We start from the raw sequence: 123544 nt of genomic DNA, 5'->3' as shown, positions 1-123544 counted from the left end.
CTCAGGCAGATCAGCAGGCAGGGGCTCTTCGGACCATGGTGGGGGGGCTTGGGGCTCCTCTGGCCCAAGTGACTGAGACCAGGAGGAGGCGGGGCCTTGGGCAGAAGCGGGGGCATGGGGCTAGCCTCCCTGAATGGGACGGTTCATACACTGCCCATACTAAGGGGAAACCTAATAACAATCTTAAAGTAAGTTAAGGGCTGTTTTAAAGAGGATGGTGATGGATTGTTCTCCGTGTCCACTGAAAGTAAGACAAGAAGCAATGTGGGCTTACTCTGCAGCAAGGGATATTTAGGTTGGATATTAGGAAAAACTTTCTAACTCTCAGGATAGTTATGCTCTGGAACAGGCTTCCAAGGGAGGTGGCGGAACCCCTGTCATTGGAGGTTTTTAAGAACAGGCTGGACAGACACCTGTCAGTGATGCTCTAGGGATGCTTCATCACCACAGCATCCAACCACCACGCAGTCATTAATGGATTAATTAATGGAGCCTCAGTGTCAATACAGCTTATTTTGGTGAATTCACTGAAATCAGCTATAGTGACATAGGCACTTTTATATTGACATACCTGTGTCTACCCTACAGGTTGCACTGATTTAAAAACTATATGTAGACAAGCCTGAATGTTACATAATCTTGTTCTGGGTGCTTTGCACAGGAGGCAGCGTTGCCTAGGAAATAAACCCACTGGATTGGTTCTCTGGACACCTGAGTTTTATTCTCAGCTCTGCCACTGGCCTATTGGGTGACCTTGGGCAAGTCATTTTGCCACCTGATGCCTCAGTTTCCCCATCTGTAAAATGGGGGTAATGATTTTTACTTGCCTTTGTGTAAAATGCTTTGAGATCTGCAGATGAAATGCACTAGATAGGACCCAGGTATTATTATTCTCCAAAGACCTATAATTTTTAATGGAAATCACCCTACACTATTGCGAGGGAAATTTGCATGGGTTTTTGTAAGAGCTTTAAAATTCACTTATTTTGCCTCTAGAGATTGATATAAGAGAGAGGAGTTCACAAATGAGGGACCAAATGAGCCTCCTGTAAGAGGGCCTATGTGGTACGTAGGTGAATGTCACCCCTGCATGATAAAACAGTACCTGGAAATAAAGATAAAACAATGCTAGAAGCAAATTTTGCCTGAAGTTCTATTTAGTGTGGCGGCATTGTGTAGCAGCTAGAACTTTGCAGTGGGACTCCAGGGATCTGAATTCTCTACTTGACTCTGCCACTGACCTGCTGTGTAACCTTGAACAAGTCACCTCGCTTCTGTTTTGCTTCTCATCCTTTGCCTACTTATATTGTAAGCTCTTGGGACAGGGGCTGTCTTTGTGTCTGATCTCCGTTGGGGTTTCTAGGTACTGACATAATAAATAGAATTCTATTTGATGTCTCGGACATAACTTTTTTGCATTCTAGGAATCCTACAACCTGAGTAGGTAAAACAAACCCCTCACACCTAATGATTAAACTATAGGTGTTTAGTCTAAAATAAAAGGAAATCCTCGTTGAATAATAGCCAAAGAAATTAAACTGACTAATGAGAGGTACTCTGGGAACTCAAAACCAGGAGTCTTGCCAAGTTAGAGAATTGATACAACTTAGTTGGCTGTATAGGACAGATAATATGAGGCTTGTGGGATGTTGCTCTGACAGTTCTAGTCCTTGTGACTTTGTTCCCTCTGTGTCTCTGGACAGACCTATTCGCTCTACCGTCACACGTAGGAGATTATTTTAATTGGGGAGCTTGTCACGGAGAAATATGCTTCTGAAAAACCAGCCACTTCCTCCTGTTTCCTTTGTGGAAGTGCCATTCACAGTAGAAAGAGGGTCGGATGAGCTAGGCAGCCCAGCTTGGCTTGAGAGCTTGAGGCTTTTGATGAAACAAAATGTATCAAAGAGACTTTAGGGCTTGTGAAAAGTCCCAGAGTTTCCATCCATCTGCTCACAGAATAGATATAACACAGACAGCAGCAGCTTTCCCAGACTGTCCTGCTGATGTGTCTCCACATAGAATATCAGGGTTGGAAGGGACCTCAAGAGGTTATCTTGTCCAACACCCTGCTCAAAGCAGGAGCAATCTCCAATTTTTGCCCTGGATCCCTAAATGGCCCCCTCAAGGATTGAACTCACAACCCTAGGTTTAGCAGGCCAATGCGCAAACCACTGAACTATCTCTCCCCCCACTTTGTTAATTACATGTAGTTGGCACTGGGATGTTTTGCCGGGGGGGGGAGGGGGAGGTTGTTTGTTTGGGTTGGTGGTGGTGGTGTTTTTTTGTCCATCTACAGCATCTAATAAGCCAGATCTGCAACTGATGTAAATCAGCATAGCTCCATTGATTTCAGGAGAGTTATTTCGCCTTCACCACCTGGGGATCAGGCTCTGTCTGTTTTGAACAGGAGATAATTGTAGCTGAATCTTTTGACATTTCAGCAATTTGCCATAAGGCACACAGAATGAGAGCAGGTTTATAGGTTATCACGTGATATCCTCCCGCTGTTGTAGGGATATTTAGGACACCACTACTCCAGGGAGGTTCCATCAATATAATATTCTGGATTACTAATGTTTGCTTTGTTTTATTGGCAGAGGTAGTATGTGGGTCAAATTCTGCACGGGTGTACACTCAACTTATCCCTGTTGCCTACGTTAGTGTCCCAGTCTCACAGTGGGATACAAGATGGTGGACCCCTATGTCTGTCTGCTTTGACTTTAATGGGGCTTCACATGGACCACCAGAATTGGTCCATGTGTTTCACTGCAGGATCAGGGCCTTTGTTTGTACAGGATGTAAATCAGTGCAGGATTTGGCCTCATGTATGGATATTGACATGTCCTCTACCCAACCCCAGGTGGTTCCACTTCTGGGAGAGGTGTTATTCAATCCCAAAGGTTGGATCGATTTTACACCTAACATAAACTTCATTTCAGCCAATGATGGGCCACTACAATTTGCAATTGGCTTGCCCTAAAGCAAGCTTGCCCTTTTTTGGCCAAACCATCCCCTCTTTTTCAGGTGCTCTACATTCAGTCTGACAAGGTGCTGAGCCCGCTGAGCCCAATCCAGCCAAGCACTTAAATATGGGACTCCCCACGTGTTTAAAGTTAAGCATGTATTTAGGTGTGGTGCTGGGCTGGAGTAATGACCCTTGCAGGGCTGAGCTTTCTGTGTCCACTGCAGGTGTGATGCTCAGACATGGATATCCCTGTTTGGAGCCTGACAGTACCACAGCCTGACAGTGAACAATACCGTACTGAAACAGACACTCCTCTAATGCTGCTACAAAACTTATGGGACTAAGTATCTCTGCCGTATTTCTTTTATTGTCTTTCTCACAGGGACCAGTACAGGGGACCTCCAACTTTGCACAAAAACACTGTGTCCAAGGTGAGGTTGTGGTATTATTAAAAATGCCATTATTTATGGGCTTTCCCCTGATTATTCTCTCAGTCAGAAAGTTCCTGCTATCTAACTGGGATGGAGGAAGATCTTGTGGCTATGACACTTCAAGGACCCAATCCTGGAAGGTGCTGAGTTCCTGAAATGTTCTGACTGTCCTCAAATCCCATTGAAGTCAAGGAGAGTTGTAGGGCATTCAGCAACTCTGAAAAACAAGCCACATATTTAGATACCTAAATCAAGATTTCCAGAGGAAGGATAATGCGCAGTGGTTATGGTGTTACGCTGCAACTCACAAGGTGTGGGTTCCGTTCTCTGCTCTGCTACTGACTCCCTTTGTGGCCTTGGATAAGTCATTAAGACCTACATCCTCATAGGTCTGTAGGTGCCTAACTCCTGTTGGCATAACTGATTTCAGCAAGGCACGTAAAGACCTTCAAGGATCTGGACCTCAGTTCCCCATCTGTAAAATGGGAATAAGAGTATGTCCCTAGCTGCCAGTGGTGTTATGAGGGTGAATATGTTAAAGATTGTGAGATGTTCAGATACAATAGCACTGGGGCTCTATAAATCCCCAAAATAGATAAGTACCTGCATTTGGACACACAAATTTTGGCCTTAAATCTCTCTGTGCCTCAGTTTCCTATCTGTCCAAACGCATTAGTAAACAGTTACCAGCCTCACAGGGTATTGTAAAGTTTGGTTAATTGATTAATTTAAAGGACATACAGATTTTTAAATGGAATGAACTATGACCAGAATTTTCAGGGGGGCCCAGCATTCACAGTTGGGGCCAGAAACCTAAATAAGTAGCCAGATTTTCAGATGAGCTCAACAGACTGGATGCAGGTTGGGTGCTGGGCATTTTTGAAAATCTGGTCATTAGTGTCACTCTGGGAGCAGCTGGATGTGAACTGATTTTGAAAGTGTGATCTTTAAACAGGTGTCTAAGTGGGAGCTGAACGCTGTTAAAAATCTGATCCCCGGTTGTGGGTGCTGAGCGCTTGGAAATCTGTCCCCAAACCCTTTCAAAAACTGGCTCGTTAGAAGGGCCAGCTTCCAGTCTCTGTTCCATTGTTGTTAATCAGTGGAGTTACTCCAGTGTAAATCTGGCCCTCTAGACACAAATGATTATGAATTATTTCTTTAAAGAATCAAAACTCCATCTTCATCACACAAATCAGTGCATAGTCCCTTGCTGAGCAAACGAGCTGGCCTCATTTCCCAGCTCCCAGCGTAGATCAGCACTCATCAGGGCCACAATTCCAACACAGTTCAGAGATCCAAAGATGACACAGAGCGTCTGAGCCGTTACCAGGGGCTTCATTACAAGACTTTGCGAGAATGACTGTGAAAGCTAATGATAGCAACATTAATGTGAGGATTTGTATGAAATATCACCAGGCTCTATACCATGGAGACAAGAGTTTAGTAGGATTCAAAACAGGACTTGAACACTTTTATGGATAATGAGAACATCCAGTATCCTAAAGCACGATTTTTTGGAAGGGCTGTAAACCTTCTGGCTTCGTGAGGGAACCTCTAATTAATTGGGGCCAGGAGGAAACTTCCACTGCCACCAGATTGTTCCATAACTGCCTACAATGGGATTTCTCACAGCTGCCTCTGAAACAGCTGGTACTAGCCTCTGACAGGACACTGGACCACTGGGCTGACCTGGTATGGCAATTCCCACAGTCCTGTGGTTTTGCATCCAGTCCCATAGGCTATGAAGCAATATCTCCGAAATTACTGTGTGTTGCCATTGTACAGCTCAGCTCAGCTCTAGAGTAAATAGATGGTGAGATTTCTTCCAGCATAGAAAATATAGAGCAGATAAGTGTCACGAAGGCATATCTGTAAGCATTTCCTGGTGAAACAAGCAATCTGAACAGATTGAGGTCTCATAGGATTAAGAGGGAGAGGGGCGTCGTCCAGTGGTTGGAACAGTGCATAGGCACCAACTCCGTGGGTGCTCAGGGGCTGGGGCACCCATGGGGGGAAAAATAGTAGATGTTTAGCATCTACCAGCAGCCCCCCCCCCCCGATAAGCTCCTCCCCCTCCCTCCCACTGGAGGACCCCGCCAATCAGCTCCTCCGCCTCCCTCCCAGCACCTTCCACCCGCCGCGGATCAGCTGTTCAGCGGCATTTAGAAGGCTGGGGGGAGGGGGAGGAGTGAGGGCGGAATGGGGAGGGCAGGGGCAGGGTGGGGTCTTGGGGGAAGAGATGGGATGGGGGTGGAGCCTGTGGCGGAGCAGGGGTCGAGAACCCCCCAGCAACTCTGGAACAGTGATTATTCCACCCGCCAGCTATTCCTGACTTGTTGCGTGACTCTGGCCAAATGACAGAGGGGCCCTTTTCCATGAAGGGGACCTCAGCCTGGCCTCTAAACTGTGCTTTTGCAAGCCCAACTCATGCATTCAAAATAAATTGGAAGTGCAGCTCAGATGCCGGGCTGAGTCCCCTTTGAACCACTTGGAGGCACAGTTTCAGATCTCATTTAGACACCCCCTAAATAAAAGCCAGATTTTCGGAAGAACTCAGCACCCAGTAGGCTGAGCTCTTTTGAAAATCCGACTACTTATTTAGGTGCCTAACAAAGAGCTCCCCCCTGGAAAATCTGGCTCCAAGTATGGATGCTGAGAGCTTTAGAAAATTCAGTCCGTAATAAAGACAGTCCTTGCTCCAAAGGACTCGAAGCAATCCACCAGTTTGTAGGCACAGAACAAGTGGATTAAATCCTCATGTGCTTGAGGGTGGTTTAAGAAAATGGTTTGTGGATGAGGCCAAACTACATTCCACATGCTGGCCAGATGGTTCAAAATTAGTACAATTAATAGATAGGTTTTAAGGCTACGAGGGACCATTATGATTATCTAGTCTGACCTCTGGCATAGCACAGGCCAGAGAATTCCACCCACTGATTCCTCCGTCCTGCCCAATAACTTGCAGTTGAGTAAGAGCAGATATTTTAGAAAGAGACATCCACTCTTGATCTGAAAAGACTCCAAGTAATGAATCCATCCCCTTCCTAGTTATCCCTATGGTTAATTACCCTCACTGTTCAAACTTTGCTCCTTGTTTCCAGATTGAATTTCTTTGCCTTCAACTTCCAGTCACTGAATTTTGTTATGGCTTTGCCTGATGGATTAAAGAGCCCTTTATTCTCAGACACCGGAGGAGGCTGCCCAGAGCGAAGATGGGGCCATCATTTAATATAAGGAGCAACTAGGAGGAGCATTTCCCCTGCTAAATGTTTAGCACTCAAGCCCTGTCCATAGAGTTGCCTGAATGTGGCTAAAACAGCTCAACATTCACTCTTTTATGATGCAGGTTTGAATTAGGGATGCAGTTTTACTCAGCAAAAAAAAGGCATTTATCTCGGCAAACCAGCTGTGGAAGAAACTGTGGCATATCATCTCGCCACACAGGCTCCAAAAGGGATGAGCAAACGCTGAAATGAATCACCCATATCTGAGTTATCGTCACAGAGCTGAAGGCCGGTAGGGACCCACCAGATCATCTGGTTTGACCTCCTGAATGTCACAGGCCACTGCCACTCCCCAGCACACACACACTAAACCCATCTACTCAAACTAGACCAAAGTGGCGCAGACCACAGGAGACTAAACTAGTATGTGCCATAGGGCAGAATATAGGAGGGACCAAGGCCCGAGGCCCCTGCAATGGCAGGGAATTGATTAAGTTAGATTATACCCAGATAACTCTGCCAAGTAACCCACACCCATGAAACAGAGGAAGGTGAAAAAACCCACAATCCCTGCTAATGTGACCTCGGGGAAAATTCCTTCCCGACCCCACATATGGCGATCAGTTGTTAGACCCTGAGCATGTGAGTGAGAACCAGACAGCCAAGAACTTCCTCATCCATAAAAATACTGACCTGCTGAGAGGGACAGATGGTGGCAAGACAGAAGAATTTTAGTATCCCAAGACTGTTGATTCCTGTGTGTTTTCATTTCTTTGGCTCTCTTAAATCTTTTTGAGGCTGTCTCAAGTGCTGTCAAAACATCCCTGACCAACCGCCGTAATCATTCTGCACTGCCCCTCTCAGGAAGTGTGCCACAAAAGACACAGTCCAAGCAGAGAAGGATGGCAAAACTGGTTTAAGTTTTCCAAGATAGTCTGCTCTTCGGGGACAGTGTGGTCTGCTCGAACCTCCAACGCCTGTGGGCTGCCCCACAGTACAGAATAGGGGGAGCACAGAGCTGTTTGGCCAGGCACCCTCCCACTCCCAACACACCCACTCCTGTCCTGACCCTTGCAGGCCACATCTCCAGTAACCCTCTACACTGGGGGCTACAAGATGGGGGCAGTGTAAGGCCACATATGCCATCCCTGCAATGGAGGAATTCTCACAGGGGCTGATCTAGCCCTTTCACACTGGGAGCAGCACAGAGGAGCCAAAATCTTCCCCAAAATCGCCTGTTCATCTGTGGAGCACTGACAGGATAAACTTCCCTTCCAGAGCATCCCACCGGTGTTCCTGAGCCCTAATCTGGAGAGACACCCAGGGGAGATCAGTCTGCATGGTCTTTTCCACCTTGAGCTCTCTGCTGAAAAGGCCAACAGGAGACCCAGTTAGTGACCGTTGGTCTGTGCATTGGGACTTGGAGTGAGACCACCACAGCTTCCTGCACAGGCTTGGGGCTGAGGGCACTTAGGCCCTATTCTTGACTCTGCAACAGACTCACTTTGTCAGCTAGGCCTTTCTTCATTTGGCCTCTCTGTGCCTCAGCTTCCTCCATTGTAAAATGGGTCTCATGGTTCTTAACTACTGCAGGGGGGCAGAGGGGCATTAGGGTTAATCTATTCATATTTTAATAACTACTTAGAATTTAAAAGACAAATGCAAAAGGCCATCAAATGGCAATGACTTCTGAGCACCACTGGAAGGAAGCGTGGTCCAGTCAACTGGGCCACATGTGTGGATCTCTGGACAGCCAGGTTCTATACTCACCTCTACTGTGTGCCCTTGGGCCAGTCACATCACTGCTCTGCGCCTCAGTTTCCCCCATCTTGAAAAGGGGAATAACAACAACCTTCCTTTATAATGAACTTTTGGATCTATGGATGGAAATTGCTATGTAAAAGCTGAGCTATGATTATTGTTGGTGTCCTGGGCTGGATTTGCAATGGCAATCTAGAAGTGAAAGGCTGCATAGATTAGTTCCCATTAGCCACCCAGATACACACGACATGTGGAAAAGTCCCAGCTTGGAACTGAAACTAAATCTGCATGATGGTAAGATGGGTTCTTTCCAGATGTAAATAAATCCAACTATCCATTGAGCAAGGGAAGAAAAGCCACAGCCGCTTGCCTACAGTCTTTCCTTGGTGTGTCTCAGGCTGTTATTCGTGTTTCTCTTCTAAAGTGGCCTCTGCAGCTCATGACTGCTATATGGGGATGAGCTCATAGCCTAACCAGCCTCAGTTACTATGCTTAGGGATTGCTCCACGAACGCACGCCCCATGCATAGAGAGGCAAAGTGACTCTACTGAGCATTGGGTGTAGGTGCCACAGAGCAGGAGCTCGGCAGGACGCAGATTAATGTGGAGCCAGGCTGGACTGTTTCCATTTGACAAACTGGAACGAAATGTTTTGATTCTGGAATGTCCAAACGTTTTAACTTTTCAAGCTCAAAGTACTTTGCCACAAAAATGTTGGGTGCTTTGAGTGTCATCCCAATTTGGCATGAAAACACATTTCAAAAATATCACAATTTCCAGTCTACAACCAGGTCTGCTTTGCACAGCTGGTGTGGAAGGATAGAGCCACGGCACTAATTATCGGCTCTGATGGACACACTGTGTACCTGGTGCACAGAGTTTCTATAGCATCCCTCATGGTAGAGGAGGTACACTTCTCAGCTGTAATGGACATAAAGGGAATCTCCTTCCTTAGAAGTTTTTAAGATCAGGCTTGACAAAGCTCTGGCTGGGATGATTTAGCTGGGAATTGGTCCTGCTTTGAGCAGGGGGTTGGACTAGATGACCTCCTGAGGTCCCTTCCAACCCTGATATTCTATGATTCTATGATTCTTTAGGGAGGCTGCTGGACACAGAGAGATCCTGTGGTTCTATCTGGTTCTTTGGCTCCCAGACTAGGGCTTGTCTCCACTTACCATGGATCAATGCTGCAGCGATCGATGCACCGGGGGTCGATAAATCGACTGCCGATGGCTATCCCATCATCTCTGGTACTCCACCGGCATGAGAAGCATAAGGTAAGTTGACAGGAGAGCTCCCATCCATCCAGCATGGTGTAGACACCGCAATAAGTCAACCTAAGGTACGTCGACTCCAGCTACATTATTCACGTAATTGGAGTTGAGTAACTTAGGTCGACTTAACCCCGGAGTGCAGACCATAGTGTAAATCCAACCTAGAGTCTTCCTGAGCCCTGTGCTGGCCTAAGCAGTCACATATTGGTCTGCTTACTACTTTACATTCTCGTCCACAAGGACCTGAGAATCTAAAATCATATATGTTATACTCAGGATCTAGAACAACAGTTCAGATAGACAGACAGCATCCCTTAGGAAAGCAGCAGTAAAAGGTGAGTACAGAAATCACATCAGAAAGATGGGGCGCAGTGGTGACAGCTGCTCCTGTCTCCTTGACATCCAAAGCAAGATTGCCAAGACAACAATAAATTTCAATCCTCTCAGTGGCGGCCATGAAATCCAATACTCAGATGTGATGTGGCTACTCTATGGCTGTGACTCATACACAGGATGAGTTGAAGACTTCCAGGTACTGAACATATTTCATCCCATCTGGTTCTGCTGAGTTCTTCTAGGAAGATCGTCCCCATCAGTCATTCTGACAGTGATACTTCACTCCTAGATAGCATCTTCCACCCAAAAATCTCAAAGCACTTTGGGTAAGGATCATTATCCCCATTTTAACAGATGGGAAAGCTGAGGCACAAGAAAAGCAGTTTGTGCACAGGTCAGTGGCAGAGGCAGGATTAGCTCCCAGTCTCCTGAGTCACAGAACAGTGCCCTATCCACTGAGCCACATTGCCTCAACTAACAGATTTATATGGGCATAAACTGGTGGGTGATTTAAAGCACCTGGCATATTGGAGGCAGGAGGCTGTTCCAGGCAGGACCAAACTAAGGCAATCTGGGGCCCCGAGCACAGCCTGCATGTGGCCCCACTTCTATACTATAACCCTGCCTCCAGGCCATGGCAGGATTCTCTCCCTACTAATGTCTCCATTGCCCTTTCTTGGGTGTCTCAAAAACCACACCCAGACTTTTGTGCAAGTAAAATAACACCCCTTCTTGGAGTCTGGGTTATTAAAACAGCACAGTTCAAGTGTCAGCTTAAACCAGAACAAATACGTCCCTGATTAGTTTCTTCAGCCCTTTGCTAGGCTCAAAAATTTATTCTGAGACTCAGGTCTTGCTGCCTGGCATTTCCCTCTTGAGGCTGTTCTTCTTGAGGGTTCTGATCCTGCACCCTGATGGAGTAGCTCCAGGCAGGCCTTTTCAGGTGGCGTGGACAGCCTCTTCCCCAGACCCCTTTTCTCACCCTGGGTTCCCTCTAGAACCTAACCCTGAAGGTCTCCCCCACTTGTGTAAGGTCTTCAGGCCTAGGCTACCACCTAGCTGGCATTTGGCCAGCCTGGTCATTATTTTTTTTTAATTGGATTTGCCAGTTGCCAGAAAAATAATTTAATCTGCCTGGGTTTTTTTAATGTGGGTCTAAAGATTTGCATGATTATCACAATGCACCGGGATATCTAACGTTAAAAGTTTCTGTGTCCAGCTAAAGAGGCTGCAGTGTTCCCACTTCTGCAGTTTAAGCAGAACTTAAGTCAAAACTGTTGAAAATACAGCAGCCGTCTGCCCACCAACACGCACGCACACCGCGTGTTTTTGAGAGAGGGTTTGAGTCCAGCAAGAGTGAGAAGACATGCGATGTTATCAATCTTATCTATGTGTTATCTCTCTAGATACCATCATTGGCTGTTGAAGGGGAGGTTGCAGAGGTCGGGGTGGGGGTTGCAGTGGGCTTGCCTGGGGGGGGTGCCAGTTTTTTTTACATTTCAAAGATGGCAACCCCATTCAGGCCCCAGCTGTCCCTCAGCTCCCCAGAGCCCTCTGATCAGGGGAGCTCTGCCAGGCCCACTCCAGGCTTCTCTAGAGCGATCTGCCTTAGGTCTCTCCTGGCCCCGCTCTTCCTCTCTCCAATGGAGCAGGCTCCCTCCCACAGGAGCCTTGCCCCTGACCATGATGTCTGGTCACCACCCCGAACCCAAACCCTTCACCTAGAACCAAGTGACAAGGCACTGGTGGGGTTGACCCCAAATCCACCCTGTGGTATGCCCTGGACACAGGCCACGAGTGCCTAGGCCAGTGGTCCCCAACCTTTCTGTGGGAACAGCACATTCCTATTGCCAACAGACTGTGGCGGGCGCCAAGCACCCCGCCGCCAAGAAGCGGCAGCGGAAAGAAGCCTCGCCGCTGAGAAACGGCAACGCTTCTCGGCAGCATTTCAGCGGGCGGGTCTCAGGTGGCCGCGCTCGGCAGCGGCATTTCGGCGGCACGGTGTCCTGCGGACGCACACAACTGCCCTAGCAGGTGCCACATTGGGAACCCCTGGCCTAGGCCTTAATCCAGGCCTGGTTCTAGGGGCGGAGAAAAGCACCGAGAGGCGGGGGAGAGATTGCGGGAGGGGGTGCCGAGGTGGCACTCTGGAAGGGGAGAGACTACCAGGAACTTCCCACTTCCATACAGGAGCCCGACAAAATGGCCATCCTTGTGCGCCTCTGGCCGCTCTCCATTAGAGCCGCTGCTGATGCTAGCTGATGCTAACATCACATGTCTTCTCACTCTTGCTGGACTCAAACCCTCTCTCAAAAACACGCGGTGTGCATGCGTGTTGGTGGGCAGACGGCTGCTGTATTTTCAACAGTTTTGACTTAAGTTCTGCTTAAACTGCAGAAGTGGGAACACTGCAGCCTCTTTAGCTAGTCATAGGAATTTTTAACGTTATTTTAAATGAGAATCAGATATGTCCAAGGCTGCACAGCAAGATAGGAGCAGTATCCTGTGATAATTTCCCAAGACAGCTAGCCTGACCCAGAGCCCATCGAGTGCATGGGACGAGTCCCATTGACTTCAGGGGGGTTTGGAACAGACCCCTCAAGCTTCAAGTGTGAGTCTGAAGGATTAGAGCTCAGATGAGCATAAATGAGGTGCTGTCTAGACGTAAGATGTGTGTGTATCTATCTATCTATCTTTCTATCTATCTATCTATCTATCTATCCATCCATACACATAGATCAGTTTCTTCTTTCCTTCCAGATTACCTCTTGACTGTGTGTGTGTGAGAGACAGACAGACAGACAGACAGAAAGAGGGAGAGAGAGAGAAGTCTGAAGGTGATTTGTATGCCCAACATGCTCCAGACTGCAGCAAGCATATTAAACGCAGCACATTTCTGAGATTATTTCTCCAGAAACGGCCAGCTCCAAATGGGAAAGAAACCGTTGCCGAGCTGTGTGCATTAAAATCAGGCGAAGATCTCCCCGCCACAGCAACAGCGGACTGATAAAAGCGCTCATTCCTTCCCAAGTGAAATGGAGGTTTGAAAAGGGCTCGTTTCTAAACGAGATGGCTCTTTAACCTCCTTGCTAATGTTCAGGTGGCTAGAGCAACTGTGTCCATCTGCAGCCGCTGATAATAGGTCATGCAAAGGAGCTGATAAGAGATTTCATTTTTCATCAATAACCCCGTGGCTACCCTAGCTGTCAGACAGCTTATTTTCCATTGTGCTAGACACCAGCTGCATCCTTCTGCCTCCTAATAACCTACTTTTAAAAAACAGATCCACTCAGGGGCTGACATTTACATCAAGATGGTTTGCCAGGAGGTACGGGACTAAATATTCGGCATCTTGTCCTTTTCATTCAACAACCAGGGGAAAGAAGAGAGAGACAGAGAGAGAGAGCATTCTTTTAACACTGTTTAAAATGTTATTGTAAAAGGACAATCATTTGCTCCTCTTCTTAGATGCTCAGATAATAAGAGTATTTAGAATTCAGGTGCTGAAGATCTTTGAGACAGATGGCTATTAACCAGGTTGATTACTAACTCCATTAATGACTAGAGATGAGACTCAGTTGACCTGCTAGCACTGAACAACCCTGAAACTCTGAGAAAATCCAGGTTTGAGAGTAGCAGCCGTGTTAGTCTGTATTCGCAAAAAGAAAAGGAGTACTTGTGGCACCTTAGAGACTAACCAATTTATTTGAGCATAAGCTTTCGTGAGCATCCGATGAAGTGAGCTGTAGCTCACGAAAGCTTATGCTCAAATAAATTGGTTAGTCTCTAAGGTGCCACAAGTACTCCTTTTCTTTTTGAGAAAATCCAGAAACTCTGATGCCAATCCAGATGCTATGACTAGCCCTGCTAGCTATAATGTGTCAACATAAAATCCCAGATCTGCACGCCCCTGAAACTCTGAGGAAACTTTATGCTTTGCCGCCTGTGGCTATGATAGATCAAATAAACCGCTCTAGATCTGGGCATCTCTAAGCTTTGAGAGAGTTTACATTTAAAATATTTTTGTATTCAGTGAATGAAGCCTCTCTTTCTGCTCACAAAATATCCTCAGGTTTATTTATTGCCTCCTTCCTGCCCCTCTGGGAGATGCCTTGTGGCCCAAGGAGTATATACAGGGGGCAATCTGTATGCTTCTTGGAGCATAGGGGCGGCTATGTAATAGAAATGCAGGAGATCCAATCTACCTGGATTTCAGTAACACATTTGATACAGTTCCACATGGGAAATTATCAGTTAAATCGGAGAAGGCGGGGATTAATGTGAGAATCCAAAGGTGGGTAACGAACTGGTTAAAGGGGAGACTACACTGCGTCATGTTGAAAGGTGAACTGGCAGGCTGGAGGGAGGTTACTAGTGGAATTCCTCAAGGATAAGTCTTTGACATTTTCATTAATGACTCTGGCACAAAAAGTGGGAGTGCGTTAATAAAATTTGCAGATAACACAAAGGTGGGAGGTATTGCCAACAGGGAGGAGGACCAGAATATTGTTTGAGAAGTTTTGGACAATCTTGAAAACTGGAGTAATGGAAATGGAATGAAATTTAATAGTGCAAAGTGCAAGGGCATGCACTTGAGAACTAACAACAAGAATTTTTACTATAAACTAGGGATGTATCCGTAGGAAGTGACAGAAGAGGAGAAAGACCTGGGTGTACTGGTCCATCACAGAAAGATTATGAACCACCAATGTGATGCAGCTGTGCAAAAGGCTAATGCAGTCTTAGGATGCATCAGGCGAGGTATTTCCAGTAGAGACAGGAAAGTGTTAGTACCATTATACAAGGCACTGGTGAGACCTCCTCTGGAATACTGTGTGCAGTTCTGGTCTCCCATGTTTAAGAAAGATGAATTCAAACTGGAACAGGTGCAGAGAAGGGCTACTAGGATGATCAGAGGAATGGAGGACCTACCTTATGAGAAGCCTCAGAGGGGTAGCCACGTTAGTCTGGATCTGTAAAAGCGGCAAAGAGTCCTGTGGCACCTTATAGACTAACAGATGTATTGGAGCACGAGCTTTCATGGGTGAATACCCACTTCGTCGGATGCGCATCTGGCAAAGTGGGTATTCACCCACGAAAGCTCATGCTCCAATACATCTGTTAGTCTATCAGGTGCCACAGGACTCTTTGCCTACCTTATGAGAGGAGATTTAAGGAGCTTGGCTTGTTTAGCCTAACAAAATGAAGGCTGAGGGGAGATATGATTGTTCTTTATAAATACATCAGAGGGATAAACACCAGGGAGGGAGAGAAGTTATTTAAGTTAAAGGCCTATATTGGCACAAGAACAAATGGATATAAACTAGCCATCAACAAGTTTAGTCTTGAAATTAGATGAAGGTTTCTAACCATCAGAGGAGTGAAGTTCTGGAACAGCCTTCCAAGAAGAGCAGCGGGGGCAAAAAACCTAACTTGTTTTAAGACTGAGTTTGATATGTTTATGGAAGGGATGGTCTGATGAGATTCCTTACAGTGGCAAATGGCTGATCCACAACTGCTATTAGCAAATATTTCCAATGGCCGGAGACGGGACACTAGATGGGGAGGGCTCTGAGTTACCCCAGAGAATTCTTTCCCAGGTGTCTGGCTGGTGGAGCTCACCCATATGCTCAGGGTCTAACTGATCACCATAGTTGGGGTTGGGAAGGAATTTTCCCCTTGGTCAGAATGGCAGAGACGCTGGAGTGTTTTGCCTTCCCTTGCAGCATGGGGCACGGGTCACTTGCTGGTTTGAACTAGAGTCAGTGGTGGATTCTCTGTAACTTGAAGTCTTTAAATCAAGATTTGAGGACTTCAGTAACTCAGCCAGAGGTTATGGGCCTATTACAGGGGCAGGTGGGTGAGGTTCTGTGGCCTGCAGTGCGCAGGAGGACAGACTAGATTATCACATTTGTTTTTTCTGGCCATAAAGGCTGAGTCTATGAGCTGTGCCCCTCTGCACCACCAGGTGAGTGGGGGTCCTTGTACCCTTGCACACACAAAGAAGATCCAAGAGAAATCTGCCACACTACTGACACTGCAAAGCTAAGGCTGTGATGAGAGGAATGAAATCTCACACTCCTGAGTGTAAAATGCCTACCCATGACTGGGAAGGAATTTTCCCCACTCACCCAAACGGGATGGATTACATGGGAAAAGGGAGGTTTCCTTCCTCTAAGGATATGTCAATGCTGCCATCAGAAGATTGCAGCACATGTAGACATACCAAGCTCGCGAGATCAGGAGGCTGCACAAGCTAGCCACACCTGCCCAGGACCCTAGGTACAGACTTGAGCAGCTGGAGCCCATGCTGCTGGGGCTTGGGTGACCAGATAGCCGTCACAGACAGAAAGATGCCTTCCTCTCAGTAAGTCTTGGATGATGGCTGCTATCTTGGCCAACATGGGAAGGGTTTGAACCAACAACCTCCAGAGCTCAGAGAACAAGTTGCTTGAGCTGAAGAACCACGCCTGGGCTGTAAATATGTCTGCATAGCAAACAGTAGCCCATGCTAGCAAGTCTCAGAGCCCAGGTTGTCAGATTCAGCATCAAGGGGCTCGAGCCATTGCACTGATAATAGCTGTCTAGATATTCAGACTTGGGCTGGAGTTCAGGCTTTGAAGCCTGGGGAGAGGGGTGGGCTTCAGAGCCCAAAGGTCTACACAGCTATTTTTAGCACCATAGCATGAACCCTGTAAGCCCTTGTCTGCTGACCCATGCTCCGAGACTTGCTGCTGTAACAGACTCTTGGGATCAGGCCCAGAGTGGGCCCTATGACACACACTCACCAATGGGTTACACTCCCTAGATCCCTAGCCCCATTTCAGACCAAAGAGATTCCAAAGAAGTATCTAAACCTTTGAGAGGGAGTGGGTTAATGGTTAGAGTGGTGGGCATGGGTTCTGGGTTCTGCTCTGGGAGGACCTTGGGGGTCTATGAAGAGAGAGCCAAGGGGAAAGTGATTCAGGACTCCTGGTTTCTATTCCAGGTTCTGCCACTGACTCATGTGACTTCAGGCAAATTTTCAAAAGTGGCCTCTAATTTTGGGTTAGGTATTGCTGAGCCTGATTCGCAATAACACAAAGGCTCCTTTACAACACTCTAGCTGTGTAAATGAACCTTCAAGGGAATGCTGAGTGGGGCAAAGGGGCCTGCGTGTAAATGAGAATCAGATATTTTACAGAGAGGGAAACTGAGGCACAGAAAAGTTAAGTCCCAAGCTTTACAAAGCAGCCTCCGATTTTGAGTGCCTTGGTTTGGGAGGCATTACTATTCTTCTACTGAACCTCCAAATATTTCAAGATTCAACAAGTACATGAAAGACATATTAGCAAAAACCAGTTGCACCCACAACCCCTGTGGGCTTTAATGCTCAGCCTCCCTCCAGGGCAAGATATTTCTAAAATGTATGCTTCAATCCAGCTTCTGGGAGAAATTCCATGGCCTGGAAGGAGGGGGGCGGTGAGGGGAAGTGGGCTGGATGGTCATGGTGAACCTTATGACCTTGTGTAACAGGTATATTGTCCCTTTAAGGCCAAAGGCGGAAGTCTGGCAGGCCAGGCCACCCTGTTCCAGGAATTCTGGAGCAGACAAGATCACAGGAAATGGCAGAGGCAGTCTCTTGGAGAGAGGGAGTGGTCCCAGGGTGATAATTAGTGTCAGGGAAAACATCAGTTACTGTTTCTTTAAGGGCCTTGGGTCAGAAGCCTCGTACTATGAGGTGGGGGCAAGACTCCCCTCTCTCCCAGCCAATCAGGATAAGTTCTGGGAAAGAGGGCAGTATATAACCCGCCTCTATAACATGAGAGAGAGTTGAATGGTAACGTGGGGTGCATGGTTCTTTTTCAGCCTAGTGGTAGGAGCACCAGGGTGGTGTGACCTTCCCTCCAAGTGACAGCGAGTATCTGGAAGAGTGCACCCCGGCAGAGATGTGTGGGAGGACAGGACTTTTGTGATGAAGGTTTGTTTTTGTGCTCTGTCTGTTTTTGAAAGGCTTTGCCAACCTGGGTAGAGTTCGATGAGTGAAATTTAAAGGGGCTGGCTGGGAGAAGCTGCCTGAAGCAGCCTGCTACATCTGTGACAGGTTTCAGAGTAACAGCCGTGTTAGTCTGTATTCGCAAAAAGAAAAGGAGTACTTGTAGCACCTTAGAGACTAACCAATTTATTTGAGCATGAGCTTTCATGAGCTACAGCTCACTTCATCGGATGCATACCGTGGAAACTGCAGAAGACATTATATACACACAGAGACCATGAAACAATACCTCCTCCCACCCCACTGTCCTGATGTGAGGAGGTATTGTTTCATGGTCTCTGTGTGTACACAATGTCCTCCGCAGTTTCCACGGTATGCACCCGACGAAGTGAGCTGTAGCCCACGAAAGCCCATGCTCAAATAAATTGGCCAGTCTCCAAGGTGCCACAAGTACTCCTTTTCTTTTTGAAGTTTATTACACCCATTTCAAACAAGTCAATAAATACATTTAAACATCAAATAGAAAACATTTGGGTTTATGTATTTTACTGTAGAGGACATTCAACTTCTTTAATAATTGTAACAGCTTATCAGAACCCCCATTTCTTTCCCTTACCCCCATATTCTCCCTCTTTAAACTAAAGAGTTGTCACTTTGGATGGGCTAGCACCAGCAGGAGAGTGAATTTGTGTGGGGGGGTGGAGGGTGAGAGAACCTGGATTTGTGCTGGAAATGGCCCACCTGATGATCACTTTAGATAAGCTATTACCAGCAGGACAGTGGGGTGGGAGGAGGTATTGTTTCATGATCTCTGTGTGTATATAGGGTCTGCTGCAGTTTCCACGGTACACATCTGATGGGGTGGGCTGTGGCTCGCGAGGGCTCATGCTCAGGTGGGTTGGTTGGTCTCTAGGGTGCTACAAGTACTCCTTTTCTTTTAGTGATAGCCCTGCATTTCAGTGTGGTTAGGAGCAGGGTCAGATGCAGGGATGATGCAGTCACTTAGCACCTCCCATCTGAGGAACTTAAAGCATTCTGCAAATGTGAGCTAAATGAGCCCAATTCAGCCATGAGACAGGGGCATGTTGTTCTCTCTAGTTTAAAGAGGGAGAATATGGGGGTAAGGGAAAGAAATGGGGGTTCTGATAAGCTGTTACAATTATTAAAGAAGTTGAATGTCCTCTACAGTAAAATACATAAACCCAAATGTTTTCTATTTGATGTTTAAATGTATTTATTGACTTGTTTGAAATGGGTGTAATAAACTTCAAAAAGAAAAGGAGTACTTGTGGCACCTTGGAGACTGGCCAATTTATTTGAGCATGGGCTTTCGTGGGCTACAGCTCACTTCATCGGGTGCATACCGTGGAAACTGCGGAGGACATTGTGTACACACAGAGACCATGAAACAATACCTCCTCACATCAGGACAGTGGGGTGGGAGGAGGTATTGTTTCATGGTCTCTGTGTGTATATAATGTCTTCTGCAGTTTCCACGGTATGCATCCGATGAAGTGAGCTGTAGCTCATGAAAGCTCATGCTCAAATAAATTGGTTAGTCTCTAAGGTGCTACAAGTCCTCCTTTTCTTTTTGCTACATCTGTGAATCCCTGAATCTTCTTGTTCACCCCCCATCTCCTTCTTTCCTGGGCCATGAGGAGAATAGGATTGCCTTTGACCTGCTTGTAGCTCTGTGTTAAAACAATGACTAACTAAACTTCCTGCTTCAACTGGTTGCCTGCTGTGGTGGAAGGAAGGAAATTTTCCCTGATGCACAATTGGCTAGATGTATTTTGGGTCATTTGCCTTTCTTTGAAATATGAGATTCTCCACACCTGGAGATGGGACACTGGATAGGGTGTAACAGTGACCTGAGGTGGTGCTTGGTTGGTGTCTCGCTCACACGTACAGAGTCTTACTGAGAGTCAGATTTGGACACTGGGAAGGAATTTTCCCTCGGGTCAGTTTGGTGGAGACCTTGGAGGTTTTACCTTCCCCTGTCGCATGGAGGATAGCTTGCCTTGGGGATTATCTCTGTGTGTCTCACCTAATCAGTTCTTTGTGGCTACAGGGTCCTTGGGCATGGAGTGTGCCTGGTCTCTGGCTGGGGCACACGGTTTAGTCTCCTAAGGACTGAAATGCTTGAGTCGGACTGAAGTCACTTGGCTTGTTAGAGTCATGTGGATAAAATGTAATGGCCTGTGATATACAGGAGGTCAGACTAGATGATCTAATGATCCATTTTGGCTTTAAACTCAATGAAACTCTATAAAAGGATCAGGGCTTATATAAGACCACAATCAACTCCGCCATACCTGCTGTTTAAAGACAACCTGTGAATGAAACCCTTCACCCTAGGGAGCTTGTCTCACCACGGATCAATGGCTTGGCTTGGTTACAAGCCTATAACCCTTAGGAGGACTAGAGCGTCAGTTGCTCATTCAGAACAAAACTCAAATCCCTCCATGCCAGTCAGATGCTCCCGTTATTCAGAGGTTTGTTCCCCTGCTTGCAGTACTTGAATTCAAGGGAGAATGGCTGGGCTCATCGTCCTCCTAAACCTTAGCGGGGGCTGGATCTTGTGCCTGGTATGTGATATTTTAGAAGGGCATGTTGTTTTTCTGCCTCTGAAAAGCACCAGCTGGCAGTTGTTACCATAACACTTTCCTGGGGCACAGTGGCCAGACTGCCTTATAAAGGCACTGTCCCATTCTGTTTGCTTTAGGAGCTTCTATCGCTAGAAATCCAAGGACTTCCCAGGTAGGTTACATCTGCATCAGGAGATCCCTAGTGGACTTTTCTGCTCTTCTCTCCTTGAATAAGGTGCCATTATTGGTTGGCAGACTGACATGTAGGGCTCCCAGGAGCTGGGGAGGGAGGTCTAAGGTGTTCTCAGCCCCCTGCAAATCTACTTTTCCCTCTGCCTACTTCAATCGCATACAAACCAACTATTGATTATTTGAATTGCAATAGCACCTAGGAGCCCAGTCATAGACAAGGACCCAACTGTGGTAGGTGCTGTACAAACACAAAATGAAGACAGACCCTACCCCAAGGATCCCACTGTCTAGAAGACAAAAGACTGGGTGACTATAGACTGACAGGAAGCACAAGGGAACAGTGACCATACTGAACAACATGAGGCCGTGGCATCCGCCTACAAGCTGCCATTGTCCACTCTTCTTCAGCACTGTCCAGCTCTTTTTGTAGACATCATGGCAAAGGAGGGTTTTAAATTAGCCTTTTGCACTCCAGTTACCTAACGTCCATGCACAACAGGGGTGCTGTTATGTGCATACCTATTATGAGTCTCTGCCTTTAGGAAATGTAGCCTTCTGAGTCAGTTATTGTCACAATCCTGCATAGATCTGTTAGCTCCTAACTGGTTTCTGTGAGCTGCATGACATTTCATATAAGAGCATGACTGTGGGTGAAGAAAGGAGCAAAAAGCCTTCCTTGACCTTGCAACATAACCCCACACACCCAAAAGCCAGCTGCTTTTGAAGCCCCTAGACCTGATTCCACTCTCCTGGTCCTCACTGATGTAAGTGAAGGACTCCAGTGAATCCAACGGACTTGCATCAGTGTAAAACCAGCATGACACAAGAATCGTATGAGCACAGAAGCCTCGACAAAGAGGAGCCATTACACTGACCCACTCCCTCTGCACCATTCTGCTAGAGAGAGGTGGGCTCCAATCTGACCAACAGCACAGCAGCTCCATAGGCATCCCTTTACTCATTGATGTGGTGGAAGTGGAGCAGTTTTAGGGTATGTCTACACTGCAGTCAGGGGTGTGGCTGCCGTTTGTGTAGACAAACTGAATCTAGCTAGCTATGTCTACATGAGCTGCAGCCATACCCTGTGACTGCAGTGTAGACATTTTTAGTCACTACCAGACTTGTTAAAAGCCAGAGCTCTTATTCCAGATACAAGGTGGGGGAGGTCATCTTTTATTGGACCAATTTCCATTGGGGAGAGACCAGCCTAATTCTAACCAGTCCTTAGCGCCTAAGAAGGATGCAGTCTATTTAATCTTTGTATAAAATTATCCAACCACCACCAGCAACAGTGGAGAATAAGCAGTAAGGGCTCTGTAAAAGTTTGCAAGGGCTGCTCCAAATGTGTCTGTCTGAGTTACTGCTGGCAACTCAAGTGACTGCCTCCTTATCTTTATTGACTAGGTTAATATCGGGCAGTTTGTCTGAAATAGAGCCTCCATTCAAGCCCGTTTATCCTCTTCCATATTAGCAAAATGTTTTGTGACCTGTTTATCGAGGGCTGACCGGTTGGCCCTGGCAAAGGCAGTGGCATCCATCACAGCTGCCCAGGCCATCAGCCATTTGCCAACAGGCTGTCTCTTCCTGCCGCCGCCCCCTCCTGGCCCCCCTTGCGAGATGGATTCAGTGCCACAGGAACGCTTGGGGGTTTTATTACTGGAAATGCTACCTTGTATCACTTCCAAGTACCCTATTAAACCTGTGCAGCCAAATTGTCAGAGGAGGCCGCTGGGTTTGGGGGGGGTCAATTTCTGGGGCCCCAGCAGTGGTCTGATTTTTATCTTTTTGAGAGGCTGAGCACCTATCACTCCACCACTCATTTCAGTTGGAGCTGCAGGTGCTCAGCATCTGTGGACATCAAGGGCCCGGGGTCTTAATGTGTCATCCCGTGGACTTCAGCAGAGTAACACTTACCTAAGCCAGCCGAGAATCTGGCACCGGGTCCCACGCTAAGCAATCAAACTGAAGCACTCAAATCAGTGGCCCCTTTTAGCTGCAGTGAATCGGTGGGAGAGATGGGAAGAGGGCCCAAGAGACTGCGCTCCCCCATGTCCTGCCCACTTAAATCATTAAAGTTCCTATGGAACTCTTCACAATAATACAGATACTGGCTAGGACAGCAGGGCCAATCTCCCTACCTAAAATCCCCCTTGTAGTTTCAAATGGAGAAGATAGTCTTCGCTGTCCCTTCCTAAAAAAGAATTGTATAGTGGTGGTAAAAGGCAACATAGTAACTGCCCACATAGCATTTCAATGGAGAGGCAGACCATAGGAACCACTTTATAGGTCCGTAAAGGCCCTGGCTCCTTCCGGGTTAAAGGTACTACATGAATGCAAGATATCCCTATAATTTTTAATGAGACTTGTGAAATATAAAGTGTTTGAGGAGTCTCACCTTCCCGTTTATTTCTATCAACAGCTGAGTAACTCTGACTGTCAGGTGTTGATTAGTCCCGAGTACAAAGTAACAACCTCTCAATCCACCAGCTGATGCTCTGGGCTAAATCTAGCCCTTGTCTAAGTGAATACTGGTCTTACAGTAAGACCTGGAGTCCCTAACTGAGATCAGGGCTCCATTATGTATGTACAGCTCTTGGCACATATTAAGAGACAGTCTCTGCTCCAAAAAGATTCTAATCTAAATCGGCCAGATAATGTATCCACCCAGTTTTGAGATAGGGATCTCAGGCAGAGATTTGCCCAAGGCCACACAGCCTGTGTCAGTAAAGGATCAAACCCTGTTTTCTTGATTCCAATATCAGTCTCTTTACCACGAAACCATCCTGACATGAATCATGCCAACCCCTGAAATGCTCTGAATTACAGCAGCGAGAGGAGCTAGCTGAAATCAGTGGCAGCCTTGTATCTCCTCTGCACAAACAAGGCCAAATTCTTCCCCAGCTGTCTGACTTTCTCTAGATGGTGAGGTTGAGAAGCTCAGAACACACAAGATGGCCTTGAGGCATCTATCCAGCTCTCCTGTCATTACTTTCGCTTTGTTCATTCCCGTCAGCGTTCACATGAAAGGCCCCGTGTTAGCCCATCCTTTGGGGTGGCCCTTTCTAGGGGGAAGGACAGCTCTGAAGGGATCAAATGTTCGCCCCAGTATTGTACTCTGACGCATGGGTTTACTTGTGTACGTGTGTCCGTCTCTGTGCTGGTGAAAGGTACCGGGCTGGCAACCATGGAAACGAACATTCTTCCTCTTATCCCCACAAGGCCAGCACTAGCCATACAGACCTCTCCACTTCATGCCAGCCCTGACTCGAACAGGTCCGCTCAGCTAGTACAAGGGTTCAGAGCTAGCTTCATCCTGCACTGGTGACACTGCCAGCTTAGGGTCAGAAAGGAGGGAGGCAGCTTGTGCCTCCCTTGTTCTGCGGCTACAGGGGCCACTGTGCCCCCTGGCACAGGTTAAGGCTGCCCCAGTTCGTGCCCTTACAGGACTTTGCTAGGATGCAGAATCACAGGGGTATGGGTCCAGCCTCCCCCCGTGCCAAGCCTGACCCACTTCCTTCCTCTTCAAACCCACCCCGAGCACTGAGCTGGCTCGGAGCCTACATATAGGAGCCCTCTGCACTGGGGCTATTCCCCAGGGGACCCTTACCCTGTTCTCCGCCCCCTTTTGTCCCAGCCCGCTGTCTCTTAATCTAGACTTTCATACCACGTTCAGCACTATGGGATCTGAGTTTGAGACAACCGGTTTGGTGTTTGCTCTCTGACTTATCTGTCCACTTGGAATTCACCTGTGAACACCAGCTCACTTAACATGCCTTCTGCTGGCTCTTTGGTGCTGTCACAAGTTTTAGCCACTCTCACCCTGGCATGGATGTGGATATACTAGCCACCTTGACCCACGTTCATTACCAGCCATGTGAGCCCAGGAAGGAGATCTACTTTTGTATTATTGAAGATGTCCAAGTAAAAACAGAGTCTTAAAGGCCTGATTCACCATTGGCCTGGAGCTTGTGTGGTGAGTTACACCATGGCAGAGTAAGTATAAAATGTACCACTCTACAATGGCAACACCTTATTCTCTGCACTGGTACAACGGTGTAGGCAAAGTAGTTAATCAGGCCCTGTGTCACTTACCCCAGTGCAATATGCGAGCATTTCAGACATGCTTTGCAACCTTTCTGAGCTGGCATTGCCTTACCCCGGCTTTGCTCCAGTTACAAGGTGAAGAAAAATAAGACCTCAGTTACCCTCCCGTTCAGATTGCTCACTGCTTGCATTTTGAGTGCTTTTGGTTGGGGACCAGAGAGGGGGCATGGGGAGGAGAGTGAAGGTTTTGCCAAATACCATGGAAAATCACTAGGATATTACAGAAATGAGAAATAAATGCTACTGACCAAAATGTCTCTTTGGAGAGAGATGATGGTGTAATTGCCAGAATTGTTCAGTTTGGCCAAATGTAATTCTCAAAACAAAAAGCAGATGGCTTTTCTGAGCTTGGCTTTTAAGTATTCATTTGGGGAACGTGGATTGCACAGAAGAGAAGCATAGGCTTAGTCCGTTGGTTGCCTACATTAGGGACTAAGGGTACAGCTCCACAGCAAGCAGGATTCTGTGGCAGTGAGTCTTGGAGCCTGGGCTGAAAGATTCTGGCTCCTGAGGCTCACCCTACAGCACTCAGACCAGCTATATAGACACTTGGGCTCTGAAGCCCAAGGAGGGGGTGGGTTTCAGAGCCCAGACTCCAGCCCAAGCTGCGACATCAACACCGCCGTGAGCCTGCGTGTGCGGACCCAGGCTGTGAGATTTGCCACCGCAGGTTTTAAAATGCAGTGTAGACCTACCTGCGGGGCCCTGAGCTCTTTGGAAAATCTGGCCCTGATTCTGGGTGCGGAGCCCTTGAAAATCTGGCCCTTAATTTGTTTTGAACATTGCCGTGACAGAGAGAAAAGAGAGATGAAAAATCAGATCTCGGAAGGGAAAGCTTTAAACATGCTGGGGGGGAGGGGTTCTCCCATGCGGGAGCAAATGTATTGCCAACAGGCATCAAGCCTGAATCCCATCGGCAGGTGAGAATGTGCTAGGAAGAAGTGTGATCCATCCAGAGTTGCATCTATTTTTAAGGTGCTGCTGTTGCCCATCTGTTAGCAATGGGCACTTTTTTTTATTTAAAAGCGTGTAACTGTAATGCTGGTTACAGTCTCCAGGAACAGCTGTCAACCTGGAACTGAAGTCCTCTGTTTAATCATGGAACAGCACCAGTGCACCTTCATCTTCCGCCCTATTCAGTGCTGGTTAGGTCTCAGCTGGAGTACTGGATCCAATGTTGATCATCTGTGTATAAAAAAGATGTAAAGAAACTGGAAAGGTTCCAGAGGCGAGCATCAAAGATGATCAGAGGGATGGAACACAAGTCCTACGAGCAAAGGCTGAAGGAACTAGCTATGTTTAGTTTGGAAAAGAGGAGATTAAGGAGGGACATGGTAACGGTCTTCAGATATTTGAAAGGCTGCAATGAAAATGATGGAGAAAGTTGTTCTCTCTGGCTACACAGGGCAGGACAAGAGGTGATTGGGATCAAACTACAGCACAGCCGATTTCAATTAAACCTCAGGAAAAACTTCCTATCAGTCAGAACAGCAGGACGATGGAACAGATGCCTAGGGAGGCTGTGGAAGCTCCTTCACTGGAGGGTTTTCAAAAGGAGGCTGGAGCCCTCTGTCTGGGATGGGTTAGACACAACAAGTCCTGTATCTTGGCAAGGGGTTACACTAGATGACGGTTGAGGTCCCTTCTAATCCTATGGGTCTATGATTCATCTCTGATCTTGTATATGCATGAGAGTGGGCAGTGAGGTCTTCATGGCCCATACAGTCCTTTGGATGCTTACCAAGTGGAAAACTTGTGATGCTATTCTGTGTGAGATATGGACAACCGCCTGCTAGGATTAGGAACATTTCACATATCCTAGGCCAGTGGACAGTCACCAGATAGCAAACATTTTCAGTCACTTCCATACTGGGCTGGATTTTTAACTGGCAACTTGGAGATGAAAGGAGCTGGATCACTCAAACACCATTGGAGGTCAGCACCCTACTGGGCAGTACAGATTCCTTTAAAAGCTAGACAAGAGATCATTATACCCATTTTACAGCTATGGCACGGAGGTGCAGAGTGTAGGTAACTTGCCAGAGGTCACACAATAAATCTGTAGCAGAGCTTGGAATTGAATCTGACTCATCTGAGTCCCATGCATGGCCTTTCACCACAGGACCATCCTTCCACCACATAGTTTAGCTCACTGAGCCATCGGGTCCTCCAGTACGTGGCTGCTGTAAAAGTTGCAGAGGTATCTAAGAGGCGAACTCAAAGCCCTACATGAGAAGAGCTAACTGAAGGGTCTGAATACCTTACTGATGGGGAAATGAGATGTCGTCCCAGAATATAAAAGCAGAGATGTGTGAAGAGTCTCATAACTGGTAAGCTGCTGTTGTGGTTAGTGACTGGGGTGGGATAAAAAGCCACTGCTTTTAAGAAGACAGGAATCAAAGCTAGCCACTTCCTTCACTGCAGTGCTGTAGGCTAGGTGGTCGTTTACCCTCCCCACAGGGGAGAGGAAGTGTGTGGAATTCATCCTAGCCACAGACCATCTATTTCAGCCATGAGTCGGCGCCAGAGGGCTTGTGACAGGCAATAAGTTACCTGACCTGTCAGACCATGTGAGCTTCTCTGCAGCCTGTCCTGTATCTCCCTGAAGAAAATACTTTCTTCCTCCAGCTGGAGAAGCTTGATTTGTGCCAATGCCTTGCTGTCCCACTTTAATTTTTATTAGCCCCAAGGCCTGATCCTCAGAGATGATCAACACCCTCGACCTCTGCTGGGTGACCAAGTTTGGCGCGCTGCAGAATCAGACCCCTGCTTGTCTCTGAAGAGGGTGGTGGGGAATGAGCCGTTTAAAACAAATCAGATGTCAAGAATTATAACATTCATAAACCAGTTGGAGAACACTTCAATCTCTCTGGTCACGCAATCACAGACATGAAGGTCGCTATCTTAAAACAAAAAAACTTCAAATCCAGACTCCAGCGAGAAACTGCTGAATTGGAATTCATTTGCAAATTGGATACTATTAATTTAGGCTTAAATAGAGACTGGGAGTGGCTAAGTTATTATGCAAGGTAGCCTGTTTCCTTTTGTTTTTTCCTACCCCCCCCCCCCCCCGCAGATGTTCTGGTTTAACTTGGATTTAAACTTGGAGAGTGGTCAGTTTAGATGAGCTATTACCAGCAGGAGAGTGAGTTTGTGTGTGTATGGGGGTGGGGGGGATGTGAGAAAACCTGGATCTATGCAGGAAATAGCCCGACTTGATTATGTAAAGAGTTGTCACTTTGGATGGGCTAGCACCAGCAGGAGAGTGAATTTGTGTGGGGGGGTGGAGGGTGAGAACCTGGATTTGTGCTGGAAATGGCCCACCTGTTGATCACTTTAGATAAGCTATTACCAGCAGGACAGTGGGGTGGGAGGAGGTATTGTTTCATATCGTCTGTGTGTATATAAAGTCTGCTGCAGTTTCCACGGTATACATCTGATGAAGTGAGCTGTAGCTCACGAAAGCTCATGCTCAAATAAATTGGTTAGTCTCTAAGGTGCCACAAGTACTCCTTTTCTTTTTGCGAATACAGACTAACACGGCTGTTCCTCTTAAAACTAACTGCTTCAGAGACCTCTGCAGAGATTTGTCTCTAAACCCTAAGCAGCCTTCCCCTTGTAATACTTCTGGTAACCATGCACCCATCAGTACACACACTCATTGGGCCTGATTCTCTTCTCAGTGAGTGTTTGTGTCTCTGGATGTATACTACTGGGTGGATTGTTACCAAAACGTTACAAGATGCAAATAAGCGTGATTTACACTGGGGTGAGTGAGAGGGGAATCAGGCCTGCTTGTGAATCACGTCTGATTTACACTGGACCTGACTTGTCCCCTGTTCACACCAGTGTAAATCTGGAGCAACTCCATTGGACCCAACTCCCCTCTTACCCATTCAATGGAATAAGTTACACCTGATTTATACCATTGAGAGAAGAGAATTAGGCTAGCTTTTTATCATTCATTCTCCAATTTAAGAGGTCATCTACTGCCGCAGGAAGTGATCTGAATGTCAGCTATATCCTCCAAATCAAGGCCATGTTACCTCATGCAAACATTTGCCTCCATTATCCAAATTCCTTTAATGCTGAAAGAATAATTGAGGTGTAGTAGAAAGGGGGGGGGGGACCTCTGTCAAACTGTCCCTCCTCCTCTGAAGCAAAATGTCTCTGCTGTCAAAGCAGCAAAATTGAGATTACAGCCGCCTTAAGGAAAAGAATCACTTAGCATTGCATTAGTGTGAAGTACCATGTTAATTCATAGCATGGCAGCAGGAATTGTAAATCATGATCTTATTGGGAGTGGTGGGCCAGATCCTCAGCTGATATAGGTTACTGCAGGTTCAATGGAAGCTATGTGCATTTACACCAGTGAAGAATCTGGCCCAGTGTTCTTAAATCAAACCTCCAATGTGTTGGAATGAAGCAGGGGGAAATATATTTGTGGTGCAATGAAAATCTTCCTGCTCTAAGGAACCTAAAGTCACATGGGTAATTACAAATCATAGAAGATTAGGGTTGGAAGAGACCTCATGAGGTCATCTAGTCCAACCCCCTGCTCAAAGCAAGACCAACGCCAACTAAATCATCCCAGCCAGGGCTTTGTCAAGCCGGGCCTTAACCTCCAAGGATGGAGATTCCACCACCTCCCTAGGTAACCCATTCACCACCCTCCTTGTGAAATAATGTTTCCTAATATCCAACCTAGACCTCTCTCACTGCAACTTGAGATCATTGCTTCTTGTTCTGTACAAAGCCTTGAAATAGCTTCTGAATGGTTTAGGGAGCTTGATCCAGTGAGGTGCTGAACACTTTGAAGGGGAATGGAGGATGCTCCACACCTCACAGGGGTGCTCAGGACCCAAGTTCTAAACAGATAACCTATACAGCTGTAATGGGCTGGCTGTTAAAGTGTGGTGCAGTGACTTCCCACTGAAATCATTGGAGCCCTAGGAAGGTTCTGTTCTGTACTGCAGTGTGTGCTGATGGTTATGGAAACTCTGAAATAGCTGGTTTCTGTGGCTGTAGGTTTGATGGCAAAATCTGAATTCGAAGCAATCTGTCTAGGGGTATGGCTGATGTATTGAATTTGCAACCAGAGGCCCCAACCAAGAGGGTGGTTAAGTGCTGTGAAAAAACCTAGTGAGAGCGATTCTCTGGCAGGAAGAGTTTACAGGACAAAAAGTGGGGCAGAAACAGGCACAGAAGGTAAAGTGACTTGCTAAGGATTGCAGTCTTACTTCTCAAAAAGAAAAGGAGGACTTGTGGCACCTTAGACTAACAAATTTATTTGAGCATAAGCTTTCATGAGCTACAGCTCACTTCATTCAGCAGTTCAAATCTGGCCTGAGTCCATATGGCATCACTAAAGAATCCTCATAGATATATTTGTTAATGGTGAAGGGCCAAATTCTGCTCTGTTACAGGGGCACAATTTCCACGGAAACTGCCGCCAGTTGCACCCTATGTAACTGAAAGCAGAATTGGGTCCTGTCTGGCAAAATGCAGTTCTCCCCACCAGCTGCTGCTGTAATGAGCTTCCCCTCCCTGGCCACGCAGTCTTGTGCTGGAGTGATAGCAATCGAGGCACTGGAGGGAAGTGTCTCCAGAGCAGAGAGCATAATAGTGAGATCTGCCAAGGATCTGGAGAATGTACAATGCATGGGCATGGTCACCATTGCCAAATCTGGATTGACATCAGGTAAGAATCTGGATTATTCCAAGATCTTGACCCAGATCTGGAATGCCCAAGGTAGGTGGGTGTTTGGCTCTAAAATTTTTGGCAGAGGGGTCACTTGCAAAACGTGGATGTGGAAATGGGTTGGGTTTTCTAGCATCCCCACAGTTCAAGAGTGGTTGGATCAAGTGTTTGGGTTCAGGGCAATGTGTCATTGATGCTGTTGATGGGGTTCTAGGCACCGTGTTACCTGAAGTGTACAGAGATTGTTCAGTGCTTCAGAGGGGTAACCTTAGAAAGCCAGGTAATAAGACTTTGCAATACCAGGGACAACCTAAAAAAAGTTCACCGATAAGGCTCTTAAACTGTTAACTAGCCTTAAAGGGTCAAAGAGGGTGAAAGTGGAGGCCGCAGCTGTGCGAAGGGGACTGAAGATGGGAGGTTTGGGGGAACATGGGCTGCATGCAGTAAGAGCTGGGTCAGTAGGGGGTCAGTATTCAGAGTCTGCAATGCACAGTGTATAAATTCAGTCCAGGAGAAAGGGATACCCATAAAGTGTGTATGTGAGGGGGGCGGGGGAGGGGTGGTGGATTTTAAACGGCCTGGGAAAGGAATTAGTATTCAATTAGAATGTAAAAAGAGAGCAAATCAGCCAGTGTTTAATTTGTAATGAAAGACGTGCCGGGGCTGAAGCAATTGTCTTGTTTTCATAACTGATGTGGCAAGCCTAGAGGTGAAGCCCTGAAACCAGTTCCCACCTCCAGGGCACTGGAATCAGTGTGGGTCTCAGCAGAAAGGAGGGTATGCCCTCCCCCCGCACAGCCCAGTTCCACAGGGCTCCATGCCTGGCAGCATATAGGGGCAGATGGGAACTGGGTATGGGTGGGCTGAGATCAGAACACTTGCTGTTGCAGGGATCGTCTCACCTTCCCCACCATGACAGGGGCACACAGGGCTGCTTCAACCATGGCAAGGAAAATGCCTTGCCTTTCCCTTGTGCATCCTTTGCCGCAGCAACTCCATTTTCCCCTCACTGGGCTGCCTATTTGATGGAATGTGTATTGTACAGTGTCTTCCATCAGTAGATCTCAAAGCCCTTTACAAAGGGGTTAAATCTCACTACCCCTATTTTACAGATGGGAAAACTGAGGCCCAGAGGGGCAGGAACTTGCCCAAGGTCACCCAGCAGTAGAGCTGGGATCAGAACCCAAGTCTCCTGAGTCCCAGGCTAGTGCTCTATCCCCTAGAAGACCAAACTTCCAAGTGGTAAGAAAGACTAGGGAGTGAATCTTTCCTTCACTTGCTCCTTTGCAAGCATGAGGAGTTTAACAGAGCAATATGGAGACTGGGTTACTGGGGAACTCCCTATGTCCAGGTCCTGAGACTTGGTACAGAGGGACATAACTCGGACCTTTATTGATAGCATGTTTGCTGCATGAGCACCCACACAGCCCAGCCCGAAGTCCCAAAACCCCATCCCAGGACACACTGGGCTCTGTCACTCTGGCCCTATAAGATAGGGACACTGCTCTGAATCTCAAGAGTTATCCTGGGATTGAGTGGGCTGGCAGCCTTGAAGCAGAGGAAATCATAGAATCATAGAATATCAGGGTTGGAAGGGACCTCAGGAGGTCATCTAGTCCAACCCCCTGCTCAAAGCAGGACCAATCCCCAATTAAATCATCCCAGCCAGGGCTTTGTCAAGCCTGACCTTAAAAACTTCTAAGGAAGGAGATTCCACCACCTTCCTAGGTAACACATTCCAGTGTTTCACCACCCTCCTAGTGAAAGTTTTTCCTAATATCCAACCTAAACCTCCCCCACTGCAACTTGAGACCATTACTCCTTGTTCTGTCATCTGCAACTACTGAGAACAGTCTAGATCCATCCTCTTTGGAACCCCCTTTCAGGTAGTTGAAAGCAGCTATCAAATCCCCCCTCATTCTTCTCTTCTGCAGACTAAACAATCCCAGTTCCCTCAGCCTCTCCTCATAACTCATGTGTTCCAGTCCCCTCATCATTTTTGTTGCCCTCCGCTGGACTCTTTCCAATTTTTCCACATCCTTCTTGTAGTGTGGGGCCCAAAACTGGACACAGTACTCCAGATGAGGCCTCACCAATGTCGAATAGAGGGGAACAATCACGTCCCTCGATCTGCTGGCAATGCCCCTACTTATACATCCCAAAATGCCATTGGCCTTCTTGGCAACAAGGGCACACTGTTGACTCATATCCAGCTTCTCGTCCACTGTAACCCCTAGGTCCCATCATGCCATAGGGCAATATCCCACACTTGGTAACTTAACTTACTGCCCATCAGGCATTATTGTTTAGCAATATAGGTTCTCAGTCTTGTCTATCTATCTTTCCTCTGATAACTGGGGGTTATTTTCATCACTAGCTTGTATTTAACACCCTCTCTTGTATTTAACATCCTCTCTCAGAGCTGTCACTATGTTGAGATAATGACCTTGTTTCTGGGCTGTGGTCAAGCTGAACTTGGAATAGCTGTGGGAAAGGGGACACAGGCGGCTGCACTCTTATTCTTCTTGGACTCAATCCCCTATATAAACTAGAGCAGCCTCTGGGGCTGCTCTGATTTACACCCTGGTTGCAGCTGTCCCTAAGGGACCGCCCACAAGAGACACAGTGCAGCATGCCCTGGCCACAACTCTGCATTGGCAGCAAAGGGCCATTCTCTGCCCTACACCGTTTTGTGTACAGCATGCTGGGTAATAACGTGAGGACTACATGTTACTAAAATTAAAGAGACTTTTTAAGAGAACTGTTTCCACAGGGGCTGCAACTGCAAGTAGCATTCAAGCCGTGCGCAAACAGTCTTACTGTTGTTACTGCCAATCTCTTCTCTCCTGCAACCTGTGCTCCTGCCTCCAGCTTGCTACATACACCTCTATGGATTCCCCTTTCCCCTAGGAGAATTCTTCCAAGGGAAGATCCAGCAGGCTTCAAGCCCCTTTACACTGCTTACTGGCATCAAAGCACCAGAATGCAGCTACACTTGGGGCCAATCACTGCCAGGGGCAGAAGAAAGCTGATTTATGAACCTGAAGGGAAGCAATGCTTTTCCTTGACCTCAAACAGTCCTGAAAAGGGACTGGCATATCACACTGCTAGCCAAGGCCAGATTTAAACCAATGCCCCAGAAATACACCTCTCCATAGCCCTTTACCATCCTACCGGAACTGTTTAGATAATCAAGCCATCAATTCAGCTTGCATTTCTACCCTCCAGCCAGACGTGTGGCTGACCTTACCGGAGGAACTCCAGGGAAAAGTGTTTGCACGACTTGCTTTCGAAAGTGCATTGTAAAGAACTCCATCAACCATTTGTGAATTAGGCTATTGGTCTCTAGGCAGTTGAGAGTTATGAATGCTGAAACAAAGACGTGTGGCGTTTATACCTGGAGCAGTAGCACAGGCTGCTGCAGAAACTGTGCTAAAATCCTGCCGGTAGCGACCTGAACCCAGCTGCCGCTTGCGCAGTTCTGTTCTCAGCAGGGCCATGGATCTGTGTTTTGTTTTGTTTTTCCCCAATCTAAAGTCAAAATAATCAGGGACTGAAGATGATGATCTTGGAACCCAGGCATAAAAGAATCCAGCTGAAGGCTTTCTTTGTTGCTCTTGTCTTTGGTAAAACAATCCCAAAGGACCACAAAGATAACACGTTTCATGGGCAGATGTTCATTTGGTGCCCAGCTGAATTTGAGCCCAGAAAGACTGAAGTCAAGGAGGTAGAAAACCTTGCACGTTGACCTGTCTCCAACTAAATACATGTAGGGGATTAACTGAGTTAATCCGTTGGAAATTCAGTCTTATGCACCATGTTTGCAAAACCTAAAACTGGACAAAAATAAACTCCTGAGATGCAGCTGTTTGCCTGCAGTCATCAAGGCAACTGAAAATGCAAGGCCCTGAGGCTGTTAAATGCTACCAGAAATCATTACAGCTAGAGTTCCCCCCCACCCCGAGTGCTCAGCAACCCCAGCTGAACCCCCACTTTCAGAAGAGTTCAGTCCTAGGACCTAACTTTTGATTGGACATGAAGCCCATAGGAGAAGCTCAATGGAAAGATTTTTGGATTGGGCCTTTTAGCAGGCACTGATAACCCACGGTACCCTTTGATTTCACTTGATATCTACAGAAAGCTTGTAGCTTGTCAAGGTTCATAAACACTCTGAAATATATGTAGGATAATAACTCTTTATGGATAAATCTCCTGTAAGACAAGTTTAGTGTAGCGAGTTTGTCCGGTCTGAGGTGAGATGTCTGGAAAGAAAAGAGGACCCTTTGCCAAGGGGGTCTTTATCATTGTGTGTGATTCTACTTCCATCTGAAAATCTCAAGCATTTTACAGATGTAACCAGTCTTTTTCCCCCCCAGTTTACTGAAGGGGAAACTGCAGCTAAATGACTTGCTCAAGAAGTCAGCAGCTGAGCCAGCAACAGGACCCAGGACTCAGAGTCCCTTGTCCTGTGCTCTAAACCAAAGTCCAAGGACTGACACCGGTCCTTGAGAGTTAGCTCCCTGATACAGTTTAGGAAGGTAGCAAGCTGGTCTCTGGTCTCAAAAGGGTTGAGAAACACTGCTCTGAACAATGAGCCCCAAAGGCAACTGAGTGTGTGATCAGGGAGTACTTTTTCAAAGGATCCTGGTAATGAGTGACTTTAATGGAGGTATCTGTGAGGACCTTCTGCAGCTTTTGTCAAAATCAAGATGGTAAGTGAAAATTCTGTATCTCTCTCATCTGCACTCAGATATACTGGAGAACTTCCAACTGAAGTCAATGGGGAATTGATTAAATCAAGAAGTTGTCTCTTGGCTTGGCAAAGTGGATGTGAACATATCAAGCAAATCGGGGATGGTACTCCCAGAGCCCTGGCTGCTGGTCCTCTCCCCATCCTCTAATCCTTGCTCCTTTTGCTGTCATTAGGCTACAGGGACTTCCGACAAAGGGGTCCACACAAGTAAGTGTAGTATGCTGACCTGAGAGTCCAGGACAGCCACAGCTAACCCTGGAGGGGGTGACTTTGAGGGTGGCTCTAGAAGGGCTGAGAGCCAGAGCCTATGGACTGTTCTCCTTAGGAAGCTTTGGACAAGAGACAGTGGATAATTGTGGTGGTTATTTAAATAGAAATTTTCCACATGAAACATCAATTTTTCAAGTTCTGTTTTTTTATTAAAAGCCTCAGAAATGTCAAATTTTGGCAAACAAAAGATTAGAGATACCAGGTGGTTGAGGTAATTTTTTATTTTTTTTTTAAATTGGACCAACTTCTGTCGGTGAGAGACAAGCTTTTAAGCCCCTCTCTCTCTTTCACCAACAGAAGTTGGTCCAATAAAACACACTACCTCCTGGTCTCTCTCGTATCCTGGGCCTGACACAGCCACAACAACACTGCATAAAACAAGTTTAGGTTTTTTGTCAATCTCTTGAGGGGATGCAGGGGGGAATATGCGGGGGAGGGCATTTCATGGCCAGCTGCAGTCTTGACAGTTCAGATGTAACAAAGACGTGGATAGAACAAGGGTGAACTCCTTTGAAGAGATCCACATTAGTGAGTCTGGATGGTGTATATCCTATTGTGACCATTGTTCATGCTAATCGATGTTTCTTTGTGCTTCCCCTTGTCAGTTACAATACATGGGCAACAGGTGATTCAAGCTTCTCATGGAAGGGACTGTCTCTGTTAGTACAGTGCCTTGCTCAATGGACATGATACCTGAGATCATATTCTTCATCCTCCCTGGGGAATTCCATACTTCCTGTGCCAACAGGGCAAGAGAGGCTGGTCTCATGGTTAAGGCTCAGGAGGATTTCAATTTCCAGCTCCATGCAGACTCCCAGGTGACCTTGGGTACATGACATGGGGCTACAGGGGTTCTCAAACTGGGGGTCAGGACCCCTCAGGGCATCACGAGGGTTTTTATATGGAGGGTCGTGAGCTGTCAGCCTGCACCCCAAACCCCACTTTGCAGCCAGCATTTATAATGGTGCTAAATATATTTAAGTCTTTTTAATATATGAGGGGTCGCACTCAGAGGCTTGCTATCTGAAAGGGGTCACCAGTACAAAAGTTTGAGAACCACTGGGCTAGACATTCCTTGTATTGTACACCACATCCACTGCTGAGGCTAGATTCTCAAGAGACCTCAGAACCAATAGGTGTGGAAGCCCGGGGTTTCCCAGCTCTGCAGCTGGTGGAAGCAGCATTTCCTGTCAAATCTGTTCTTTCACCACCTAGTGAATCCCTAATTGAATTATGGGAAGGATGTTGCACAGCAGACAGCTGTGTGTAGCAGATGTTCGAAAGCGTGCCAGGTGAAGAGGGTGCCTCTACTCATGTTGCATCAGGATCTGTGAAATTAAGCATGTAACTATGCAGTTTCTTGTCCCACTGAAACACACACACACACACACACACACACACACACACTGTATAGAGTGCTACAGTGTGAACCTGCATGAGGATTTTGAAGCTTGCCTGCTTAAGACCAGCATTAGTCCAAAAACTGAAACCATTTCAAAAAGCACATGCTATTTAGTGGCTTGCAAAAGGAAGGGGTGCATGGGACGTGTGTATAGAATATCCCCACAAATTGCACCAATTTAATTAAATTGATTGAGAAACCAATGTAGTTAAATTAGGGCAATCCACCACGTGGGCACTGAATTAAGCTAAATCAGTGTCAGGTACTTTAAAATTGATTTGAGGGGGTCACACAATGGGATTGCCCTGATTTAACTACATTGATTTAGAAACAGATTTAATGTTTTACAACTTCCATGTATAGAGCAGGCCTCACTACTCACAATGTGGTGGTCTGCTGTTAATAGCCTCCAAGTAAATATAGCAGGCGGATTGAAAATCTGCTGGTTTGGGAACAGGCCAAATTCACCTAGGGCGAAGTCGAAGGGATGAATTGGGCCACTTCATCCCTATCACTTGGAAGTTCTGTTGGCTAGCAATAGTTCCCAATAGCGGTTTACTAGGAAAACTTGCTTTGCTTTGCACAAGTGTGGTGAGGCAGGGCTGAAGTTCAATGTGCCTCAACCCTGACCGCACCTAGGGGATGAGGAGGAAGTTGACTCTGGTCTATCCAAGTGAACTAATGGATACCCCTGCCAGTGTCAAGATCCTGGAAAAGAACGTTCTCAAGGTCTGTACCTCAGAGGCCTCTTTGGCATGAATTAGCTGGGTCTTAATCCTGCTGCCAGTAGAAAGGGTGTCCACACTACACAACCACAACCAGTGCTGACACTATTGCATACTCTTGTTGATCCTCACGGCAAAGAGGCCATGGAGAACGAGCTGGCATATTTACCCCAGAGGCAATATCCCCAAATCCAGGGGTGAAGCTCATGAGCGGGGCACTGTAGTGGAAGCTGGCCGCTGCTGTACCTGTCCTGTGGGTAAATAGGAAACATACTTGTGTTCGGCTTAGGGGAGGAAGGAATACATGTGGCTTTATGCCACCTTTTTGCCTCTGGGGTTGATGTGGCCTCCTGCATATATTCGAGCATTGCTGGGGGTGCTCTAATTTTAAAGCAGGTTCCTGAGAGCTTCTTAGGGGCTAGTCTAGAGCAGCCTAGAATCCATGCAGTGGGTTGTACTCTGGCCCTACACCCTCCCCTGGCATATTCCCTGTGGTGGGGCTTGTGAGGGGACCAGCCTGGGGCCAACACAATGCCTGCAAAGGTGAAATTCTCCCCTCTGCTCCCTGAGAACTGTTTATGCCTCCACCACAGTACTGGATGGGGGCAGAATCCCTCCCCATGATTGCTTTTTTTGGGGTAGTAAAAGACCATGGAAACAGAAGTGCAGATGCTAGTCTAATCCCCCATGGGGTGAATCTTGCATTCCTTGCACATCCAAGGTTCCCATTTAAATGGGAGTGGGGATTGTCCATTGTTCCTTGCAGGTGTATAATTATCTCTGCTTCCTAAAAACTAGGTGCTGGAGCAACAATGCAAAAAACAACTAGCCCTACAAGCCAACTAATCTAGTTCCAAGAAACTAAAGAATGGCAGTGAATTATTTTAGATCTCATTATGCACAACAGCCTCTGGTTTCTTTTTTGACTCAAATGAAGAGAGACAGAGGCGAGAGTTAGTTACCCACTTGGCAGCAGCCCAGTTGGACTTGATTAGATCACCACAACTGAGTCTAACGCACTGGAAGATCTAGGGAATTAAGCCACATGTGCATGCTCTGTCAGATGTCTTCTCTACCCCTCCTCACCATAGTGTCTGAGCACCTCCGTGACATGAACAGCACTCGGCCTGAATGAGCCCAAGCGTAGTTTAATGTGATGGGGTGGTGCTGAGCGTGCCAAAATGGCGGAGGGAATGAAGAGACTGACATACATCGCCTCAGTGGTCTGGGTGCAACACACACATCACTGCCGAACAATGTCTCGGACCATGTGTAGCAGGATTGTGTCACTGGAAAATTAGAAGAGGGGCTCAGAATTGATCCCACGGGATATTTAGGTGGTGGTTCTGGCCCAGGGGACAGAGTCTGATCTAATTTACATCACTGTTTATCTGGTGTAACTCTTCTGAGCTTAGAAACTGACCTCCCTCTTATTTAATGTCCATACATTGATTGGCATCTTAGGGTCTAGTGACCACTTTGGGAGACAGCAGGCCTAATCCTGCTCACATTGGTATAAATCAGAAGTAACTCCTTTCAAATCAAAGGGCCAGATCCTGATCTCCCTTACCCTAGTGTACATTTGGAGCATGTCCATTGTATTCATTAGTGTAGTAAGATGAAGCCCTGAAACATAAACCCTTGGTATCAGAGGCCCGGTATGAGGCCTAAGGCCTGAGCTAAAGTAATGGTCAAGACTTTGCTAACATAAAGCAAAGTTAAGAAGTGGACCAGAGGCAGGCTCTGCTCACAGAAGCTGGCAAGGAAAGGGCTGATGCTGCAAGAAGATACAGACCTAAAAGGTACTGGACACTAGATATCAGAACACTCCGATACTTGCACGTTCCACACACAACAAAGAACAAGCTGACCCATCCTAAAGACAGGGGCAAAAGGGTACTATTATGGATAGAGTTGTTTTGTTCAAACCAACATGTACAAGGTGAGAGGCGGCACCTTGCTCCGTAGAGGGGTTGCACCTCAATACGTCAGGAGCGATGTGTAACTTGTTTGTACCTGTGTATAAGAATGTGTCCTTGGGGCGGTGTCTTTGTCTGGCCTGGGGGCAGTGGAGAGTCCCGCCACTGACTGAGCCGGTCCATTGCCAGAGGGCACATATTCATAGTATGTCCTGTAGAGTGTGCGGGGAACTATTACTGTGCTTCGTTTGACAATAAACCTGGCCGGGTGCCTTCGTACCTTCTCGGAGTCTGTGGTCATTGGGGGTTCTCTTGGGGTCTGCTGTGCCAGCAATCTGCAGAGCCGGGGCAGCACACAGAGGGAACGCACACATGCAGCTGGCTGTTATCAACATTGAACAGAGCAGAGCACCACACCAGTGACATCTGACAACAATTAGAATCACTCTGGATTTACACAAGGCAAACTGAGATCAGGTTTTGATCTGGGGCGTTATATCCATGGATGATCAAATAGAATCAGGCCAACATCTGCCTCCTCTAGCAGGGGCCATGCACAGAAACAAGCTGGAATGGACTAAAAGGGGGAGATGAAACTAAATTGGAAAAACATTTGATTACATTTTCATATTCCTAATAATTCTTGGAGATCTGCTTCCTTCTAGATTAATATGTATCCCTAGAACCCCCTCTAACGAACACTAGCTACATCCCAGGAGCTAAACTTAAAACTTTCTGTCAGCATCATGCAAGGAAATGAGCGAAACGGCACTCTGAGCTATTCCAGGCCTTTTACTGGTAAACCCTGCTTCTCTCTGACACAGGGAAGAAAGGTAAGCAGCAGGATACGGACCCTGGACTTCAGGAAAGCAGACTTTGACTCCCTCAGGGAACGGATGGGTAGGATCCCCTGGGGGACTAACATGAAGGGGAAAGGAGTCCAGGAGAGCTGGCTGTATTTCAAGGAATCCCTGTTGAGGTTACAGGGACAAACCATCCCGATGTGTCGAAAGAATAGTAAATGTGGCAGGCGACCAGCTTGGCTTAACGGTGAAATCCTAGCGGATCTTAAACATAAAAAAGAAGCTTACAAGAAGTGGAAGTTGGACATATGACCAGGGAAGAGTATAAAAATATTGCTCGGGCATGTAGGAATGAAATCAGGAGGGCCAAATCGCATCTGGAGCTGCAGCTAGCGAGAGATATCAAGAGTAACAAGAAGGGTTTCTTCAGGTATGTTGGCAACAAGAAGAAAGCCAAGGAAAGTGTGGGCCCCTTAATGAATGAGGGAGGCAACCTAGTGACAGAGGATGTGGAAAAAGCTAATGTACTCAATGCTTTTTTTGCCTCTGTCTTCACTAACAAGGTCAGCTCCCAGACTGCTGCGCTGGGCATCACAACATGGGGAATAGATGGCCAGCCCTCTGTGGAGAAAGAGGTGGTTAGGGACTATTTAGAAAAGCTGGACGTGCACAAGTCCATGGGGCCGGACGAGTTGCATCCGAGAGTGCTAAAGGAATTGGCAGCTGTGATTGCAGAGCCATTGGCCATTATCTTTGAAAACTCGTGGCGAACGGGGGAAGTCCCGGATGACTGGAAAAAGGCTAATGTGGTGCCAATCTTTAAAAAAGGGAAGAAGGAGGATCCTGGGAACTACAGGCCAGTCAGCCTCACCTCAGTCCCCGGAAAAATCATGGAGCAGGTCCTCAATCCTGAAGCACTTACATGAGAGGAAAGTGATCAAGAACAGTCAGCATGGATTCACCAAGGGAAGGTCATGCCTGACTAATCTAATCGCCTTCTATGATGAGATTACTGGTTCTGTGGATGAAGGGAAAGCAGTGGATGTATTGTTTTCTTGACTTTAGCAAAGCTTTTGACACGGTCTCCCACAGTATTCTTGTCAGCAAGTTAAAGAAGTATGGGCTGGATGAATGCACTATAAGGTGGGTAGAAAGTTGGCTAGATTGTAGGGCTCAACGGCTAGTGATCAATGGCTCCATGTCTAGTTGGCAGCCGGTGTCAAGTGGAGTGCCCCAGGGGTCGGTCCTGGGGCCGGTTTTGTTCAATATCTTCATAAATGACCTGGAGGATGGTGTGGATTGCACTCTCAGCAAATTTGCGGATGATACTAAACTGGGAGGAGTGGTAGATACGCTGGAGGGCAGGGATAGGATACAGAGGGACCTAGACAAATTGGAGGATTGGGCCAAAAGAAATCTGATGAGGTTCAATAAGGATAAGTGCAGGGTCCTGCACTTAGGACGGAAGAACCCAATGCACAGCTACAAACTAGGGACCGAATGGCTAGGCAGCAGTTCTGCGGAAAAGGACCTAGGGGTGACAGTGAACGAGAAGCTGGATATGAGTCAGCAGTGTGCCCTTGTTGCCAAGAAGGCCAATGGCATTTTGGGATGTATAAGTAGGCGCATAGCGAGCAGATCGAGGGATGTGATCATCCCCCTCTATTCGACATTGGTGAGGCCTCATCTGGAGTACTGTGTCCAGTTTTGGGCCCCGCACTACAAGAAGGATGTGGATAAATTGGAAAGAGTCCAGCGAAGGGCAACAAAAATGATGAGGGGACTGGAACACATGACTTATGAGGAGAGGCTGAGGGAGCTGGGATTGTTTAGCCTGCAGAAGAGAAGAATGAGGGGGGATTTGATAGCTGCTTTCAACTACCTGAGAGGTGGTTCCAGAGAGGATGGCTCTAGACTGTTCTCAGTGGTAGCAGATGACAGAACGAGGAGTAATGGTCTCAAGTTGCAGTGGGGGAGGTTTAGGTTGGATATTAGGAAAAACTTTTTCACTAGGAGTGTGGTGAAACACTGGAGTGCGTTACCTAGGGAGGTGGTGGAATCTCCTTCCTTAGAAGTTTTTAAGGTCAGGCTTGACAAAGGCCTGGCTGGGATGATTTAATTGGGGATTGGTCCTGCTTTGATGACCTCCTGAGGTCCCTTCCAACCCTGATATTCTGTGATTCTTCCTGAGGATGTTGCTCTGTTAGCTAGAGCGCCCTTCCAGCATGGCACAGTCTGGAGGAACTAGAATAAAGGTCAAAGGCAGAATATCGAGGAGAGAGAAGGATACAACAAATAGAGGGGGGGAAATACACATGGCTGCACACGTTCATGCTGAAGCTATGGCACTAGGTGCTGCATACGATGTGCCGGCTGTGTGTCTTTTGAAATAGACACAAACACTAGCAATCCCTGTACCTAGACTACATTGAGATTTGTAAGGCGTCTAAGGGAGTTAGACACCTGAATCTTAGTTCCAGTAGGAGTTGGGCACCTCCTCCTTTAGTCTCTTTTGAACACTCCAACCCTAATCCTGTCTACTTATGGCACCTCCAGTGTGCCCACCATGTACTGTCCAGATGCCAGGTACAAAAGCAGGCTTATGGATGCAAATTGCCCCAGGAAAACTCTTCTTTACCATCCCATGCTTCTGTTATGGTTTTGCCCAATGAACACAATGTGCTCTGAGGCACGCATCCCCTGCAGCAGGTGGGAGACCTTCCACTATAGGGCTGTGTGAGCTGCAATGCCTTGGCACAGCAGAGCTGACCAGAAGGTGTTGTGAGAGCATCAATGGTTATATCCTTTAAGGACACTCTCAACTTCCCCTTGGCCTCCATGGAAGCTTGATGTCTGGAAATGTCAACCTAAAATGTATTTGGACCCTTTGGTGGCTGGGCACATCCATATATGTCTGTGGCGGGGGGTTTGTGTGATGTAGGGGCACCCATCACTAGGAACTAGACTGATGATGGCTTTTGGGGGCAGATCCTCAGCTGATGTAAATCAGCATAGGTACACGGGAGCTATGCACGAGCTGAGCATCTGCCCCTTGATCACAAGGAATCTGAATGGCCTGGTGGAGGTGAAAGACTCTTGCTTCATTACCAGATTCCTGAAACGTTCAGTCCCCTTTTCTCCTGCCTCAGAAGTTCCCATCATTTGTCAGTGACAATGTAAACCCATTCAGAACAAAATGTCTGGTACATCAGCAGTGTCCCCATCGTTCATATATATAAAAAACTCCCTTCCTCCATCGTCTCAGCCGTTTATAGGAGGTGTCTGTCATCTTACATAGCCGCTCGCTCAACCCCCAAAAAGAATTCTAAAGCCGAGGTTTTCAGCGTCTTAGCAGCTGACGCACGTGTGCCTAACTACAGCCAAAAGGCATCAAGAGAACAAATGTCAGCCAACAACAGGCCTTTCTGCGATTAACCTTGAATCTCTCTAACCAAAGACAAGGGGAAACAGGGATCCTATTGAATTAATCAGTGCTGATGGTTACGTAGGAAGACAGTGTGGGCAAATAAATATCAACTAGTTTTAGAGTCAGACTTTTTATTTTTTTACTCCATGGTTCATTTCTTATTTTTAAGGTTATAGTCAAACAATTCCGAAAGGAAACCCAATACAAGCACCACCCACTTAGATTCATTGTTAAGTGTTTTGATTTAAGGCCATCAGTACTATTAGGTCTCTATGAACAAGTCTCAAAAGCAAAAATAAACGGGTGGGAGGGGGTAGCAGAATTATTCTTTGCAAACAGGACCACAAAAGTGAAATCAGACCCATTTTTCTTACATAGACGCTTATGGGGCTGTGAGAGGCAGTGTGGTAGAGTGGGCAAGGCATTTGGCCTGGGAGTCAGGAAACCTGCCTTCTCTTCCCACTTTAACCCTGACTGGCTTGTAACATTGAGCAAGTCACACTGCTGCTCCCTGCCTCAGTTTCCCCACCCACGCTCTTTGATATAGGCGCTGTCTCTCACTATGCATGTAGAAAGCGCATAGAGAAATGTGGCCCTGATCTCAGTGGGAGCCATTAGGTGCTACTACCATACCCCTTATAATACAAGATTTTAAGCTCAGAAGACATCCCTGTGGTCAACCTGATTGATCCGATGTAAAGCATAGACCTTCACCCAGTGATTCCTGCATTGAGCCCAATATCTTGTAGTTGAACAAAAGCATATCCTTTCGAAGGAGATCTAATCACAGCTGGGAACTCGTGGAGTCAGTGGTTGAGTGAAGGGGCTGTGGAGCCCTTTATTCCTAGGGTAGCAGCTCAAAGCCACCTAGGGCAAGTTGCTGCTATCTCATGCATCCACCACACAAACACGAGTCTCCTACCTTACTGGATGTCTGAATAGAACCATAGAATATCAGGGTTGGAAGGGACCTCAGGAGGTCATCTAGTCCAACCCCCTGCTCAAAGCAGGACCAATCCCCAATTTTTGCTCCAGTTCCTAAATGGCACCCTCAAGGATTGAACTCACAACCCTGGGTTTAGCAGGCCAATGCACAAACCACTGAGCTATCCCTCCCCCCATAAAGAATTATCATCTCAGACCTAGCTAAGGATGAGCTACACTGGGAGGGCACGTTGGCTGCTGGATAGTACAGAGAAGCAGTTGCACATTTATGGACAATAGGGCCTGATCTAAATCCCATTAAAGTCAATGCAAAGGTTCCCATTGACTTAAATGGGACCTGGATGGGGCTCATACTGTAGAGAGGACTTCGCTCCCAGTTTTCTAAATCTGGTACCTTTCACCATCACTAAAACCCCCACCACACTGGTGCATTTAGCTATAGGGTGCTGTGCATTGCCCCTTTAAATCTCTAAAAGGACTCTTGTTAGCAGATGAGACTGGCAGCTATGTGGTGTTCAGTGCAGACGGTTAAACAGACACATGCTGTACAGAGAAACATATGTACATCAAGATCAAAGGAGTGAGGAGGCAAGAAAAGATACTTCTCTTAAAGGGGAAAAAAGAGGCCTGTCTTGGGTGATAATTATTCAGTTTAGTCTCCTCTTGCTACTTGCTTATTTTAGTCCGAATGAAATTCACCCCTGGGCCGAGACCCAGCAGTTAAATCCCACTTGAGCACTCACAATAAGGTTTAAGGGGGACTAGAGCAGCCTGTAGTGCTTAAGCATCCTATGGACCAGGACATCATTGTGCTAGGAGCTGTACAAATGCAGAACAAAAAGATGGTTCCTGTCCCAAAGGGCTTCCCATAGGCCCTGTGTGGGCTCTGTGCACAGGAGGTCCCTGTCCCAAGAGAATGGTTAGCACCTCTGTAGCTGCTTTATAAAGAGATGTCTTGCACAGCAGTGATATTTCTAGTCCTGCATTAACATATGACTCACACGTTTATTTTCACTGGTATGTTTGTGGCTATTTTAAATACTGTCTAAAGAATCCCAGTAACTATGTAATAACTAGAATGAAAGATGCCAGTATTTTTATTTTGTTTTACATCTAAGCTAAAAGGTTCATTTTTAATTCCTTTACAAAATCTACCAATGCTCCTGTCCTCCCCCACCGTCCCCCCCCCCCAAAAAAAAAACAACCCTGCAAATTATTTTAAACATTTTGGCCCCAATCCTATAAACTGATCCACTTGGGCAAACCCCTACCTCAGCTGAACCAGATCTGGGGGAGGGATAGCTCAGTGGTTTGAGCAAGAGCCTGCTAAACCTAGGGTTGTGAGTTCAATCCTTGAGGGGGCTGTTTAGGGATCTGGGCCAAAAATTGGGGATTGGTCCTGCTTTGAGCCAGGGGTTGGACTAGATGACCTCCTGAGGGCCCTTCCAACCCTGATATTCTATGATTCTATGTCTGATGTAAATTGTTGGATCAATTTACACTAGCCATGGATCTAGCCCATTACCTTCAGTAAGGTTCAGCATGGGTGTTGGGGCCTGCCATGAAGATCACGATGCAGGATAGGGCCCATGTCAGCCCCAAACAATTCTAACATACCTGCATCTACTATTAAAGCTACATGAACAATCAGCACAAACCTGAGCCAGGATTTTATGCACATAGATTGGGAAGGAAATAAAGAACCAAAAAGAAATAAATTATTTGTAGATTTCAAAACCTGCTTTTATCTTTTCAATGGCTCAATAATCATAAAAAGACCAGTATCCCCCAAGGGTGTGTAAGGGTTGGGTGAAAGTGAGTCTAACAGGTTTTCAGTGGCTTTGCTGGAGGGGCTGACAGTGAAATATGTACACTGTCTAAGGAACTACCAATGTGCAGTCCAGCAGAGTCATTTCTATTCTCCTTCTCTCCAAGTGGGAGCCAGGGCCTGTTTCTTTACTCAAACAAAAATCCCATTGACTGCAAGTGGATTTCTACTGGCCATTTGAAACAATATTTTCATGCAACCTGAGTGAAATTGACCCTGTGCAGAGAGCAAGCACAAGGCCAATGTATAAGCAATTCACAGCTGATATTTGAGTCTGCGGCAGCTTCCTGTTCCTAGGCGCATCCTTTAGTTCAAGTGGTAGGTACTCATGGGTCTAGTGTTGAGGGTTCCAGGTTTGGAACCAACTAATGGTCCGAGCAGCATTGGCTGCATATGTAGCACTTTACCCTTAAAACAAGGCTTAAATTGGACATGTGCTTTATACTAATCCTCTGCGTTGGAGTAAATTTCCCTCTCTGAGAGGGTTTTGGTACGTGTATGTACACCGCTGTCCTCTGCTGAATAGAGTAGGTCAAACCACTCATGTATGTTAATTTTTGTATCAATTTCACCTACTTTTCCTGTGGGCAACAAGCAGGTAGAGTGGACTCAGTGCATCCTGCCGCCCACTGAAATCAATGGAAAGACTCCCGCTGCCTTTGATGGGCTTTGGATCAGGTTGGGAGGGTGCTCAGCACTTTGCAGGATCAGACCCATACAAGGCAGTTTTTCCTACCTTCGAGAGTGTTAGGCTAGTGTGTTTACCTTGGGGCAATTCCAGTGCTGGTTATGGAAGGGTTAAAAATATATTTGTTCTCAAGCCCTATTTATTCTTTTAAAAACAAAACACAGAAGCTTGAATTGTTTCAAGGAGACAGATTACTGAGGACCCCTGCTATTTCAGCTTGATCCAGGGATGACTGGCACAATCTCTCATCTGCCCTGTTGCAGCTGTGTGCTTTGTGCTGTAGTCCATGGACCTGACTGACACTCCCTGAGAAGGGCTTATTCCCTTACTTGGTTTAAGAAGTTCAAGATTAATACACAGAGCTTCGGGATTCCTCTTTGCCTAGCTCCTCGTCACGCCAGCTTGCGAGAATTCTTTAGCTCATGGTCTGCCCTTTGCTGCCATAGGGGGTTAAGATGTAAGCTTGTTTCAGTCTGCCATCTGCTCCTGCAGAATGTAGAAGGGTGTGGTGTGTAGTGGTCAGAGCAGGGTGGGGGTGACTGAGATTAGGACTCCTGGGTTCTATCCCCAGCTCTGGGGAAAAATATTGTCTAGTGGTTGGTGGAGAGGGGTGAGAGTCAGCTCTAAGAATGGGGTCCAGGGGAAGGGGAAGGGGGAGAGAGCTAGGATCCCTGCATTCTGTTCCCAGTTTCGGGAGGGAGTGTTGACTAGTGGTTAAAGTGGCAAATGAGGAATGGAGGCAGGGAGACTGAGTGTCAGGATTCCTAGGTTCTATCTGTAGCTTTAACGTTGCACTCATTGCATGGTCTCGGGCAAGTCACCGCATCACTGTGCCTCAGTTTCCCTATGTGTAAAATGAGGATAGTACCTCCTCATTGAAGGGTTGTGCGGTTTATTAAATGCTTTTGAAGTGCTTTGAGATCCCCATAAGAAAGGAGCTACATAAATGCAAAGTGTTGGTGCTGTAATGACATTTCATTATCGGACAAATTAAGGGAATTATGTATTCCATTTATGGCTGAGTTTGTAAAAATGCACTTATAATATCCAGAATAGGAAATTCCCAGATTCCTTTTCCAGAGGTTTCCCAAAAGTGAATAAAATGTTAAAATCCACCCAGAAGACATTACTTTTTGAACTCCTGAATTTAACCCATTGATGTGGCGTAAATACAGAGGCTGTGGCAAAGTTTCAACCATGTCTGGTTTAAACTAAAGTGAGTGCAAGATGACTGACAACAGTTGTATGTGCATTAGTCAGTAAGAGTCTTCAAACATGTAATTACCATCCTAAACCACTACATTTCCCCATCCCTTTCCTTCATCGGTTTGCTGCAAGGGTGGGCCTTGATCCAGAGCGGAGGATGGAGAAATGTACAGCAAGAGCTCTTCCCTGCCCTTCACCTGTTAGGCATAAAGTAAAAGCATGCTAGCCCAAGACATTCCTTTCTAGGGCTAGGAGAAAGTCCCCAAACACAGGATCCTTCGTCTTCCCTAACGATTAAGATGTAGAAGTTTTGTTACACTCATATTTCATACAAAACGTTGTTCGGATCGTTTCTCACTTCATAGCTGCTTGCTTTCTGCACACCTCTATCTAGAATAAGTCACCTGCTGAAGATAGAAATGGGTCCAGTTATTCAGTCCTGCCCTGGTCTGGGAAAGAGGGGACAAGGAGGGATGTTACCATGTATAGTAGTGGATAGATTAAACACGTGACTGTTCCGGTATAAGTGTGTGTTTCTGATCATATACCAGCATGGATCAATTTTTTTTTTTTGTCCTTGTTGTTATTCTACACAGTGCGTGTGTGCCAGTTCTCTTGGTAACTCCTGAAATACGTTTCTGTGTGATAGAGAACCAAAATGTCCTTGAGAATTTTCCATCTGAAAGCCCGCGTCAGGGTCAGAAAGCTGCACACTGTGTTTCCATGGCTGTTTTCTGCCCTCTTGTGAAGATCTACCGCAATCCACATCTCTGGGTACATCAGCATTCATACCAGCAGTAAAAACCCTTTCTAGCGTGCTCTTCGCATTTTAAGCTAGAAGCTCTTCTGTAGCAGAGCCTTTCATAGACTCGGTCAGTCAGTTTGGAAGGAGTTGGATGAAAAATGTCTCCTAAAACATTCCAACGTGTTTATGCAAGCCACAAATTTCAAACTTGGGTCCTGACCCATCAATCAGATCCACTAGCATGTGCCCCTGTGGATTTGCAGTGAAACAAGCGTCGTGCCCGATGCAGACAAGAATCCATGCTAACAGATCCACAGGCTCAGTACCAGGTCACCTACAGCTAGTCACCTAAATCCATTTTTGGCAACTAAAGACAAGTGGATCACTCCAGCTGCCCTGTCCTGTGCACTCCCCTGAAGCTCTGATATTGGCCACTGTCAGACAGGATGCTAGGTTAGATGGACCATTGTCTGACCCAGTGTGGCCGTTCTTACGAAATAAGTGACTTGATTTTCAGATGTTGAGCACCTTCAGCTCTCATCAACTCCAGAAACCCAATCTGAAAACGTTACGTATCATCTATTTTAATAATTCTTATCTCACGTTAAGGGCCTGATCCAAAGCCCACCTAAATCAATGGCAGTCTGAGAGCAATTTTTCATCCAAAGGTTCCCAAGGCTCTTTCTTAATTATGATGCAGATTTTCAAAAGCACAAAAAGGCAATGAGGTACCCAACTCCTGTGGAAAGGTGCCTGCCAACCTGTCACCTGGAAAATCTCCCCCTATGTTTTATACATCAAAGTCACAAATAAATAAAGTGCTATTCCAATTAACAGGTGCCCACCCTACGCCCGGGCGATAATGAGATGGATATTATCCAACTGTAACAAATGACAGAGCACTCACACCATCAGAGGCACCTTGGGCTCACACCCTGCAGTCTGATCTATGTAGGTTTCATAGATTCTTAGGTTTTAAAGTCTAGAAGGGACCATTATGATAATCTAGTAAAACCTGCAAAACATAGGCCAGAGAACCCCACCCCATAACTTGTGCATTGAACCCAGAACTTCCGTTTTGAACTAGAATAGCTCTTGTTTGTGCGGGAGCATATCTGGCGAATCCAGGCAGAGCTCCAATGGAACGTCCACATCCCAGACTGGGAGATGGGGTCCCGAGGAACTAAATACAGTGGGACAGGTTCAGGCCTCTATTATCTTCTGCTGAAACACTGGTGGAGGAGCCCAGCACTGAAGTGCACAAAGAGGTGGTTGCAGGAGTGGAAAGCAGTTGGAGACTGTCTTCTACCAGCAGATACTTATTCCATGGGTCAATGAAAATCTGCTGAGCCATCCACTGGTCCTATCCCATGGTGTTTCGACTGATTGCATTTTAATTGTACAGCACCCCAAGTGTCTGCAGGCCCAGAGGGCGGAGGGAAGTTGCGGGAATAGGTTTGGGCCACTCCATCATAACATTTCATACCATTTTTCGAATAACCTGGGCTGTGAAACATCTGCAGTATCTTATTTAGTGAGGGCCTGATTCTGTAGCATTGACATCAGTACAGCTTTATTCTTTTCATTTATTACTTACAGTAGCATCTAAAGGCCCCAGCCAAGATCGAAGCCCAGTTGTGCTGTACATTCACATACAGAAAGATGGTCTCTGCCCTGAAGAGCTTGTAATCTAAATAGATAAGACAGACAAAGAGTAGGACACATGAGAAATTATTGTGCCCATTTTAAACTGAGACCCAGAGATGAAGTTACCCACCCAAGGTCTGACAAGAAATCTGTGGCAGAGTTTGGAAGTGAACCCAGATTTCCTGAGGCCCCGTCCAGTGCTTTAACTACTTAATCATCCTTCGCCTCCTAGGGAAGGAGCTTTGCCACTGACTTTAATGGGACCTGGATCTGGCCTCAAACGCACACCAGGCTGCGCCCTCTTCACTATTACCGGAACTGTTTTATTCCTAGGAAATCTATTTTTAGAAGCACTAGGCTTCCTGACTTTCTCACAGATGCTTCTTGACATTTGTCTGCAATAAACACAAATCGCTCTTGTACCGCTGGGCTACCAGCCTGAGCCTGCAGCTCCCCAGAGAGCTAGCAGCAAGAAAAACACCCTTAAAAACTAGTAATGAGCACATCACTTAAGCTAGCGTTACTGTCTGGGCTCTTGCATGCAAAATTGCTAGGCTCTTTGGTACAGAAGAGTTAGTGCAGTGCTTGGGCTCTTTTCCCCTTCTTTCATTTTTCACTGTGTTTGGTGCCACTGTTTTTAATGCGGCTGCTGATGTGACAGAGGGATTCCAGGATCTGAGCCTGATCTGCTTTTAGGAATAGTCCAGACTGAGCCAACAGTGGCCCACAATCCATGCAGTTGGATTAATAAATGTAGATAAGGAAGGCTGTGGCTTGTAGCAAAAAGGTGGCAACTGTCTACTACTCTGTACAGTGCCTAGCCCAATGGGGCCCTGATCTTGGCTGGTCCCTAGGCATTATCATAATAAAAATGATTACTAATAATAACTGAGGTTTACTCCTTCAATGTTTGTATGACAGAAGCACCTGAAGGCTCCAACAGCGATCAGCATCCCATTGTGCTAGACTCTGTTTGTACATGGTAAGAGACAGCCCTGGCTCCAAAGATCTTACAGTCTAAATATACAAGACAGAAGGGTTGGAAGGGAAATGACTCGCCCAAGAAAAAACACACAGGCAGGCAGAAGATTGGGTCTCCTGACTCCCAATCCATTGCGCTACCCACTAGGCAACACTGTCTCTCACACATACTCGTGACTACACTAACGTGTCAGTACTGGAGCAGCTGTGCCAGTTGCCGAATTGGGGCTGTTCCTGACTGGAGACCAGGCCTTGGGCTGCTAGCTCCTCCAGGCAGAGTAAGGGCCATGCATTGGTAAACTGTCCTGTGCACAGGGCCGTCCCTAGGGGCGTGCCCGGTCTTGGACAAATCAGCCTTCCCACTAGTCTCCTCGCCGTCTGCCCGGCGTGCCCGCCCAGCTGCTGCTCACCTCCTCACACACACCCCTTGTCCCACCGCTCTCCTTCTTGCTGTCCGCCCCCCGCCTGCTTACCTCCTCGCCCACCTGCCCGCCCACCGCTCGCCTTCCTACTAGTATCCTTGCCGTCTGTCTGGCGCTCCCCCTGCTCCCCGCTCTCCTCCTTGCCATCTACCTGCCCACCTGCCTCCTCACCCCCCACCCGCCTGCCACTCGCTTCCCCATTCGCCTCCTCACCCCTTTTGCCCACCCGCCTCCTGCCTCACCTCCCCGCCCGCCTCCTCACCTGAATATCAGGACAAATGATGTCCCGATCGTACATCGGTCAGGACGCGGGACAAAGGGCTAAATATCGGGACAGTCCCAATTTTAGCGAAGAGCAGGGCCCCCCAGAGCACCCCCATTCACCCTACCCAAGGGACGACTCTGCCTGTACATTTACAGTGCTATGGTATATCAACAGTTTTAATTGTTGTTATTTATTAGCATCTCAGGGGGAGAATAGTTGGATGCATCTCTGCTCTTGATACTGTTTCAAAATTAATAGCCATCTGTCTAGGCACTTCTCTGGCCCCCATCACCGCAGTATCTGAGCATCTCCCCTAATTAATGTATTTACCCTCACAATGCTTCTATATTAAAAAGGATTAGTATCCCCATTTTACATAATGGGAAAATGAGGCACAGAGGGATGGCATGTTGCAAAGCCTTGTGCAGAAGTTTACCCATTAATCCACACAAGTCCCATGTGTCGCATTTTACCAATGGGGAAACTGAGGCACAGAACGGGGCTGTGTTGTGCCCCAGGTCATCCAGCGAAACACTGGCAGAGTCAGAGATGAGACCTTCCAGACCCAGGCGCAATCCCGGTTGCATCTCTAAGAATAATGCTTCTGTGCTGAAAACATACTGCAGTCACACAATGCATAGTAATCACGTTATCTTCCTGCTTTGTGTTCATTTTGTGATGGGTCTTGAAGCCTTTACTATGGTATCTAGTCTGCCTGAGGCATATTTAATGTTTTTATAGATAGTTACTGGCCGCATCAATTATTAAGCAAATCCCACAGGCGCTACATTAAAGCAACTTTTGCATTGCAATGTTGATGCAATATTAAGTGTTTGGTAAGTCAGCCTCGTCTACAGTATGCTCCAAAGCACACAGGGTGATATATCTTTCACCAACAGAGATCACAGACATTAAGGATGCAAAAGGCCTATAAGGTCCATCCCTCACAGCCTGAGAAGCGAAGTTCTGGAGCAGCCTTCCAAGGGGAGCAAAAAACCTAACTGGCTTCAAGGCTGAGCTGTATTGTGCAGGTAACAGAGCTTGATAAGTTTATGGAGGGGATGATATGATAGGACTGCCTACAATGGCATGTGGCCCAACCGTGACTGCCAGCAGCAAAAATCCCCAACTGCTGGAGATGGGACACTAGATGGGAAGGGCTCTGAGTTACTACAGAGGATTCTTTCCCAGGTGTCTGCCTGGTGGGTCTTGCTCACATGCTCAGGGTCTAACTGATCACCATAGTTGGGGTTGGGAAGGAATTTTTCCCCAGATCAGATTGACTGAGACCCTGGTGGGTTTTCGCCTGCCTCTGCAGCATGAGGCCCAGGTCACATGCAAGTTTAAGCTAGTGTAAACAGTGAATTATCTGTAATTTGAAGTCTTTAAACCATGATTTGAGGACTTCAGTAACTCAGCTGGGTTAGGGGTCTATTATAGGAGTGGGTGAGGTTCTGTGGCCTGCAATGTGCAGGAGATCAGACTAGATGATCACAATGGTCCCTTCTGACATTAAAGTCTATGAGTCTGAGTTCCTTAAAATGGATTCAGTGCTTTATCCTCTCTCGGTTTAAGTGACCCTCACAAAGAGACTTTGCACTGTTTACATAGTATGTAATTCAGAGTTCTCTCTCTTCCCCCACCTCACACAAATTGAGGGCGAAGACCATCATATCATCAATAGATACGATAGCACCGGAATATTTTTCATAGGACTCTCTCTTTCCTTCTTCATACAGCTTTCCATCTCCCCTCTTTAGCTGCTGCTGCACTTCCATGGAGCTGCTACTGATACCTCGAGCCTCTTCCAAAGAGATTACAATTACTGTAATTCAGCACTTCAGAACCCAAGCTACTCGCCAGATGGCACCATTCAGCTACCCACCAGCACTGCACAGTTATCAGATAACCAGCTCTGCTATTTGTTGCCTGATGGAATCTGTGTTTATTTCGCAAATAATACAGGAGGGATGTCCAAGTGTCCTCTCCCTTGGAAGATCTTAACACATTTGACGGTGTGGCATTTAAAGGTTGAATGGCAGATCTTGCACTCTGTGATTATGATAGAATTAGACATGCGGTAAATGCACAGTGTTCTTGGTGCTATATCATCTGAGGGTGTGATGGTACTGCCTTTCCTATGCTGCATCAGGCTGGGTTAATACTGGAAGGGAGGCTTTTGATGAACACATGCAGGAAATGGTGGAGTGATTCAATTAAGGCAGTCTTCCCTCTGAGTCAGTACCAAACTGCCCAAGCATTGTGCCAGGAAGTGCTGTGGTGCTCGAGGGGTCATGGCCGGTCCCGATTACCTGTGATCATTAATGATCTTTTCACACAAATATTCCTCCTGGAGTCCTGTTCAAATTCTGTCGTGGATGATTACATTCTGAAATCCCACAGCAGCTACAGCTTCCTCTGTCAATTGTTGAGCGTGTCACTGTAGCATTGTTAAGCTATTGTTGTGTTTCATAGAATCATAGAATCATAGAATACCAGGGTTGGAAGGGACCTCAGGAGGTCATCTAGTCCAACCCCCTGTTCAAGAGCAGGACCAATCCCCAATTAAATCCCACCCCACCAGCAGCTGTACTTGAGTGAGGAAGTACACTCACTTTGTGAGCCATGCTAGAGGCTCACAAAGCGTTTTAGCTTACTTTGGAAGGTAAGAAGCTGTCTGCTTGAGCTTGGGGTAATTGCTCCTAGGAAGAAAACATCTCTGCCTCTCTCCAAGCCTGATCCTGCGGGGTGCTTGTGGGGGCTTAGTGTGAGGGTTGTCTTGTTTTAGGGTGCTCATCTTTTGTACGACTGGATCCTCTCTCAGGATAAAACAGGAATGTTACATAGTCTGGTCTCCGTAAGGTGGCCAGATAGCAAGTGTGAAAAATCGGGATGGGGTGGGGGGTAATTGGCCTCTATATAAGAAAATGCATCAAATATCGGCACTGTCCCTATAAAATTGGGACATCTGGTCACCCTAGGTCTCCATCACTTTTTAGGACTAGGTTTTCAAAGTGTTGTTTATTCGTGCCACTGGATAACTCGCTGTCGTAGGGTCTGCATAGAGGTGTAATGCCCTGTGGGCATATTATGGGGGAGATTAAATTAGCCCTCAGTGAGCCCGAGCCAATCAATGGTCCAGGTCTACATGTCAGCCTGTAGGCAGAATGCAGTGATGCTGGGCCAGGGCTGTTATATGGTCTATATCTTGGTATAATGGCCTACGGGCAGAATATGGCGGAGCTTAGACTGGTCCTTGCCAGGTATGGGCTGCTCCATGGTCCATACCCAGGTATGCCAGGCAGAATATTAGAGCCTCCCGTGGTCTAGGCCCAGCCCTGTGCCCCGGGGCAGCTTCCCCCCCGTTTGCCAGCCCTGAGGGGTGCCTTGTGCTCCCCGCCTCGCTGGCCCCGCCCATGGGCTGGAGAAGAAGGGGCGGGGCTCCTGCCCTCTTTCCCCCTTTCCAACATGGCGGGCCCGGCGCCCATTGCCCGGTCTCTGTACGCACGCGCAGACCTAGAGCCGTTGGGGGCGGGACTAACGGACCGTTCATTCTGTATCTTGTTTTCTGGTGTGTTTAAATGGCAGCTTGTGGGGCGGGGCAGCGGCGTGTGACGCGCGGGTGACGAAATCGCCGCGGGAGCGAAAGGAGAGGGGAGGTGACCTTTGACCCCGCGCCCTTTGCCCCGCCCCGCCCGTGCGCAGGGGCCCTGCGGCCCCGTAGGCCAGTCGTCAGCTCCTTCTCGGAGCGCGGGGCAGAGCGTGCACATCGTTTCGGGTCTGTTCCGGACTTAAAGTGAGTGCGGGCCGCGCCCCCCCCCCCGGAACCCTGCCCCCGCCTAGTGACTGGGGTCCGCCCCCCCGAGAGCCCGGTCCCCCCAGTGTCTGACCCCCCCCCCACTGAGAGCCCGGCCCCCCCAGGGACTGCCCCCCCCCCGCTGAGAGCCCGGCCCCCCCAGTGACATCCCCCCCTCCGCTGAGAGCCCGGCCCCCCCAGTGACTGCCCCCTCCCCCCACTGAGAGCCCGGCCCCCCCAGGGACTGCCCCCTCCCCCCGCTGAGAGCCCGGCCCCCCCAGGGACTGCCCCCTCCCCCCGCTGAGAGCCCGGTCCCCCCAGTGACATCCCCCCCTCCGCTGAGAGCCCGGCCCCCCCAGTGACTGCCCCCCCCACTGAGAGCCCGGCCCAGGGACTGCCCCCCCCCCACTGAGAGCCCGGCCCCCCCCCGCTGAGAGCCCGGCCCCCCCAGGGACTGCCCCCTCCCCCCGCTGAGAGCCCGGCCCCCCGGCCAGGGACTGCCCCCCCCCACTGAGAGCCCGGCCCCCCCAGTGACTGCCCCCCCTCCGCTGAGAGCCCGGCCCCCCCAGTGACTGCCCCCTCCCCCCGCTGAGAGCCCGGCCCCCCCGGCCAGTGACTGCCCCCCCCCCCACCGTATAGCATGCAAACTTTCCTGTAACGTTAACTTTGCAGTTAGTTCAGGAAGATGGGTTTGAATTAGTGCACCGCTGCAGGCATTTAATGCAGAAAAAGTTTACAACTCCATGAGAAAACAGGTTGATTTCCAAACTACACGAGGGCTTTAAATGCAGCTCTAGCCAATCGATTCGTAATGTTCCTGACTCTTTAGGGAGCAGCTGTAAAATGTCTGTTTCAAAATTAGAAATATGGCTCCTAGTCAAAACTGCAGTGGGAGGCAGACATGAAAACAAAATGTGGTAGGCAGTCTATTGAGAGAAAATGATTAAGCACCGACAGTTGTGTTTGGTGCTGTATAAGAATGCTGTTTCTCAGTGACCAGTCCCTGAGATCTCCCTGACACGGTTTAGGAAGGCAGCAAGCCACTCCCTGGTATCAAAAAGCTTGAGAAACATTGGTCTAGAAGACTGAATGTACTGATTTGTTTACTCATGGAAAAAGTGGAAAGGACTAATTTTCAGAAACACCTATTAGATGCTGGGTAATGATTTACCCTTCTTTTATTTAAGGTGTCAGCGATCTTCTGTTTTCCAAGGGGAGCAATTGAAGTATTGCTTACCAGCCACTAAAATGGCTTGTTTGGCATCAACTTTAGGCCTTGGTTCAAGGCAGGTTTGCCCAATTCTGTATGACACCGACCTCCTCCCTGGCCCATCTCTTTCTCTCACGCACATACCCCCTTCCCCCAAAGTAATATATGCTAAAAAGTTGACCTACCCTAACATTAACACTTTGATGGGATGTAGGAGAAGTCCCATATTCTTCAGAATTCTGTAGATCCCAGGCCTTATTTTGATCATGAGAAGTAATTTAAACCCTACCATTTTTTGTGATTTTTGACCTTTTCTAAAAATGGTTTGCTCTCCATCACCATCAGTTTAGCTGTCACTATCCCCATATCTGGACTGGTGACGTAGTTGAAGCTCTTTTCTTCTGGAGCTGAGAAAGAAATTGCTTCTGTGCTAAGGCCTTGTTTTCATTTAACCTGGCAGAGCCATGTCGGTTAGGGGCATGATTTTTTTTTTTAAACCAACATAGCTATGTCAACAAGGCCCTTTAGTGTAGATGCAGTTTTGCCAGTATAGCAACATCTGCACTACGGACTGATTCCGGCACAGCCGTGTTGGTTGGGTGTGTGCTTCTTGACGGATAGAGTTTTGCTGGCAGAAGTCTGTAATGCAAGTGTAACTATACTTACAAAACTGCTCTTTTACCATAGCAGTTCACAGTGCAGCTTTGCCATGATAGTCGTGTCCAACTTAGGAGCACTTGGCCAGTATAGTATACGGGTAGTCCATACCGGTAAAGCATTCCTAGTATATATGTAGCCTTGCTCTGTTTATACTGATATAGCGTATGCTGTTTCCCTGAACCAGCAAATGGCCTGGTGTGCACTAGATGTTTAGGTCAGATTAACTAGGTCAGTTGGGGTCTGAAAAATCCACTGAGCGGCATAGTTAAGCCCACCTAAATCTCTCTGTACATAGTGTCGGCCTAGTTGCCACCTCTCAGGGAGGCGGATTACCTACGCAGATGGAAGAATCCCTCCCATTCATGTAGGTAGTGTCTATGCTGAATTCTACAGTGGCGCATTATCAGCTGTGTCACTGTAGCGTTTTAAGTTAGACAAGCCCTAAGTTATACTTTATATTAGTATAAAAGTGCGGACACAACTGCAACCACACTAGAAGGTTTTGCTGGTGTAACTATGTTGGGAAAACCTTCCTCGTATAAAGACAGCATAAAACCTTGCCTGCTAGTTTGAGACCCAAGGAGGTATCTGTATCTGATGCCCTTTGCTCCAGCAGTTTCCTCCCTCTGGATTTGTAGTTCAGTAATAGTCATTAAATGCTTAGATGAGATTGTTTATATTCTCTTTTATGTACCATAGGTTCTTATATCCTGACATGGGAGCTCTTTAAGGCAACACTTCTGTATCCAAGACATTAACTTGAATTCTTTCCTGTGGGCGTCTGTTTCAGAATGCGTTACGTGGCCGCTTACCTGCTTGCTGTCCTGGGTGGCAACAACAACCCTACAGCCAAGAACATCAAGAAGATCCTCGACAGCGTTGGTATCGATACAGATGATGCGCGTGTCAACAAGGTTGGTTTCTTTGCATTAGTGTCTCTTGCCTTTTGAAGTAGTTACAGGAACACTCCTCTGAGAGAATATTTGAAGCAGTTATCTTACACTCCAGTACCATACAGAATATAATGCCCTGGTAGTTTAATAGTGTAAACGGGCTTGTTAAACTTCTTTTCTGGTCTGTATAGCTTTGGAAAAGCCTAAGGATTCTTACAACTTGCCAGTTGGAAGTTCACTGGTGTTTAGTGCAAACATAGGACTGGAAGAGACCTGCTGAGCCATTGAGTCCAGACCCCCACAGCTCCCGCTTGCAGTGATGGAGGTAGTGGGTTCAAATCTCAGAGGAATCTTGGCCAGGGAAGTAAAAATTGTGACACTTGAGTGCAATGTGCTTTTGTGGAGGGGAGCAAAGTTCAGGCCTTCCTTACCTTCCCAGACTGCTGGAGACAGAGTCTCCTGTGAAGATGGTATCCATGACTTCTGGATGATTGTAGGCATTTGGACTTAGTCAAGGCAAAGATACTCGTATCCAGATATCAGCAGGAAAGAGAAAAACACACTGCAATATGAAATTTTTGAGACTTGGAGACTGGGAGGAAATCCAGAAGAATCTCTGACAACTTTTCTTTTTTCTTCCCAATGTACTTTTGTCACTATATATAGTCTCTATCAGTAACAGAGTACATAAACCCATCTGCAAATGTTCTCTCCTATGAGTTTCACCTTTTGCCTGCTCTGAAAGCTTTAATATTGATTGTCTACTGATTCATAGTATGAACTGTAGTATTAATTACTGCTGGGAAAACACTGTACTGAAATACTATTCCTGATTTTCTTCAGTAATTGACTGTCCTATTGATGCCTACCTCTGAATGGGAGGAAGAATGGGGAGGGTGTATGGGTAAAGAGAGAAACACACACACTTTATATATAAACATCTGTTTATGGATAAAGATCTGTATGTGATGTAACCTTTCTTAGCTGTACTATGTGGGTATGGCAACTGGAAAACAACAGCCAGCGTCAGAGCAAGGTGGCAGTAGGTTTGTCATGTGGCTCTTAACCACATTGAAGTAACATTAACACCTTATGTGAAAAACGTGGACGACTTAAAGCAAGTAAATAGCAGTCTGCAATCGTCAGGGACAATCTCGTCTGTTCCACTTGTAACCGTGTTTGCTGTTCTTGCATTGATCTGTCGTCGCATTTACATGTTCACCTGTAGTATTTGCTGAATCCTGATACGTCGACATCAGCATGAGACTCCATCCCTGTCTATGGGTGATATGGGCTGTTCAGTTAATTTATTATTTATGGTGCCTAGAGGCTCCAGCTGAAATTGAGTCCTCATTGTAATAGGTGCTATACCAGGTGGGTACTGTTCTGAGAAACGTGGAGTAGGTGGACAAAAAATAGGAGGGAAACAGAAGGAGGGAACAACCTTGTTCAAGGTTACAGAATAGTTCAGTGGCAGAGCCAGGATAGAACTCAGGGTCTCCTAACTCAGAGTCCAGTGTCCTGATTTAGTTGGGGATTGGTCCTGCTTTGAGCAGGGGGTTGGACTAGATGACCTCCTGAGGTCCCTTCCAACCCTGATATTCTATGATACCTCCCCAAACTGTTGCGTTCCCAAATAGCTTTAAGCAATTGCATGCTATGAGAAATTTTAAATAAAGGAATAATTTAACTTTAAGACTTCGGATCAGCTTTTTTAGTGTTAAAATGTTAAATTTTTCCTGGTCAAGTTCAGTGACGCCTGATACTGCACCATAAGATGAAAGTGCATTGAGCAAATGAGCATGCAGTGACTCGTTACTGAACTTAGTTATTACTTCTACAGCTTTCAAACATGTAGTTTATAGTTTCTATTAAAAGAAAGTGTTATACTAGAAGTCTATTGTTTGGTTTTTTTTTAAACCACTTCCTTACCTGCATGTGTCTAAAATTTCAAATCTGGTTTGTTCTTTGCTATTTATGCTATGTAATTTTAGCACTGGTCAAAGTCGGTGTCACTTACCTCCTTCCCTTTCTAATGCACTAACTTCATTCAATACTGCAATGTTTGGGTTGCAGATACTGCAAGGTAATGTTTTTTATCCTGACAAGTGTTCGGTTCAGATCTTATTTAAATTTTATGCTAATATTGCTGTTAGTTGATCTTGTAAACATTCTCCAGAAACCTACTTTTTGTCTCTAAGCTATTCTTTGTCCCTTTAATTCCTTAATGCTCTGTTTAATTATTCTGTTACGCATACCTTTGTGGTAATGCGTATGTTGGGGAATTGCCAGTGTCAAGAGACGACTAAACATGTCGAACACCCAAAATTCCAGGATTGATCTTTAACCTCTTTCTTTTTCTCTCTCTCATAATAAAGGTCATCAGTGAACTGAGTGGCAAAGATGTTGATGATGTTGTCAACTCAGGTAAAAACTTACCAGATTTTAAGAGCTTAGTTGTTGCAAGACAGAACTAGACAGATCAATCCATTTGCATTTCTGTGGATTCATCTAAAAGGGAAATGCTGGGTTTCATATTTGCTTGACAGAAGCAAACGCCAGCTAAAATATTGATTTGCAGAGAAGTGTCTCCAGGCAGTTGTCTGTTACAAGCTTATTAAAATACAGTAGGTGTTTGTCTCGGCAGCTCAGTCGGTGTTAAAGTGCATTTTATTGTAAACGAGCGTATAGATTCTTGCTCTAAATCAGAAGATGAGCCTTGTATGCAAAGGCTTAAAACCAACTCTGACTTCCCTTTATTTGAAGTGGAAATTGGATATTTCTTTATTTTATCCCTTCAAATGGAAAAACACTCCCCTTGTGACTATGGGAAGATACAAGAATGTAACTAGAGTGTCTTTGATTAGTATTATGAACTAATCAACCTAATTTTGAATCACTGTTCACTTCCGTTAAATTACAGATTCACAATGGAGTATCAAATTTTTAGGTATACCCCAACAGAATACAGTAGCAATCTTTCAGTTCATTTTTTCCAGCTATTATGAAAACACTTACTTATATGCTTGTAAGCATTACCATTAAAATAAAGTTGCCACCAAGATTCTGTACTAAATTAAGCAGGGGTTGAGATTCAGAAAATTCCTGAGTTTCAATGAAGCTTCTGGGGCAAGTCACTTAATCTTTCTGAATGTGTTTTCCCCATCTCAGAGAGTGGGGAAGTGATAGGAGGCTTAATTAATCAGTGTTTGTAAAGTTTGAAGCAAGTTTTAATTGCTGAATGTTAAGTTCATTACATTCCTTTCAGATTTGGTTCTGTGCTGCATTATAAAGACCATTGATTTTTACTCTCGTGATGACTTTCAGAAAGATTAAAATTCAGGTCTTCACTGCCTGCAGATATTTTATTCCTGTGCAGTTTAACTTTTATAATTCAGAGCCACGTTCTAGATTCAGAAAATGTGGCTTTGAGCATTGGAATAAATTTAGTGCAAAGCTGAAGACCCAGTTTCATTTTGGTGTACTAGTTTTCAGCCCAATGCTCATTTTGCACACCAAATAATTTCCCGGCACAAATCAGACACTTCCAAGATTAGTGTTCACTTTTAAGTAACTTTCATCCAATGTGAGCAAAAGTGATTTGAAATAACAGAACTTGTGGGGAGGGATAGCTCAGTGGTTTGAGCATTGGCCTGCTAAACCCAGGTTGTGAGTTCAATCCTTGAGGGGGCCATTTAGGGATCTGGGGCAAAAATTGGGGATTGGTCCTGCTTTGAGCAGGGGGTTGGACTAGATGACCTCCTGAGGTCCCTTCCAACCCTGATATTCTATGATTCAAAATGGCCATTTTGTACCATGCTAATTCATTTACTACGTAACACATTTAGTGCAGCTGCTTGTGAATTTTCTGTTTGGGCAGCGTTTATCTGTGTATACATTTCAGAGTGGTTGCCTTCACATGTCTACGAAACACATGAGACAAAGGTTAAAAATCATTTCATTTGTCTCAAGTGCTATGCCACGCAGTGCTGTCTTGCTTCAGGCGTGCACTTGCGCCCTGTATGTGAAATGTTGTCCTTGTGTCGGACATCATAAGACGAAAGAGGTTACCTAGGTACAACACGTTCTGCCTAACTTTGAGGGCTCTTAGAATGAGGCGTGTGTGTGTTGTTTACAAGTCTCTCATGTCGTAGGCCTCTCCAAGTTAGCCTGTGTTCCAGCAGGAGGTGCCCTTGCTACAGCCCCTGCTGCATCTCTGGCTGCCGGTGAAGGCGCACCTGCAGGTACGTCTTGTTTTTGCGGGAGGGGCGTTCCTGGGTTCTGTGTGAGACTGAGAATGCTTCTCTCTTAAGAGGGTCTCTTATTTTCCACAAACAGTAAATCCATGAAGAATCTGACCTGAAGCATGAGCCTTCATAGCTTTCCTAACTGTAGGAGCTGCTGTGCTTGGTTTAAACGTAGAACTACTTTTTTTTTTTAAATGTACACAGTGCAAACTTTTAAACCAAGATTAGCTTGGGAAACATCTTACAGGAGTGACTGTTCATTTTAACGTAACACTTTGGTGACTGAGGATTGTATTTTCTAAAGCTACATGGGTGAAAGGCTCAGATGTCCCATTAAATGTCAGTTCGATTTTTGCACCTATGTCATTTGGCGCTTTTGAAAGTCTCCCCCAGTTGGCACAGAATAAGCCTTAAAAACCAGGGCCTGCCTGCCCAAAATTTCTTTTCCTGGGGCATAACTTTTATTGCCTTAAAGCGTAACTTTTATTGCCCGCAAGTGGCGGGGAGGTAAAGGATTGCTTAAATTCATACATACTACGTTTGTCTCCGTGTACATGTACACAGTATTCATTAGTCAAACACTAAATTAACATGCACAAGGATGATCCAGACTTCTGTCTCTTAGCAGGAGCTACTGGACTTTCAAATATAATTTGCACTTTCTTTGACTTGCAGAAGAGAAAAAAGAGGAAGAGAAGAAAGAAGAATCTGAGGAGTCTGACGAAGACATGGGATTTGGACTCTTTGATTAATCACTTTGTTCTGGAAAAACAATAAAAATAGCAAAACCCAAAACTCTTTTACACACAGACTTGATTTACCTACTAAAGATAGACATCTTAGAAGATACTCCCCCAGAAATTCAATTGGATGCCTAATTCCCTTAGGCTCCTCCTCTTCTTTACGGAAGGATTAATGGTTAGTGAGGGATGGGGAGCCCAGTGATTTGTCAACTTCAGTGAAATCTGCTAATGAGGTTTTCAGAAACATGTTTGCTGCATTGCAATATTTAATTACCAAGAGCATATAGTAGTATGGGAAAGAAATGTTTTCAGATCCTCACATATGCATGCTCTCTTGAGTTAAATAGGCCTATTGGATAGCAGAAAACCAAATAAGAAGATCTGAGTTCTTGCTTCTTTCACTGCTATGGGACCTTGGTTGTGAAACGTAACTGCTCTCTCTCTGCCTCACTTTCCCCATCTGTAAAATGGGAATAGTACTTCACAGGTGTGGTAGGGTTAATATTTATAAAGCACTTTAATATCCTTGGATGAAAGGCACTATAGAAATGCAAACTGTCGCATTCAGAACCTGAACAGGCTCCAACTCTCTGCACCAGGCAAGGGTGTTGGAATGCTAGAAGTAACAGATGGGACTTTACTAACTGCAGCTTCCACAACTGGGTGCCAGTATGCTTTGCTTTACGCAGTACAGTTCAAACATGCATGCAATTCAGTATTAGGGCACTACTAAGCACCATATATACTTAATAAATATCCACATATTGCTTCCTGGCTTTATAAAACAGACTGGTTTGATCACGGAAACCTAGCCAATCTATTCTGCTGTATAACCATCCAGTTTACCATGTTCTACAGCTTCCCTATCCTGCAGAATCACAAAACTCCTTTTATTGCACTTAAAAAATGCAGTCAACTTTGTAAAACAATTTGATTCATGGAAGAACTAAAAATCTAACTCTTCTGTTCTGCTTTTCATCCACTTCTCAAAGCAGATAAATCACCATTTTACAGCTGGGGAAACTGAGGTATATGGAAATGAAATGACTTGCCCATGGTCATACAGCAGGTCAATGGCAGATCTGGAAATGGAACTCAGGTCTCTAATTAGTCCACTGTTCTATCCACTAGGCCATGCTGCCTCCCCAGTAACCACAGCAGTGGTAGAACAGGGGAAAGTACAACTGATTGCTCAGCAGAAGGTAGGATTCTGTTCCTTAAAATGTATCACGTTTTCCATCACTTGAAATTCACTGTTTCTGGTGTCAATACATTATTCATTGCCCTGATGTCTGTATAGGTAACTGTGAAACCCGTCCTAATGTAGAGGATCAATGAAGGTCAGAGCTGTGTACCTACCCTTCCTTGACTCTGTTTAGAAAGCTAATCTCCGTCTCCCTTCGCTTTTGCTCTTGTTAACCTATGCCCTTGTACTTTAAAATAGGATTAAGGCATGAGCCTTGCGTTGATTCGTAATGCAGTGATTAGTCTAAAGTGCCTTCCAGGATTTTAGGCTGTAATGTGTATTAGAGAGTTGAACATCATGTAAACATTTATAATTCCCTCTTAGGGACAACTCAGATGAGAGAGATTTTCCTGATAGTTGGGAGTTTTTCAAAATATTCCTTTCAGGCTGCCTTATGCATTCATCCTATATTTAATAACCAAGACAACTCCCAACCTTTCATTTCATCCCCCATGCCTCTCCACTGTGGCTGTGCATGGAACATCCTCCCTTTTTCCATGTGCCAAGCAACCTTGTTTTCCTCCATGTCCTAAAATTTCTCTTTTGGCTAGTCTTTTTACCTCTCACCACAAATGGCTTGCTCTTGTACCTCATCTGACCTTGCCCTTGGGTGGAGCACACTGAACGTTGTAAGTAAGACACGAGAAGTGATTCTTTCCCTCCGTGCTGATTAGGCCTCAGCTGGAGTATTGTGGCGCTCAGAACTGGACATGTTTCAGGAAGGACGTGGACAAATTGGAGAAAGTTCAGAGGAAAGCAACAAAAATGATTAAAGGTCTAGAAAACAACATCTATGAGGGAAGATGGGAAAAAATGGGTTTGTTGAGTCTGGAGAAGAGAAGACTGAGGGGGAGACATGGTAACAGTTTTCAAGTACGTAAGAGGTTGTTACAAAGAGGAGGGTGGAAAATTGTTCTCCTTAACCTCTGAGGATAAGACAAGAAGCAACGGGCTTAAATTGCAGCAGTGGAGGTTAGGTTGGACTTTAGGAAAAACTTCTTACCTGTCAGGGTCGTTAAGCACTGGAACAAATTGCCCAGGGAGGATGTGGATTTTGTCATTGGAGGTTTTTAAGAACAGGTTAGACAAATACCTGTCAGGAATGATCTAGTTATTATTTAGGCCTGCCTTGAGTGTAGGGGAGTGGGTTAGATCGGTGGTGCTCCACCTGTGATCTGTGGACCGTGTATAAGATTTCCAGAGGGATCGCACCTCCACTTGAAATTTTTTAGCGGTTCGTAAATGGGGGAAAGGTTGAAAACCGCTGGACTAGATGACCTATTGAGGTCCCCTCCAGTCCTATACCTGGTGATTCTGTGGCATCTTTATTCACGTTTTAAAATGGAAGCTTTTGTTGAACAGGAGAGAGTAGTTAATGCCAAGTGCCACATGGGTGGGTGCATGGGCTTATGGCATAAACACGTTAGCTGGGAGATTTTAAAAAAAAATGATAAAACCAATGAAATAATTAATGTTGGTATGTGCTGCTGTTAACTTTAGCATTGTCATGAGTTGAACAGGTTAATTTGAAACAGCAAATATTTTTTTCCAGTTTGCAGACTCAGGAAGACAATTCTGCGTGGGTTTGCATTCAATTAATACTTTTAAGGTGGTATTCTCAACCATGACGATTGGCAATGACTTTTCTTTTTCAAACAGAAATTCTGTGCCATGGCTCTGACCAGTGACTTTAAATACCAGGATCCAAGCAGCTATTGAAGCTGGCAGTAACAAGACATGCTATTATTAAATAACCCAATTCCGATCACCTTTGTGACATCCCTTTCCTTGTGTATGCTTTGTCTGTTAGTAACCTCTTTAGGCAGACCTGATTTATCTATGATGTCATTTGCTGTACTGTAACGCTGGAGTAACTCCTTTGAACTCAATGCAATGTAGTGTAACTGAGAGCAGAAGGTGGTCCCTACTCTTTTCCAGACCTGTGGGGAATGTTCTGTACGTTATTGGGACTACACCACTAATGAAGGACATCAATAAGCCAAGTTGCGTAGTAAGTTTTGGCACTGTGTCCTACTCACAAATCTTTATAGTCTGGGAGCAAATAACTAAATGCAAGAATTAACACTTAATCCCTCTAATCCACAAAGCGATCCCTCTCGGCATATAAAGGCCATGCAAAAAAAAAAAAAAAGATGATAGCATTTGTCATTTTGTTCTGCTTTTTCGTTGCCCTCTAAATAGCAACTCCTGTCTGCAAGACATGTGGATTATAAAGAGAAATATGGGGTGGGGGGGAATTCACCTCAGTGGCAGATTTTCTTGGTCATGCAGACACAATAATATAAATTACATGGTATTAAATGCTGCAGTTCAAAAGGATGCATCTGCTTGGGACAGCTCTCCCAAGTGGCTCTGTAGGAAGATAGGTTCCTAGAGGATTATAGTAGCTAAAAATGGACAAAGTCCTATTAAATCATCAAATTAATTACCCTAAGCAAAGGCAGGAAATCAAGTCAAAGGAATCTTTAAAATAACCATTTCTTCCAAGTGTAGTCAAGATATCTGAGGTTGGGTCTGAAGCTGCAACATCTGTGCCTTTCTCACTTCCCAAAAGTTTCACACTTGATCTCATGGCTTTATTTTTGATTGATCACTTTTCTGGTGTAACTTGACCACCTAGACCTGGTCCTAGTACAAGATGAAACATTTTGGACTTCAGTGGCCATAAACCACACACCCTGGTGAGTTTTCAAACCTGGGTGCCTGAAGTGCCCCATCTAAATAGGGCGACCTGATTTTCAGAGGTGCTGAGCGTTGTCAGGTAATGCTCTCCTTCTCTGTGCCTTTGCTTCCCTATCTGTAGAATGGGATTAACAACCTTTAGAGTGAAATCCTGGTACTATTGAAGTGAATGGCAGAACTCCCATTGAGTTCAACAGGGCTAGGATTTCATCTTCAGTGTACCTACCTCCTAGGTACGTCATAGAGTTAAATCCATTAACATTTGTGATAAGTGCCGGGGGAATTAGATACTTTTTGTTTAAAAAAAGGGAGGGAGGGAGGGATTTCTGTGTGGAGTAAGTCTGACTACTAAGGACCCAGTTGGGAGTCTTTCCATTGACTGACTGATGCTTTTTGAATTAGGACTCTAGAGACTTGTCATAGCAAAAAAAAAAAAAAAAGCAACCCACTTTCACCTGCTGCCTTTAGCTGTGATGATGGGACCCTGAAGCGTATGGCATGTGAGTATCGCAACATTTTGGTATAACCTTAAGGAGCACGTTGGAAACAATGCAATTCAGAGTGCTAAAAGTAATGCTCCTTCTCACTCTCGTCTGTCACTTCGTAGGCAGCCTGCCTGGTAAACGAAACATCATAACAGTAGCTCAAACCAGTGAACAGCCACTCCGGTGCCTTCTGAGCAGCGTTCAGATGCCTGCACAGCCCTGTTGAAAAGGTTAAAAGAGCCGGGGCTGCCACTGAGGGGTTGGCATAAGATAAAGGTGCAGCTGCTGTGAACTGTACAACTGGAAAAGCCCCTTCCCCCATCGAACACTTGACCCGGCCTTATCAATGAAAAGGCCCAAAAGTGACACTGGGATCTTTCGAGCTGCCTCGCTACGTTCCCTGACAGGGAAAAGGAGAAGCTCACAACTTCTGCCCAGCTTTATCGCCGGTGTCACTCCATTAGTATCAGCCGGGGTGAATATGGCCCAACGTCCGTCATCCCTTGGATTTTTCAGGCTGGAGGTGGGTTTGTCGAAAAGTGGCATAAAATGGCTCTTCTGTCGTCCTATTTTGCCGTCAGAATTTGCTCCCTTGTGGTAGATCCTGGCCGTTCTGGCTCCATCCAAGGTGTAGAAGCACTGCGTTTGGGGCTGCCAGTTATGAAATATTTGTTCCCTGACTTGGTTAATGCTCAGTTTCTTACCATAATGTGGCCAGGACCCAACTGTGTTTTAATCATGTACCTGAACAAAAGTTACCGCTTTGGACATAACAGGGCTATAACAGGGTCATGGTTAAAGCACACTTCAGCCCAGATTCTCAAAGGAATTTAGGCACCTTAATTATAATGGCAGTTAGGTGCCCCTAAATACCTTTCAAGATCTGGGCCTTAGGTCCTATCTAAAATGGAGCAGGATTTTTACCACAACAGCCAGATTGTCCAGGACAGATGAGCCCTTTCATTTAGGATTTAGGTGCCTGATCCATGCCTAGAATTATTTTAAAACTAAATTGGGCAAAGCAGTAGCAAATCACCCAGTGGGAAACAATTCTGTGCTGCCTTCTCAGGGCGATGGGGTAAGAGGGGGAGGCTAGAGCAAGGGCATGGGTCTGCAGTGATGCAGGTTCACTGGTCGTAAAGCTTCATGTTGCTGGGACTCAGAGAACATATCCCTGCCCCTCTTCCCCCCCCCACTACGGGGTCTGGAAGAGCAGTTCTGTTCGGCCCCTCCACAAAAAACCCTTGGCCTTAGTGGAGGGAAGGGGGGCAATAATTAGCCTTGTAGAGCGGAATCCAAAGCCCATGGAAGTCCGTCTATATGAGGTACTTTTGTGGGCCCTGTTACCATGGTATCTAAGTGCCTCAATCTTTAATGACAGGTTTCAGAGTAACAGCCGTGTTAGTCTGTATTCGCAAAAAGAAAAGGAGGACTTGTGGCACCTTAAGTGAGCTGTAGCTCACAAAAGCTTATGCTCAAATAAATTGGTTAGTCTCTAAGGTGCCACAAGTACTCCTTTTCTTTTTTCAATCTTTAATGTATTTCTTCTCGCAGCACCCTCATGCCGCAGGGCAGTGCTATTATCCCCATTTTACAGATGGGGAATGGAGGCCCAGAGTTACTAAGGGTATGCTTTTTAACAGTATATTGGAGCCTAAAGACATGAGTCAGCGTCCAGGTGCCTAACTCCAATGTGAGTTAGGGCTAGATTATTAAAGGTATTTAGAAGCCCTTCAGGAGCCTAAGTGACTCACCCCAGGTCACATGGAGTTTGTCGCAGAGCAGGGAACCTGGGTCTCTTAAATCCAACTAGTGCCCTACCCACTGGACCATCCTGCCTCTTAAAGTCAACAGGGAGTCTTTCCTTTGACTTCAGTGGGCTTTGGATCAGGTCCTTAAGCATGTGTTTATTGCAGAGGAGAAGAGACTTGTTTCCTGCCGAAATGTCCTAGATGTCTCTCTTGGGAGAGTAAGTGCTGACTGACACGTACCTGGGAGAGCGAGAGGGAAGCTGCCTCTGTAGCAAAGGCAACAGGTGCTGAGGGAGGTTTGTTCCCAAGGGTATCGGGAGGCCGATGTTGCCTTAGAAAGGAACTGTGAGTGCTGTGCTCATGGAGACCTTCTGCTGAATCCCGGCATTGTCCTGCCTCCCAAGGGGTTGTGAAGACAGGAATGTTAATAGATTGTGAGGCGCTCCGATGGGATGGTAACGGGGAGCATACAAATACCATTAGGTAGATCTAGGCCAGAATTATGCCTCTGCCAGTGGCCGGCTTCAAAGGAAGGTGCAAGAAACCCGACAGTAGGCAGATTTGGGATAATCTGCCCCCTAATCTATAATAGCTAGAGATTGGTCTAAACCATGTAGCATGAGGTCCTTTCCCACACTTTTTTCTTCATATTAACTATGATAACTCTGGCTCGTCTTTTTAACTTTTAAATGTTCAGTCCTTCTTTGAACGTTGCTAAATTCCCAGCCTCTGTGACATAATGTGGCAAGGAGTTCCCCAGTCTAAATACATCTTGTGTGAAAAAAAATTATTTCCTTTGAATGGTTTTTAATGTGTGGCCCTTTGTCACGATTTCCAGCCGGTGAGAAGAGGACCCTAAATGGAATAGCTGCTACTGCACTGTGGCAAAGGTAAAGGCTCTGGCTTTCCTTTGGTTTTCACGAGCCCTGTTTCAGCTGCTCTGAGATCTCTGTGGGAAATGCAGGGGAGGCTTGCAAACGTTGCGAGGAGAATGTCGCAGAGATTGTTGGATAGCCTCAAAGCCTGGTAACTACGCCGTGCCTGGGATCTATGACCAGAACTGGGATCTCTAGACTCAAGCTGCTCTGTCAGTTCAGCTGCATAATGGAAATTCTAACTACTGGGGGAGAGGGCGGCTGTGCGATTTGGGGACAGGTGTGTTTGGGCTGAGCCTGATATCCAGACACCTATCGATTTTAGGGGTTCCTTTAGCTGAATTTGCTCTACAGACCATTAGTCATTTTTTTAAGGCTTGTGTTTGTTTTGTTTCACACCCATCAGCTTTCGGGAGAAGTGTCAGTTGCCCAGAAGGGGCCTGGATTGCTAGGCTTAGCTGCTGGGATCACCTCCTGTCATAAATATAAAGGGAAGGGTAAACCCCTTTGAAATCCCTCCTGGCCAGGGGAAAGCTCCTCTCACCTGTAAAGGGTTAAGAAGCTAAAGGTAACCTCGCTGGCACCTGACCAAAATGACCAATGAGGAGACAAGATACTTTCAAAAGCTGGGAGGAGGGAGAGGAACAAAGGGTCTGGGTCTGTCTGTGTGCTGCTCTTTGCCAGAGACAGAACAGGAATGGAGTCTTAGAACTTTTAGTAAGTAATCTAGCTAGGTATGTGTTAGATTATGATTCCTTTAAATGGCTGAGAAAAGCATTGTGCTGAATAGAATAACTATTTCTGTCTGTGCATCTTTTTTGTAACTTAAGGTTTTGCCTAGAGGGGTTCTCTATGTTTTGGAATCTAATTACCCTGTAAGATATCTACCATCCTGATTTTACAGGGGGGATTTCTTTATTTCTATTTACTTCTATTTTTTATTAAAAGTCTTCTTGTAAAAACTGAATGCTTTTTCATTGTTCTCAGATCCAAGGGTTTGGGTCTGTGGTCACCTATGCAAATTGGTGAGGCTTTTTATCCAACATTTCCCAGGAAAGGGGGGGGTGCGAGTGTTGGGAGGATTGTTCATTGTTCTTAAGATCCAAGGGTCTGGGTCTGTAGTCACCTAGGCAAATTGGTGAGGCTTTTTACCAAACCTTGTCCAGGAAGTGGGGTGCAAGGTTTTGGGAAGTATTTTGGGGGGAAAGACGCGTCCAAACAGCTCTTCCCCAGTAACCAGTATTAGTTTGGTGGTGGTAGCGGCCAATCCAAGGACAACGGGTGGAATATTTTGTACCTTGGGGAAGTTTTGACCTAAGCTGGTAAAGATAAGCTTAGGGGGTTTTTCATGCAGGTCCCCACATCTGTACCCTAGAGTTCAGAGTGGGGGAGGAACCTTGACACCTCCTATGTCAGACAAGCTGCCTGAGAACCTAGCTTTTCTCTCAGTTAGAGGTAAGAGCAACTTGAACGGGAGTTCCAGCTGGGGTTTATAGCCTTTTCACACCTCCGGTGGTCATTAAAGGAGGAGGCAGTGTATTGTAGTAGTTACAGCAAGGGATAGTGGGTTAGTAACATCAGAAGTCCAGGGCTCTGTTCCTGATTCTGCCACCAAATGACCCTGGGACAGTCCTTTAACTGCTCTGTGCCTCCTACGTCATACTATGATGATATGACTGTCCATAGGTTCTCTATGGGCCCTGTCATTATAGCATCTGAATTATACTTGTCCACCTTTGTACTTTGATGTTCTGGGTGGTTAGCTGCCATGGAAGTGTGTAGAGTTATTAGTGTCCTATTACCTTAAACATCCCACAATGGGTGTTGTGAGAGCAGGGGTGTTAACCCCAGTGTCCTGGCTAAATTCTTAAATTAGGTAATTATATTCTGCCTACAGGGTATTAAACACTCCTCCTTATATCTTGAACTGGATGCAACATTCTTCCTCTCTTATGGTGTCGCGTAGCATTGTTGTGCTCAGTTTAAAAACTGCTGCATTTCACTTCAGAGGTGGCTGCATATCAGTGGCGCACATTGTGTTTGAAGCAATATTTTTTAAAGGGCGGCTCTACTCTGACTGTGTAAGAATGGCACGTTCTCATCAGCTCTGTCCCCTCTGTACATTTCAGATTCTTAGTTGCTCACTTTAGTACCCAGCGTTTGGCCCGTACAATTTTTGTTACTGATGATTTTTGCACAAGCCAGAAAAGAAACAGCTTGACTTTCAAATCTCAGGGTGCATGTGCATCTTTTTCCCGGGAGAGAAAAAACGGCCATCATTTGACTGGTACACGGAGCAAATCCACACCAAAAATCACTAAGACTCAGTAAATATGGAACACTATCCAGAGCAGAGACAAACTTGAAATCTGAAGGCTAGAGAGAGGAACAACTGCATTTAAGATAAGAGCTGAAGGAACCCCAAGTCACAGTCAGAGATTATAAACTCTTTGGGGCACGGACCATCATTTTTTTATTTTTTTTTTTAAAGTTGAGCATGTGCTTTGCTGAACTGGAGCCTAGTACAGGACTTGACAAACGAATGGTTTTGCAGCTCCCATTGATTTGGTTTCCCACAGGGTCTTTCCCATTAACTGAGCAGTGGTTCATCAGCAAAGGACTTAACTGTAAGGCCAAGGGAAAGGCTCCAGTCCTTCGTTCTTGCTAGGCAAAACTCCCCAGCGACTTCAGTGGGAGTTTTGCTTAAGTAAAGACCACAGGATTTGACTCAGATTGTCAGACACATTTGTTTCACACTCACTCATCTCTTAAGATTTGTGACTTTTCGGTCTTCCCTTGATGGGGCTGGGTTAGAAGGTGCAGAAGGGCTATTTGTTTAAGCTTTGCGCCTCTTACACCTTTGCCTTCTGTATAATACCCCTTTATAAGGGCTCTCTGGTGTGCAGAGACCAGTAGCTGCAGAGCGTGCAGATTGTTTAGAAGACACACACGGTGCTCGCTCTTGGAGACTTTACTTTTGTTCTTTCTTGCTTAGTTGTTCCCTTAAATCTGAAATAAAAGCTCTTTCTGGCTGCAATTACCTGTTTGCGCGTTGTGTATGGGAAACGGGACAGATGTAATCAGCTCTGATATATCAGAGGAAAGAGGAATCTTTATTATTATTTTGTATTACAGCACCATAGCTATGCATAGAACAAACAAAAAAACACAGCTTCTACCCCAGGCTCTTACAATCAGAGAAGAGTAGGGCACATGATCTCATTCCAAAGGCCCCTACAGGGGTCCTTTGCTGGACTCTGAACCCCATCCCAGGGGTTGCACAGATAGTTAGATAAAATGCAGCATGACACAGTGAGAAGGGAGGGAGGCAAGGTGGGGTAGGAACGGGAAGGAGATGTGCACAGGCTGTTAGGTTATCTGGTGTCACAAGTCACGCTGTGTTAATCCCATTTCTTTATCTATATATTATTTATATATGTAAAGCCTGATTTCCAGAGCACCCATGATCTCAGCTGAAGTCAATGGCAGCTGTGGGTTCTGCGCAAGGAAACCGCATCTTCACGTGGCCCATCACTGTTGAAGGCTTTCAACAAGAAGAGCTGTTGCAGTTGTCCAGGTTTAGATTTTCCAGAACGGCCCTCGTCAGCAGTTACCTAGAGAAAGTAAAGAGAGAGGACCCCTTCCTAGCTGTGATAATATTTTGGACCACCATATGGTCAAGAAAATGGCAAACGCCACTTTGATTCCCCCATGTTGGCCCTACCACCACCCATGTTTCATTTCTCACCCGTCCTTCCCAATTCCACTACAAATTTATAAAGGAAGTTTGGGAACCAGATTTCATTCTTCACCTACGCACTTGGGGTGGCTGGGTGGTGTTAGTGGCCTGAGAGATACAGGAGGGCAGGCCCTTCTGGCCTTGAACTCTGTGACTTCATATGCACTTCAGAGTGGGGCGAGGGGCCAACTGGACAGCACAACAGACTGTCCCAGTCCTCATTCCAGGCCTGGTCCAGATCCCATTCAGGCAATGGAAAGACTCCCATTGACTTTGGTGGGCTTTGATCAGCCCCTTGCAGAGCATGGTTCTGCAGCTGCTGTCAGAATGGCCTCCTTGGAAGTTGGATTATTGGTTCTCTTCCTGTACCGAGCAAACATTTCTCCCCGGGCATAGATCCCTGTTGCTCTAGTGACTTCAATGGAGTGGTACCGATTTACAGCAGCTGGAAATCCAACCCCTTGTCCGGGAATTCCATGCCCAGCTTTGGGGCTGTGTAAATGATGATGACAGGTTCACCTCCCTGCTTCCGATCCACTATCTTCCAAACTCCAGTAGGACTTGCTTGCCTCTCCATTCGGCCCTTTGCTCCTTCCTTCACCACTAGCTCATTTAGCTCCTTCCAACCATGCCCTCAGCCCAATTGGGTTTTTAAATCGTAGAACGCCTTACCTCTCTGCTGCTTATGGATCCGGCAATGCAATCAGTGATTTTAACATATTACCGCCAATAACCCTTGTCGCTCAACCCCTATCTCCCACAAGGTCCCGCAAACGCCCTGTGCTTTACAAGCTAATGAGAGAAGAGGCAACATACTCTGGTGGTGCTCAGAAGAAAGCTCTAGTTGGCAACACTCTTCTCGTCGGGTGGAGCTAACTGCTCACCTGGCAGAGACTCAACCCCCCTCAGCAGTATTCTGGCTAAAATCCAATAGCTGGGCTTTCCGAAAGTGACTAGTGAAGTTCCTCAGTATTTGTGTGCTCAGCTTGAGCTGCCTAATTCTCAGAAGGTAGGGGCTCAGGAGGCACCAAAAAACTTGTGCATCTGTTATTCCAGAGGCCGGGCCCAGATCCACAAAGGTATTTAGGCACTGAACTACCATTGATTCAATGGGAATCAGGGCCCCCAGCTGTCTCTGAGGATCTGGGCTCAAGTGCCTAATTTAGTGACGACAAGCCCTTTGAAATTCCACAGTCGATCTCAGCTAGGGGAATCCAATCAACGAAGGCCATCTCTCCAGCACAAGCGTACAGCGGCCCATTGTACCGACACAGCTGTGCCGCGGTAAGAGCGCGCGCGTAGCCGCGTTATGTTGACGGGAGAGCGCTCTCCTGTCGACATACAAAACCAGCTCAGCGAGCGGCGGGAGCTATGTCAGCGGGAGGGCGTCTCCTGCCAGCATAGCACTGTGCACACAAGCGCTTATGCCAGCAAAACATGTTGCTCCTGGGGTGTGGGGTTTTTTCCCCCCCACCCGTGAGTGACAAAAGTTTTGCCGACATAAGTACTAGTGTAGACATAGCCTAAATTTCATTGTTTTTCTTTCTGATTTGGGGGGTTTTTTTGGGCGGGGTTACAAAGTGGCAATAAAAAGTTAGAAGAAGTTTATAGGAAGACTTAGAACTATTTAACATCTCTATTGTAGGGTGGTGTTGTTCAAGAACCCCTTGTCCGAATCAATTCAAATTTCGCAAAACAAAAGTTCTACTTTGGCACTAGATCTAACCAGTCAATAAGGCAGCTGATATGACTGTTCTTGTAGCATATATTTGGGGAGGGCAAAATAGGTTGTAAAAGAGGAACCCAGTTTCAATTTTAACCCTGGCTTAGCAACTCCCACTGATTGATTTTGCTTGTTAGAACTTATTCGTCTACACACATACAGAGATATATGCAAGCTACATGACTTACCCAAGGTCAAACAGCGAATCAGTGGTTGAACTGGGAACAGAACTCAGGTGTCCTAGCTACTTGTCAACTAAGGGACACTGGAGTCAGATCCTCAGCTGGGGTAAATCAGAATAAGTCTAACTGGAGTCTTTGGCATGATCAGATTTACGCCAGCTGAGAATCAGTTTTTCCGTCAACGTAGCTGAACTCAAGGAACAATCCTGGGGAAGACAAGGCAGTGCATAGTTTTAACAGACATGACCTGGTCGAGTTATGGACTCTGTGGCACGCCTTGTCTTGACTCAGCTACTAGCTTGAATGAAGAGCACACCCTTCTTTTCGGATGAAGACAGGGCCTTCGTGGCTAATGCTGTTGTGAAATCCTCATACAAGTCGTTCTCACCTGTCTGTGAGAGAACGTGACATGTTCATGTGAAGTTTGCATGGCACAGGATGCCGTGATGTGATCTCAGCAACTGGGGATCCAGGCATCTCCTGGCTCTTTGGAGCAGGCAGAGCTACCACTAAAAGCCAACAGAGGTGAAACAAACAAATACAATCCTTAAATAACAAGTGGTCAATAAAGGCAAATTCAATTAAGAGGAAACTCAAATATCTGCTCTTCCTTAGCATGCAAAAAGAAAAGGCGTTCTTGTGGCACCTTAGAGACTAACAAGTTTATCTGAGCATAAGCTTTCGTGAGCTACAGCCCACTTCATCAGATGCATACCATGGAAAATACAGTGGGGAGATTTTATATACACAGAGAACATGAAACAAGGGTGTTACCATACACACTATAACAAGAATGATCAGATAAGGTGAGCTATTTCCAGCAAGAGAGAAAAAAAACCTTACGTAGTGATAATCAAGGTGGGCCATTTCCAGCAATTGACAAGAACGTGTGAGGAACGGGGGGGGGGGGGGATAAACATGGGGAAATAGTTTTACTTTGTGTAAAAACACATCCACTCCCAGTCTTCATTCAAGCCTAATGTAATGGTGTCCAGTTTGCAAATGAATTCCAATTCAGCAGTCTCTCATTGGAGTCTGTTTTTGAAGTTTTTTTGTTGAAATATTACGACTTTTAGGTCTGTAATCGAGTGGCCAGAGAGACTGAAGGGTTCTCCGACTGATTTTTGAATATTATAATTCCTGACATCTGATTTGTGTCCATTTATTCTTTTACGTAGAAACTATCCGGTTTGGCCAATCAGGGGACACCATCATAGGGCCTAATCACATCAGCCACACTATCAGAGGCTCGTTCGCCTGCACATCTACCAATGTGATATATGCCATCATGTGCCAGCAATGCCCCTCTGCCATGTGCATTGGCCAAACAATTAACTTAGGCTTGAATAAAGACTGGGAGTGGATGTGCCCCAAGTCCTCCTGTTCTTTTTGTGGATACAGACTAACATGGCTGCTACTCTGAAACCTCTTATTAGTATGGGTCAGTGCCAAGGGCAGAGGGATAGAGCTGCAGACCAGCCACTGACCATGTTCCTCTCGCAAAGACCCCTCTGGGGTTGCTGCTGGGCGTGGCTCCCAGTGCACACCTATAATGCTACATAAGTAATGAGTAATCATCGTATAACCATCTCTGCCCAGAGGGAGTGAGAAAGAAGCCGGACCCTCCGAGATATTGGCTTGAGTCGGCCCATGGGGCAGAAGGGAAGGAGCCGTGTGTCTGATGATGTTTCACACACAACCGGCTCAGCAAGATGCACCAGCAACGGTCACTTTAGTGAATATGGCCTTCGCTCTCTCCCATAGGTGCTGACTTTTATTTTTCCGGGGGGGTTGCCCCACAAACCTCTCTGCCCCGAGGCTCCGCCCCCTCCCTCAAGGCTCCGCCCTCGCTCTGCCTCTTCCCACACCCCCGCCCCCCCACCTCCTCCCTGAGGCCCTCGCTGCTTGCTGCCCTCCCCCAAGCCGCTCCCTGAGCCACCAAACAGCTATGGCTGGTGGATGCTAAGCACCCACTAATATTTTTTCTGTGGGTGCTCTGGCCCTGAGCACCCACAGAGTTGACAGCTATGCTCCCTCCCCTTCGTGATGTTCTCACCGCGTTCCTGATGGGTTTGCAAAGGAGGTACTCCATGTCCTTTCACTTTCTGCAGCATGCCACAATGATCTCAGTGTAATGTTACTCGGCTAGTGAAAACCAACAGGAGAGAAGAAATACAGATCCTCTACCTTTGTCACAGTGCACAGGTGTCTGCTGCGGTATTTTCTTGTCCGTTCCATTTACTGTCCAGTTCTCCCCTATTGATAATTACAAGAGTTACGTGTTCACAAATAATCACATGAACTTGGGTGATGTGTAATGACCTGGGATTGTGCAAAAGATCCTAGTGATGCTTTGTGAGACAGAGCAAGCTAGGAATTCCTAACTCACATAGACCTCCCAATCTTTGTAACACTTACTTTGCCTCTGTAAGAAGAAAATGGCATCGTGATATCCTTGTAAATAAAACTCGCGTAGCACCTGCAGGGGAAACCACTCAGCGTTATAAAGGAGAGTCATTCTAATTGCAAAAAAAGTGCCCCTGAGGGCAGTAATCACAGTGTTGCCAACCCTTGCCATTTCTTTGTGCATCTCACAATATTTGGTGTTTTTCTTAAAGCACCAGCTACTGGAGTCATGTGGGTTTTTTATTTTATTTATTTATTTTTGGTGAGCATCTCTGACTTCGTTAAAAAAAAAACACTGCTGTGGAGTAAAGCCTGCACATTTGAATTCTACAGGCTGAAACATCAGAAGGCCAAGAGAACCTACCCAGAATTTTTTCCTAAGGCGCGTGATTTTTAAGCAATCTCGTGATTTGGGCTGGGGGATGATTTATGATCCTCACATGCTTGGGGTTGGCCATACCGAAATGATCTGTCACTGTGCAGTCCCTGGGGCTACTCACCGGAGGACTGGGTGGGAAAATACTGTAACTAAACCTGCTTAGGTTCTCAGCTGAGAGCAGGAAGGTGCTTCGGAAGACGCTAATGCAGTTGAAATAGGTCGGGCAGTCCCTCGGGCAGATGTCGACCTCTCCTGTGTAAGGGGATACCGTGATCATGGTTTCCGAGTCCGAGCCAGGCTGCATGTTCGTCATACCTCCATCAATGTAGCGCTGAGAAGACATGCGGTTTGAATCAGATAATGGTTCATCTTCGGTGTGTATCACATCATGCTTATCTCATGTGCACGCCTTAACAAGAGAGCCAAATCCCATTAGGAAGTCCAGATCACAACTTAGGCACGTAAAATGGGAACTGTGGGGCCCGGTTCTCATTTACATTAAGGCCATTCAACACTGGAGTGCAAATCACATTGAAGTCCATTTTAAGGCCCTTTTACGCTGTCTTAGTGCAAATGAGAATCAAGGCCTTATGTAGCTAATGCCATTGAATGAAGGGGTGGTCTTGTGGTTAAGGCAGCAGATTGGGAGTAAAGAGGGAGTGGATCCTCAGTTCAAGTAAATCAGCACAGGTCCATTGCATTTACTAGAGCTATTCCAATTCACACCAGGTGAGAACATGGTCCCTAGATTCTAGATGCTATTGTGTAGATCTGGGTTCAGGACGGGCCCTTATATGCATACTGCAGATGAATATTAACTTGTGCCAGCTGGGGCACATGACAGTGATAATGGCTCAAGCAAACACTTGCAACCTGGAGGGATCCATATGCTCAGAGCTTAACTCAACTCGCTGGTTTCGTTTGCACTTTTGCCTCCTCCACAGTTCCCAGCCAACCTGAAACTTGCACCAAAACTCAAGGGGTGTGAAGTCCCATGGACTGAAACTGACAAAAATGCTTCTTGGAATAATAACCCACTAGGACCCTGTCATAAACATACAGCTAAGGTAGCATAAAATCCCTTTTACCTGTAAAGGGTTAAGAAGCTCAGATAACCTGGTTGGTACCTGACCAAAAGGATCAATAAGGGGAGAAGATACTTTCAGATCTGTGGGGGAAGGTTTTTGTTTTGTGCTTCTTTGTGTTCTCTCTGGGTCAGTGAGGAACCAGGGCAGGGAAAATACATCTCCTAAAGCCATACTTGAACTAAGCATCTAAGCTTACAAATTGTAAGGAAATGCGTTAGATTATTTTTTGGTTTAGCTTGTGAATTTTCCTTGTGCTAAGAGGGAGGTTTATCCCTGTTTTTTGTAACTTTGAAGTTTTGCCTAGAGGGGAATCCTCTATGTTTTAATCTTATTACTCTGTAAAATTACCTTCCATTCTGATTTTACAGAGGTGTTTCTTTTATTTTTTTCCTTTATAATAAAGTTCTGTTTTTTAAGAATCTGATTGCTTTTTAGTGTCCTAAAAACCTAAGGGTCTGGTCTGTGCTCACCTTGTGTACCTATCTGGTGGGTAGATTATTCTCAAGCCTCCCCAGGAAAGGGGGTGAAGGGGCTTGGGGGAATATTTTGGGGAAACAGGAACTCCAAGTGGTCCTTTTCCTGAATCTTTGTCTAACTCCCTTGGCAGTGGGCAGCAGTACCCATCCAAGGACAGGGAAGGATTTGTGCCTTGGGGAAGTTTTTAACCTAAGCTGGTAGAAATAAGCTTAGGGGGTCTTTCATGCAGGTCCCCACATCTGTACCTCAGAGTTCAGAGTGGGGAGGGAATCCTGACAGACCCCAGGCAGCAAGGGCTGCACACCACAGCTGCGTGCCTGAGATCCATGTCAGCCCAGATTCTGGTGAGATCAGAACATTTTCCGCCTGGAGCATTGGCAAAGAGCACTCACCATGCCTTGGAAGGAGGGAGGGTTGAATCCACAATAGACAGGAAGGAAGCAGCTACAGATCACTGCCTGTGGGGAGAGAGGCAGAGGGTTACAGGTGAGTAGAGAGAAATATTTTAGAGGCGCATCATCAGCCAGGAAATAATGTTTCCCTCTGAAAATGCTGCACCTATTGTTACAAGTAACACCTCAGACTGACACGATGGGGCAAGCGTAGAGGGGGAAAAACCTGGTTGTCTTTATTTCAGTGTGTTGATGCTGTGCCGTTGCCAGCAGCTTGTGTACAAGACTCTTTGGCTACTCTGCGGTTGGTTAGTTGCACTTCCCAGCTGAGGTAGGGCAACGGACCAGCTGAGGTGGGGGCTATTCTCATCTCTGTCACTGACTTGTTATGGGACCTTGTGCAAGTCACTTCCTCTCCCTGTACTTCACTTTTTCCATCTGTAAACTGGGCACAATGATGCTTTTCTTCCATACGGGGCCAGCTCTTCTACAGTCATTGGCCAACACAATGGCCGACGCATTGTCGCAACTGATTCAGATGAGGACTGAATTCCAAGAGCCTATTAAAGGTTTGATTCCCATTGTGCTGCCTGAGGGGAGAATTCCAGAGAAACTGATGGTGAATCCAGCCGGACAGCTCTGTAAATTGGTAGGTCAGAGCAGAACTGGCATTTTCACTCCTGGGCACGGACCATGCAACGGGCAGAGTCAAGCACTATGGGTTAATTTGTATGTGGCCACTGTCTCCGTATCCAAATGACCGCTGGATAAATAAGCCAACAAGAGTTAGAGCTGATGGAATATTTTGCTTATAACTTGATGCTCAGCTGGGGGTGGAGCCTCTGTGGAATCGGACCGAGTTGGAATTCTCCCTTCGTAGCCTGCACCTGCAGTTTGAATTAGGCTCAACATGAGTCCTCTCTCCCTAATAAACTCAGTTGCTGTTTCCCAAGCTCATCATCAGTGTAATGACTTCCCCCTCTTCTGAATACATAGGAAACAAAGCCACCATTACCTGTACGACCTCCTCCTTCGATCTGTACTCTGAAATGACGACGTTCTGTAAGTCCGACACACGCGTGAGGGAAATGCAAAGCTTCCCCGAAGCCAGCTGGTGTGAGTTCTCCGGCAGCATTTGACTCATCCCCTTCTCTATGATCCGAAGCATACGGTGACCTGGACAAAGGGTGAGAATGCTCACTTTCCTGGCTTCTTCCACAGCTTCATGAAAAAATTCTTCTATCCGACCTGGGAGGGAGTAACCAATCACAATCACCAGCGTTTATAGACAGAAAGGAACACATTCTCTCCCGTCCCAATGCTATACTATGCTATACTGTGATGCATGTTGGATGAGAATGTTGTTACTTGTCTTGTGGTAGTACCTAGAATTCCCTGTCAAAGGTTCCACAGTGCTAAGGGTTGTACACGCAAGTAATGAAATGGTCCCTGTTCCAATATACTTATTGCCTAAGATTAAGAGAATCAAGGGGAGCTTTGTTGTACGCATATAGAATTTGGCTCATGGTACCTTACAGTTAACTTTAGCCTCCATTTAATTGGATCAGAACCCCAGGAACACAAATATTTGTGTTAAGAGAGCCTAAGTATTTACACAGGCTCAATGTGTCTAGTGAGTCAAAATGTGCCAAACAAATAATAGAGAGTCCCATCTGTGAAAAGAAAAGGAGTACTTGTGGCACCTTAGAGACTAACAAATTTATCTGAGCATAAGCTTTCATGAGCTACAGCACACTTAGAATCATAGAATATCAGGGTTGGAAGGGACCTCAGGAGGTCATCTAGTCCAACCCCCTGCTCAAAAGCAGGACCAATCCCCAATTAAATCATCCCAGCCAGGGCTTTGTCAAGCCTGACCTTAAAAACTTCTAAGGAAGGAGATTCTACCACCTCCCTAGGCAACGCATTCCAGTGTTTCACCACCCTCCTAGTGAAAAAGTTTTACCTAATATCCAACCTAAACCTCCCCCACTGCAACTTGAGACCATTACTCCTTGTCCTGTCCTCTTCTACCACTGAGAATAGTCTAGAACCATCCTCTCTGGAACCACCTCTCAGGTAGTTGAAAGCAGCTATCAAATCCCCCCTCATTCTTCTCTTCTGCAGACTAAACAATCCCAGTTCCCTCAGCCTCTCCTCAAAAGTCATGTGTTCCAGACCCCTAATCATTTTTGTTGCCCTTCGCTGGACTCTTTCCAATTTATCCACATCCTTCTTGTAGTGTGGGGCCCAAAACTGGACACAGTACTCCAGATGAGGCCTCACCAATGTTGAATAGAGGAGGACGATCACATCCCTCGATCTGCTCGCTATGCCCCTACGTATACATCCCAAAATGCCATTGGCTTCTTGGCAACAAGGGCACACTGCTGACTCATATCCAGCTTCTCGTCCACTGTCACCCCTAGGTCCTTTTCCGCAGAGCTGCTGCCTAGCCATTCGGTCCCTAGTCTGTAGCTGTGCATTGGGTTCTTCCGTCCTAACTTCATCGGATGCATTCAGTGAAGTGAGCTGTAGCTCACGAAAGCTCATGCTCAAATAAATTTGTTAGTCTCTAAGGTGCCACAAGTACTCCTTTTCTTTTTGTGAATACAGACTAACATGGCTACTACTCTGAAACCCATCTGTGAAGCCATCCCTAATGATGTGCTAAGCAATATCCATTATTATTATTTTATTTATTATCAAGGACCTGATCAGATTATCGGCGAGCACCCTAAATAAGGCATTTGCAATCCAATCTGGCCCACAATCTGGGCTGTAAGCATTTTATTTAGGGTGTAGCCCAGGGAGCAGGTTCACAGTCTGTGACCTTGTAATAGTCACAATTAATAATCCCCGACGGATGTTACTTTACACGCCATTGGTAATATCTTCAGGGCTGATGCTCTCCATTATATGTTAGGCACATCTGGATTCATTGTAGCCTATGGTGATGTATAAATAATTAGCAATATAAAGTGATCTCAACCAGCACTGGGTTCTGTGTAAAAACTGTTTCCAAGAAGAATCTCAAAGCATATCTTCACCACGGTTGCAAAAGAAAGAGCTGTGAATCTGGGCTTCCCCAGTGAGTCCTGCAGGGGAGTTGGGTGGAACGGTGTAATAAATATCAGGAGTCAGAGAGAAAACAAAAATCAAACAATCTGTCAGGGGGTAAGAAACTTTTCTCCCCAGCAGTTGCTATTTAGCTGACAGTTGCATTTTCACAAGAAAGCATTAAGGCCATAAGGACATAAGAACGGCCATACTGGGTCAGACCAAAGGTCCATCTAGCCCAGTACCCTTTCTTCTGACAGTGGCCAATGCCAGGTGTCCCAGAGGGGATAAAAAGAACAGGTGATCATCAAGTGATCCATCCCTTGTGGCCTATTCCCAGCTTCTGGCAAACAGGGGCTAGGGACACCATCCCCGCCCATCCTGGCTAATAGCCATTGATGGACCTGTCCTCCATGAACTTATCTAGTTCTTTTTTGAACCCTGTTATAGTCTTGGCCTTCACAGCATCCTCTGGCAAGGAGTTCCACAGGTTGACTGTGTGTTGTGTGAAGAAACACTTCCTTTTGTTTGTTTTAAACCTGCTGCCTATTAATTTCATTTGGTGACCCCTAGTTCTTGTGTTATGAGAAGGAGTAAATAACACTTCCTTATTTACTTTCTCCACACCTGTCGTGATTTTGTAGAACTCTATCATATCCCCCCTTAGCCATCTCTTTTTCAAGCTGAAAAGTCCCAGTCTTACTAATCTTTCCTCATATGGCAGCCGTTCCATACCCCTAATAATTTTTGTTGCCCTTTTCTGAACCTTTACCAATTCCAATAGATCTTTTTTGCGATGGGGCAACCACATCTGATTCAAAGCACTCTGAAGTGAATGGAAAGACTTCAGAGGGCTTTAGCTCAATCGTAAATTGGCAGCAATCTCAATGTTGTAGATTTCACCTCAGGAGCAGAATCTAAATATTGCATCGTAGACGATGACTTTTGTAACTGAAGACGCTTGCACATGTTGTTACTAGATTGTACCTAACACTCCCCAGTGTGTTTCACCCACACACAACATCACAAGACAAGTCCCTGGATTTGGTCCAACCTTACATCTCACCAACCAAACTTCCTTTCAAAACCACGTTGGCTTGCATAAGGGCAAGCCCCCCTCACACTCATCTCTAAAAGAAAGGAATTGATGAGTTAAGAGAAACATCTTCCCCCTATTGTATCCCAACAACGTGCAGAGCACGCAGACTCAGCGCCACCCCCAGACACAGAGAGACGCTCCGTTCCCTTGTCCATCCGCCTTGTGCTGCAATGCCAGGACCTTATCTCTGACTCCTCAGCAACATTAGCAGGTTGGCATAGGTGCACTGGGTAAGTATGTTCGTGGCCCATTGGCAGGGAGACCTGGTCTGATGAGCTCCAGGATACTTATCAAACCATTTCTGCGGGGAGGAAAAGGAAGTAAGATCCCTGGGCTAAAAGAGGTATGCATGAGGGATGCAGAAATATGCCTGTTATGGCCCACCCAATCCTCATTTATCTTTCTACCGTCTTCGTACACATTGTTCCTTGATCCAGACCCCCTCCAGTCTTCTATTTAGGGCTCCTGTCCCCCATTGCCTCTGTCAGAGTTCAGGGCAACTGCATTTGTATTCCCCTCCTTGGTCCACCAACGGCACCCTCTCTGTGCTCCCAGCAACTCAGCCATCATCTCTTGTGGGTAGAGACTTGTGTCTCTCTCCCTCTTGACCAGAGTTTTTCCAAGCTGCACAGTTCCCTGCCCTGTGATATCCCCAGCAAGCCAGACTGCCTAAACAGCCCAATGTGCTTTGCTGTCTCTTTGACGGTTAGGAACAGCTGTAACTGGCAGCAGTGAAAAGTGACCACACAGCCCTTTGTAAGCAAGCACATTTATTCTTAACATGAAAGCATTCCAGAGGAAACCTATTAAAACAATAAAAGAACCTACGCTCATGCTAACAACGTTACCAGAGATCACCCCTCATTCCAGTGAGTGCTCTGGTAGGAGTCAGTCCTTCAAACCACACCAGGGGTTTTTCCAGTGGTTACAAGTTCATAACAACCTTAGCTCGAACTAGCACTCCCGTAAATAGTTCAATCTTTCCTTTATACAGCTTGGTCCTTTGATACTGAGACTCCAGGAGCTGCTGATCATCAGAAAATGATCCCCTCCTCAAAGTGTATGCTGGGCTTTTGCATATCCGGAAGTGGGGAATTTGCATTCACCTCCATCTAGAGATACCCCAGGAAAACCACTTGACCCTCTTTGCCCACAAAGTCCACTCTTGCCTAGTACATTGTTCAGTATCGTACTTTGAAGGTCATAACACTTCCCAATGTTCACATCCCATCTCCTCTCTGGAGGTAGGTGACATGGCCCACACAAGCCATTCGTTTAATACAACGGACCCCAAACATACTGAAACTTAATTCAATAAGGTCTCCCACGGATACTGGAGGAAATTCCATATCTGTCACAGCCTCCACTCTCGGTGGCTGCCCCCACCCCCTTCTCCCCTGATCAGGACACTGCTGGCAGAAACCAGATGTTTGTGGCAAAATGCCAGAGGTTTCTAGGTGTAACTCTCTGGAATTATGCCAAAGAGCAAGAGAAATAAAGACATAGGGAGCTTGACCAGAATAAGGCATTCCATAAGAGCCCTAAGTGTGGGCCAGGGAGAGCCAGAGAATGACTCAATACCTGGTGGGTAGCACATTCACCTGGGAGACCCACATTCCAGCCCCTACTCCACTGAATAGTTAAGTGTTTAGACAAAGCACAACCACTCCCTCAGGAGAGCACTCTGCCCCAGAACACACAACAGCTCAGTCATTAGGGCATCCACCTCGGAGGCCTGTGTTCAATTCAGGCTCCAGGTCAGGCAGAGTGGGGATTTGAACCTGGGTCTTCCACAGCCCGCTAAGTGCTCTAACCGCTGGGCGGTTGGGTAAGGGAGTGGGAGGCAACACCACCACCACCACTCATGCTCTCAGGGTGTCTCTGAGCATGCCTACCAGATTGGGTCCCACAGGCAAAACAGACAGCGAAACGCCTCGTCTGGGACTCCCGTTGGGGCTTAGATGTGAGTTCAGCACCGAGCTGCTCAGTCATGTCAGGGCTGAGGGGGCTGTGTGCGTGCCCAGCTGCAGACACTTAGGGGCCAGAGGTCTTTGGGTGGCAGCTGAACGGCGGTTGTGTGAATGCCCATGATGCCTAAATTTTGGACTGAGGCACGTTCATCCCTCTTGTGAGTAGCCCTAAGTCACTTGCCCAAGGATGTACAGGAATCTGTGACAGAACAGGGAATTAAATCAGCTTTCTTCAGCCCAAAGATAGTGTCCTAACCACTGGACTAGCCTTCCTCTCATATATACAAGTCGCTAGCCCCAGGCATGCCAGCAGGACCCAATAACACTCTTCAAATATGCTAAGGGCTGTTATAAAGAGGACCAGGATAGATTGTTCTCCATGTCCTCAAGGTAGGATAAGAAGTAATGGGCTTCATCTGCAGCATCAGAGATTTAGGTTAGATGTGAGGGAAAACTTTCTAACCATAAAGGAAGTTATGCTCTGGGACAAGCTTCCCAGGGAGGTTGTGGAATCCCCGTCGGTGGTGGTTTTTAAGAACAGGTTGGACAAACCCCTGTCAGGGCTGGTCTAGGTTTCCTTGGTCCTCCCTCAGCGCAGGGGGACGGACTAGATCCGTGTTTCTCAATCTTTTTGATACCAGGGACCATCTTCCTGCCTTCCTAAACGGTGACAGGGAGATCTCAGGGATCGGCACTGGTCCATGGAAGGAAACACCGGAGTAGATGACCTCTTGAGGTCCTTTCCCGCCTTCCATTTCTCTGATTCTCTGCCCATTGAAATACCCCCTAGAAGAAGCCATGTTTAAAAACACGCATCCGGAAGAAAGTAAATCGACACCTTCCTTACCAACGTCAACATCGCACGCCACTGCTGCAGCTACGACTGACCCGCACGATGTTCCGTAGACCTTGGATGCGGATCTCATTGTTTCAGGTGCCAATTCCCATAAAGCCTGCACCACTCCTACCTGGTAGTTTATAAGAAACCCACTCCCTGAAAAAGAGAGAGAGATTGGGCTTTCGGGCCCCTTTGGATCTTCTTCAGCCATTGCCAGCCACGCTGGGAGCTCAAACCTGCAGTTTGCAAAAGAACTTGTGGGGTGCCGAGCTTCTAGTCCGTGACAGAATGGCCTGCCCTTTGCTGACAAGCAGTGAGCACTGAGGTGTAGGCAGGGTTGGGTGGGGTCAGAAGACGCTTGGTGTTTTTATCTGATGCTATTCATCAACTCAGAGCAGTGGGATTGCTCCGTAGCACTTAGCACTCGGTAATTATGCCGGTTGCTTTCTTCATTGGTAATCACAGAGTACAAGCACCACACGAAACCTTATGAAAACGAAACATTTGCATTGGTTGTGCAAACATTAATGACCCCGGTAAGAAACTTCAAATGCATTTCCACCGAACCAGCACGGTTTCCTTATCCACTACAAGGGCATTATATACGTTAGACAGATGACTAGGGAGGAGTATAAAAATATTGCTTGAGTTTGCAGGGGTGTAATCAGGAAGGCCAAATCACAACTGGAGTTGCAGCTAGCAAGGGACGTGAAGGGTAACAAGAAGGGTTTCTTCAAGTATGTTAGCAACAAGAAAGTGGTCAGGGAAAGGGTGGGACCCTTAATGAATGGGGGACGCAACCTAGTGACAGAGGATGTGGAAAAAGCTGAAATACTCAATGCTTTTTTTGCTTCTGTCTTCACAGACAAGGTCAGCTCCCAGACTGCTACACTGGGCAGCACAGTATGGGGAGGAGTTGAGCAGCCCTCAGTGGTGAAAGAACAGGACTATTTAAGGACTATTTAGAAAAGCTGGATATGCACAAGTCCATGGGTCCAGACCTAATGCATCCGAGGGTGCTGAGGGAGTTGGCTGATGTGACTGCAGAGCCATTGGCCATTATCTTTGAAAACTCATGGTGATCAGAAAAGGAGGACTTGTGGCACCTTAGAGACAAATTTATCTGAGCATAAGCTTTCATGAGCTACAGCTCACTTCATCGGATGCATGCAGTGCAGTGAGCTGTAGCTCACGAAAGCTCATGCTCAAATAAATTGGTTAGTCTCTAAGGTGCCACAAGTCCTCCTTTTCTTTTTGCGAATACAGGCTAACATGGCTGTTACTCTGAAACCTGTCATTATGGTGATCAGAGGAGATCCCAGACGATTGGAAAAAGGTAGATATAGTGCCCTTCTTTAGAAAAGGGAAGAAGGAGACTCCGGGGAACTACAGACCAGTCAGCCTCACCTCAGTCCCCAGAAAAATCATGGAGCAGGTCCTCAAGGAATCAATTCTGAAGCAGCTTGGAGGAGAGGAAGGTGATCAGAAACAGTCAGCATTGATTCATCAAGCCTGACCAACCTGATTGCCTTCTATGAGGCGATAACTGACTCTGTGGATATGGGGAAAGCGGTGGACGTGATATACCTTGACTTTAGCAAAGCTTTTGATATGGTCTCCCACAGTATTCTTGCCAGCAAGTTAAAGAAGTTTGGGCTGGATGAATGGACTATAAGGTGGATAGAAAGTGGGCTAGATTGTCGGGCTCAATGGGTAGTGATCAACCGCTCGATGTCTAGTTGGTAGTCAATATCAAGTGGAGTGCCTCAGGGGTCGGTCCCGGGGCCGGTTTTTTTCAACATCTTCATTAATTATCTGGATGATGGGATAGATTGCACCCTCAGCAAGTTCGTGGATGACACTAAGCTGGGGGGAGAGGTAGATATGCTGGAGGGTAGGGACAGGGTCCAGAGTGACGTAGGCAAATTGGAGGTTTGGGCCAAAAGAAATCTGATGAGGTTCAACAAGGACAAGTGCAGAGTTCGGCATTTGGGATGGAAGAATCCCATGCACTGCTACAGGCTGGGGACTGACTGGCTAAGCAGCAGTTCTGCAGAAAAGGAATTGCGGATTACAGTGGACTAGAAGCTGGATATGAATCAGCAGTGTGCCCTTGTTGCCAAGAAGGCTAACGGCATATCAGGTTGTGTTCATAGGAGCATTGCCAGCTGATCGAGGGAAGTGATTATTCTCCTCTATTTGGCACTGGTGAAGCCACATCAGGAGTATTGCGTCCAGTTTTGGGCCCCCCACTACAGAAAAGATGTGGACCAATTGGAGAGAGTCCAGCGGAGGACAACGAAAAAGATTAGGGGGCTGGTGCGCATGACTTATGAGGAGAGACTGAGGGAACTGAGCTTATTTAATCTGCAGAAGAGAAGAGTAAGGGGGGATTTGATAGCTGCTTTCAACTACCTGAAGGGGGGTTCCAAAGGGGATGGAGCTCTGCTGGTCTCAGTGGTGGCAGACGACAGAACAAGGAGCCATGGTCTCAAGCTGCAGTGCGGGAGGTCTAGGTTGGATATTAGGAAACACTAGTTCACTAGGAGGGTGGTGAAGCACTGGAATGGGTTACCTAGGGAGGTGGTAGAATCTCCTTCCTTAGAGGTTTTTAAGGCCCGGCTTGACAAAGCCCTGGCTGGGATGATTTAGTTGGGGTTGGTCCTGCTTTGAGCAGTGGGTTGGACCAGATGACCTCCTGAGGTCCCTTCCAACCCTAATCTTCTGTGGTGCTATGATTATTCTTAAGAAACAGCAATTAAAATTTCTGTACCAGTAAATTCCACTGTCAGCTGATTAAATAGGTCAAGAGACAGAATTGCCTAATACAGGGGTTCTCAAACTTAATTGCTCCGCAGCCCGCCTCCGACAACAAAAATTACTACATGACCCCGGGGGCGGGACCGAACCTAAGGCTGCCTGAGCCCCGCTGCTGCAGGTGGTGAGGGAAAGCCCAAGGACTTCAGCCCCAGGCTGGGGTCCTGTAACTTGAGCCCCACCACCCAGGGCTGAAGCCTTTGGCCTTTGGCTTTGGCTTCAGCCCCAGCCCTGGGCGGTGGGGCTCAGGCTTTGGGCCCGGGCCCAGGCACGTCTAACTCCAGCCTTGGCAACCACATTAAAATGGGGTCCCGACCCACAGTTTGAGAACTGCTGGCCTATTAGATAGAAAGCATGATGGTTTGGGCAGGCCTGGTTTCTATTCCTAGCATTGCTGGTGACCTGGAGCAAGTCACATCAATGCGCCGTGCCTCAGTTTCCCCACCACAAAATGGGAATAATGGCTCTTCTCTCCTTTGTAAAGGGCTTTGCACTCTATGGATTGAAAGATATATGTATCTGTATATGAGCTTTCCCACTGAAATATATCCCTTGAAAGAAAATGTTTCGATATTGAAAAGCAGATTGGAAAAAAAAGTCAATTTTTAAAACAATCAGTGGGTCAGAGTTAAGGTGATTGTGTTGCAGTGAAATGCATTTCTTTGTACTTATGAGAATTATGTGTTTATTGTGTGTTTGATCCTGCCCTTTTGAAGACTATGGGAGCTTTTCCACTGACTTAACAAAAGCAGGAACAGACCTAGTGCACGGTAACCATTGGGTTACGTGCATTATAAAAACACAGTAAAAGACATTCCCTGCCCCAGGGAGCTTAGGGTCAGATTTTTAAAGGTATTTAGCCACCTAAGATGCAGATCAGCACCTAGTGGGAGTTAGGTGCCTAGGGAGGTTTGAAAATTCAACTAGGCGCCTATTTACCTCTAAGGCACCTTAAATACCTTTAACAATCTGGCCCTTCTGTGCTAAACAGACAGGAGGTAGGAGGGGAAACTGAGGCATAGAGGGGGTGAAATGACTTGCCCGAGATCACCCAGAAGGTCCGTGGCAGAGGTGGGAATAGACCCCAGGCTGGCAGCCATTCATAGAGCAGCCCTGGAGTGTGGCAAAGCAGCGATTCAGCTCCTTAAACCAGGGTTTCCCCATCTTTCACTGGTGGAACCTCCTGGTCGGTGGATTTGCCCCTCCAACTACACCCCTTGTGTCTCATTGCTCCATGGCCTGGCATAGTTGCTACCCTACCTATTTTCTCTCGTGCGCATGTTTTCTGCCTCTGTTCCCTTTCCTTTCCTTTCTCCTCTGTGTTCCTTTGCATGCCGGTAGACCAGATGCTGCCCAGCATGCAGAGGGAAGTGTCTGCCCATGAGTGGCTCTCCCTGCACTGCATTCCTGGGGCTGACCAGGGCGCCATATGAGCAGAGAAAAGAAACTTGGACTGGTGAGCCCTGGACAGGAGCATCAGGGTCTACTGCAGGAGCAGGGAAGGCAGATACACGGGGATTGGGCACATCCTGTGTGGAGCAGCATTCTCCTCTCTCACGGTGCCTCTCCTGTGCCTTGCTCTCTCCCTGGACTAGTCTGTCACCTACCCCACCCCTGGTTGGGAAATACTAGTCTATGTTGCTGAAGGCCCAGGGTGCCTATTGAGCAGGGCGTAGCTAGTTCCAGCAGGACTGAACAAAGAGGACTCATGAAGGCAACTCCCTCTTTAACACAGGCTCAGAAGGTTTCCTTTCCAGGTCAACTCAATAGCTAAGCAATTCTCGTGTTCCTGTGGAACACGATTCCTCTGGTTTCATGGCTGAGCCGAGTCTATCACTTCTGAGGTCCCATTCCAGACAGTTTTAACAGAACCTATGTGCCTCAGTTTCCCTATCTGTGTAAAGGGGGGGATAATGACAAGGGGCACTTTTGTAAAGGGCTTTGAGCTGTATGGATGAAAAGAGCTAGGCATTATTAATTTAAGATCTATGGCTGAAAAGAGCTAGGCATTATTAACTTGGGTGAAAGCCCCATCCTTTGGGATAATGAAGCCAGACAGCACACAGCCATAGAAAGGTAGGTGTGAGAAGCAGCCCTACGCACTCTGAGCACCACAGTAACCTCCCCAACTGGACGATTTCCTGCTGCTGCCATTATACCAGCAGACAGAGGGTGCCATAACCACAGGCTGAATCTCCCCCTTCTGTGTGATTTCATTGTTTATATTAAGTACTTCATGAAGCTGGACTCCCCTGATCGTTATTCGAGGACGGCAGGGACACATAAAAGGTCAGAGAAGCCTGTCGGGTTACTACTCCCAATCCCTCCCCACACAAGCCCATCATGCTCCTGAGCAGGTCAGAGCACAGTCCCCCTGTAAAGCAGGTCAGGGACCGTCCTACACGCTTCCCACTGCTGGGCCATGGCAGAGCCATACGGCCAGGGAAGCTCAGGTATGTGCCAAACCCGTCCTCCTCCTGGGGGAGGCTGGCTTAGGCCCCCCTCCATCACTCTCCCATCCCCTCAGGGATCGGGTGGGAGAGGTGCAGCAAGAAGTTGGGGCTCTGCAGAATGGCCCAAGGGAATGGGGGACTTATAGGGAGGGGGAGTAGGTGCCTCACTGTCCTTTCTCCCAGTTGCCCGGTGCTGCAAATGCATACCCCTGTGAGTAATTTTACATGCATGCCTAGACCCATATGTCATCTAGAGCATGGCTCACCTGAGTAATTTACTCAAGTGCACGCATGTTTCCAGGACTGGATCCCAAATAAAACTAACCTGTAACCTAAGGACCTGCTCCTGCCCCCATGGACATTAATGGCTAAAACTCCCTTCTAAATTCAATTAGAACAGGACTGGCTTTACAATCAAATCTAAATTATAGTCCAGCTGTCGGTGCAGTGCCGCAAGCCACTGAGCAGGAGAAGGCCACTTGATCAATGAAATTTGTCATGTATAAGCTATTTCTCCGGAGAGTAATGATGAATTGTTTATAGCGTTCCATTTCCCCTTCAGAAAGCTGATGTTGTCACCCTTCTGTGTAAATTAAACTGACCTGAGGGCTTGGCTACACTTGCGAGTTGCAGCGCAATAAAGGAGCCCCGGGCGCACTAGCTCACTCCCCGTCCACACTGGCAAGGCGCGTAGAGCGCTCTGACCCCGCGGCTACAGCGCTGCTGGTACTCCACCTCGGCCAGTGGAATAACATTTGCTGCACCCCCACGGGAGCCCCGCAGCGCCAGTGTGGACGAGGTGTTGCTTTACTGCACTCTGATCAGCCTCCGGAAATGTCCCATCATCCCCTTAAGTCAAGTGGCCACTCTTGTCATTGTTTGGAATCAGCTGTAGGAATGCGGATATGCCCTTTGAAAGCTCTGTTTCTGACAGCCGGCTGCTTATCTGCTCCGAGACAAAGCAACCATTAGTGTGGAATGCTGTGTGTGAGAGAGAGAGGCGGGGGGGGGGGGTGAGGGGTCTGCTGCTGTCTGAACTTACAAGACAGCATGCTGACATGCTCTCAGCTCCCAAAAACCCACTCTCTCTCCCCCCACATACACACAACACACTCCCTGTCACACTCCACCCCACCTGTTATACTATACAAAGCAGAGAGAAGGCAAATACGCCATATTTATTGAAAATACAACAGTTAGCATATGCTTTTCAGTCACACAACATACACACAAACACACACATACAAGTCCTACAGATGGTCTTTATAATTACCAGTCTGTTGTAGCTTAAGTCAATCTAATGGCCAGTTAGATTGAGCACAAGTGAGGAGCTAGCTCCGAGGCTTTGCAGGACTGAACCCAGAGTTTCATGGCAAAACACCCCAGCTTTATACTTGTAAATTCCCATTTGAGTCCATGCACTTTGCAATGTCATCCTGCAATCATTAGTCCTTAAGTGGTGGTAATCTTGGGGTTTTCCGCTGTTATCATTTGATGGTTACTGTCGGGCTTCCCATCGTTATCTCCTATTTGTTGTCTTGCCTTCGGGGGTGCCTGCCTCACCTCTGAGGTCGTCAATGCTGCTAACATGTTTAGCCTCGGATACAATGGATATTTTCTGATTGTCTCCTGGTGTTTCCAAGTCTCTCACTTTTTCTTGACCGTCTGGACATTTGTGATGGCTTTCACACCTCATCTTTTCCTGATGCATGCATTCCTCATTTACACAAACAGTCTCTCACAGAAACCTTCAAAGGTATGGAGAATACATTGTAAATTAAGTCTTGCTAAATCTTATAACTAAAACAATTCACATTGGGACGTCAGACCCTCAACATTTCTCTAATCTATTTATCATAGACACAATACCAAATCCTGTCTTTTACTAACTAAACTTTATAACGGGTCCTAATTGTAATGCATAAGGGAAACAGGATCCCAGCCTCAGACAGTCATTCCTTTCTGTTGTTCAAAAAGGGTGGCTGGCAGAATGAAATCACACTTTACATCAATTCTTATAGTACAATTATAAAATTTAGCCCTTACACCCCACCCCATTTGAAAAGCACGTTGCAGCCACTTGCATGCTGGGATAGCTGCCCACAATGCACCACTCCCAATGCCGCTGCAAGTGCCACAAATGTGGCCACGCCAGTGCGCTTGCAGCTGTCAGCGTGGACAACCTGCAGCGCTTTCCCTACGGCGCTCTCCGAAGGCGGGTTTAACTCAAAGCGCTCTACGCCTGCAAGTGTCGCCATGCCCTGAGACTATAAGGCAACAGGGTTGATTCTCATCTTGCTTTACACCAATGTGTCTCGGGAGTAAATCCACTGAATTCAATACAGTTGCACCAGTGCTGATCAGATCAGACCCAGCCTCTCATTCTGGACATGACTGTTCCTGCTACTTTGAAACAAATTGGTGATTTTATTATCCATTTGATCACTGCCTGGGGGGGGACTCTGAGACATCTTTTATTACCAGGGATTCTGCCTAAGGCTCTGTTTTTTCCCTTCTCTCTCATTCCAAATTCAAGGCCCTTAACTTACTAATTCAAGATCCGTTTTCTATAGCCGGTGATTAAATTGTATCATATCTGCCGAAAGAGGGTGACACTGATCCAAACTAAAAGATGGATCTTGTATTTCTCTTTCATCCAGATGACTTCGTTTCTTGGACTTAGATCAAATTGAATGGAGGAAAATCAAGCCAGCTGTTGAATCGATGAGAAGACACTGTAGTAAAACCTCTGCCTTCATGTGTGTAGAGGTCCATTATATCTGTCTTACTCTGTTCTGTATAAACCAGCAGCTAGAATTTCTCTTGATGGATGAATGCCAGCTATGTAGTGGTACTTGTAGCAACAGATTAAAGTTACCTTTTAGCCTGTTTCTCAGGAAATAATTTCTTTGGTTGAACTTGTTTTATGGACCATTTATGAGGTTTTTCAGCTTTATCCCTATTCTTTGTTTGCCTTTCCCACCTATTGGCTTTTGTCTGTGGCTGCAGCTCCCAACGGGGAGACAAAAAGAAGACAAGAGCCGGCTTGCTGAGTCACTGAGATTTCATCACAGGGTCTTGGGCATGACAAACTCCTGGGGAAACTTGCCCTTTCTCTGAGTAAAAGGTCGGAATCAGACACAGGAGGGTTTCTGCCTTTGCACAGCTGTAGGGCCACTAACTAATGGAAACAGGATTTGGCTCATGGTGAGTGGGTGGCAATGAATCCTAGTGGTTAGAGCAAAGGCCTGGGGGTCAGAAGACCTGGATTCTTTTCATGATTCTGCCTCAGGTCCTCTATTCACCAGATGCTTGCGTTTTCAGTAACAGGTAACTTGTAAAACACTTCAAGCTCCTTTCGGAAAAAAGGGGCTACATCAGTTATAAAATATAATTAGCACCTGCTGTGGGCGTGCGGGTGAACTCTACGCTGACCTGTCAAAGGGTGGCAAGTTCTAGAGTGCTGTATAGAGATGCAGAGCCCTTTTCCTGACTCACCCTGATGGAGCAAATTAATCCCACTTTACAATCTAGGGGTGAAATCCTGGCTCCACTGAAGTGTCAATTGCTAAACTGACTTCAGTGGGACCAGGATTTCACCCTAGAAACGTGAGTTGTGGCGTGTTTCTCAGCAGAGGCAATGAGGGTCAGGGCCAAAGACGATGAATGGTCAAGCTCAGCTAGAGGCTCCATCTGAGGTTTAAGTTGCCTTGCTGAGATTTACATAAGCAGTAAAGGCAAAACCCTAAGACTGGATCCTATCCAGTGTGCAGCGACTGTGCCCGCAGTGCACACGTGTGCAAACTGCTCTGTGGGGGTGCTTTGAAAGAAATACAGTCTATAGTGAGTTTCCTTTTGTCAGACCTTGGCAATCACGAGACTCCATAGATACCGATGGGCAACTACATAGTGCATTGAACTCAGTTTGTAGCTGTGTTTGGACAGGATTGTTCAGCCCTCGTGCTCCTTGGGAGTCAAAGGCTGGGCTGCCAGGCAGCTGAGAATCGTCAGACAGTGTCAGAAATGCCATGCTTGCTTCTCTAAGTAAAGCAGCAGCTGCAGTAAGAAGTTAAATTGCTTTAAATCACCGCTGGAGAGGTTGTGGATTGGGATGGAGCTACTGATCTATTGAAGGAAAAGGCAGCATGGGGTCTAACAGAGGCTAATGGTCCTCACGCAGGGAGGTAGACTGTATCATAGAATCATAGAATATCAGGGTTGGAAGGGACCTCAGGAGGTCACCTAGTCCAACCCCCTGCTCAAAGCAGGGCCAATCCCCAATCTTTGCCCCAGATCCCTAAATGGCCACCTCAAGGATTGAACTCACAACCCTGGGTTTAGCAGGCCAGTGCTCAAACCACTGAGCTATCCCTCCCCCCATGTTCATGGGATTCTTCCGTCCTAAGTGCAGGACTCTGCACTTGTCCTTGTTGAACCTCATCAGATTTCTTTTGGCCCAATCCTCTAATTTGTCTAGGTCCTTCTGTATCCTATCTCTACCCTCCAGCGTATCTACCTCTCCTCCCAGTTTAGTGTCATCTGCAAACTTGCTGAGGGTGCAATCCACGCAATCCTCCAAATCATTAATGAAGATATTGAACAAAACCGGCCCCGGGACCGACACCTGGGTCACTCCGCTTGATATCGACTGCCAACTAGACATCGAGCGGTTGATCACTACCCATTGAGCCCGACAATCTAGCCCACTTTCTATCCACCTTATAGTCCATTCATCCAGCCCATACTTCTTTAACTTGCTGGCAAGAATACTGGGGGAGACCATATCAAAAGCTTTGCTAAAGTCAAGGTATATCACGTCCACCGCTTTCCCCATATCCACAGAGCCAGTTATCACCTCATAGAAGGCAATCAGGTTGGTCAGGCATGACTTGCCCTTGATGAATCTGTGCTGACTGTTCCTGATCACTTTCCTCTCCTCTAAGTGCTTCAAAATTGATTCCTTGAGGACCTGCTTCATGATTTTTCCAGGGACTGAGGTCTGTAGTTCTATTTAACAATCCTTTCGTGTGATATTTTGATAATAGATTACACAAAGGGAAACTTACACATGGGAAAGTTTTAACTCAATAACTTTAGAGATGTTGCCACAATGAAGTCAGAAGAGCTTAAATGTCAAATGGATTCAAGATCTAGGTATGTTCCAGGATTGATGAGTGGGAAAACATTCCCTGCTCAATGGCTTTGTGATGTTGTCTTCTGCAACTTGTTAAAGGAAAAACAGCTATTTAACTAGGCTGGGATCACCAAAGGCAACCAATTCCCATTGAAGGTCAATAGGATTTGGACACCTAACTCCCTTAGACTGCGTTGAGAATCCCAGCCTTACACATCATATAGTCATTTTAGCCCCGGTTCAGAAAAGCATCTCTACTGAAGACAGTTCTTAAGTGTGTGCTTCAGTCCCGTGGCAATCCAGGGGAAAGTACGTGATTTAGTGGTTCCCTGAACTGGGGCCTTTGTCTAGCTATAAAAATCTGCAAGTCCCACATCCACTGGCCCCGTGGGGCTGGGGGCAGAGGGACTGGCACTGAAGATGGACAGAATTTTCATTGCCTCCACAGTGAGGGTGCATGGAGCTCCAGAGAACCCGAAAGCACAGCTCGGGAGCTCACTGCGTTCCAGGGCTTAGACGGGTTTGGGTGTGATTAGTGAATATCTGACTCGTCAGAGGCGGTAGCAAGTGGGAAAAAGTTGCAGGCTGGATTGTACCAAGCTCAGGCCAGCAATGTGTAAGAGGATGTGTGGGGACAGAAAACAGGGAGCCCTCGGAGTAGGGATAAGGCATTTCTCCCACATTCAAGGGCCAGATTCTCAGCTGGAGTAAATCAACATAGCTCCATTTCTTTTCCAAAAGATTTAGGATCTTGTTTTTTAAATCTGTTTTCACCAACCCTCCTCCAGCCTAAAATTGCAACAAGTCATAGAAATATTGGGCTGAGTTTATTCCTGATGCATCTCTACCAACATGAATGGAATTACAGTCGGGATGAGTCTGGCCCATCGTGGTCACAATCCAGGAGTCCACATGAGGGCAGTAAAATGTGATGCACCTTGTAACTGCAGCAGCAATTCCCCCCTCTTCCCTGCCATCATTACACACATCACAACCTAAAGCCAGTGCTTTGGTACACACGAGACATGTGGGGGATAGTTCTGAGAAACCTACAGCATCACATGTGGGGAAAGCATCTTGTTTCTCAGGTGGGAAAGCACAGTATCTTCTCTTGATGGAGGACCCATTGAATGAATATGGGAAAGAAACACGAACACCAGACTACTTGACTATCCAGTTGTGTGTGTGTGTGCGTGCGTGGTGAAATGAAATGTCATTTCAAAAGGAGTTTGCTTCTCCGGTTAGGCTTATGTGTACGCTCACAAGCCCTGTTGGATTAAAGTGAGCAGGTGCTAGCTATCTGGAGAACTCTCTCTTTATCATAGGACCTGGGTGGCTCTGAGGGCCTGTCATGGGTGTTAAATTGAAGCACCAGCCTAGGAATCGTGATTTCAAATCCAGCCCAGGGCAGAAGTCCGAAGTTAAAAAAAAACAGGTGTGTTGCTCCAATCTGCCTCTAGCAAAGGGGAGTTTTATTTGGGGGGAATGTAATCTGAATATAGCAGAGTAGTCAAAAGGTGCTGAAACTATTGTTGGAAAGAAAATAAACTACATAAGCAAAGGCTCGCTGGGAGTGGAGGATGATTATTAGAATCAGAGGGTTAGAAGGGACCGCAAGGGTCATCTAGTCTAACCCCTGCTAAAATGCAGGATTTGTTGTGTGTAAACCATCCAAGGCAGATGGCTATCCAGCCTCCTTTTGAAAACCTCCAGTGAAGGAGCTTCCACAACCTCCCGAGGCAGCCTGCTCCACTGTCCTGCTGTTCTGACAGTTGGGAAGTTTGTCGTGAGATTTGGGGTAGAAGTGTAGGTGGGAAGGGGGAGGGGGCTCAAGGGTTAGGGGATGGGGACTAGGGGATGAGAGAGGGGAAGGGTGCAAGACTGGGAAGGGGAACATGGGGGTGAATGACACGGGGAATGGGGCAGAATAGAGGCTGAGGTAGGAACATCTGTCAGCCACATATTGCCCTCCCATGTGCATGCCAGGGTCTGGAGCACCCTGCCCATCTGAAGTGATCTGACTCCTCTCCTTACCTCTCCTCATGTGAGCAAGGTTCCGGGAGGTTGCTTTTCTGGGATGGGGGGTCTGAGCCCTTCCCCTACCACCTATGGAATTTGGGGGTGCGTGACCCCACCAGTGGTGTCTGAGGCCCACTCCCTGCCACCTGTGTGTATGCCAGGATCTCAGAGGACAATGTGGGGGCTGACAGATGGTCCCAAAAGTCTGGGACATGACTGGGGAAGCCTGGCTGAAGCAGGGGCCGGAGTCCCAGCTGGGGATGGGTAGTGGGAGGCAGGACCTGGCTCAGTGTGCAGCTCCCGCTGTGGAACCAAAGTGGCGTGTGGCCCTCGGGTAAGCTGCTATCTGTGTTATGCACACACAGCAGCACAGGGCAGGAGACAGCAAGGGGCAACTTCTTACATGTTAATGGCTTCTACCATGCCAGCTAATGGCTTAGTGGGATGGGGAGGGGAGAAGGAGCTGAAAATGTTGGAGATGGTGAGGCAGGGCATAGGGAAGGAGAGAGACACACCACACCAGTCTACTCTCACATGCTTAAAGTTACTGTAACCACCATGTACTAACACTGCCAGGTTTGGGGACATAGACCAGGGATAAGATTTCTCTCGTTGGCCCTGTTAGCAACTGCACATTGCCAACATTTCAAATCACAGAGCAACCGTGTGGCCTAGTGGAACTATTGCTAGCTCTGCCACTGGTCTGCTGCGTGACTTTGGGCAAGTCACTTCACCTCTTTGTGCCTCAGTTTCCCATCTGTAAAATGGAGATAATGATGTAAAGTTCTTTGAGATGTACTCATGAAAAGCACTATATAAAAGTTAGGCTTTTGGGTTATTACCTAGCTACAGTTGCATATCAACTGCAAATCTAGGTGAGAACTACAACTGCCTAAATGACCAGTAACTCCTCCCAACGAACGTTTCTCTTTCTGTTTAGAAAGCTGGGAAATTAAATGGCAAAACATTTGTTAAAGTAACTTCTGAAATCCAAGAAATACAGAGTTAAGGTAAATGCTCACACCACCTTAACTCTGCCCTCTTTGAACACCCACAATGCCCATAACACACAGACTCCCACTCTACCATTTCACAGTAGTGGACAGGCGCTAGCTTCACTTTTTGTACTCTGAAACACTGAGCCTGCTTCCCCACCATAATACCACAATTGTGAAATGTAACCACCACTTCTTACCCTTTTACAACCCCTTCACAGAGGGTACCACCCAAACCTGGGCATTCCCATACCCATCATTAAATCCAGACTGCTCTCATATCCTATTTCCCTGCTGACAATACCAATGGCAAGAAGACCCCAGTGCCCTGACACAATCTACACAAGTCTGTGTGGTAATGAGGCAGACTGGAACCTCAAGGTACACGTGCACCTTTTGCTTCCACATGGGGGGACTCAAACTCAGAACTCCTCATATCACAATCACACCTCTTCCAAGCTACTCCAGCCTATTTCTCCATCATTCAGTACACTATATCCAGCATAATGAATGCAGCTGGAGTGACTGCAGATAATTCCCAATGCCTATTGCTAGTTCGGGGGGTGGGGGGGAAGGGGGAGCAGAGTTAAGGTTGTGTGGGCATTCACCTTAACTCTGTATTTCCTGGTTTTCAGACGTTTGCGTTTTGCTGAAGTCCATGTTGTGGAAAAGCATGAGCAATCACGGGGCAGCCTTAACTCTGTGTCAGTGACGTTTTTTGCCTTTTAATAATTGTAAAGATGAACTTATTTCCATCTCACCAGAACATATCTCTCCTTAGAATATGGTGGGCTGGGGCAGACTGTGTGTGACAATCCTTTCTTGAATACTTCTCACAGAAGGGGTAAGCTCTTGGCAGCATTAGAAACCAAGCTTGCCCCCTCCACCATAAAGAACATGTCCTCAGAGAGCCAATTGTGACTGTGTGAATTGAGTCCCAATTTCATCTGTCGCTGCTTAAGCCATTCAATCAGCAGCACAGTTGCAGAGTTAATACTGCAGCATGCCCAGTGATGACAGTCTCCTAAAGAAAGCAAATGGACATTTATTACATATGATCCACTTCTGAAGAAATGCTACGCATGTCACCTCATGCCTCCTAAAATGAGGAGGGAAGTGGTTTTCCTATCCTGTGAGAATTTTTGAGAGAAAGTCAAATTTCATGAACAGAACCCCCCACAAAAAATCTTCGGTGTGGGTTGATCAAAACATTTTATTTTGGTACTGCCCTTTTTAAAAAAAATTTAATGTAACTAATACTTCAAATAAAAAGTTATTTTGAACAAAAATTGAATAATTTTATTCCAAAAATGTTGAAATGGGACAGTTCCCCTCCCCCTGCATTGTTTTTTCTAAAGGAACAATTTGTCAAAATTGACATATTCCCTCAGGGAGTTTCGGTTTTGATGAAACCTTTTCTGATTAAAAATGTTTCAGTGAAAAATTCCCAACCTAACGCATTGTTATGAGAGTGATGGGCTAAACATTTCTGCTGCTCTGCTTAAAATGATATGTGTTCCTTGGGGACCAGGAGAGATGGAGCATAATGACTCAGTAGAGGTTCTTCAGTATCATGATGGCCCTGCTGAAATCAGTGAGAAAACTCTCGTAGATGTCTATGGGCTTTGGATCAGGCTTTAAGTGCCCAAAGCAAATTTTCTAGCTGAAAAAAGAGCCCTCTACCGAAGCTAGAAACCAGACTGGACAAAGCTCTGATGAGGATATCACGCAGAACCATCAGGCATGGGCTGAGGGAAGACATTACAGTGAAAATGGGCTAGTTGTCCAATTAGTCTAAGTTCTGTGAAGTGACATTGGGGAAATCTCACTTAAGGAAGCTAAAGTCTGTCTTTTCCCCATTTAATATGTCTCTACAGAGTTGCAGAGCCCCAAAATTTTCATACCTTAAAATTAGCCTCCAAAGTAGCCTCATTTTTCTCGGGGTTGGAGCACTCTCAAAAGTCAGTGAGAGCTGCAGGCATTCAGTATCTTAGAAAATGGGACCACTTTTCCTTTAGAACCTCCTTCTAGGCACGCAGGCTTGTACATTATAGCCAAAGTGCTTAGATGGTTCCATGGCCAATGACTCTCATGTAGGTCTGACTCATCTCCCCATAGAAATCCATGGGGGAGATTGTCAAAGGCACCAGTGGTCGTAAGGCATCTAACTCACCTTGACTTTCAATGAAGACTAGGATCCAGATCCTCCAAGGTACTCAGGTGCTTATCTCCTACTGAAATCAATGGGAGTTAGGCACTTAAGCCCAGATCCTAAAGGTATTTAGGTACTGTGCCTTTGACTATCTTCTCCTCATGCCCCTCCCTCTTCAGTAGATCCCATTCCCATCAAGGCTGTAAAGCAACAGAACCTCTTACCTCTCTGACACCACTTCGTTTGACAAACCAGTGGCAGTATTTCTGACCAATCGCCTGGTCCTTATGAACTGTTGTGCCATCCAGCACATTTCGTCCAACAAGCCCCAGAGCTGTTCTATCCTTTAAAAGCAAAAACATGGACTGCGCTCACTGTGCTGTGAATGCAGAGCCAGGCCTCTAGAGGAGATTAGGGATGTGAGGAAAATGAACTACAGTTCCCATGAGCCATTCCCATGGGTTATCTAAATTGAAATAGTTCAGGTTTTGGCCACAATATTTTAGTTTTCCGGTGTTTTGTTTTTGGATGAAAAAATCAAACTTTTCCTCAGCAAGCAGACACTTTTCATTTAATTGAAAACCGAGTTTTCCATGGAAGAACAGCTTCAACAGAAAAATTTTGACCAGCCCTAAGAATGAGGAGTAGAACCCTAAGTCTCCCAACTCCCACTCCCTTGCAGTAGACCACATGGTCTCACCAAAGAACCACAGCTGAAGCTGCAAGGCTGAAAAGCCATCAGAAACTCTCATTCAGCACAAACTCATAAGAAAATAAGCATGGCCATACTGGGTCAGACCAAAGGTCCATCCAGCCCAGTATCCTGGCTCCCGGCAGTGGCCAGTGCCAGGTGCCCCAGAGGGAATGAACAGAACAGGGAATCATCAAGTGATCCATCCCCTGTCGCTCATTCCCTGCTTCTGGCAAACAGAGGCGAGGGACACCATCCCTGCCCATCCAGGCTAATAGCCATTGATGGACCTATCCTCCAGGAACTTATCTAGTTCTTTTTTGAACCCTGTTATAGTGTTGGCCTTCACAACATCCTCTGGCAAGGAGTTCCACTGACTGACTGACTGAGTCGTGTGAAGAAATACTTCCTTCTGTTTGTTTTAAACCTGCTGCCTATTAATTTCATTTGGTGACCCCTAGTTCTCGTGTTATGAGAAAGAGTAAATAACACTTCCTTATTTTCTTTCTCCACACCAGTGATGATTTTATAGACCTCAGTCATATCCCCTCTAGTCGTCTCTTTTCCAAGCTGAAAAGTCCCAGTCTTATTAATCTCTCCTCATACGGAAGCCGTTCCAGACCCATAATCATTTTTGTTGCCCTTTTCTGAACCTTTTCCAATTCCAATAGATCTTTTTTGAGATGGGGCGACCACATCTGTACGCAGTATTCAAGATGTGGGCGTACCATGGATTTACATAGAGGCAACATATTTTCTGTATTCTTATCTATCCCTTTCTTAATGATTCCCAACCTTCTGTTTGCTTTTTTGACTGCTGCTGCACATTGAGTGGATGTTTTCAGAGAACTCTCCACAATGACTCCAAGATCTTTCTTGCGTGGTAACAGCTCATTTAGACCCCATCTTGACTCACCTCTTACTAAGAGAAAACATCATCTTTGTAGGAAGCTTATATGACATAAGACACTGTAATATTATCTCAGCCACCGAGTCCAGCAATCCAGGTGTCTTCTGCCTCTCCCGGGCAGCTGGAGTGACAGCCAAATGCCAATAACAGATAAACAAACACAAGGCTTTAAAAAAGACTCATAATTTATGGAGCAAATTCAGCTAAAGGAAACCCCAAAATGAATAGTGTCCTGAAAATCGTGCTGAGTCTAGACACCCCGGCCTACCCTCCAAGAGAGAATTTCCTTTAAACGGCTGAGCTGTCAAAGGAAAGTAAGGAAATTAGCCACCCGAATCCCATTGGAATCCAATGGGAGTTGGACGCAAACTATTTGTCCCCTGTGCAAATCCCACCTTCGCCCCAGTTTTGGTTGTAGCCCTATCCCAGTGATGGTCTTTTAACCCCTCCGTTGCTCATAGCAATAGATATTAGTGTTATATTTGTCGCTTACCTGTGCTATGGGCATTGACTGGGTCTTTAGTTTCCTCGGAACTTCAGAGAAATGTAAACAAGGTTGGAATGCACCAAAAATGTGTCAGGAATTTTAAATCTGTGGCTGCTGCTTTATACACACTTTCCATTTATATGTATACACGCGTGTTCACACACTCACACACACACTTACTTTACTACAGTTCACCATCGAGCAGCAATCAATGTAGCAACCCTAACGTTTACCGTGCTCACACTCCCAATGTGCATTTACCCCAACTGCAACACACATCCCAGACACAGGGGGCTGGATCAGCTGTGCATCTGGAATGGGGACCATGACAACAAAATGAGTGGCATCACCGTAGCATCACCCTCCCCCATTGCTCCTGACCCCACCACCCACCACCACTGGATAACCACAGGTTGAGTGGGGGGGAGCCACAGGTCAGCTGTTCTCAGCGGTATCGTCCTTTGTTGGCCCCTCGAATATCTGTGCACACATCCAAGCTTCAATGAAAGTTTGGCTTGAATAGATGTGACACAGACACTCCTTGGCAAAGGCTCCTCCCCCTGTTCTTTGCACACAACTCTCATGTCACGCCTGACAAATTTATTACACAAACACATGTCTTGCAGGATATTTATCCACAAAGCGTAACATGAAGGTATCTACAGAAAGCTCATCAAGACTCATGATCAGTGTGAGCTGTATGTACGGAAGATATTTAAAGGGTAATGTATTTATATTGAAAGTCTGCTTTACGGAGTTGGAGGGAAAGTTAGTCACCAGGGGATAATGTGTCTTGGTGACGGCCCAGTTAGCCAGGAGGGAGTTGTCACCCCACCCTGCTTAGCCAGTGATGCAATGCAAGGCTCCATTTTTCAGCCCTACTCAATACCAAGACTTCAATGGGAAATAATCAAAGACAATTCCAAACAATGGAAACCACAGGAAGATACAAAAAGACACAGGTTGACCCTGCCTATGAACATAAACAAAAGACTAACAGAGCATAGGCCAAGGCACTCTGTATTCATTCACTGAGGAAACATCTTAAGGAGCAAGGGGAGGCTTTCATGAACGTTTGGATCCTGGTTCTTGTGAAACCAGCCAGCTCTGCAACAGACTAAACTTTGAGGGGAAATCTCATTTTATGAGATAGGAGAGGGAACTATTGATAAGTGTAGACCCAGGTTTGCGTTTTATGATTTTGCTTTGTATTGTAACCATTTGTTTCCAGCATTTTCTCTCGTTTCTAGTACCCTTTCTTAACCAGACCTACTTTTATTTTGTTACACGTGCTCACAAGTGCTGTGTGTTATGCAGGAAGGGTGGTTTAAGGTAAAATGGGACAGGATGCACTTCTGGAGGCAAAGGATCTGGAATTTCTGTGAGCATCTAGCATCACGGGCTGGACATCATGGAGGAATGAGTCAAAGGGTCTCAGAGACTGGGGTGCACCTATTGTTCACCTGCAAGGTGAAGTTAGGGCTGGCGTAGCCGGGAGGAGAGTCCTCGGGGGGCTGAAAGGCTGGTGGTGGTAGGTAACGGACACCCTGCCACCACAAGGAAGACACCTTCTCCATGGAGACAGGAGGTAGCAAGGTGACTGTCTCTCCAAGGTGTCCCAAGAATTGTCCCGTAAGTAAGTGCTTCAGGATTTGGCTCAGTAATGATATTTAGTAGGCATCTGTCCATCGAAAAAAATGACTTAACTGCTTTATTTCAAGCACAGCGAAGCAGATATAAAAGACATAGTAAAGCCATAAAAATCCCACTGGACTGCTGGGCTCAAAGGCCTTCCCCTCACTGAACTGGAATCCCTTCCCATCCCTCCCATCCAATACAAAGCAAACCCACATCCCTTCCCTTCCTGCAGCACCACCCCACAGATCCCAGGCAAACCGTTACTCAGGTGGAGAAAACCCAGCAGGAGGAAAGAAATCAGACTTCTCTACCTTTGTGTTGGCGGGGGGGCAGCTGCTGCAGTATTTTCTGGTCTGTTCCATTGAGTGTCCCGCTCACAGCAGGAGCCTGCTTGGGGGGTGGGTCCCTGGGAGCTGGCCCATTGGATTCCAGCCCCACTGCGTCTGGGTTCTGGCATGACGACTCCTCACTGGCTCGAGACAAGTCATTTTTACTGAGCAAACTGGCAAACTGGAAGTTCACCGTGTTGGCGGGATAATTGATACCAGAGGCATCTATGAGACATGACGACAAAGGGTAAAACTGTTCATAAACAGTCAGGTAAAACTAAGTGATGTTTAATTGCAGGGGATTATGTGGAAGATCCTGGTGACACTTCATGAGACTGGAAACATTAGGACACCTAGTTCCCATCAACTTTCATGGCCGTACCTTTGTTAATGTCCCCCTCATAGCCTAAGTGCACCTGGCCAGCAGGTTTGTCTGAGCTTCTGACCCACATCTCCTGGGGCTTTAGCAAAACCACGGTTAGTGTTGATTCTTATGTCATGAGGCATTGAGTTCCATAGGCTCCTGTGGAAGTTCTATTCCCTGTGGATACAAGCCTCCCTTTGTTGCTGGACAGTTCCCACTGTTCTAGAGGAACGTTGCTGTCATGGAAGGCCATGGTCACAGAGAATATAACAGAGAGATGTCTCCAACCATATCAAATTGACCTTGTAGGTCTTATAGGACAAAGGGTTAGGGTAATAAACATGAACAGAGAGAGATGTCTCCAGTAGCCTAGTGAGAAGCAAGTCATTTAGATACATGTTTCCTTTATTGCTCACTAGTGGAGGTGCAGGGGATTTGAAACCATGTGTTTTATCATTCCTCCTGCATGTCAATGCCATACAGAGAATGCCTCCTGTCTGTTTACAGGCTCGGGGTAACACTTACTGTTCCTGTGTAAGAAAAGGACAGCATCCTGATACCCTCGAGAAAAAAACTCATTCAGGACCTGTGGAGGAAAGCACCTGGCATCAGAAAGAATTCCAGCTGCAGGAAGTGTTCTTCTAGGGTCAGAAGTCATGTCTTCTCTAATGCTGTTCGATACGCCATGTGGGGAATTAATATCTGGGGCCAGATCCTCAGTGCTTAAAGGGTCCCTGGTCAAAAGGGGCCACAGACCTGGCAAATAATACTTCTGCAACTCAAGCTGGTCACTGAGGGGCGCATGGCCTGGAGGAAAACCCCCTCTGATTGCTTGCCCTCCCCACTTCCCTGCCTCCTGGGGTAGAGCAGCCGATCAGATTGCAATTTCTGGTTCTTGTCCTGCTGCAGGAAACAGGCAGAGCTACCCCTCAACTCCCCCAAAGCCCTTTGCACTGGAGGGGAGGAGGGAGCAGAAAAAACCCACCAGATCAGGGCAGCTATGTTCCCCCTTCTCCTCCAGTGAGCAACAGGGGCAGCACCTCTGCTCCTTCCCACTCCCCCCCCCCCCCGTGCCTGGCCTGGGAAAGTAGGGGGTGCGGGAGTGGGGGAGAAGAACCCCTGGGACCACCCCTACCCCCAGCCTAGAAGGAGGGGAAGAGGGGACCCTGGTGCAGGTCTGGGAAGGGGGGTGAAGTACCCCGGGGCGGCAGGAAGAGGTGAGGTGGAGGGCGGGGGGGTGAATGGATGTGAGGGCAGAATTGATGGGGAGCAAGAGAGCAGGCAGCTGTGATGTTGCCAAGAGTTATGCCAGTCTACACCAGCTGAGGATCGGGCCCATGGCGTCCAGAACTGGAGGTGCACATCAATCCCAGGACTGTGTGGCACAATCCTGGTTGGGCGGCACAGCAGCAGATGTGTGCTGGGCAGAGCCGCAGCCGGTGTAAACTAGCATTGACTTCAGTGGGGCTAGGCTGAGTACGCTAGCTGAGGTTCTGGCCCATCGTCTGCAGCGTAGGGACGTAGGGGCCGCCAGGCTGGAGCAGGCCCAAGTTCTATTCCATCCAGTATCCATCTCTGACAGGGGCCAGTCCCAGATGCTTCAGAGGAAGGTGTAAGAACCCCACAATAGCAGATGTGGGATAATCTCCCCCCCACACACACACACACACCTTTGAGGGTTTCAGCCTAATCCCTAATAGAGATCGATTTAAACCCTAAAGCATGGGATGGTGGTTCCGAGCTCGCTGGCTCTGATAAAAATGCCGCCAGTGGGTACAGGTACCAGCTCAAAGGCTATTTCATCTGGAAAAAGAAAAGGAGGACTTGTGGCACCTTAGAGACGAACCAATTTATTTGAGCATAAGCGTTCGTGGGCTACTGCTCACTTCGTCTCTAAGGTGCCACAAGTCCTCCTTTTCTTTTTGCGAATACAGACTAACACGGCTGCTACTCTGAAATATTTCATCTGGGACAGCTACCTCGAAAAAGGGACGATCCTGGGAAAATCTGGAGAGGGGGGAACCCTACCTGAGGGTAAGACGATTGCGAAGCACTGGGGTACATTGGCAGGGACCACTTACCAGGTAGCTGGGTGGAAAGAGAGCATAGCTAAACCGGCACAGGTTTTCCATTGAGATCTGAATGCTGCTGTTAAGGATCTGAAAAGAGTAGAAGATAGCCGGGCAGTCCCGGGGACAGATGTCGAGCTCGCCCGTGAATGGGGACACCGTAATCACAGTCTCCAGGTCAGAACACGGCTGCAGGTTAGTGAAACCTCCATCGACGTAGCGCTGGGGTACAGGGTAGAAACAACAGGGAAGTTTGTTTGGAGACGATCGTAGTTAAAAGTAGTCAGGAGCGTCGCAGCAATCAGGACAGGTGATCGTGGGACCAATGCAGGCCTGCTGTTTGTTACATGTGGGTGTCTGAACAGGGTACCTGCCACCTCAGTGGGGATCTGCAAATTAGTAGCATGTATAATAATCCCTACCTCTTATCTAGTGCTTTTCATCAGTAGATCTCAAAGTGCTTTACAAAGGAGAGCAGCGTCATCACCCCCATTTTATAGCTGGGGAAACTGAGGCAGGGAGCGGTGACGTGACTTGCCCGAGGTCACCCAGCAAGCCAGTGCCAGGAATAAGAACCCGGGCCTCCTGAATCCCAGGCCACTGATCTCTGATCCCAGAGGGCAAAAGATCAGCTTGTGGTTAAGGCACAGGAACAGGAGTTAGGAAATGTGGGAGCTATTCTTTCCTCTGCCACAGATTTCCTGTGTGACCTTGGACAAGTCACTTATCCCATCGGTACCACAGCGGGGGATAATGCTCTCTGCCTACCACCCATGGGGTGTTGGGAGCCTGAATGCATTACTTGCTTGTAAAAGAGCTTTGTAATCCTTGCACGGGGAGTGCTAGCAAAGTGCAACACACACCTATTTTTTGAACATCCCGTGAATCCTTAAGGCTCTGGGGCGCCTTCAGGGCTGGCCACTTTGCTGAACTGTTTTCTTTGCTGCGTTACATGGATAATCGTGGGGTGCATTGTGCCAGTGAGGGAAGAAAGGTCTGTAATGGGGTCTGAATTCCTGGGAGGAGCTAGTCCCTGCCCCTACTTGGAACCTTTCCTATTCCCCCAACCTGTCCTGCTTCTTCACCCCTCCTCCCACAGCCACGTTCTCCCCACGTAGCCATGGGTCAAGAGCTGAGAGGAGCAGCTTGGGAGAGAGAGTTATTGGCTGGAGTCCAGGGCCTGCCTGCATGGGAGGTGTAGCCAGTGGGACATGAGAATGGCTGAGAAAGTTAAACCAAACCTCACCATAGTTAAAAAACACAGGTTACTATACAGCAGCCACCATGGTAGCGACTGGCTTGTTACAATGAGCATGATGACACAATCGGTGGTGATTATTAAAGGCTTGTTGTCAAGCTGCAACAGGGCAGCTCGTGAAGGCTTTAGCCTGCGTGGGAGGGAATATCCCAGCTACTCCATAGATATATCCAGCTACTCATGAGCCTGTTTGTCAAGCTTGTAAATACTAGACCCGTGACAGAGCACTATGAGAGCTCTGAATTTAAGCTGCTACTTAAAGGCAACATCCTGCGTCTGGCGCTTTTTTGTAGCTTTGGCATGCTGGCTTTGGCAATTTCTGCGTGGCGCAATCACATCCAGCCCCCTAGGGAACTCTGTACGGACTGCTCTGAGCTGAATTCAACTCGCTGGTGACATTTGGGCTTTTATCCTCTCTCTGCAGGATTCAAGAGACCCTGAAATTTACCACCGAAATCAAAAGGGTGCGAAGCCACAGCGACTGAAACAGAGCAAACTAAAAGTTGTTGAAACAAGTGAACCCCCACCAGCAGCAAGATTCCTGGAGCTATCGGTCACACCCACCACAGGGAATTCATGGATGAAATTCAGTGACTTGGGGTTATACCGGAGGTTGGACTTGATGGCCCAGTGCAGCCTTTAGATCTATGGAATGGATCCACCCTTAGCTAGTGTAAATGGGCAAAAGTCTGTGGGGCAACACGTATTTACACCAACTGAGGATTTGGCCTTATGAAGCGATGTCTGAGAGCAGTGTCTGGCAATAGATTGGTGAGAATAAAAAGCGTATCCCCTGGAATATTAGCTAAAGAGCACTCACCACACCTCGGAAGGAGGGAGGGATGAATCCGCAATAGATAGGAACAAAGCAGCTGCAGATCAGTGCCTGTGAGGAGAAGAGAAGCACAGAAGGGTCACAGAAGAGCATACTTCACCCCCCTACTTCCCCAAGTTGGGAAGCAATTGGATTTATTGCCCAGAGATTCAAGCTTCTTTACGGAGATAAACTGGGGCTGACATACTGTGATCTGGAGCCAAACTAGAGCTGGTCAAAACTTGGAATTTTCATTCTGGGAGAAATTCTGACGTGTCAGAAATGTCCTTTCATCCCAACACAAAAAGCCAACATTCCAAATTTCCCGCGAAACCAAATTTCCGACCTTTCATTTCAGAAATATCGAAACGACCCTATTGAAACAAAATGTTCCAGGGAGTTCAAAGTGCTTCATTTCAATACTAGACTATCATAAAACCAGGGGTGGAAATGATAACGTCTAAACGAAGCACTTTGGCCTTATCAAAATGAAACGTTTTGATAATTTTGCATCGCAAATTGTGCTAAATCCATATGTTCCCATGAAACATTTCAATGTGGCCAAATCGGCATTTTCCAACAGAAAAATGTTCATCAGACAATTTTGACGAGCTCTAATCCAGACTTTTAAATATTGGGGTGGATCTTGGGGCCTACTCGGTGATGCATCAATCTGTATTTAAATCAGGACAGGCATTGCTAAGAACAGCATTAAATCCAATGTGGGTGAGGGAAGTGGTCCTATGGGTAAATAGGGGGAGAGAAACCCATCCCTGTTTGATTAAGGGCCTGGGATCAGGAGTCTTGCAGAGTGGGCAGGGCAGTGCTCCCAACCTATTGGGGATGAGCAGGGGGAAAGGGACTAGCATATAGGCTGCCTTTTGGCCGCTTGTTGGAATATAGCAGCACACGTGGTCTGCTGGATTCTCCAAGCCCAAAGCCAAAAAAAGGCGGATTGGGGGGAAATGGCCAGCTGGAGCAGAGGCTGGCTGAGGGCCTGCAGCGGCCCTGAATGATAACCCAGCTCCAGGGGAGCAGCTCGGGGAAACTACTGCCTTAAGGAGGGCTGGAGTAGCTGTCTGGGAGGCAGCCCAGCTCCAAGGGAAGGGGCTGAGGATTTACGTCCTAAGGAGAGATGGGGCAACTCCATGGAGCACAACCCAGCAGCCAGAAAGATTTGCAGAAGCTCCTTAGGAGCTGGATGGGAAGGAGCCCCCCAAGACAACCAAACCACAGAGCAGGAGCAATGGAATCTTCACTCTGGCGAGGGATGTGGGTAGAAGGTAGGAGCAGCCCAGGAAGGTGGCAAGTGATTGGAAGGAGCGGTCCTGAACTGCCTTACACAGGGTCCCTGGGCTGGCGCCCAGAGGAGAGGGCAGGCCGGGGCTCCCCTACCTCTTCCCCAACAGAGGAGACAGTATGAGCCTCAGGACTGAGAGAGGCAGCCTGCAAGGGGAATGAGGCCTCAACATAAAGGCCCATAGACACGGGGACTGGGTTTGTTTAGACTTTTCAGTCACCCTGAATGGGGGACCAGGTTTGGAATGTGCCGCGGCTGGGAGGCCGAGGCCGCAGCCGGCGATAAGGTTAGAAAGCTTGACAACAAGGGGCGCTAGGAACACCTAGCCTGGAGGACCTCTCCCACAGTTAGCACACACCAGAACAGGCTGTTTCCAGGAGCAGGTACCAATGAGAGCTACTTTCTGGCCACGTCTGGTGCTCGTAACTTAATATGCTGCTTCTGAACCTAGGACCAGGGTGGAATCTATGGACCAGGACAGAGGTGGAATTCTCTCCTCCCTCTGCCTGTTCATGCACGTTGAGCTAAGCTCCATGGACTTCACCTCTCCCTCCTGAACTCAGTTTGTGTTGTTTTTTTCTCATTTAATTTCACTGCAGGCTCAGCAGAGAGGAGACCACCCCCGTTACCTGAATCAGGTCCTCCTTCGAACTGAACTCGGAAACCATGACATTCTGTCCATCCATCACCCGGGTGAGGGAAATATGCAGCCTTCCCGAAGCCACCTGGTGAGAGTTCTCTGGCAACATCTTGTACAATCCCTTCTGTATGGTGCGGAGCGTGTTGCACCCGGGAGACAGAGGGCCGAGAATTGTTTTCCTGGCATCTCTCACCACTTCATGGAAAGATTCTTTTAGGTCCTCTGATCAAGGGAGGGAAAACAGAGGTCATTTATCACCAGCTTTCCTTAAAGGCCCAATAGTCCTAAGATTGCCCAACGCGATACCCCTGTGTTTTCAGTCATGTATCGTTTTGTTGAGCTGTAACCTTTTGGATGGAAATTGCCCACTTTCTGCCCTAAGTGGAATATTTTCAGAAAGTTTGATTGACAACAGAGCAGCCGTTTTTGAGAAAGAAGTTAGTGACAAACAGGCAGTTTGATCAACATTCATTATTTGTTGGTGTCCTTTTGAGCAGTGGTAGCATCTTAGGGTATGTCTACACTTTGCACTGGTGGGGAGGGGAGATTCCCAGGAATTCCAGCCTGAGGAGACGTAACCACAAGAGTTCTCATCAAGCTCCATGAGAGCTAATGTGAGTACGTCCCCTCCAACTGGGGCTCCATGGCAGTCTCGGGGCACCTAGGACTGAAAGTCACCCTGTTATCCCCTGCCTCAACCGAGAAGGAATCATTTCGGTGCCTGCCTGGGTGTCATCTCGCTGACACCACCAGCCTTTCAGCCCCTCGAGCGCTCTCCTCTGAGCTATGCCAGCCCCAACTTCACCTTGTGGGTTAGCAATAGGCGTACCCCGGTCCCCAAGTCCCTTTGACATGTTCCCCTGTGATATGCAGCCCCTGATGCTGGCTGCTCACAGAAATCCCAGATCCTCCACCCCCAGAGGTCCAGTTTTACATTAAACCACCTTTGCTGTACAACACACAGTACTTGCGGGCACGTACCTTTATTTTGTTATAAGTGTATTTAAGAAAGGGTAAAGATTTAACTAGACAAGAGAGAAAGTGCTGGAAACAAATGGTTACAATGCAAAGCAAAATCATAAAACGCAAACCTGGGTCTACGCTTATCAACATTCATGAAAACACCCCCTCTCCACAAAGGGTTTCCTCAGTGTATGGATTCAGAGGACGTCTCCCTCCTCTGTGTTATACTGAAACAGTCTTTTGCTTCTGTTCACAGACAGGAGGAATCCCTGTCTTGTTGTAAGGTTCCCTTTTCACCTTCCAGTGGTTTTGATTGTTCGCAGTTACCTCTGATGGTTTTCCATTGAAAGTCTTGGTATTGCCAAGGCTAAGCAACTGAGCTTATCATGGGCTAAACAGGGCAGGGAGGCAACTCATTCCTGCCTAAATGGACCATCACCAAGATTGTCCCCTGGTGACTAATTTCTACTCCCAGTCCCTTAAATATTACCGGTACGTACATCTTGCAAAGATTATGAGTCTTGACAAGTGACGAGCTTTCTGTGGATACCTTACACGTTACTCTTCATGGAGAAATATCCTGTAAGACGTGTGCTTGGTGTAGTGAGTTTCTCAGGTCTGAGGTGAGAGTTGTCTGTGTCGAACAGGGGACCCTTTACTTAAGAGCCTCTGTGTCACAGAATCACACACACAGAGAGCTCAAAATGTAGACATACCCGTAGCAGCTTGGAGAAGGAAGGTGACATTTGACAGGGGGAAAACCCTGAGGTCGCAGAAGTGGCTTTTTGCTCTCCCAGAAAAAATTCATCCAAATTTGGCCCAGTCATAAACCACAGGAAATAATCCTTTAAGTGACAATCAGAGGCCCATGAGGGTTTGCACAATGATGGAACATTTTATCAAACTGCAGACTTGTGTCCTAGTGGATTGTGCAGTCTGCCAGGCCCCTCAGAGCCTCGGCATCATCTCAAAGCAGCCGAATGGAGCTGTGGCTTCCTGCAAGGCACAGGCAGAATGGATCTGTCTCCTCCTCCCACAATACCCGTTGGCCTAGAGGCAGGACACTGGGCTAAACACCAGGAGAACGTGTGCTCTAGGTTTGCCTCTTGCACGGACTGGCCCCTGATGAGCTGTATTTCACATCCCTTCTTAGGGAGCACAGTCTCACATCTCTACATGAGTCTCAGTCTGAAGACAGGGAATCTGAGGACCAGAGAAGTTACACAGGGCAATTTCTGGCACAGCTGGGACTGGAACAGTTCAGGAGAATCTAGCTGAGCCCTGTTGTTTCAGCGGGAGGCTCAGATGGGTCCTGAGTTTAGCAGAGGAGCTGAGTGAATGTGGGGAACTGCGGGCATGGTGCCACCGATCTGTTTCAGTCAGATCATGCTGTCTTCTGGTAAAATCCTGACTCGGGTGGCTCAGGGAGTAGAAATCTCTGTGAGAGGATCCTCTTGTGATTCCCTCATGACCTCTCATCACAGGGAGGGGTGGGCTCTGCACTATTCATCACCGCATCCCTGTGAGGATAGATAATTATCATTCCCCACTTCACATGGGAGGAAACAAGGTGCCGTTAATAATTACATCAGCCCTGCAAGGCCGATAGGGACTGGACCATCCTCATTTGATAGCTGGGGAAACTGAGGCACAAAGCCAGGGCATGACTTGCCCAAGAGAGTCAATATCAGAGCTCAGGAGTTCCTGGTTCCCAGTCCTGGTCTTAGAGCACTGTCCCTTTTCAGCAGCATGAAGAGAGAGAGGGGAGAGGGCTGTGGAAGAATGGCTGATGGCCTTTCAGCTCCAGCATGCGGCTGCTTACAGCTTAATTATATACTTGGTCCTGATGTAGGCAGGCTCCCACTGAAGCCGTGAATAAGATGAATACCTCAGGACTGGCATTGCGGCTCCTGTAGATTAGGAACTGCCAGACCGGATCAGACCTGGGGTCAATCTAGGTCAAGATTCTGTCTCCTGCTTCACAGGAAGGTGCAAGAAACTCTTCGGGAGTAAGCAATGGGATAACCTGCCCCCAGGGGAAGTTTCTTCCGGACATCCCTTAGTTAGAGGTTGCCTCACACACTGAAGCAGGATGCTTTAGATTAGGATCTGGCTATCTGGCCACGCAGAAGCGAGATCATTGGGAATTCAACAAACCCTTGGGCCCACATTCAAGCCCTAGATTATTTTACGTATGGCCGGAAGCACATTCGACCCATGATCCTGCAGAGATTTCTGCACGTGCTGAAATTTGCACATGCACCAGTTCCACCGGCATCCAGGCGGTTCCTCACATGTGTAAAGTTGAGCCACCTGCTCAAGATTTTGCAGGACTAGGGCCTAATCTGGCAAGAACAAAGCTCACTTGGGGCTGTGTTCTGGCTGTCCCAGTGCAGCAACCCCTGAGATTGCTCTAGAAAGAGGGGCGGGCAGACAGGCAGATTGGATGGAGCAAAAATATCTTCGTGTCCTGAAGGCACTGGAGCAACCCAGGAACTAAGAGCAGTTATAAATGTTTGAGCAGATATTCTGGGCATGTGACATAACAACTAATGCTTTGCGGGGTCAAGCGAGGAGGCAATGGAGCGGAATTTCAAATCAAAGTTGCTTGAAAACCAAATGACAAACGTTTGTGATTTTTGCTATAATAAAACAGAGCGGCATGGATTTTCCTTTAGTCTGCAGCCTGACTAAACAAGAAGGCTCCAAACTCATCTCTGGGAGCCAGAGCTACTGGCTGTGATTGCCCAGAAGCGGGACGACCTGTGAGCTGCAGGACGCTATTGGACTGAACCATTACAGCTGCCTCCTCTATAGATTTCCTCGTGGTAGCTTTCCCCCTGCAAGCCCGGGAATGTGCCAGTCGGGCACCACTGTCTTACAAGCAGCAGCTAAGATATTGGTACATAGATGGGTATGCTTCTTTTTTTCTGCCTTAAAAATTTCTTTAAAAGCAGCAAGGCTTGGGGTGTGTCCACATGGGGCAGGACTGTGCACTGCATGGGTGTGATTTCTAAAGTGCATATTCACGGGTCCGTGTATACCTTGCTGGTGTGAACTAAACGTTCCCTTTAACATAGCGCTCTTAATTTCTACACTAAAACCAGCACCTGGAGATCAACAAATCACCCAGGGGCTGCTCCTCTTGGTCCCATTGATGCCAATCAGACGTTTGCTGTTTCTTAAACAGGGGCAAGATCAAGCCCTTACATTACAAGATCACAGGGATTTGGGGCACATCTATGCTGCAGTAAGACCCATGGCACAGCCAGGGCCGGCCCAAATCAGCTGACTCAGGCTCACAGGGCTTGGGCTGCAGTGTAAAGCTTCGGGCTCGGGCTGGAACCCAGGCTCTGAAACCCCGCGAGGGGACTGTCACCGCAGTTTTTAGCTCTGCAGTTTTTAGCTCTGCAGATTTTAGCTCTGCAGCCCGAGCCCTGTGAGCCTGAATCGGCTGACCCAGGGTCTGAGACTTGTGCTGTGGGCTTTTTATTCCACTCCATACGTACCCTTAGGGTGTTGCAGCTGGAAAAGGCATTGTATTACTCTGAAAGGAAGATGTGTCCTTTTCTCCTGAGCAGGGAAGCATTTAGGGCTGAATGCTCAAAAGGATTTAGGTGTTCTCCACCTCCGGGGTAGGGAGCATTGATTTGAACAGGGATTTGCCACCTCACAAGTGGCTGCTCTAACCATTGGGCTATTCTCTGTAGCCTGCATAACTCTGTGAGAGCAAGAGTGAGAGCACAAGCATGAGACTGTGCCAACCACCAGGCTATGCAATCACTCACCCAGGCTGTGGCTGATCCAGGATCCAGTCCCCCGTTCCAATGAGCCTTTCCATTTCTCCACAGTGCAATCACTTCAACAGGAGAGACTGAGGGGCCCCCTCCATTAGACTGTCCCCGAGCCCAGTGATTAGAGCGCTCACCTGAGAAGTGGCAGATCCCTGTTCAAATCCCTTCTGAACCAAAGGTCTCCCACCGCCCAGGGGAGGCCCCTAACCCCGGGGCGAAAAGTGGTGACGAAGGCTCTCCTCCGCCACAGCTGTTAAGTGTGAACTCACCTATGGGGGGGCCCGCTCCAGTAGGCAGCCTCTGAGCATGCCTACTGGATGGGTCCCCTCAGGCAACGTAGGCAGCCAAACGATTATCTTCGCCGGTTGATGAATCGCTCTGGAGCTTAGGCAGGAGATAGGGGGAGGTGTGTGCTCTCTTGGGAGTCGGCCAGCAGCCAGGGGTCGCAAGCTTTCAAGAGTGATGTGCTGGATTGTATTTAATAATCTCAAAATAAAAAGCTGGGTATCCATAGGCAATATTCCAATGAAATCTTATAAGCAAGCAATTATACAAATAGACTATAATGCTATTAATACATCATGCTGTCAATATTAATTCTACTCTTAAAGCTATGAAATTAAAGTAAATTTAAAACGCACAAGAAATGAAGGAACGTCTAATTTCCCTGATTGCCTGAGATTTTGATAACTCCTTCACATCATCTTTTTTTCTGGAAAAGGGCTATGCAGAAAGCAACCACGCTAGCTAAGGAAAGCACGTCAATTACTGATCGCTTTGTGTCTGCATGAACGCCTGATTAAAAGCATACTGCTGTAAGTCGAAATGTATCAACACAGGCTAGCTCCAAGGTGTTTAAATGGAAATGGAAAGGTTTTTAATTAAGTACGTGGCATGATGGTAAACAGAGGGGAATTAAACTGAACTGCATCTGCCCACTTCCCATCAATCCTGCCTCTAGCCCGCTATCTGCCCAGCCCTCTCATCAGTTGTGGGGCCCCCAGCCTCACCTCTGCTCTTTTTGGGGTTCTGCAGCCCCCTCTCCGAGGCCAGGGGATGGATAGACTAGGCCCCTGAGGGGAGGGGAAGAGAGCTCTGCTACTTCCCAGAAGGCTGGCAGTGGGCCAAATGGAAGGGCTGTGGGGGCTGGAGCTGGCCCATGAGCTCCCACTGAAGAACAATGGTTTAGATCCTCAGCTAACGTAAAGCAATGTACCACTACTGACCTAAACACAGCTAGTCTGCCAGCTGACGATCTGGCCCTGTCGGTCCCCTGTTGCTGTACGATTAAGTTATTAGTTATTGTATTATCATACAAATCATTCCTTTCCAATCCTTTCTTGGCATTAAAATCCATGTTTTCATAATGATTATGATTATTATTAACAAATAGATACACGGAATAAACCAAAGCCTTCCTTACCTAGGCTAGATTCACACACCACTGCTGCAGCGATAAGTGACCCAGCTGATGCTCCATAAACTTTGGATGCTGATTTGAGTATTTCAGGTGCCAATTCCAAGAGCGATTGGACCACCCCTATCTGGTAAAGTGCAAGAAAACCACTGCCTGAAAAAGAAAGAGAGAAAGGGGGGCTGGTGCCACTTCGGCCTTCTTCAGCCATCCCAGCTGCTCAGTCTGCAGAGACGTGGTTTTGTTAGTTGACAGGAGCTCCGTAACTTGGATGTTGGGTTTTGCTGTTACTAAATGAACTCCGAGCCCGCTCTCTTTCTGCTCATCTCTGACGCATTCACTGCTCCTTTCGCGGTTCACACGAATGCCTAAGATGCACTTTTTGCCCTTCTGTGACAGATCCCCAAGATGTTTTCAGATTCAATGCCTGCTTTAATTACCTCTCTGGCTAAAAATAAAACTCTCTCCCCGCATCAAAGCAGCTCTAGCTAGATTAGACTCTTACTAGCTATCACGCTCCTGGCTTAAGTAAGGAGCTCCTTTTAAAACAATAATTCATGAGTCTTCCCACAGCCCGCATCCTTTTAGAGCATGTGAAGTCTCCTGCATCTCATGGCCCTAGCTTGGCTTTTTCTGAGCATCTCTTTCAAATTTTCCTCTTTTTTGCTTTTCTCCGCTCTTCCTCGAGAGTGTTTTTCTAAATTGGATTCTTCCTCAATCCTGTCTTAGGAACAGCTCAGTGCCGAATAAGCAGCGATTTGCTCAAAGTGCTCAGAGCTGGTGGGTGTTACACAAGGGATTACACAGAAGGGTGTGCTATGTTCTATTTGAAAACTTGCTCAATTAACCCTATAGTGCAATGCCTGTATCCACTGAGAACATGGACCTTGAGCCTGTTACTTTGTTCTTATAAAGGCACAACCTCCAAAGACTTCCATTTTCTTTGAATTCTCCACCCAACTGTGCACTTTACATATCACTTCAACAGGATTCTGTCAGGTTTAAATATCAGAACTTCCATTCCCAGTGTTGCTATCCGTGCTATAGTTTATTAAAGCTGAAAAGGCTGTTAAAATTTAATGGCCTTTATCACTGGTTCTGTTGGTCCTTTTTAATATCAGTGGTTGCACCGTGGACAATGAAAATAATTTAGTCAGTTGCAGAGTCTATTTCCAAACCCCAGTCTGACTGCCATTGAAGTTAGTTGCCCAGATTGTGGAGACTGGCCCATCTGCAGCCAGCACAGGCTTATGCCAGGGAGGCTTATGCCAGGTGATGGGCCACTTCCCCAAGTGCAACTTGGAGCAGCCTCAGAGCTGCTCTAACTCGCACCAGCTGCCAGGGGCCCTCCAGGGAGCCACTGAGGCAGCCCACAAGTAGACAGATGCAGCACTCCCTGGCCAACTCGTCTTCCTACAACCATGTGCCCTGTATTTGAGGATGGCGTGGGAACTACGAAGATGGTTCTGTGGCACCTGGAGCTTCCTCACAAGTCCATGAATAGTCTTTATGTTCGTTCTCTGATTGCTCAGTTCTGTTCCTGCAGCCACATGACGCAATGGCCAAATCCTTCGAGACCCTGAGCCCGTGCAGCTTGGAGCACAATTCAGTATTTGGCCCTGGGAGGTTTCTGGGTGGGATTTAGGGCCCCTCTACACCCATAGGCTTCAATGCGAGTTTGAGATGCTAAACACTTCGGAACATGGCTCCCATAAAGCTTAGCCATGGGAGTATGAATCCAGTGAGAGCCTTTCTTGTGCAGATTGCAGGCACTTGCCTCTTTGAATCTCCAGCCAGCCTTGCTATGACATGCTTAATCTAAGCAGGTTGTATGTGCCATTTTAAATTGACTTTTGTGACAAGGAAATGAAGTTGGAAGCAAGTTTACAAGGGAGGCATTTTGAATCTGATCAGCACATTACCAATAATGTCTTAACCTCATGTGCACTGCTTACTGTGCTGGGTAGCTACTGCGTACAAATTCAGTTCCACATTAGGACCGCTGGCATGTTTTTGCTCTTAAACGAGTCTAGGCTAGGAGAAAGAACGTATTCTTCTGCCTTGTGTTTCTCTGGAGCCTTATTGACCTGGGAGAAGGAGATTATGCATCAAAGAGCTCTGCTGGGGGTATCATTTGAGGTCAGTTTATCACATACTGACATGAATCACTTAAGTATGTGCAGTACAAAATGCCATGTACTGAGCTAAATTTAGATGTGGAGCATTTGGGTGGGCGTGATAGCGTCCACGATTCCACAGAGATGAAATTCAGCCCCGCGCAGCGGGCCACCTCAATGCTGAAATCCCACGTTAAATGCTCAGACTAGAATTTAAGTGGAACTGCAGTAGTGCCCGGACTATGCACTGGCCCTCTGCGCTGCGGTGAATGAATTTCACTCTATCTGGGTCATGTTCTAGGGATTGTTTTGATCGCGGGGACTCTGGCTGTTCTGCTGATGCAGTTTGTCAGTTGCCTGCTTTGTCCACTGGGGCAGCCTTGCCTAGTGGAATGAGCACAAGACTTGGTGTTAAGACGCTTGGGTTCTGGTTCTAACTCTGGCTGCGTGGTCTGGTTTGGGCCACTTCACCTCTGTAAAATGAGGATGATCTTATTTACCAACAGTGGGTCAAGTTCCTCCCTCATCTGCTTCCCAGGGGGTCTCCGGTCCCGATCCAAAACCTGTGGTTTATTATTTGTACTGCAGTACTATCTAGGAGCCCCCCAGTTGTGGATCAGAACCTCATTGCACTGGATGCTGTACAAA

General features: G+C 46.9%; 2 protein-coding genes and 2 long non-coding RNA genes across 4 annotated transcripts; 2 read left to right on the top strand and 2 right to left on the bottom strand.

The window, feature by feature from the left end:
* The first annotated feature begins 17807 nt into the window (after window positions 1-17807).
* LOC142069763 (uncharacterized) lies at window positions 17808-54810 on the top strand. Its single transcript, XR_012665718.1, has 3 exons — window positions 17808-17950; window positions 53476-53607; window positions 54316-54810. It is a non-coding gene; the product is annotated as an uncharacterized LOC142069763 (long non-coding RNA).
* Window positions 54811-56218: 1408 nt separating this feature from the next.
* Window positions 56219-64177, top strand: LOC125624996 (large ribosomal subunit protein P2-like). The gene is made up of 5 exons (XM_048826468.1): window positions 56219-56372; window positions 59033-59156; window positions 61514-61562; window positions 63290-63379; window positions 64058-64177. Exons 2-5 carry the CDS (start codon window positions 59034-59036, stop codon window positions 64132-64134), a joined length of 339 nt encoding a protein of 112 aa, XP_048682425.1. The 5' UTR covers window positions 56219-56372; window position 59033; the 3' UTR covers window positions 64135-64177.
* Window positions 64178-77292: 13115 nt separating this feature from the next.
* On the bottom strand, window positions 77293-79309 carry LOC142069766 (uncharacterized). Its single transcript, XR_012665720.1, has 3 exons — window positions 79248-79309; window positions 79017-79085; window positions 77293-77338 (listed from the first exon to the last, which is right to left on the bottom strand). It is a non-coding gene; the product is annotated as an uncharacterized LOC142069766 (long non-coding RNA).
* A 196-nt stretch (window positions 79310-79505) lies between these two features.
* PNPLA1 (patatin like domain 1, omega-hydroxyceramide transacylase) lies at window positions 79506-121515 on the bottom strand. Its single transcript, XM_048826459.2, has 9 exons — window positions 120789-121515; window positions 114598-114830; window positions 112675-112740; window positions 110609-110818; window positions 109053-109113; window positions 108146-108388; window positions 82587-82747; window positions 81572-81637; window positions 79506-79945 (listed from the first exon to the last, which is right to left on the bottom strand). The coding sequence occupies exons 1-9, from the start codon at window positions 120988-120990 to the stop codon at window positions 79613-79615; spliced, it is 1575 nt and encodes a 524-aa protein (XP_048682416.2). The 5' UTR covers window positions 120991-121515; the 3' UTR covers window positions 79506-79612.
* Between the last annotated feature and the right edge of the window lie 2029 nt (window positions 121516-123544).

Source organism: Caretta caretta, chromosome 21 (assembly GCF_965140235.1).
Source record: "Caretta caretta isolate rCarCar2 chromosome 21, rCarCar1.hap1, whole genome shotgun sequence".
In the NCBI taxonomy this organism is placed as follows: domain Eukaryota; kingdom Metazoa; phylum Chordata; order Testudines; family Cheloniidae; genus Caretta; species Caretta caretta.
Note: the sequence above shows the minus strand (reverse complement) of the source record. Positions and strands in the feature narration are given on the sequence as shown.

Excerpts from the sequence above, each read along its gene's own strand:
- LOC125624996 (XM_048826468.1), top strand. The coding sequence starts at position 59,034 with ATGCGTTACGTGGCCGCTTACCTGCTTGCTGTCCTGGGTGGCAACAAC. Across the intron at positions 61,563-63,289 it reads TGATGATGTTGTCAACTCAG|GCCTCTCCAAGTTAGCCTGT; the intron begins GTAAAAACTTAC and ends CTCATGTCGTAG. Across the intron at positions 63,380-64,057 it reads CGGTGAAGGCGCACCTGCAG|AAGAGAAAAAAGAGGAAGAG; the intron begins GTACGTCTTGTT and ends TTTGACTTGCAG.
- PNPLA1 (XM_048826459.2), bottom strand. The coding sequence starts at position 120,990 with ATGGCTGAAGAAGGCCGAAGTGGCACCAGCCCCCCTTTCTCTCTTTCT. Across the intron at positions 112,741-114,597 it reads CGAAGGAGGACCTGATTCAG|GCACTGATCTGCAGCTGCTT; the intron begins GTAACGGGGGTG and ends TTCTCCTCACAG. Across the intron at positions 109,114-110,608 it reads TCTTTCCACCCAGCTACCTG|GTCCTGAATGAGTTTTTTTC; the intron begins GTAAGTGGTCCC and ends TTTCCTCCACAG.